General features: G+C 36.6%; 3 protein-coding genes across 8 annotated transcripts; 1 reads left to right on the top strand and 2 right to left on the bottom strand.

Annotated features, from left to right (window-relative positions):
• Positions 1-48,958: 48,958 nt before the first annotated feature.
• Positions 48,959-106,428, bottom strand: LOC131070465 (condensin complex subunit 2). Of its 3 annotated transcripts, none has more exons than XM_058006028.2 (13): positions 105,953-106,426; positions 105,763-105,861; positions 105,553-105,667; positions 90,406-90,470; positions 90,257-90,320; positions 89,918-90,124; positions 89,499-89,818; positions 89,226-89,376; positions 88,866-89,122; positions 88,759-88,789; positions 88,465-88,607; positions 65,145-65,255; positions 48,959-49,519 (listed from the first exon to the last, which is right to left on the bottom strand). In XM_058006028.2, the coding sequence occupies exons 1-13, from the start codon at positions 106,190-106,192 to the stop codon at positions 49,307-49,309; spliced, it is 2,016 nt and encodes a 671-aa protein (XP_057862011.2). In that variant the 5' UTR covers positions 106,193-106,426; the 3' UTR covers positions 48,959-49,306. The 3 variants fall into 3 exon arrangements, with proteins under 3 accessions (XP_057862011.2, XP_057862010.2, XP_057862012.2); XM_058006027.2 differs by having other exon boundaries at positions 90,406-90,473; positions 105,953-106,425; XM_058006029.2 differs by lacking the exons at positions 48,959-49,519; positions 65,145-65,255 and adding an exon at positions 65,822-65,893 and having other exon boundaries at positions 90,406-90,473; positions 105,953-106,428.
• Positions 55,811-58,947, top strand: LOC131874641 (uncharacterized). Its single transcript, XM_059218382.1, has 2 exons — positions 55,811-56,111; positions 56,399-58,947. Exon 2 carries the CDS (start codon positions 56,420-56,422, stop codon positions 58,736-58,738), a length of 2,319 nt encoding a protein of 772 aa, XP_059074365.1. The 5' UTR covers positions 55,811-56,111; positions 56,399-56,419; the 3' UTR covers positions 58,739-58,947.
• A 16,848-nt stretch (positions 106,429-123,276) lies between the features above and the next one.
• Positions 123,277-141,977, bottom strand: LOC131070468 (glutenin, low molecular weight subunit). Of its 4 annotated transcripts, none has more exons than XM_058006031.2 (4): positions 141,646-141,977; positions 140,083-140,437; positions 138,657-138,935; positions 123,277-125,118 (listed from the first exon to the last, which is right to left on the bottom strand). In XM_058006031.2, the coding sequence occupies exons 2-4, from the start codon at positions 140,353-140,355 to the stop codon at positions 123,745-123,747; spliced, it is 1,926 nt and encodes a 641-aa protein (XP_057862014.1). In that variant the 5' UTR covers positions 140,356-140,437; positions 141,646-141,977; the 3' UTR covers positions 123,277-123,744. The 4 variants fall into 4 exon arrangements, with proteins under 4 accessions (XP_057862014.1, XP_057862013.1, XP_059074364.1 ...); XM_058006030.2 differs by having other exon boundaries at positions 140,083-140,447; positions 141,646-141,897; XM_059218381.1 differs by lacking the exon at positions 141,646-141,977 and adding an exon at positions 141,164-141,592.
• Between the last annotated feature and the right edge of the window lie 2,202 nt (positions 141,978-144,179).

Raw genomic sequence — 144,179 nt, 5'->3', positions numbered from 1 at the left:
GCATACATGAAAATTCATGCATTTTTACCCTTACCTCTTCCAACCTCAATCAAATTTATGGTATTCCACTTGTCCACCCCCAACTCATTTACTGGGACCAAAAAGGGCCTCCACAACATGATACATTCCAAAATGATGAGGCTATCATTGACTACCTTATACTAGGATATGATTTTCCTATTGGGAACTATAGAGAAGGACTCATTATTGAAATTGACACTGTGACTTACATTGGAGAGGATGCTAACCCTTTCAGTCACAAAAATATAAAAATAATAAAAGGTTTTCTAGTGAAAACCGTACTACGATACTTTTAGACCATAAAAAGGTAAAAAGAAAGGATGTATTCGATGGTGAAAACCTCTCTGAGGAACCAGAGGATGAAAGACTTGAAACTTTCGCCTTGACATCATATCATGAGAGATGATTGGCATTGGTGGAAGAGACGATAAAAACTAATCTTGGGACTGAAGAAGATCTACATAACATCTGCCTTCTTGTATCATTGAAAGAACAAGAGCGTCCCAATTTTATCAAAAAAAATTTAAAATGTTAGATCAATCAATTAGGTAATGCACCTATGATAGATGATCACCCATTTATTTCAGATTTTCTTGATGAATCCATCCTAACAGTTACACCTTCAAAGTTATCGCAACTATATTTTGACGGATCATTTACATAGCATGGAGCAGGTGTAGGAATCCGTTTTGTCACACCATAAATGGATTTCATTCCAAAATCATATAGATTATCATTTCCTTGTACGAATGACATAGCAGAGTATGAGGCACTTACTATAGGTCTACAAATTGCAGTTCAATGGAGGATCCAAGAACTTCATATTTTTGGTGATTCTTGGTTGGTTATCTGAGAAAAAAACAATGACTATTAGACAAAGGATGAAAGATTGATGCCATATAAATAATTGGTTGATGACTTCTAGAAATATTTCAAAAAGATAACCTTTGAGAAGATTCTTAGAAATAACAATAGAGCTACTAATGCCATGGCTACTATTGCTTCTTTGATTGACATGCCACAAAATACAATCCACTATGAGTTCTTGGTGGATAATCTCTTGGTTCCCATGTATGAGATCCCTGCTTCTGAGATTATATGTGTTATTGGTCTTGAACCCCTTGGTAAAGTGACAGATTCATTTACCTTTGCAAAACCACTCTTCCACCAAACCTTTCTAACAACCAATAGCATACCTTTGTCTGTCAAACCTCTCACTACATAATCATTGCTAACACCCTTTACTGCAGAGGTCTCAATGGTGCTCTCTTTAGATATCTAGAGTGTGAGGAAGTCCAAACCATGTTATGTGAGGTACACAAAGGTATATGTGGGGCTCACTCTAGTGGTCCAACATTAGCTAAGAAAATTATGATGACTAGTTAATAGTGGCCATATAGAAAAAGATACCTATCAGTTTGTTAGAAAATGAAAGGAATGTCATATTTATGGAGACTCAATACATGCTCTAGTACAGGAACTACAACTGAACACCACACCTTGGCCCTTTTGTCAATGGGGACTCAATCTTGTGGGTAAGATTGACCCTCCATCCTCTAATGGCCATGAGTTCATAATCACCAACATTGAGTACTTCACAAATTGGATTGAAGTTTTTTCCCCCACATAAGTTTCTAGTAAGAAGATCGCCACATTTATCCTCAATTACATTATATGTTGGTATGGTGTTCCCATTTCCATCATCACGAATAACGGATGTTCGTTCAAGAATTGGGATGTTTGTGAGCTCTATGACAAGTTCCATATCCAACACCATTTCTCCACTCCATAATATCCCCAAGGCAATGGTCAAGTCAAGGCGTCTAACAAAACTATCCTAAAAATCCTCAAGAACACAGTTAATCACGCTCGCCATGATTAGCACATACAGCTTGATCCTGCCTTATGGGCCTACCACACAAGTGTTTGCACTTGCATTGATGCCACACCATATCCACTTGTCTATGGCATTGAATCTATCTTACCCATTGAGGTCGATTTACCATCCTTATGGGTCTCCTTATGCGATCTTATCGGTGATGAGGATTACAGAGTCTCCCAACTTTAGGATCTTGAATTATTGGATGAGTGTAGATAGAATTCTTTCAATCATCTCAAATTATACCAATAGGGAATGAGTCAAAGTTACAATCACAAGGTTAAACCTTGCACATTTGAGTTAGGTAACTTAGTCCTCAAAGATAATCCTAAGAATCAGTAAGATTGAGAAAAATGGGGCAAATTTGAACCTAACTAGCTTGGCCACTACATTGTCATAGTTGTCTATGGCTTCAGAGGATAACAACTATCTAGTCCTGAAGGTGGACATCCTGAATATATTATCAACATCATCAAACTTTGCAAATTCTACACTTAGTACTTCAAAAAATACCTTAAAAATTAAAAAAAATAAAAAAAAATATCAAAACTACAAATTAAAATCAAAAAATGAAATATCATCACCTTGATGAAAACCTAGCAAACAGGCTTCTTATGTGACACAAAAAAATGAAAATTTTGAGAAAATAAGAGAAATAAATCCATCCAATGGTGAAAACCACTTCAGTGTCACCCTAGGCAAGTACCATGGTGAAAACCAGGTAACCAGCGCCATGTGTAATGAGTTTGTTCCTCCCTCCTTTAGGATTTTATATTATCCCTTCACTTTTCACACTCACAACCTATCATTTCATAATAAACTTGCCATCCTCATCATGGATTGCCATTGTTCTACCTAAGGTCATACACCTTTTGTAATAAACCTTTGTCACCCATAAAAATTAGGCCCTATCCCTAATTGGGGGCATATCCTCAACCTAGTGATGAGATTGGATCCTTGACATCACATAAAATGAGGAATATCACTTCTATACCTTCCTTCTTTCCACTCGTGACCCATAATAAAGTTTCGTGTGTATTTTCAATCCACAAAAAAAAATTCATTTTCTTCGCAATAAGAATCTGTTTCATAGAATGAGATAGTTCTAAATGAGACATGAGTAGCATTTACGCTTCAAAAAAATCATTTTGATCAAATCAACTAGTAGGATTGGTGATCTTGTTTTCCTTATTAAACGTATGTCCTTTATCAGGATATTATCAACATTGTGACCAGATCAAGAACATTAAACATTTATGTCATGAGGATTTCATTGTCTATTGGTTTTAGGTCATTGTTTTTCTATGATTTTTATCTTTGGTGCATGTTTCCTATGCTTCTGAAGGATGTCTACAGACTAGAGTGGTCAAGATGGGGCATGTTCACCCAATCGTTATTTGTGGATTCTCCTCTAGTAACATTGTGGCTCGTATAAGGATATGGTGGCCTATGGCCATCAAGGACATAATGAGTGTGGTGTGAACAAGGGTATTCCTTGTTTGAAAGTGTCTTATCTCCATGCAAATGGTATGCTGACTATCTAGGTCAAAAACACATTTGGATGGTCAAAATTATTTGTCATAATAAGCTCAATGATGATAAATGTGAAAAAGCTCATCACCTTCATATCTTCTAGCTTCCATTGCCTCCCCTTTGACCTTCATCTCATGTAGTCTTGAGTAATCCAATTGAGTATAATGACACACCAAAATGCTAGGGGCATGCATTGTATTAGCATCCATCCTACATCACCACATGCCAGTCATGCATATATAAGAAAATCCTATAACATACATCCTGAATCCACATAGGTTTGCACGCAATCATCATAATATGTCATCATGTGTATGGGATAGGTAAACACATGAATATCCACATAATATAATTATGTATCCATCATAATAAAACATACATATAAAGAAAATCATACATCAAAAATCACAATGATGTCCACAATCACAAAATGGCTACTAGATACAAAAAAATAATGTGTTAAATACAATGATGTCCAAAATCACAAAATAGCTACTAGGAACCTCATCATCATCACCCATAGATCTCTGCATATCATCATCACCCATAGGTGTTAGAACTAGCTAGTCTTGAAGGTGTATGAGCCCCTGATGATGGTCTAGTCCCTCATGTCCCTTTTGTTCGTAATGGTGGTGGTCTCCCTCCACCTACCCCTGTTGATCCTACTGCTCCTAATGATCATGCCCCTTCACTGTCTCCTCCATCACTCTCCCTCAATCATGTGACAACCTATGCACCATCCTTTCATGCCTCTCCTAATCAGACCATCTCACCCCAGCTAACGTATCCTCTTCAGATCTCTAAGTCATCTCCAAATACTTTGCACCAAAATAGCTTGCAATCATAGCAATCATTACATCAGTAACAACATTACCAGCCACATTTGTTTATCACATTTGTCACTTCATCTTTATCAGCCATACCTATTTCTTTAGCTTTATGGGTTGCATTTATCTATCACATTTGCCACTTCAGGTATATCAGCCACATTTGGGTAAAGCACAAATCTATGTCACATTTTAGGCTAACTAAAAGCAACTGACCATAACACTTTCAGCCCAAACCATGTGGCTTGTATAGGGCCCTCAAGGTTTTGATCGAAACCACATGGCTTGTATAAGGCTGAAAGGGTTCTATTCAAAACCCAAATTCAAAATTTTTCCTTTGCAGAATTTTGGTGGATGAAAAATTTTAATATATGGTTTCAGCTAAAATTGTTTCAACCGAACATGCTTATCTGGTTGCCTAAGTGACAGCCACATCATCATTTTTTAGTGAATTCTAAAACTTTTCACTTATGTTGTATTTTTTTTAGTCAAAATTAGTTTTTCATAAAACTAAAAATGCCCTTTTGTAGAGCTCAAACTCAAGATTCCAAACATAATTTTTTTAATGCTTTGATTAATTTTTATGTTTTATTTTTTAAATATTGTAACTATGTTTTTTTAATTTGGGAAGAGGTTGATTTGAAATTAAAAATATATATTGAATCATATTAAAACATTTTATAATTTTATTTTTATTTTTTAAGGTAAGTACTATCTTTATGGGGATAGGTCCCTTCATTTATAATATGAAACATATACATCATCAACTGCCAACTCTAGGCAGACCAAGCCAAGCCAGAGAAAACTACCCAACACATACTCTTGTTGGCAATTTGGAGGAATTGATTGTGTGTCGCATTAATGTTTTGTCATTGATGGCAACACCGACTATTTTGGTTGTTTACCGGTTTCCAGTTGGTTCCGATAGAGTGGTTGGATTACGATATTGACCGGTATGCTTTGGTTGGTGGAATTGGTTTGGATTGGTTATTCATGTGTTCTGATACGTATCACATTCAGTTGTTATTGACTTGATGATCGGATGCTATCTTATGTTCTAGTAAGCCTGCTTTGTAGGTTCAGTAAGGGTTTCATCGACAGAGCTTTATTGAAGATCTTTGATGTAATGGATAAGTGGTGTTGGTGTAGCTTATAGAAGGGATTCAGGATGTTGATGGTGATTGTGTTTGTGCCTCGACTGATTGGTGTCATTTCTTTGGCCTGTGTGGATCTAATTTAGGTATGGTGCTATCTAGGTTATGGACCAGTTTCATGAAACGTGTTGGTGGATTCTTCTAATGCACTTTCGGGATGTTTTATTAATTGGATGATGTTTGTTTGGCCTTAAGACGACATGTTTTATGATTTTATTTTAGGATTATGTAATGGATCTATTGAATTATCATTGGGGTGGCCAACCTAATTGTTTAGGTCCAAGGCTTGTATAAAAGTTATGTAAGATCTCATTGTAGATTGTATGTATAGGCAAGGAGTGAATAATGTAATAATCATTTGTGCAAAGGATTTGGTCGATCATAGGTGATCAATTTGATTTTATGTAAGAGGTTTTAGACCTTCGGTATTGAGCTTAATCGGAACTGTAATCTGGCATGTTTGATGCTATCATAGGCAGTTCTTCTTTCCGGATTGTTGTCTAAATATTTTGAGGTGGTTAACCTCTTTTGTAGTCAGTGAGACTCTATTGTGATCAGTGCGCTCTAGGCAGTGTGCCTTCCTGCATGTGCAAGCCTCTTATTGTAATATTTATTCATCTGATCAGTGGATAGATATTGTGGGTTTCCAATCACATCGTGGTTTTTCCTCCTTGAGGTTTTCCACATATAAATATATGGTGTTATGGTGTTCATCTTTGTGGTTGTATTGTTGCTTATTGTTATATGCTTTTATGTTTACTGGTTGTTGAGTTGTATTAATAAGGTTAAATTTCTCCATTCCGATAGAACATTGATTCACCCCCCCCCCCTCTTAGTGTCCTTGGATTCCAACAATTGGTATCAGAGCCTGGTCCTCTTTTTGCAAAATCCTAACCGCTTAAGGAAGATCTTGTAAATGGAATCCATGGAGATGTGTTTAAGGCAGCAGCTTGAAGTTGCTCTTGAAGATTTTGATGCTAAAAAATTTAAGAACATAAAGTTGGAAGATGAACTTAGATTTGCAAAAGAATTCATTATCACTCTGCAAGAAAAGCTATCTAATGCTCAAGCTAAAAGGAAGGAACTTATGCAAAATAAGGATGATGAAGAGAACGATGCCCTTAAGGAACAATGTTAGAAGTTGAGTCGAGAGAATGGTGTGATGAAGAATGAAATGCAAGCCCTAACTATGAGGATGTGCAAGGAGAATGAAGACCAAAAGAAGAATGAAGAAAATCTTTCTATATCTCTGAAAGACATATCTGAGGAATGCATTAGGTTGGCGCATGAGAATGATATGTTAAAAACTAAATTGGTGCAATCACAGAACAATCAGCAAGAGCTGGAAAGAATGATGACAATCCTAAGAGGAGATCTGGATGCTGCAAATGAATACAAAGATAAGTTCAATGTTGGTTATGCTAAACTTGATTAGCTATTGAAGGATCAAAGGCGCAAGGGAAACACTAGAGGACTTGGATTTGAACAAGGTCAGAGCTCTGGTACTGCAAATCAAGATCAGACATCCGGTATGCAAAATGATCATAAGGTCAACCAAAATCAAAGGTCACTGGTAAGGCAACCCAATTCACATAAATTTAATGGTAGATGTTTTGTTTGCAATAAATTTGGTCATATGGAAAGACATTATAGAAATAGAGCAAATCAGGATAACAATGCAGTTTTTGGTCAATGTTCAAATTGTAAAAGGTATGGTCATAAGGCAGAAGATTGTAGAATGAATATGAAATGTCATGCATGTGGAAAGTTTGGACATATGGCTAATCAATGCAGGTCAAGGAATGGTCAAGGTTACAGTAAGGCAATTCAAAAGACTAATATCACTTGTTATGCATGCAACAAAGTAGGACCTATTGCTAAATTTTTCAGAAGCAAGAACCTTCAGGCAGGAAGTGATAAATCTGATGAAAAAGGAAAGAAGAAGGTTGATGACATTCGGAAGGAGCATGAGAAGAAGTGGGTTATGAAGTCTGAGGCTCAAACGGCAGAATCAATTACCCCATATGTTCATTTTGCTGAAGGATTTACCCTGGTTACTCAACTGGCAAAGCAGAATGTTCTTGCACTGGCAAGAAACTCATCTGGTAACTATGGCATTCGCCTTAAGGGGAGGCAAATTGATGACAAATCTTGCATTGCCCCTAGTAGTGGTCTGAAAGCCTATTTCAGATCTTTGGAGAAGCCAGTTTCAAAGTCAAATGATGAAGATTTGTTGGATCTTGGATCTGGTTTGGTTTACCGGTAAGTCACTTTATGAGTTATGATTTGGTCATACATTTACAGTTAAGTATTTTAGAATTCTTAATAGTGAATTGGAAGTTTGATCCTAAATGTGATGAAGGATTATTTCATGGTTATTCTAAAAGAAAAGCATATAGATGTTATAACAAAAGACTGCAGAGAATAGTGAAGATTGTTAATCAGAATTTATAAATGAGAACCGGTAGTGGAGATGATCATAATTGAACTAGTAGCACCTGTACCGGACCAGTGTGTTAAAACAGTTACCCCAGTAGTATCAAAAAGTTCAACAGTAACTGAAGATCACAACAGAGAAACAGAAAGTCAGAAGACTCCTAGGTATTTAAGGTTGAATCATTCAGAAGATTAGATAATTGGACAAGAAGATGGTTGATAGCTGATGAGGTATGTCTCATTTCTCAAGTTGAACCGGCATCGGTAATTGAAGCTTGTAAGGATGAATGTTGGATGTAAACTATGGAAGAAGAATTAGATCAGTTACAAAAGGACAATACATGGACTTGGATGTTTTTGGAACTAGGCTAGATTGATCTGCAAAGGATATTCTCAGAAGGAAGGAATTGATTATGTTGAATCCTTGCTCCGGTAGCTAGGATTTTCAAATATTTTCAAGGTTTTTCTCGTATGGTTTTTGGTTTATGAGGACTTTACACTATAAGTATATTCACTTGCAAATTGGATAGGTGATGTTGATAACCGGATAGGCTCATCCGATGGAGCATTCTTTCTTGGGGAAAAGTTGGTTTCATGGATCAGCAAGAAGCAGTCATGTACTTCTGAAGCTGAGTATGTTGCTACTAATTGCACTCAAGTTCTATGGATGAAGCAAATGTTCGAGGATATACAAGTGAGTTGTAATGTACCGGTTCTTATTCATTGTGATAACTCTGCATCTATTGACATATCAAAGAATCCGGTATTCCACTCCAAGACTAAGCACATTTCTATCAAGTATAATTTTGTGATGGAGAAGGAAATGAAGTCATATTGGTCTGAAGAATCATTTGAGCATTTGAGAAACAAATTGGGATTTTTTGCCTCTCCAGTAGAGACTTGAGTAATGTTAATTAGCATCAGTCTAGTATGCATTTACAGAGGTTCTATTCATTTAGGATTGATGAGTTGGTGCTACTACTCAGGGGGAGTAGTCAGCTCTGTGGTTCAGAGGCTCTATGATTTTTCTTTGGTGTTTATGTCAAATTTCTGGCATTGATGTCAAAGGGGGAGAGATATATATGTGAAAAACAGAGCTTAACAAGATATCAATCTAAAGGGGAAGATTGTTGGCACAATGATAAGAAATAAAATTTTATATTGGTTGTATCCCACTGGGGGAGTTTGGTTCAGGTCTATGGATAGTTAATTGGTACAGAGGTATTTAGTTTAGAGCTTCATTGTTATATCATTTTATGGGAGATTGTTGGTTGTCTTCCATAGGGAGAGACTTGTTTGGCATTTCTTGGCACTTGGATGTTTTTCGCATCTAGTGTTGCCATCAATGCCAAAGGGGGAGATTATTGGCAATTTGGAGGAATTGATTATGTGTTGCATTAATGTTTTGTCATTGATGGCAACATCGATTGTTTTGGTTGTTTACCGATTTCCTGTTGGTTCTGGTAGAGTGGTTGGATTACGATATTGATCCAGTATGCTTCGATATGCTTTGGTTGGTGGAATTGGTTTGGATTGGTTATTAATGTGTTCTGATGTGTATCACATTCAATTGGTAGTGACTTGATGATCGGATGTTATCTTATGTTCTAGTAAGCCTGCTTTGTAGGTCTGGTAAGGGTTTCACCGGGAGAGTTTTATTGAAGATCTTTGATGTAATGCATTAGTGGTGTTGGTGCAGCTTCTAGAAGGGATTCAGGATACTGATGGTGATGGTGATTGTGTTCATGCCTCAACTCATTGGTGTCATTTCTTTGGCATGTGTGGATCTAATTTAGGTCTAGTGCTATCTAGGTTATGGACCAGTTTCCTGAAACGTGTTGGTGGATCCTTCTGATACGCTTCTGGGATGTTTTATTGATTGGATGATGTTTATTTGACCTTAGGCCGTAATGTTTTATGATTTTATTTTAGGATTATGTAATGGATCTATTGAATTATCATTTGGGTGGTCGACTTAATTGTTTAGGTCCAGGGCTTGTATAAAAGTTATGTAAGATCTCATTGTAGATTTTATGTATAGGCAAGGAGTGAATAATGTAATAATCATTTGTGCAAAGGATTTGGTCGATCATAGGTGATCGAGTTGGGTTTATGTAATAGGTTTTAGACCTCTGGTATTGAGCTTAACTGGAACTGTAATCTGGCATGTTTGATGCTATCAAAGAAGTTCTTCTTTCTAGATTGTTGTCTGAATATTTTGAGGTGGTTAGCCTCTTTTGTATTCAATGAGACTCCATTGTGATGAGAAGTGCGCTCTAGGCAGCATGCCTTTCTGCATGTGCAGGCCCCTTATTGTAATATTTATTCATCTGATTAGTGGATAGATATTGTGGGTCTCCAATCCCATCGTGGTTTTTCCTCCTTGAGGTTTTCCACTTATAAATATATGGTGTTATGGTGTTCATCTTTGTGGTTGCGCTTTTGCTTATTTTTATATGCTTTTATGTTTACCGGTTGTTGAGTTGTTGTATTAATAAGGTTAAATTTATCCATTCTGGTAGAACACTAATTCACCCCCCCCCCCCTCTCAGTATTCTTGGATTCCAAAAACTTCAAGCCTACTTACAAACATAGCAACAGAACAATAGATCGGCTACATACAAACAAATCAATACTATTATCTATTATACCCAACATACTAAGCACCACTATTTTCTACACTACCCACCACCCGAACCACAAACAAACCACATATTCCAATTACATAAACTGCAGAATAATGGAAGCTCGATTTCCCATAGTTACCAATATGTTAGTTTTTTCATCTGACAACCAGTTATCTTCTACATTCATCATCCTCCAAAAAGGAGCCAAATCACTATTGATAACCCCAATCTGAAAGACCTCCCAGGATTCATCCAAAAAAAATTCCTGCCTCTTTCTCTCCTCTTTCTGTCTTTCAATCTCCTCTTCATCAGCATCAAAATCTTCTTCAAAATATGAAAGGATAACTGCTGGATTCAAATAAACCCTTAGAACACTAGCCCATTCCTCCTCCAGTTCCATAACTGCACTACCAACAGCATCTATATCAACATCTCTGATGAAGCCAACAAGTCGCTCAACACACTTCTTCTTAGAAGCTAGAATGTCAACCAAAATCATGAGCACTACTTCGTACACATATTCATTGCACCAATGTCTATCTTCGTTAAGCACCTCCTCTACCAGCCCCCTAATTGTTGCTTGTCCCTCCACGTCAATATCAAATAACCTCTCACTACTCCTCCAGGTTTTCCTCTCTACATAAGCATCTCAGCCCAAAATAATGACCCATTGTTTGAATATGCGATGTTCCTCTCCTCTGTCAAAAACTTTAATATCCACCTACCTAAGATAGCCTACCTTCCCCTAGAAGTTTCCTAGAAATTTCAAATATTTCTATGAGTAATTTAAATCCATCCCCTTCCCAAAAAAATTAGAACTACTCCGTGCCGCCAGAAAGACCACTTTAGTCCCATCCTAAATATTCTCAGGATCTAAATTTTGCAAACTTCAATCGATGAGTTTTTCTGTCTGGGCAATTTGTACCAATTACCTCCTATTACCTAATAGTATTTCACTAGTTTCTTCCTGGTGCAAGCTTTGTTAATACAACCACGTACTATGGACAAAAACCAATCAATAAACTCTGCTGCAAAATCCAAACAACCATCATTCAATCTTGTTTTGAAGGAAAATCTAAGTACACTTGACTATCCAATTCCTTTCTTGACCGCAATCTCCTCATCCCTTAGTAGAATATCCCTAAAAGGCTGATCCCAATCATTACATTTGTCTTTGATTTGTATCACGTCTCCTTCGACCCCCTTATTAGCAAGCCAGTTTGCCGCCCTATTGTCTTCTCTATATGTGTGTTGCATCCTATAGTCCACTAAAGAACTCAATAATTGTTTGATCTTGTGCATCCACGTCTAAAGCCTCCAATTAAGGAAATGACCTTTTGAGATCTCATTTAGTATCACCTATGAATCTCCTTCAATGACCACCTTCTCCATACTTTTCTCCACACACATAGTCAAACCTTTTTCCAAGCCTTTTAATTTTTCTTCTTTATTAGAAGCAATTCCATATGGACCTGCCATCGACCAAAGAATTTTTCCATACTCGTTTCTAATAATAGCCCCAAACCCCACTCTACCTGGGTTACCCTTACTAGCACCATCAAAATTCATCTTCACCCATCCAGGTGGGGTTGGTATACAAACAACATCCTTTCTAGCAATCTTCTTACAAGGAGAAATTGAACCATCTACTTTTGCCACATTCCAAACACCTTCAATATCTTTGTCCCAAGAAGAATAATATTTATATTTTTTATACTTGCTTCTGACATTCACTACTTCTTCAATCCCTGCCTTCAAATTATTAATGACTACCTCTAGACAAAATTCTTCCACTTTGAATATCCTACAATTCCTCTCTCTCCATAAGTGCCAAACAAGTATAGATGGGCCAACAATCTAAAAATCTCCCCACTTAGATGAGCTCCTATTAACAGGTTAGGATAAAAGAAAATCCATCAACCTAATATTCCTAACAGCTTGCAACTGAAGATTAGATAACAACCAATCCCAAAATGAAGCATAGAAGGGGCACCAAAATAAGAGATGATCTAAAGTTTCTTCTTCTCTCTTACAAAGAACACACCAACTAGGTCCTGCTATTCCAATTGTCCTCAATCTGTTGCCGGTAAGTACACGCCCATGAAGAGCTATCCAGAGAAAAGCTCCCGATTTTGGGAGGACATTTTTATTCCAACAAAGCTTAGAAGGCCATTTGGCATCTGTCAATCTCTTCCTCCTAATGGCATAACCCAAACAAACCTTATACTCTCCATATTTAGCCGCACTCCAAATCAATGAATCCTTTCCCCCATAGCAACAAACCCTTCTATTCCTAAGAATGACTCCCAATAAATTTTGATTTTCTATGCTACCAATCAAGATGTCTTTCCAAATTATCTGTTGATCATTTTGAAACCTTGAGTCAATATAATAACATACCAAACTACCCATGCTTTCTTCCACCTCTCTGATCCAATCTTTGTCGGCTACAAGATCAACTATTATCTCTTCTCCATTCCAGGAATCCCACCAAAATTTAGCTCTCCTCCCATCTCCTAAATTCCAAGAAAGGTGCTTAGTGATCAGATTCCTGCTCTCCCAAATAAAATTCCAAGTAGGAGACCCTGATCTTGAATTAGCAAATGTAAAAATTCTCTCTAGGTTGTTCGAATCAAGGTATTTGCAACTAAGAATTATGCACCACAACCTGTTAGGATGCTTGTACATATTCCAAGATAATTTTGCACCTAATGCCAAATTTTGAAGCTCCATTTTTCTAAGCCCTGCACCCCCTTCCTCCTTGACTAAACACGCAGTGTCCCACTTAATAAGAGAAATTAATTTTTCTTCCATGGAACCCTCCCATAAAAACATTTTCAAAATACCATCTAAAGCATGAACTGCTCTCGAATATAGTTTGAAACAAGACATGTACTATACAAGAATGGCCGACAACACCGCTTTGATCATCTGAATCCTACCTGCCCGAGATAACCATTTATTTTTCCACAATGCCATTGTAGCTATACACTTGATAATAGTATCATCCTATATCTAAGTGTAATTCCTTCCAGTAAACAAGGGTATACCCAAATACTTCAAAGGAAATGAACCTATGGGGAAGTCCAATATCCTTGCAATATTTTATTGTTTGGCCTTGCTTGTATTGAGGAAAAACACCTGAGATTTATCCTTGTTCATGCACTGACCCATCCCTACCTCGTAATCTTCCAATACTTTTTTTATCATGCTAGCTACATTCTCTGAGGCCTCTCCAAATAGGCTAGTATCATTTGCAAACTGAAAATGCGACAAAGGTTGGATATCTCTGTGAACCTTAACTCCTTTCCAAATTTGATCACATTTGTTTTTTATGTTTCTACCTAGCACCTCTGCTGCTAAAAAAAAAGGGGATGGAGATAGAGGGTCTCCCTATCTTAGCCCATTCAAAGCCTTAAGAAAACCACAAACAACCCCATTGACCAGCAGGAAAAAACTTACAGTAGAGATACAATGGTTAATACAAGAAATCCACTTATCACAGAAGCCAAATCTCCTGAGAACATTAAACAAAAACTTCCAAACTAGTCTATCATAAGATTTGTTGACATCTAGTTTAACAAGCATACCTCTCTTTTTCTCACTGTGTAGCAAATGAATAACTTCTTAAGTGAGCAAAATACTATCCGAGATTTCTCTACCAGGAGTAAATCCATATTGTTCTTCTAATATAAATTTATGTAAAATTCCTTTTAATCTATTCTCTATAGCCCTGGAGAGAATTTTATAAATAGAGTTACATAGAGATATGGGACGAAAATCTGCCATAGTATTGCACACTTGTTTCTTTGGGATAAGAGAAATAATGGTGTTATTGATCTCCTTAACAAATTTTCCTTTTTTTCTAAACTCTTCTGCAACCCATCAAACATCCTCCCCAATAAATTCCCAACATTGTTGATAAAAATCAATGGTGAACCCATCCGAACTTGGGGCCTTGGAAGGATGAAGATCAAAAGTAGCATCCCTGATTCCCTGCACAGAGAAAGGTCTCATAAGCATTTCATTATCAACCTCCATTACACTCAGTGAGATCGCTTCCAATAATTCATCTTGCCATCATGAAATAGAGCATGTCGAAGCAACCAAAACTCCAAAAAAATGGTCAACTGTTGTCCTCTCAATATCACTTCTCTTAACGCAAATTGTCCTATCTGAATTCTTGATCAAAGAAATTTTGTTGCAAGCTCTTATGTATTTCATCGAGGAGTGAAAAAAAATGGTATTAGAGTCACCAACTTCCAACCAAACCTCTCTAGACTTATCCCTCCAAAATATCTCTTCTCTACATAACAATTCAGCAAGATGAGACCTAAGCATCTTTTCTTATTCAAACTCCTGGGATGACATTCCATTTGCAATAACTTTCTCATTGAGGGACCACAATTCATCTTCAACTCTGAGCTTCTCCACAAAAATATTACCAAACGATACCTTGTTCCAAGTTTTCATCCTACTCTTGAGGAAATGAAGCCTTTTGACCATTCTAAATCTAATCAAACCAAAGAATATATTACTTTCTAACCACCACTGCTTCAGAATATTTTTGAAATCCATATCCCTCCAACACATACTAAGAAATTTGAAATGTCCTTTCACCTTAGGAAGGCCTCTATCAATTGATAATAGAATAGAAAAATGGTCCGACAGTGAGTAGGGAAGAATGGAAGATTCCAAACCAAATTTATCATCAAGCCTCCTGTCACCTACCAAAAATCTATCCAAACATTCTAAAATGTTAGAGAAAGCCTTTCTTCTATCGGTCCAATGAAGATACCATTCTTGGGGACCACATCAAAGAACTTATTTTCTTAAACAAATTCCACAAAATCCTCCATACTCTTACTAGGTCTACAAATACCGTCTCTCTTCTCACTGTGATCTAGAATGGCATTAAAATCCTCAGTAACAACTAACCAATCTCTACCACAAATCACTGCTTTGTCTGAAATCTCTTTCCATACTTCGGCTTTGTCCTTGCACGAAGAAGGACCATAAACAATCATCAAGGGAAAGGAAAAATCCTCCAAAAGAACCTCCACATTACCGAGCATCCAATTATCTGACTTCTCAATCAAACAAAAATTAACAGACTGGGGATTCCACAAAATTCCTCATTCCCCAGCCGAACCTCTAGATTCCTGGAAGCAACCTTCTCATTTGCCACATTTATGGAGAAAACTTAGAGCTTTGTCCAAATTCAGCTTCATCTCCTGAAGTAGAATCACATCACTATTAATACACTCAATAGCACGCTTGACAAAGTGCTTCTTGTCAGGAGTCGAGAGACCCCTGACATTCCAAGAGGTAATCTTCATTTGCCTCCAAGGGAGGGCTTACCTCCCTTGGTCTTCTTCAAGAAATTCAAAACACTAATAATACCCTTCTCCTTGGCTTTGTCTTCTCTGGTCTGTTTATGACTTCTCCGCCCTTGAGATCCTTTACCCTTCCCTAATAAAATATTAGCAGATTGGCTAGTACTCCTAGGATAAATATTATCCAATTCATCCTCAGGGGAAAAGTCTTCTTCAGAACCATGCCCATATTCGATTTTTGTATCAGATAGCCCTTTATGAATAACTAATTCAATACCATTATTGGCCTCGAAATCCCCAAAATTTGACTGCTTCAACATATGATACGTAGCAGAAACATCTGCACTAGATCAAAAATCAACTGTCTCCTTCATCTTCTTATCATCTTGTGTCACAGAGGGCAACACATTATGAGGAGCCTAAGGAACAACACTTTTATCTTTCTTCCTCCATTGTTTTTACATTCTGCCACTATGGCCCCTAAAGGCCCTACGCACGAAAATTCTACACCTTTTTGAAGAGTGGTTAGGAAAACCACAATGCTCACAAACCTCGAGCACCTCTTCCACTTCCACATCTTGAAACCATTTTCAGTTTGCAGATTGCAATAACAACTTCAAAAGGACCTTATTGACTGCAGCCAACTTTAACCTTGCATACAAATAAGAATCTCCTTTTATGATTTGCTCATCCACTTCCAGCAAAGTACCGAGCGAGCACCCAATTTTATCCAAACAAGACTCTCCCCAATATTTCATTGGGAGATTATAAATTCTAATCCAAATTGGGTTGTTGTACACAGGCAACAGGAAAGGGTCAAAATTAGATTGTCATGGATGTACATACAAAGGGATCCCTTCAAAAAACCAGTTTTGTTGAGAAATAAGTTTATCCCTAGCCTCCTCTTCTACAAAAATAACCACAAAGAATCCTTTAGGAATAAATTTAATGACAGGTCGAGAATTCCAGTGAGATGAAACCCAATGCTTTATGGTGCTCCTCTCTAACCGCCTGCCCATGAATCTTCCAATGACCGCCAATTTCTGCCAAAGGCTAATATCTCCTTCAACTTCTTCAGACACATCCAGGGATAAAGGTTCAACATTCCTATCTGCAGCATTACAACTGTCTGTGTGCAATCCTCCATCAAACCCTAACCCCCTGCTCCTCTGCATCTCTCTCCCCATTGTTGGTAACATTTTATAAAATATATTTTTCACTAGAGGAGAGAATCTTCTCCAAAAGGGTATAATTTTTTTTTCATAATGATAAACTTAATAGACAAAAAGTGATGTCGAATGAAAACTATCAAATTTTTCTATGTTAGACTTTAAAATGTTATTACAAGGAAAATAAACATCAAAAAAAAAAAAAATTATTTTAGCACTGCATATGTATTTCATCTAAGTTTGTTTTCATTTTTTTTTTGTGACATCGACTAGACTCCCTAATTTTCAACATTTTTGAACAATAAAAAATCTGCCTTTAAATATATTAAAAAAATATCAATTTTTTTTTTTTAAATTAAAAAATAACAAGCATAAAATTAATTAATATTTCTACATTTCATCAATTTACATCATTTTGAAATTCAAATTAGAAATGTCACTTTTATGCAGTCAAAATTGAATAGTTTTAGTTGTGTTGGCCACTTCCTTTATAAAAGTGTGTAGCGTCGTAAAATTGCGACACTGGCAATTTTGACTACATTTGGGTCTTCACGATGGTGGCGCAACGTTGAACCTGAATGAAGACCCCGAAACCTATTTACGACATCAAAAACTGCATCTTTCTGCACCTTGGCCTGATCCTCCTTGCACCCTGTTGTCCTGGGAGGTGGGACCATGGCACCTAGCACCCTGGTCCCTCAGGACCATGGCGCCCAGTGCCCTGGTCCCTGGCCCTATTTTGGGCCCGGTCTCTTGTTGGGCATCGCATCTTCAAGTTTGCAATTTGGAAAATAATGCTCCTAGGTCGGCCTAAGGTCAGAAAAATCAGTCTCTTTTCTGTGTGTAGGTTGCAGGTACGCGGCTGTAATTGAAGATCTGGAATCCTTGTGCAGAGACGAACAGATCCCCCTTCGTTTCGTGGATTTTTCGGAGGACCGTGTGCACTCCGGGTGCCATCGTCCCGTCAACTTTCACTCAAACTTGCAGGACAGCATCATCTCGACATTTTACTGCTAATTTCAGGTCCGTAGCTTCATCCTGTGTCCCTATCTCCATCTACAAGCGAATCTTTCTTACTTTTACATACACTCCTAGTTCAATCCTTCTATCTACATTCTTTACAAAAGAGGGTATCCTTGTTGTCTCAACCCTTGAAACTCATTTAGAATTCAATCTTGCATTGTGTGGGATTGGATCTTGTGAGTTTCAAACCCTCTTTTGAATGTAAAGTCTCTCCTAAGTGAAAACTGTCAATCCTAGTGACCTCCTTTCTCTCTCTTTGGAGTGGGGGGAACACCTAGGGTTCGATTTTCCACTTTACATTTTGGTGACCCTGACATGAATATCCTAATTCTGATTATTCATGGTTAGATCTGAAAAAAAAATTGCTTCCTTAATTACATTTCCATGTTTGATCTTTTGCAAATTTTAGAGGTTAATTGCATAAAAACCCTAAATTTTCTTTTTAGTAATTGAGCTTGTGAAATGTTTAATTGTTAATGCTTGTTTCAGATCTACCCTTCTATTGCAAATTGTCAAATCATATTTGTGCTTTAATTCTAAAAATTAAGTGGTTAAGTGTCAAAACCCTAACTTTTAATACCCTCTTGATTCAACCTTTGACCAATGATTTCACTGATCAAAACACCTCCAAATTGGTTGTAACTTTGGATTCCGCAACAAAATCATAATATCTCTCATCCCTGAAAATTTTGAAAAAAGTTGCGAGGACCGTGTGCACCCCGAGCGCCATCGTCCCCAACATTTTTTCTGAAATTTCGGGAGCTAGATCTTACTGTATTTTTCTGCTAGAATCCAAAATCTTGGCTCATTTCATCAATTCTAACACTTCCAAAATTAAAGTCAAAGTTGGTCTAGTGATTGCTTGGATTAAGGCTTATAATCATTCAAAAATTGTTGAAATTGAAATTTTGTGTTAAAATTGTGTTTCTTACAATCCTAAATCTGAAAAGTGTGTTGGCATTCATTCGAAATTTCAGTGCTTTATTCAAATTCTTGCAGTTTGTGACTAATTAAAAGTTTAATTGCAACAACCTTGATTTCCACTTTCAAAATTGAATTTTGCATGAAATTGAGTCAACTTTTAAATTTCAAAGCTTGCATTGCTTTTAGTATTCCCTTTAAAATCGTAAAATTCAAAATTTCAGTTTCCCTCTCTTTTTCAAGATTCAAATTTTGCATTTTTCAACAATCTTGGTAGGGTTCAATTTTGAGATTGCAACTTTAATTTGGCTTATCTACAGATCGTAAAATCACTCAATTTTTTCAGATTAGCTTTAAAATCATCATAACTTTCATCCCTGAAAATTTTGGAAAAAGTTGCGAGGACCGTGTGCACTCCGTTCGCCACGGTCCCTGACATTTTTTCTGAAATTTTGGGAGATTGTCATGATTGCATTTAATAGCTTAAATCTAGGAGATTGGCTGATTTTATTGAAATTTGCTACCTCTAAATTCGAAAATAAATTCAAAATTCAAGATCTCAATTTTCAAGATAACAATTAAAATTAAGTGCTACCCCCTTGGCCCTAATTTTCAATTGTGCCTACCTTTCTTGGAAGTTGTGTTTCCCTCTTCTTTCACAAAATTCAAATTGGATAATCATTATCTCATTGTTCAATTTTGCCAACTTTATTTTCAAAATTCAAAATCTTTTCTCTCTCTCTCTAGTGCATGAGTTTTACAACAATAAGCCCTACTTACACTATTCCTGTTAGACGAAGCCTTAGAATTAAGTCTTTCCAAGGTTTAATTACCGAGGAGATGGAACCTAATTTGAATGGCTTTTTTAACGAGGACATGGGTAATTCCTCTAATCCTCTTAATGATGAAGAAGCTCTCCATGAGGTTTCTGTAGAACAACTTTTGAAATTGGATAACCAATTTGATGATTTTCAGCAATGGATGTCTCAAGAATACCCCGATAGTCAAGCTCTTTCATTAATTGAGGGTCTAAAACGTATGGTTCAAAGTGATAAGAATGGAATTGATATTTTACGTAGTATTGCACACATTGTGGATTCGAATGTGATGCTTATGAAGAGTTGTGCCGAAACTTTAGGTTATACACAACCTCCTACTCAAGTCAATCATTCTACCCCTTTGACAACTTCTATTGCTGGTATACCTACTTTTACATCAAACATAATGACTACTTCAATACAAAACATTCCACCTATGATCACCAGTCATGGGGGCAATCCTTCTTCTTCAATCAACCCTCTTCCTTCATTCAATCTGACTTCTTCATTCATTCCTTCAATGAGTGTCCCTATTACATCTCCACAAATGAACATGATGCAAGGGGGCAATTCATTTAACCATTCCATTCCTCCTTGTAGTGTTCCTTCTTTCCAATCATCTCCTATGACTAACTATCATAGTGTCCCGCCACCTTACTCTCAATCAATACCTTCTTTCAATAACATAATACCTCCATCACAATCTAACATGTCTAATATGAACTCTTCGACTGAAGTGACCATTAACAATCTTGCACAAACTGTCTCTTCTTTACAGCAACAAATTGCCTCTATGAATCAATCTAAGTTTAGTGTGCCCACATTTGATGTTGCGAGCCCACTTTCTCTTGACATTGTTTGAGCTATCCCCCCTAAGCATGTTGAAATCCCGCAGTTGGAGCTTTATAATGGTAAAGGTGATCCTCTAACACATGTTAAGACCTTTCAAACAATATGTACTGATTTTGCTCATGACCAAAGGTTGCTTGCAAAACTGTTTACTAGAACATTAAGAGATAAGGCTCTACAATGGTATTGCTCGTTGCCTTCCTATTCTATTACTTCTTTCCAACAACTTGCAAATGCTTTTATTCAACAATTTCAAAACAATATAAGTCCTAAAGTTACTTTGATTGATTTAATGCATTGTAAACAAGGTGTTAAAGAAAAAGTGACTGATTTCATTGGTAGATATAAGCATTTATGTGCTCAAATTTCTTTTCTAGTACCTGACAATGATATTCAAAGAATCTTTATTTCTAATTTACAAAAAGATATTAGAGAAAAACTTTTGTTTTCTGAGTTTACTTCTTTCCAACAGTTGTGTGCGACTCTTCACAATTATCAACTGACTGTGAGTCAAATGGAACAAGCAAATCCTATGGCTCCGAGTGATAAGGGTGATAGTAGTCAACAACCATTTGGGAAGTTTAAACCGAACAGAGAGTTCATTAAGTTCAATGAAAACATCACCAACAACAATGTGAATGCAGCATCAGGTGTAACTCCTATTTCTAAGTTTTTCAAGAAAGAAAGAAAGTTTACTCCTTTGAATGAATCATTGCATAGTATTATGAATAAGTTATTGGAACAAAATGTGCGTATTCTCCCTCCTATAAAGCAAATAGATCCTGCAAAGATTAATTCACCCTATTTTGATAACAAATCTTTTTGTCAATTTCATCATCAACCTGGGCATGATACTGAAAAATGTTTTGCTTTAAAGGGTAAAATTCAAGATTTGATTGATAATAATACTATCTCTGTTTCAGGTGTGAATGATAAAGGCAACACATCTGTAGCTCCTCCTAACCAAAATCTTAAGATTTTTACTGATCCATTACCTTCTCATACCTCTAATGTGATTGAGACTAATGATTCCTCTTTCTCACCTGATAGTCTTGTGTCTATGACTCCGAATGTGATTAACTTTGTGGAGCAGCAGAAAATCCCTAAAGAACCTTCCATCACATTTGATTCCAGTGAAACTATTAGGGCACCTGATGGTCCTTTATATATAGTTGCAAAAGTCAAAAATACACCTTGTCGTGGAGTGCTTATTGATCCTTCTTGTATGGTTAATTTCATTACTGAAGAATTTCTTTTTACTTTGCAATTGAATCAAGTGATCTACGACAAAACAAATGTGGTTGTGAAATTATTTGATGCATTTTCTTCTCTTGCAATTGGTTCTATTACATTACCTATTGAGGTCCATAACAAATCCCTTGATGTGAGATTTGCTATTATTCCATCATTTGAACAATTTCGTGTGAAGCTAGGCTATCCTTGGCTATCTTCCATGAAAGCTATTGCTTCTCCTATTCATAAGTGTTTGAAATTTCCCCATAATGGTGAAGTTGTTACTATCAATCATAGTCTCTTTAAACCAGCTGAAAGAACTTCTAGCGTTCCTATTGATTATTTTTGGCCTAAACAATTTCAATCTCTTCCACCGCGAAGTGATCATCTTTTCAAATCTTATCAAAAGTGGAAAAAAGATATGATCCTATCTCTAAGTGAACCTAGAACACCCAAACTTGATATTCCTATCGTTCTTGAGAAGGAAGTTCTTCCTTTGAAAGATAAAACTAATGTCTTTCCTCAAGAAGATTCCCAACCCATCCCTATGGATGTGACTATGTATATGACTAATAAACTTTCTAAAGGTAGACCTATACCTCCTCGTCATGATGGACTTGGTCTCCTTCCTAAACCAGATATTCCTCCTTTATATGGAGCAGTTCCTCCTCCTTCCTCTTATAGAGAGAAGAGACCTTCCTCTTCTCCTATTGTCCAACCTAAGAGACCACAACCTAAACACACAAGTGATAAGGATGAGAACATTCCTCCTCCTCAATCTTCTCAACTTCCTACTAAGACTAGACGAAATCATTCTGCACGTGAACGCCGATGAAAGCGTCGTCTTAGAGCTCGTGCAGCTGTTTCCCAAACTTTGCAATCCCCAAAAACACCTTCAGCTAGTATTATTCCATTTTCTCCTCAGCCGAAAATTGAGCCAAAATCTCCTAAACATAAGATGCATGATGGTTTTGATCCTGTGCAGGTTAAAGATCCTATTTTTATAAATCTTGATGATGATATAGATGAAAATGTTATTCATGATGAAAATGTTACTTCTCTTGCTTCTGATAGTGAATATGAATATGTTGATATTGATAGCCATTTATCTAACGAATTTTCTAAAGCACTTATCTTAGCTCCTAGACAAGAACAACGTGGCTTGGAACATGAACATAGCCCTTGTTCGGATCTTGTGATAGCTCCATCTGTTGTGTTGGATGTTCCTCCTCTAGCGTGTTTCCTGCCTTCCCGAAATATTGATCAGCAAGATCGGGGGGTGGATGACGTGCTAGACTAGTTCATTAGCATAGCAGACTCTCTCCTCCTCTCTTGATCTCTTTTGTTACTTCTTCTATGTGTTATTCTCATTCTTCTATTTGTTGTCCTTAGTGTTGTCTACTTGAGGACGTTGAAAAGCATTGAGAGCTCTTTTGATCTCTCTCATGTTGACTCAAAAGACACATGTGTTCCCTCCTTCTAGGTGACCTTCCTTGATGGGGGAATGAAGAACAATTATGCATACATACATATGATATACATGAATTATCATAAAGCATACTGACCCCAAGGAAAGCGAAGTCACCTCGTGCTTTGTGTTTTGTGTCTATTATCCTTGGGTTTATCTCACACTTGGGGGCTAAATCTTTGTGATAACATGCTCCTTTCCCTTCTCATTTCTTATGCGTATCACTACCTTAAAGCAATCACCCCCGATGAGGCATGTGCGATCGCTTTAACGTACGGGGCATACACTCCGTTCATATCTCTTCAAGATTCTTAAAAATTTCTTGGCGAACTTAGCTTTGCCTTGAAAATTTTTGGTATTATTCCTGCATGACTCATAGTGAGGGAACCTTACTACTGACAGTCATGGTTCTCCCTCGTGATCTTCCCTTTTACTTTGTCAATCAAAGTCGTAAGATCCTTAGTCCACTGGGGGCTTGGTGTATCTTGCCTCCTTGACGTGGTGAAAGTCTTTCAATGTTGTTTCCTTGTACTTTATCGGAAGTATGGGCGTACGCTTATACTCCCGCTAAAGTGGGGGCTAAATGTAGCATCGTAAAATTGCGACACTGGCAATTTTGACTGCATTTGGGTCTTCACGATGGTGGCACAACGTTGAACCTGAATGGAGACCCCAAAACCTATTTACGACATCAAAAACTGCATCTTTCTGCATCGTGGCCTGATCCTTCTTGCACCCTGTTGTCCCAGGAGGTGGGACCATGGCGCCTAGCGCCCTGGTCCTTTAGGACCATGGCACCTAGCGCCTTGGTCTCTCAGGACCATAGCACCTAGTGCCCTGGTCCCTTAGGACCATGGCGCCCAGCACCCTGGTCCCTGGCCCTATTTTGGGCCTAGTCTCTTGTTGGGCACCGAGTCTTCAAGTTTGCAATTTGGAAAATAATGCTCCTAGGTCGGCCTAAGGTCAGAAAAATCAGTCTCCTAACCCTAATTGACAAGTATATAAACTACATTTCCCCTCCCATTTGAGGAGGCAAGGGAAAGGAGGAATAATATATGTATGCAAGAGGCGGAAGCGATATTCAAACATTCAAACATTCAAGCATTCAAGCATTCCTTCAAGCAATTGAGCATTCTAAGTCTCCATTCAAGGCTAGGTGTTGCATTCAAGACAAGGATTCAACCATTGAAGAGGAGATCACCTACAACATACAACATCATTACACCTTCGCATGTAAGAATACAAACATTCTTACAACAAGGTATCAATACTCGATTACATTGCAAACATTTACATTTACAACATTCTCATTTCTTGGTTAATTCCAAAACCGGGGTTTGACCTGAAGGCAAACCCCTAATCCCTAACCCCCCAATCGTCCTCTCTTTTCTGTGTGTAGGTTGCAGGTACGCGGCTGTAATTGAAGATCTGGAATCCTTGTGTAGAGACGAACAGATCCCCCTTCGTTTCGCGGATTTTTCGGAGGACCGTGTGCACTCCGGGCGCCATCGTCCCGTCAACTTTTGCTCAAACTTGCAAGACAGCATCGTCTCGACATTTTACTACTAATTTCAGGTCTGTAGCTTCATCCTGTGTCCCTATCTCCATCTACAAGCAAATCTTTCTTACTTTTACATACACTCCTAGTTCAATCCTTCTATCTACATTCTTTACAAAAGAGGGTATCCTTGTTTTCTCAACCCTTGAAACTCATTTAGAATTCAATCTTGCATTGTGTGGGATTGGATCTTGTGAGTTTCAACCCCTCTTTTGAATGTAAAGTCTCTCCTAAGTGAAAACCGTCAATCCTACTGACCTCCTTTCTCTCTCTTTGGAGTGGGGGGAACACCTAGGGTTCGATTTTCCACTTTACAAAGTGTATCATAGGTTTGTGCTTTTACCCATTTGTCTATCACATTTGTTGCTTCAACTTTATCAGCTTTCTCAACTTTATCAGCTTTTATCAACTTTATCAGCTTTATCAACTTTATTAGCTTTTATCAAATTTATCAACTTCATAAACCGCATTTGTCTATCACATTTGTTGCTTTAGCTTTATTAGTTGAATTTATTTATCATATTTTTCACTTTAGCTTTATTAGTTGCATGTTTTTATCACATTTGTCACTTCAACTTTATCAATTGCATTTGTCTATTATATTTGTCACTTTAGCCTTATAAGTTGCATATTTCTATCACATTTGTCACTCTAGCCCTAAATTTTATAAGTTTTGCAAATTATACGCACATAGCAACCATGCACATTTTTTTCTGAGGAGATCCTCCCCCCAAGCTCCTATTTATAGGATTTGTAACCCTAATTTCTTGTGTTACCCATCCCTAGTCCCATGATCCCCCAAGACCTATTGTTGGTTTGTTTTGTGCCCATCTACCCTATCTTTACCTTTTTGTTTATCTTATCCTTCCTTTATGTCAACAGATTGTTCGAACCTTTTAGCCAATTTTTCACTTAATCTATCGAGCGGGCATACTAGCACCTTCCAAACTGGGGCACATATCAATTAATCTATCTTATTGAAACAATGAAATAAACTGCATTCTCTCAAAGAGGGGCAAAATGTAGACAACTAAAATTGTCCTAGCCTAATCAAATAAATATTTTTTATTTATTTAAATATCCCCTTTTCTTCTATTAATTGAATAAATTTTAATTTATTTAACTAATTCACTTATCCTCTTCTAAGCCTTTTTTCTATTCTAGATTAAATATATATTTTTATTTATTTAAATTCCATTTTTCCCAAATTAAATAAATATTTTATTTATTTAATTTATGTGGCCCCTCTCTCTATTAATTAAATAAATTCTTTAATTTATTTAATTCATTCGTTTAGCTTGTTTCCCACATTTATCTTAACCATTGCCTTTATTTTATTATTACGTATGCGTGCCCTTCAATCTTAGTCGACCATCTTTTATCCCACCTCTTAATCTCAACCCTTCATTTTTAGGATGCTCTCTATATAAGAGGCTTCTTTCCCTCTCTTTTCAATCAATAAACATTAGAGCATAGTTACATTTTGTCGAATTGACTTTAGCCTACATCATCAAGCTGCATCATCACAACCACATTCATTCACCATTGAGCTATTGTGCAAGCATAAAATCTGAGAGCAAACATATCAAAGCAAGATCAATGGAGATAGGAGAACAATGAAGATCAAACCCATGTGAATGTGTGATGGTATCATTTGATTTATTTGAAGATTTTTCATGTTTGATGGTTCTTCATTGATGTGTTGTTGAACTTTTATTGTAGATCTAGGGTTTAGTGGTTGGAACTAAGGTTTGCAATATAAGGGTTTACAAATAGAATTTCAAACTCAACATATACAATAACATTTTTTGGTGTTATTTTTTAAGTGTGTTGTTTTTCTTGTACTTTATAGTGGTGTGATCATATTGATCTTATTACATGTAAAATACTTTGAGCTTTTGGTCAAATTTGACAATCTATATGTACCAAGATAATGACCACTTCATTGGTTTTGGCAAGTGGCATCTATAATTGCACTAATCATAAAGTATCAATCTTTTATATTGTTGGGAGGATCTTTCATTGAGTGAATTTTTTGGGGTAATCTTGTATTTGATTCATGTGCATTTATCTCAAATTTCATTATTTCAGGAGCTATCATGGGTTTTTATATTCATCCTTCTATGTTAGTTCTAAAGAAGGACAATAATGAGTCCTAGAAAAGGGGCATCTTGACATATCTTAGGTGTCTTAATCTTTTCCCTTGTCTTTGTGGACTCTATCTTGAACCATACACACCTTGGAAGAAATTAGTTTGGGTTAAAAATAATGATCATATTATAGGATTGACTGGTACAACTATTGATTTTGCTATTCCTACGGATATCTCAAAGATTGAGTGTCCACCAGCACTTTAGACCAAGACTAGGGAGATCTTTGGAGACCCACATATCTCTCTATTCCCATATGATCCTATTACAAATTGTCTCATTACTCTTAATGATACAAATTGATAGTTCTGATACTTAATATAAGTACAGATCCAATAGCCAACAAGATGAGAGGGGGGGGGTGAATCATACAAACTTAATCATCCATAAAAACATCAGATTCAACCTCGGTATCATATATTTTAGTATTATAACCAAAACTGTTAAACATGCAAACTCAAAAGCATATGAACAATATAAACCTCATAACACCAGATTTAACGTGGAAACCCAAATAGGGAAAAACCATTGTGGGATTTCGAACCCACTAAGAAATATACTCTTCTAGGGTATGCTCGGTTAAAAGAAAATCCTGTTAAAGATTACAAACACATTGCTAGATGTGACCCGATTAAGGGATTTCCCTCAGATCTGTTAGGATCTTCACTTTGTTAGAAGTGACCTTGTTAAAGAATTTCAAACACTCAATCAGAATGTCACCTTGCTAGAGGGTTTACATATAAGACTATTAAGTCCACTCAGTTAAGAGATTTTCTGTCACTTTCACAAAATAACAGTAATAAAATCTATCTACAACTTCACATCTAAAATGCTAAAGCAGATTCTTATTTGTTCAATACAATCTAGACATAGAACTAATCTTGTCTATCTGTTGGGCTTCTATACTCTGTTATTCTAACAGGTCTTCAAGCTTCTGTGCTCGGTAATCACTATGTAGCATCCCTGTGCATACACTTGCCCGCATACATTGTTTATCAACAGTTTCCTATTTATAAACAATTAGGTAACTGCTTAATCTCCTTGATCACATTTCCCATGATCAATCATAGCCATCAGATCTTCAATCTTGTCCAGGTTCAATGCATCTTTCGATCTGAAAATGTTTTACCCCGCCTTGGAACTTGCATAATAGTCTTGGAACTTGTGTCAGGGTATTGCGGTTCAATATGAGCTGTAGATCTTCATGCCGACTTTTCATTGCCTTAGATTCATTAACAAACTTCATTCACGGCTCACCAATCATTTAATCCGCTCTAGCTCATTGTCTTCCTTCATTAAATACCGCATGTAAACATTTAATGCATTCTGTTATAGCTCGGTTACAACTCCGTGAATACTAAACTTCACTCGGTAGACATTCCGCCTTCATTAACTGATAGCGATAACCTTAGGGTTTACCAACTAGGTTCTTTGCTTGATAACATAGTATAGTATTAACCTTTACAATTTACAACATATGTATGATGTTAAAACAATTTAAAACATCATGATCTCATCATTGTCTGACTCGGTAGTAGTTGCCCATTTGAATACCTTATTCATCCCCTTATTCATCATATTCTTTCCCGTGTCTTTTACCGACATCTTTATAATCTTCATATCATACTTCTCAAGATATGGCAACATCATATTGAATTAGAAAATCAATTTCTTGACATCAATGACAAAATAATAATATCAAGACAGTAAAACATCTTTAATCAGTTATATCCATAATCATCAACAACCTTCTCAATATCCTTATGAAATGCCAACAATCTTTCATTGTTTGTTATAATGCAATATTGCCAACAGCAAATAATATACCTTGTCATGATGATACTTTGGACAAGCTTGAATATAGTGAATATCTTGAATTTCTAGTTCAGAAATAGACATCTCTTCTTGCTTCTACTCATCATATTGAGGTCACATGTACATATACTATTGCATTTCATAGTGATTGTGTTTCTAAATGCATAGCTTCAAATGATTTAGTGTAGTAGGATATGTATTATCTTACAAACACCGTGACTGTGGATGAGTTATTAATAGGTATTTTAAACTTGTCTATAAAGTCTCATATTACAAATTTGGTAGACAGCATTGATGACATGCATCCTCTTTGATGGAGATGACTCTTATTCAATTTTTTTGAGGGAACACTTTGACTCTCTTGTTCATTCTCTACATGATCATTCATCACAGTTTGACAAAGTGGAGATACTTTAGAATAACATTTAGAAGAAACTTTTTTTCTTTAAACGAAGCACTTGAATCTTTTGATTCTTCTCTACATTCATCTCTACTACATTATGCATTATCATTTTCAACAATGTGGCCTAGAATGCATGATTTGGACTTGGAGGCTTTCCACATCAATATGGATGAGCAGCTTTTAGAGACTCCATATGTCCTCAAATTTCTTCCCATATAGTCATTTCAAGATTCAAAAGACATCATTCATACACCTTTGAACATTGTTTGATGATCATGGACCATCTTTTACATCTAGTTCTGAGCACTACTATTGTTATGTATTCTACATTGTGTGGCGGATACATAGTCTCTCTCTTTCCTTCTTATGGACAGGTCATTGATTGTATACTTGTGATAGATCTCATCCTTTGAGAATCCTGAGTTGTCCATCCATCACTTGTTCATGTTTGAATGCATATTTTCTCTTTTGATGAGTTTTGTCCCACTAGGTTTTCTCCCTTTCTCTATTTGTGAAAGATTACATTGCATTTGTACATGGGTACCTAATATGGCCTAGTAATCGAAACCTATTATTACATCCTTACATTTGTGCATGTTTCCTCTAACTTGCACTTAAAGGGGGGTGTTTGTGTAAAAAGGGTATTATCTAACTATTTTCACTATTAGTTCATCTTTACACCTTATCACTTACGCTGATTTAATGTATAAATGGGATACTTATCTCTTTGTGTCTCATTTCATAAGATTAAGACACTTTTTGTCATCTTATGATATCTTATGTCTCACCTTGGCCTATATAACCAAGAGGTTCCATTTGTAATCTCATTTTATTTAGATTGTATATTTACATTTATTGATAGGAATACAATTTATTCACTTTACACCTTATCGCTTAAGCCTAATGTATACAAGCGATATTATCACTTTTTGTCTCATATCATAAGATCAAGATACTTATCACGATCTTATGTTATCCTATGTCTCAACACGGCCTATATACAAAGAGGTTCCCTTTGTAATCTCACACTATTCAAATTGTATATTTGCATTCATTGATAGGAAACAATTTATTATTACCATATTGATCTTCTCATTACATTATAATTTGTAAATGTAGGAATCTAGATCTTGGATGGCTATCTGCATAGACAATTCTACAATAATAAATATTAAAAAATGTATATAATATATTGTAATAAAATTCATATTTAATTATTGACTATAAAAAATAATATAAATAAAATTATATTGTATTACTTTTATTTTTCTAAATAAAATATGTTCATTTTAAAACTAGGTGTTCATAATAACATTCATTGAAACATAGAAAAAATGGAGTGAAACATAGAAAAAATGGAGCGTAAGAGCAGAGAGGAGCAGGAGCAAAAAAGCAGAGGTGAACAGGATCAAGGCACAATCAAGGTAGGATCCAAACATTCAAAAGGGACAAAGGGCAAGAACGTCTGTGGAATGGAGACTCCAAATACAATGGATGGAGCGATGAAATTGGAAAAGAAATTCCGATGGAAGATTTACGCAGTTGGGCCAAAATAAATATGGAAAACCTAAGGCATGGATGACAGGGAAATCATAATCCACAATCATTTATGAAGGAGGTCAATGGATTGACAAATACACTCTGGCCATAAGTATGGAAAATTGATATACAAACAAGGGAAAATCTCAAATAGATTACAAGGTGAACTAGCAAATCCAGAAGCAGAATGTTATAAATAAAAATAGGTCTGAATTCATTAACAGAGGATTTCAAAGGCCAAACCAATATCGAGGCAAATGGGATCTTCCATTGATGCAAGCGATGGCAGAATTTTCCAAAGAATTACACCAATCAAAGACAGCAACAATCTTATGGGGCAAAAAATAGATTATCATAAATTTTTAACAAACAAGGGTTTAAAAAAGGAAGGAATGGGTGGTCTGAGATAACTAACATATTGAATGAAGATTCTTCAAATAATTGGTGAAATAAGGGCAAGACAATGCTAGGGTATGAGGGCGGAATTCAAACCATGAAAAGGCAACAATAATAAATCCAGTGAGGAAGGCATCGAATCCCAATCTAAATAAGAATGGTATGTCTTCATTCCTCACGTTCAAATTAATGAAACTAAAATCAATCAAGATGGGGAAAGATTTAAAAATATAGGGGTTTTTATTAAATGGGGTGGAGGGTTGAAGGATGCAAGAATTATCGTAAATTGGTGTTATTAGAATTGGGGTCCCAGATAGGTGTGAAATCACTTCCCAATGGTTTCTTCTTGGTAGAATTTGCTAATCTATCTGAAAAGGAGAAAGCTTTAAATAATGGGCCACACTATTTAGAAAGCTTTGGAATGCACTTCATTGAATGCTATCTACATTTCAACCCATGGAAACACAAGGTTGAGAAAGGCCCAATGTAGATTAGATGATATAACATTCCTATGGAATACTGGAGCAATGAGATACTCAGAGATATTGAGAAGGAATTAGGAAGTTTGATAGTTGTGGATCATATACTGGAAGATATGGTATGGGGTTCATGTGCCAGAATGTGTATAGATATAACCCCTCAACAAAAATTGTGTGCAAAGATAGAGCTACATTCCAAGGACGGAATCTGGATACAAAAAGTGGAGAGAGAATACCTCTTCACCCTATGCCCTAAATGAAAATTGAAGATTCATGATATGTTAGATTGCAATGAGATGTTTGAAATTGACAAGTCCAATCAATATAACCAAAAGCTATCCCAAACCCTATTAGAAGAGATATGCACTTCGAGCAATAAGAAGAACACAGGAATGAATGAAGATCTAAACATGATGATAGATTTCATTAACAAAGAAAAGCACAAGATATATTCCCCAAGTTACCTTACCTTTGAAGAGATGTGTGGCATCCAATCAAATCAGGAAAGTGAGGAACATATTATGGTCATTGAAGAGCTAAATTTTGATAAGGAGGACATGGCATTGAATCTTAATAATGAGCAGGAGAAAGTTGTGGGAGAGTGGGAATTTGAGACCGAAAAGGAAAGTGAGGCAATAAATAACCATAGCACTCAAAATATGGGAAACTGTCAGGACACGAGATTAGACATAGAAGTGGATCTAATCTAGGACCCTGTTGCAACAATTGAGAACACCACTATGGAGGAAGAAGAATTTCTAGTAGGTGATATATGTGAGAAGAATGATAGGATTGAAATAAATATCGATAATGAAGAGACAAAGCAAGAAGAGGTAGATCCCACAACTAATGATTCAGAATCAGAGAATGAAAGGAGTTATGAGGATGCCCCTGCAAACATAACGGCAAAATGGAGCAAATTATAGATGCAAGCTATTGAAAGGAAATACAAGAGCAAGGAAAGGAAAATAAAATCCAAGAAAGTTTATGATGAAGTAATTGTTACCAAGAGAAAAGCAAAAACCTTGGAGCATCACCCAAATGTGAAGAAGGAGGCACAAGAACTTTTCAAAGGGGAAAAGCAAAGAAAAACCCCTTGTGATATTATGAATGAGGCAATGCCTAAAATGAGAGAGAGAGAGAGAGCAAGAAGCTCTTTACAATATTGTCATTAAGAAGAAATGAGAGAGGAGACATCTCTTAAATAGAGATGAGGAGAGGAGTTACAAAGTAACTCCCAAATCTATGAATGCCACCATTCATAAAATGTGTGTGCCATGTGTCCACATCCTCTTATGGAGGAAATCTAATATTCCTTAATAAAGGAAAATAAAAGAAATGACTTGTCCTCACACATGTACTAGAGGACAAATTACATGTAGGAATATCCTAAACTAAATACAAATAAACCTAAGCTAAGTAAAGATTAAATATTCTAACACCCCCCCTTAATCTTTACTTGGGGAGCTTACATCAAACCCTTCAATGGGTTGTAATCCAAGATTTTTACAATGAAATTGGAATTTTTCTTTACAAAGTGGCTTGGTCAAAATATCTGCAACTTGGTCTTCCCCCTTGCAATAGAGGAGTGAAACTTGCTTGTCTTTAATTTGTTCTCTAATAAAGTGGTGTTGGAGAGCAATGTGTTTTGTCCTTGCATGGAAAACTGGATTTTTAGCCAAGGCAATGGCACTTTGGTTGTCACAATACAATGGAGTTAGTTCGTGTTGAGGTAGACCCAAATCTTCAAGTAGTCTTCTAAGCCATAAGACTTCTTTGGAAGCATTAGTGCATCCTTTGTACTCAACTTCAGTGGATCCAAGAGAGGTAGATTGTTGCTTTTTACTATTCCAAGAAACTGCTCCTGAACCAACAAAAAAACAATAACCACAAGTAGATTTCCCATCATTGGGATCTCCACCTAGATCGGAATCAGTAAAACCTTTTAAAGTAAAGTCAGAATTTGCATCATAAAACAAACCTACATTAATTGTCCCTTTAATATATCGTAAAATTCTTTTAGCAACTTTAAAGTGTGTTTGTTGAGGTTTAGACATGAATCTTGAAACCAAACCAACACTATAAGCAATATCTGGCCTAGTAAGAGTTAAATAATTTAAGCTTCCAACTAATTGTCTATACAAAGTAGGATCAACAAGAGGAGTTTGCATATCAAGCATTAACTTAGTGCCTAATTCAATAGGAATTGAAACATGATGAGCATCATTCGTTTTAAACTTATCTATGAGATCTTGAGCATATTTACTTTGAGATAAGAAAATTCCTTTAGAGGTTTGCCAAATTTGCATTCCTAAGAAATAATGTAAAAGACCTAAATCAGTCATTTGAAATTTTTGATTAAGTTGAAACTTAATATCAGAAATCAAAGTATTGGAACTTGAAGTAAGAATCAAATCATCTACATACAAGATAATAATTATAATATCATCTTCACTATGTTTAATATACAAGTTAGGATCATTTTTACTTCTAATAAAGCCTTGAGAAAGAAAGAATTCATTAATCTTTGAATACCACTCCCTAGGAGATTGCTTTAATCCATAAATTGATTTCTTTAATTTACAAACTAAGTGTGCATTACCTTCTTTAATAAAACCAGGAGGTTGAGACATATAAATTTCCTCATGTAAATCACCATTAAGTAAAGCACTTTTAACATCCATTTGGTGAATAGGCCAATTCATTCTAGAAGCTAAAGCAAGCACAAGTTTAATTGTAGGCATTTTAGCAACAGGAGCAAAAGTTTCAGTATAATCTAAGCCTTCAATTTGAGAAAAACCTCTAGCAACTAATCTAGCTTTAAATTTACTAACTTGATTATTAGCATTCAATTTAGTTTTATAAAGCCACTTGCAAGAAACAAGATTTTTACCATGAGGCAAGGGAACTAAATCCCAAGTTTGGTTAGAAGTTAAAGTATCATATTCTTCCTTCATTGCTTTTTGCCAATGCGGTTGATTTTTAGCTTGATCAAATGTTTTAGGATCATTAGAATTCATAATAGTAGTCATTAAAGCATAATTACAATAATTAACTCTTCTAGCTTGAAGTTTATCCATTCTAGCTAAGTATTCATCACTATCTTGAATTAAAGATTTAAACCATTTAGGTCTTCTTTTAGAAGTAATGGATTCATCACTAGAAGAAGAGTCATGAGGAGTAGAGTTATTATTATCATCATCACTATCACTAGAAGGAATAGAAAGAGATGCATTAGGAGTAGGGTTAAGAGAAGGAGGTTGGTCCTCCACAAGCACAACTTTGGTTTGACCAAGTTCATCATCCTCCACTTTAGAACAATCATGAATGCCTTTTTCTGCAATACAAACATCTCTTGCAACTTTTACCTTGTTAGTAATAGGATTGTAAACTCTATAACCTTTAGTATTTTCATCATAACCAACAAAAATAAAAGGAGAAGATTTAAAATCTAATTTTTTTCTTTTCTCCTTAGGTTTGTGAACATAAGCTATGGAACCAAAAATTCTTAAATTCTGCAAATTAGGCTTTCTACCAGACCAAGCTTCTTCAGGAGTTTTATCCTTTAAGGCTTTGGTAGGTGTTCTATTAATTAAATAAGTTGCACAAGCCATAGCTTCAGCCCAAAACTTGTAATCCATATTTTTAGCATGCAATAAACATCTAGCCATTTCAACAATTGTCCTATGCTTCCGTTCTGCCACACCATTTTGTTGTAGTGTATAAGGAACGGTAAGCTCATGTTTAATTCCAAAAGATTTCAAATAAGCATTAAATGCATTATTGACATATTCTCTTCCATTGTCAGTACGAAGAATCTTAATTTTAGAACCAGATTGCCTTTCTACAAACATATGAAATTCAGTAAACACATCAAGCACTTGATCCTTACTATGAAGGAAACATATCCATGTTCTCCTTGAAAAATCATCAACAAAGGTAAGTGCATACCTTGAACCTTGGATGGAGGGATTCTCCATGGGACCCAAGAGATCACTATGAATTAGATGCAATTTAGTGTATGCCCTCCAAGATTGACCATGAGGAAAGGGTTCCCTATGCATCTTACCACTCATGCAACCATTGCAAACAATTTGAGAAGGAACAATACTAGGCAATCCATCAACCATATTTGCTTTTTGCATCAATGAAATATAATCAGAATTGAGATGGCCAAGTCTTTCATGCCATATAGTAAAATCAACAGTAGTAAGCAAAGAATACTTTGGAGGAGCAAATTCATAGAACTTGAATAAGTTATCACTATCCATTTTAGCAGTAGCAATAACATGATTAGTGTTTGGATCAATGATATAACATATGCCCCTATAAAAGTTAATCTTATAATCTTGACAAAGTTTAGGAACTGAAATCAAATTTGATTTTAATTCAGGAACACAAAGAACATCATGTAATTTCCCATTATGAACATTCACATCACCAATAGCTTCAACTTTACAACTATGATTATTAGCTAATTGAACAGGAATATTAGAAGTATCGGGATGCAAAGATTCAAAACATTCTTTATGAGAAGTAATATGTTGAGATGCACCAGAATCAATAATCCACTCAAGTGGTTGAGAAACATTATAAGTACATGTAAATGCATGACGAGATGAATTACCATTATTATTACCTTTCTTATAATGAGGTTTATGTTGATTATTTTGATTATTTTGATTCATGGGCTTTTTACCATTTTGTTTCTTAAAACAATTATTAGTAATATGTCCATCTTTCCCACAATATGTGCAATGGGGTCTTGTTTGAGAATTATTCCTTTGATTATTGTACGTATTATTATGATTATTATTATGAGAATTGTTATGATAGGATTTAGAATGAGATTGATAATTAGAAGATTTGTGATTATGATTATGATTATGATTATGTTTATTATTATTGGATCTAAAATTATTATTATGATTTTGATTTTTAGACATAAAAGCATGTTCACTACTCTTAAGAGTACCAAACTGAATTAATTTAGCTTCCTCTTGATGCAATAAATTACGAAAAATATCATAAGTTAATTGAGTAGCTAAGCTAGGAATAGCAAGTTGAGCATGAATATTCGTAATAAATTGTTGAAATTGACGAGGAAGACATTTTTTAAGAATAAGATGAATTAAACGTAAATCAGCAAGAGTAACTCCTAAATCAGTTAATTGACTATTAACAGAATCAAACTTTAATAAGAATTCATCCATAGTTTTAAAATCCGTATACCTTAGATCTTCAAGTTGATCTTGAAGTTGAATTTTTCGGGATTCATTTGAGCTATCATAAGTTGTTTTTAAAATTTCCCAAGCTTCATGCGCTTTTGTACAATTTCCAATTAAAACATACAAATCAAGAACCATTGAAATACCAATTAAACCAAGTGCTTCCTCATTTTGAGCCTTCCATCTATCTAGGTTGGCTTGAGGAGCAGTTGTAGCGGGTTCAAAGGTTTTATCAGTCGCAACATCCAAAAGGTGTTTGAAACGAAAAATAAACGAGATATGTGTTTTCCAAGAATGATAATTGGAACTATTTAATTTAATTTCTGGAATTAATGTAGACATGATAGTAAAATAATGATTAGAAATAAAAATTACCCCCTTTTATTAAAAAAACTTGATTAAAAAATGAAAATTAACCTCTTTTATTAAAAATAACCGAATTTCAATAATAACAACAATAAAAATAACAAATTTTTTTAAAAAAATATTTACCAAAGAAAAATTATATTCTAACTTTAATAACAAATTTAAATTGATTTTTTTTTTAAATTTTATTTAAACAAATTGTAAATCTTAATAACAAAATAAAACTATTTTATATTAAAAGCTTTATTAGAAAAACTTTATTCAAAAAACTTTAATTTATTTTAAAAAAAACTTTATAACTGATTTTTTAACGTTATTAATCTTTTAATATAAACTATTTAAACTTTTTTTTTAAAAGAAATAACAAAAGTTTAATAAAATTTAATATTAAACTAAACTTTATTTAAATAAAATAAGTTTTAAAAAAAACTTTTAAACTTGTCATATGACTGCAGAGACGTTACAGCAGAAATCTTGATGCAGATTATAATGATTTGCAGGGAATCTACAGTGCAGAGACGTTACTTCACAAGTTTGAGAGTTAATACAAAACACAGGTTTGAATACAAAACGCAGGTTTGAGAGTTAATACAAAACACAGGTTTTGGAGTGGAGGGATCGTTGGCCCGAGCAGGGAAGGTGAGAGGGCAGACCCCCAAGGTTGCCAAGCAAGACAAGACGAAGAAGCCCAGAGGCCGTGCCCACAAACGCATGCAGTATAACCGCTGTTTCCACCTTGCCTTAAAAAGAAAACTATCATAAGACAGAATAATGCAGATAATTTGGCTGAAAGGAAAAGATTAGAGAGCCACGTTGAAACCGGATGTCTCTGCACTTCTGGTTTTTATATACCTATCGCTATGGATTTCGGGAAGTGTGAAGAGGGCTATTCTCTGTGCTAATGCTCAAGAACGCTTATAGAAGTGCCAATGGCACATCAAATAGTGCAGTCTGTGATGCCTAAGACGGAGAAATCCAATTCCTCCCACAACTTTGTGTGGATGCCTTCTCTCAAGGTTTGGATTGTGGTGCCAATGAATATAAGTGGAAGAATGGGCAAGATTTGAATTTTGGAGTTTATTCTCTGCGGCTAAAATGTTTGGATTTGTAGCAACGATTCATCAAGCAGCACTAAAAAACTCCAGGATCAGTTTAGGTACTTGAAAATGAATTTAGATTTTAAATTTTCAAAATGCTTAAATACAGAGAAGGTTTGAAGTAAAATGATAAAGAATAAATTGTATCTGCCTTAAAGAGAAATTATAATAGTTTGCTACAATCAGTTATTCTTACAATATAAACCCTTTTTATTTATCAATAACACCTGCAAATAAAGATGTTAGGACTGAATGGCAGATTCAAACAAATTGAATCAGAATAGTTGTAAGCAAGAAAAAAGTTAAAATCTGCAAGTGAAATCAGAGATGAAATTTAATAATAAATTAGTTTTGGCAACAAGCCGACCAAATAGATTAAGGAGACTGAGTTTGGCGGTAAACCTTCCAAACTATGCACACTAAAAAAAATAGAAACTTTGGTGGCAAGCCTTCCAAAGCCCTTTTTTAATAAAAAAAACTAGAATAGAAGATTAAACCTGCAGGCAAACTTGTTAACAAGTTTGAAAAAAAGTTAAAAAACTGAAATCAAAACCTACACAATAGAAAATATTAGAAAAAGAACTTCTTCTCCTCTCAAGAATGCCTCCAACAAGGTGAACTCCACAGAATGGTAACCTTCATCAATGTCAACTTAAAACAAGGATTAGAAACCTGCTCTGATACCATGAAAGGAAATACAAGAGCAAGGAAAGGAAAATAAAATCCAAGAAAGTTTATGATGAAGTAATTGTTACCAAGAGAAAAGCAAAAACCTTGAAGCATCACCCAAATGTGAAGAAGGAGGCACAAGAACTTTTGAAAGGGGAAAAGCAAAGAAAAACCCCTTGTGATATTATGAATGAGGCAATGCCTAAAATGTGAGAGAGAGAGAGAGAGAGAGAGAGAGAGAGAGAGAGAGAGAGAGAGAGAGAGAGAGAGAGAGAGAGCAAGAAGCTCTTTACAATATTGTCATTAAGAAGAAATGAGAGAGGAGACATCTCTTAAATAGAGATGAGGAGAGGAGTTACAAAGTAACTCCCAAATCTATGAATGCCACCATTCATAAAATGTGTGTGCCATGTGTCCACATCCTCTTATGGAGGAAATCTAATATTCCTTAATAAAGGAAAATAAAAGAAATGACTTGTCCTCACACATGTACTAGAGGACAAATTACATGTAGGAATATCCTAAACTAAATACAAATAAACCTAAGCTAAGTAAAGATTAAATATTCTAACAGCTATCATAAAGAAGCCAAATATTGAAGGGAAAAAAAGAGAGGGTGAAAGTCCAATAAGGCAAGATTAGAAATGGTAGGGAGTGCCAAGGGACAAAGGAAGCTCGGAAATGGGAAGGAGATACTCTTTCTTGAGGAGCCATGAAGCTTGTTACATGGAATGCTAGGGGCTTAAATGCCCCTATCAAATGGTGTCTAATTCGATGCCAAATTGACACTAGTAAAGCAAATATATTTCTATTGCAAGAAATAAAATGGAGCATGAAGGAGTATCAAAAAAGATTTAAAATATGGAGACTATGGGAGGGGTTTTTTTGTGGAGTCTAGTGGGGTGTCTATTGAGTGAGGAATTCTTTGGAATCCACTAACCATTCAATGCAATTTGACACAGGAGAATTAGAATTGGATGGCTATAAAATGCAAGCTTCTCAATAAGAATTCAATTTTTACAATTATCAATGTATATGGTCCAATAGCCACCATAGATAAAAGGGAACTGTGGAATAACATCACAAATTGGATTAAGCAGCAGAATGATGAAAAAATAATCATATATGGACATTTAAATGCCACTCTTGATAACTTAGAAAAATTGGGAGGATTGCAAAATCTATCAAGAGTTCAATTGGACTTCCAAAGCTTTGTTTATGAGAATCAACTTAGGGACATTCCAACCAAAAATGGAATATTCACCTGGACCAACATGAGGCAAGGATTCACCAGTATTTCAAAAAAATTGGACCGAAATCTTTTATGTGGAGACTGGACTGATACTACAGAGTACTATGAGGTGTTAATACTTTCATATAATACATCAAACCATTTCCCAGTATCACTATCTATATGCCCTAATGGTAGTAGGGTTGGATCTCCATTCAAATTTGAGAACATGTGGCTCAGGGACATTACCATCATGGATCTGATGAAATTTTGGTGGAATGAGATCAGAATTGGTAATCACTCCAAACTTTACCTTCTCACCAAAACTCTCCCATATTAAGAATAAACTAAAAAAATAGAATAAGGTGCATTTTAAAGATATATTTGAAGAGAAAGCTAAAATAGAGGAGCAACTTCAACAACTAAATGAATTTATCATCTTGAATGGAATAACATAAATAGAATTTGAAAAGGAAAGAGAGCTCAAGGCCCAACTGACTGAACTATTGGCAAGAGAGGAAATATACTTGAGACAAAAATCTAGAGAAATATGGTTAAAAGAAGGGGATAAAAACACTAAAAAATTTCACAAATCTAAGCAGAAAAAGATTGTAGAAATACAAAGTGAAGATGGCATAGTGACACAAACCATGGAGGAGGCAAATCAAGAAGCAGTGACATAATTCCAGTCAATATTGAATAGAGATGCTCCAATTCACAATGCTGAGAAGGATAGATTTTTAAATAGAATACCTTCATTAATCAATGAGGAAAATAATCTAGAATTATACAAGCTAGTCTCATTAGAGGAAGTCAAAATTGCCACTTTTCAATTCAACTCTGATAAAGCACCAGGACCGGATGGGTTTCCAACTGGATTCTTTCAATTCTTTTGAGATATTGTGAAGGAAGATTTGTGGAAGGCAGTAGAAGAGTCCAGGAAAAAAACAACTATGCTTGGGGAAATGAATCATACCTTTATTACATTAGTTCCTAAAAAGAAAGATCTTAGAGCATGAATGATTACAAGCCAATTGCACTATGCAATATGACTTACAAAATCATCACCAAGATCATAGCTAATAGGCTAAAAATTGTAATCAATTAGGTGATTTCAAAAGAAAAAAGTGGCTTTTCTCCAAGAAGGTCGATTGTGGAAGGAATCATTTTGGCTCATGAAGCAATTCACTCGGCTAGAAAACTTAGGGCTCCTAGTATGATTGGAATATTAGATATCCTAAAAGCATAAGATCTTGTGGATAAATAGTTCCTCCTTGAGATCTTAAGCAAATTTGGATTTGAGGATAGATGGGTGGATTGGGTTGGAAGTTGTATTGAATCTCCAAAGTTCTCAATGCTTGTTAATGGCATGTCTCATGGTTTCTTTGAATCAACCAGAGGGATCGAACAAGGTGACTCTCTATCACCCTTTCTTTTCATAATCATGGCAGAAGCATTGGGCAGATCTATTACTCATTCCAGGCTTGAACGGCGGTGGTAAGGTATAAGCATTACAAATGGTATGGACCCAGTCACCCATCAACAATTTGTTGATGATACAATCCTATTTGGGAAGGCTTCTAGATGTGAAGCAAGATCTAAAGAAAACTATTAGATGATTATAGCATGGCCTCTGGACAGAGTGTTTTTGATTGAGTAAAAACAAGTTTTAAAGGGACCAGAAACCCTATACAAGATAGGTTTTAGAGGGAACTGCAACCGGAACCGAAAGATAAACTTGAAAGAACACTTAAAGAAACAAAACACAAAAGAGATTTGGCCCAACCAATCAAAAGAAGGGGAATAGCATTAACCCCCACCAAAAACCAACAAGCTGCAAAAAACCAGCAACCCTAACCTAACCAAGAAGGATCAAGAATTTGACCTACCCTTATGGGATCGAAGGGTCATATCAAAAGAGGACTGGGACAATTTAGATTTTTAACTTTTAACAGTAATCCATCCCTCCTCAACCCTAGCAACATCATTTTGCCAAGAGGATGGGTCCAGAATAGGGGACCTCCCATCATTAGGAGGAACAGAGCCAGCATCCAGAGAGGCAGAGATAGCAAAAGATCTAACAGCAATCTGAGATGCGGGAGGGTCATCCATCGAAGAAGAAGATCCATCATTTTTCAAATGATCACTCGGGATGCCACCGCAGGCATCCACACATTCCTGAGGCAAGGCAACACCAGAAACAAGAGGTGTACCCTCAGTCTGAGGATCCTATGCCACCACCTGGGAGAAGCTTTTCTTTTTAACAAAATAGTGTTCAGAGGATGCACCTTTCCACCAAGAAGCAGATCTTTTTTTCTTTTTATCTGTTTCACACCCTGCAGTAGCATGTCCAGTCTGGAAGCACTTTCAACATCTAAAGGGGATACCTTCAAAGTTGAGTGGTTGGACCCAAGGTCCCAAGGAAGATTCAATCTCTAACTCAGCTGGAAGCCCTTTAGAGACATCAATGTTAACCAAAATACGAGCATAAGTAGAATGATAAATTTGGTAAGATTCCTTATCAATCATTAGGAATTCGCCTAAAGCCTCCCACACTTCCTCTAGCAGAGAATCTGTCCAAAGATGAAAGGGAAGGTTGGGGAGCCTAACCCAAATAGGAATCTCATTAAATGAATCAGTGGATGGATTAAAGCTTGAGAACCAAGGTTTAACCATCAAAACATATTTGTCCTCCCAGCTGAAAGGATTAATCCCTAAGATTTTTGATTGGCCATATACAAAATCAGAGGTATTCTTTCTCAACACGTAGCCCAGTCTTCAAAGAGAGTTGGAATTATTGGACTAAGAACAGCAAGCTTCCCAGGGAAATTCTTGGGGATGCCACTTTTTGTTGCGTTAAATAAAAATTGTTATTGGGAAGATCTCATCAACAGATCAAAGAAAAGGATGGAACTATGGAAAGGCAAGTGGCTAACATTTGTTGGAAGAATTCTAATGATCAAAGCAACTTTATCTACTATACCGATTTATTCTATGTCGAGTTTGAAGATCCATGGGGCAATAATAGATAATCTAATCAAAATTTTGAGGAAATTCTTCTAGAATGGGAGTAATGACACTCATAAGTTCTCTTTGATCTCATGGGACAAGATTTGTAAGCCTCAAGAAGCAAGAGGGGTTGGTGTGAAGCAACTCAATATAACGAATGCTACAATGGGTGTCAAACTTGTTTGGAGTATGTATCAAAGCAACTCAAAATGGGTTTGGTTATTAAAAAAGAAATATTTGGATTTTGAAGATCCTATCTGACTCCTCACTATAAGAAACCCTTCCAAAGGCTCTGCCATTTGGAACTTTATAATTGATATGAGAGACATAATTATCAAACACATCACCTGGGATGTCAAAAACGAACAAAAGATATTGTTTTGGGATGGCTCATGGGATGGTCATCAGGAGTTATGAAAATTGCAAAATTTGGAAGACATCAGGAGGGAAACAGTTAATGTGTAAGGGAGGAAAGTTAGTGACTATGGGTATATCACAAGGATTAACAACATTCCAAAATGGGAATGGAAATCAGTAGATGGGTTGAATGTTCCTCAAGATCAAAAAGACAAATTAAAAGAAATCTTAAAATCTAGATGTATTAATGTTTTAGATCAAGATGACATTATAAGATGGCGTGCATAAATGGATGGAGAATATAAGGTCAAGATTGGCTACAAAGTGAAAGAAGCTACTATAGAGGACAAGCAATGGTCGAAGGACCTGCTCTCGTGAAAGCATTATCTACCTAAAGTAGGGGTCCTCTCATGGCTGGCAATACAAAATAGGAATTTGACTCAGGACAGACTGATCAAGCTTGGCATCCCTGCTCTTGGAAAATGTTCATTTTGTAAATGTAGGAATGAAGATGTTGACCATATACTGCTTCTATGCCCTTATGCGAAGGATTGTTGGAAGCATTTCACTGCAATTCCTAACTTGCAAGGCCCTATGTCATTCAAGTTGAAGGATTGCTTTCATATATGGCCAAACTGGAAAGAAAAAGGTGTGTTTGGGTGTCTATGGTAGGTAATCCCCTCATCATTTGTATGGGAATTATGGAAGGAACGTAACAGAAGAATATTCAAAGATCAAACTATGTCAAGAGACAATCTTATCAAGAAGATGGAGGCCCCAATTGTAGAATTAGCAAATTCAGCTACTAGAAACAAAACCTTAAAAGGAAACAACTATACAAACTGGGATGAGAAAATGGTTAAATTATTCAAAAGGCTAATCATCCCTCCTTTGCTTGGAAATAACAGAAATAATCCAACAAAATCTAGGCAAAATATTAAATGGGAGCCACCCGAGCATGGGTGGATTAAAATCAATTTTGACGATGCCTCTAAGGGCAATCCAGGTCCAAGTGGCATTGGATGTGTAGCTCAGGATGAGTCTAGAGTTATCATTGTAGAAAGAGTTGAACCAATAGGAGTTGCAACTAACAACTTGGCAGAATTCAGGGTGCCATTGAAAGGTCTAGAACTGGGAAAACATATTAGAGCAGAAAAAATTCATCTAAAAAGAGATTCTCTTATAACTATAATGTTATTAGACAAAATCAAACTCCAAATTCGAACCTAAGTAAATGGTCAATGTCAATAAAAAGGATAATTGACAGTTTTACAAACTTCAAAATTAGCCATGTATATCGGGAGGGTAACGACATGGCGGATGACTTGGCAAAGAAGGCATAAAAATCTAATCTATTACAATAATATGAAATGAATTTGGATGAAAATAAAGCATCAGGTGACATGTGCGAAGGAGATAGAGATCATAATTAAAGCTTATGCCATATATGGGAAGATAATATAATGATGATTTCATATGATTTGAATCAGCTTAAGTGTCATTATAGGATGTGTAGATAGCACATTTCGTCTAGAGAATAAATTTGGCACAAATTTAGGGAAAGTCAAATTATTCGAGAACCATCTAGAATTCTATTAAAACCCAAAATGCAACACAATTGTAGTCAATGGTGTTTATATAAGGAGATTTGTGGGTAAAGCATATCATTTTTTCTCAATTAATCTAGTGAACGGTGGCATTACAGTATGGATACACCTGAGTTGCTAAGGTCTATGAAGAGACATGGCATTTATCGAAGATATTACTAACAAGAGGCTTGTCTTTGTCATGAAAACGGGACATCATTTAGTGCTCCATGAGATGAGGAAAGTTCTAAGTGATGAGTTTTTGCGGGCTTATCACTGCTATAGAGTTAATTCGAACATTGTTGCAATGTTCCTTGTATTGTTGTTGTTTTTAGGAGTAAAAAAGGGTAAGGCGAAGAAGCTATGCCAAGCCCTCTTTAAGCATGAATTTCTAGACGAAATAGATGGGGTTTTGGACAATGTCTCTAGGTAATCAACTATTTTCATGCCGCAAAATTACTATATGGTGAAAAATGGGGATAAGTAAATTTGAATGTTTCCCCTTATTAGGACAATGCAAAAGGAGGAATTTGGGAAGAGATGGGCAATAATTAGAAACAACATCATAATTCTGTAAAATCTGACAGGAGTTGTTGAAAGTGAAGAGGATGGTTGGGTCAACTCATACATGAAAGAGTAAGGTTTGTTGGTTAATGAACATGGGTCTCCAATGGAAACAGAAAGCTCTGATGTGGCAAAATTTGATGATGAATGGCTGGAGGATGAGCTAAAAGAGTTCATGGCAATGACTCGGGAAACTGTTCATTCAACTTGCAACCATGAATGCCCTGTTGTGTATTGATTCAAGATGGAGCAACAAACTTTGGGAGATGAGCTAGATGTTGCAGAGGATGAAGAAAATGAATAGGGGTCATCTAGCTCAAGTTATTTTATATGTATCGATAAGATATGTTATAGCTCAATTTGTAAACCCATTTTGAATTATAGGTGTTGTAGATAGGGAATAGAAGTTATAGGGAGAGGACATATTTTGTAGAGTTGTCATCTCCTCATATGGATGCAATACTATACAAGACAAGTTTACTGATAGTAGGTGTTTGTTATAAGCCAAGGCTATATCTGTTATATGTTGATCAATCTAATGTAATCTTTTGAAATTATTAATATAAAAGGGAGCTAGTCATATCCAACTATTTACCTATCAAAAAAAACATTCATTGGAACATTATAATATATATTATTACAATCAAACACAATATATTAGTAATTAAAATTATATCAAATTATTGATTAAATATTATTATAGATATAATGATAACGTATTTATATTATGTTATTTAATAGAAAAATTGCTCTCTAGTTATGGTAATATATATTTGCATAAACAATATAATTCTTGGTGTGAGATAATTTTTCCCTTAGCTTTTTGGTTTTCTTTATCAAATTTTACTAATTTCACTTTATAAGTGTTACTATCTAATTTAAATAATTGGATCGAAAGTAAATTCCAAAGTGACAAAATAAAATATTTATATTAATATATGCAATAAATGCACCTATCTAATAATTTTGTAGTTGAATTCATTGACTATAATTTGATGTTATATCTAAATTTTTATTTTCAATATTTTGTAGGAAATGAATATTAAATATATATACTTTTGTTTCGATTATGTTATTTAATAATATTTTTTTGAGTAATTTAATAACTATTTTATCTTAATTGTTTAATTTTTATTTATTTAATTAATATTTATTTTTTAGTTTGAGTTTTTGAAATATGTCAACACATTGCAAAAAAAAAATTTCCATGAGTTATTATACAACTATTTTATTTTGCTTTAAAAGAAATTGTTTACTTTAGAACTACTCAAGAATTATTTTTATTTAATTAATTTGACTATTGATCTCAAAATCAACCAATCATTTGCTCATCAATATTTAACAAATATCTATTCCAATGAATAAATTCAAGTTCAACTACATTAATCACACTTTGTGCCTAATATGAATCGGTTAAACTCAAGTCTAACAACTATCCAAGTCATCAACCTAACAAAATCATTATACACTTGGCTTGCAAGAATTTATTGATATTAAATTATTATCATGCCTACCTCTGAATTGATGCAATGACCTATATATCAAGGAGACAACAAATATTTTATAATAATAGTACAAAGGTAGTACTCGCCACTATGTAAAATATTTATACATTTTTATATCAAAAAAAAGTTCAATTTTGACTAAGATTGTGAAAGTTTTAATATCAAACTCTAGGTTAACCAATCAATATAAGACTTGTTCTTTACTAACTAATTATTTGTTCATAATATTTAACAAATATGTGTGCTAAGACCTAATAGTTGTAATATAACTATATTCTTCATTGACCCGATAAAATTTTAATACATTTAACAAACAAGAATCTTTTTATGTCAAATTACTATCATATATTAATAATGCGATAACTCAATTATTGACTAACTAACAAATACTAAAGCAACTACATTTTATTGGAAAACAAGGTTGGTTCATAACAAATGAGTATGGTATGAAGAATGCTCTATTTGATCATGATATTCTCTCTTAGAGAGAATCAGCAAGGTTCATAATAAATGTGTATGATATGAATAATGCCTCTTTGGTAATGATATTCCATTGTACAAGACAACTAAGGTACATGATAAACGTGTATGGTGCGAGGAAATTTTTAGTCCTAGAATTAATACAGGGAACCACATCTGTGTATCACATATGCTACTTGAGGGGAAAGGCTAAACTGCTGAATTGTTGAGGTAAGAAGTTTCTCAGTCGTTACTGATGCTATTGCTATGATGGCCATTGAGGCTAAACATTGCCAACAACAGGTTTCTTCTGTGGTCAGCTTTAAAAACGGAAGCTACATGCAACAATTGATTTTATTAAAGAAGAAATGAGAGATTCTTCATCTTATGTCCTATGTATTTGTTAAATATGAGGCAAATTGTGCTTAGTCAAATCAAGTGTTAATCCAAGATTAAAAGCAATTCAAATAAAAGAGCTGCTATTGTCCAAGAGAAAGCATTACAAGATGAACGCTCTAGGCCTTAACCCTTACACATTGTCTTTGAAGTTCACAATCCTTCAACCTTCCTATTTCCTCTGATTACACATTCATTAAATGAACCATTAGTTGTATAGGGTCTCCCTCGCTCTTCATGAACACCTCTATTTGGGGATTCTTTTCAATTTCCTTGTCGCATTAATACTCATGAATCTACTCTATCGAATACTATCAGACTGAGACATGAAAATTGAAAGGACACCTCAAAATAATATACAGGTGGTCAAATGTAAAGCAAACCAGAGAAACCCCCACTACAAGTAGTGACAATAAAAAATAAAGGTTCATTTAATGAATGGACTATTAGAGGCAATAGGAAGGTTGAATAGATAACTTAGAAATCAATGTTGAAGGGTTAGGGTTGTGGGCTTAATGTTTTTCAGTAGACTAACAAGCACTGAGCGTCAGACTCGGAAAAGATCTGCAAATATCTAAAGTTTAAGACTGACCCTTGATTCCTCACAGGGCACGTGTTGAATCCCAACACCTCTTGGAACATAAACCACATAATTAGAACCTCGTTGCTTCATGTTCTCATTTTCCCTTCCCTACTAACTCCAGAATGTGCCACACAATCACATGTAATTGTGTGAGATCCAGCAATTATCTGCCAGCTATGTCAAACATGTTAAAACACGCGAAATCTCGTTGCTCCTTGTAGAGAGACTCCTACAAAATGTTAGCGAGTAAACCTATTGGAGGCTCAAAACAAGATATGAAGCCTATACGGCAAAATTCCAAATTATTAATGTAAAAATAAACCAATTTTATGCCAAATATTTGCAGTTTGTAAATCCACTAAAAGCTGGTTTCATTTATGAAGATATGGGGAAGCCTTTTCGATTCTCCCATGAAAATGTAAAAATAATTATAAATTCTAGTTTCCACAATCTCCAGATAACGTGCACATCTAAGACATTGTTACAGGCACTGAGATTACTACCCAAAGAATATGGTACAGAATGCAAGACCTTATCTTGCAAAGAATGAGCCTGATTTTCAACTGAAATAATCCACAAAATAGAAAAGTGAGCATATCATATCGTAGATTCCAACAATTGCTTACTTCAGTGACTCAACTGGTATTTGGATGGAAAGGTCATCTAGACTCGAGTGATCTTGGATGCTTAAACAATGCTCATTAGCTAAATGTAGTAAGCAGATGAAACACAGATGCACTGATATATCCTCAGGTGCAGCAGCTGGGCAATCTGCAGGAAAGTTGCTGAGTAGTGCCTGAAATGATGTTACAGTTTTAGATTTTTGCCCCTTAACCTGTCAAAAAAGGCAATTATGCAGGTGAGATAAATGAAAATAATACTTCAGTCCTCAGATTTACAAGAAGATGAAGGTCAATAACTGATAAAAACAACAGGAAAAAGTCAAAAACACCTGAAGTATTAAGAAGTCAATAAGACTACACATTCACATAAAACACTTAATGAAAAACATCGTCTAGTCCTTTGCTTTGCAAGGAGAGAGAACCCTGTGTTAAGTTGATGTTATATAATAACTAATATGCATTTCTTCAAAAAAACAAAGATCGCACATTTACTTATACAGAGAGCTGGATGGTACACTACATAAATGGTATCAATCAAGGAATCGCTGTTGCAATTAAAAAAACAATATATTGTCTTCAGATGTGTAGTGTCGCGGTTAAAACACTTTGTTGGTGAAGCAGCCACCAAGGTGCAAATCCCTGCTGGGCCACAGAACTCACAAACCTTGTTCCTTTGCTGGGCCATTGCGCTTGTGGGTTTGATCAAGTGAAGTGTGGGGATGAGGTCCTCCATTTGTGACTGAAGCGGTTCATAGCTCCGGGTCAAAAGTATAAATGAATTAAGAGAACACATTACTCTATTTTGATCATAGTAGCATTATTCAGGATCAGGAATTAGAAAACCAAAATTATAAATAGAATTCAATTACTCAATATTTCTTTGGGAGATTAAAAACTGCTGGATATTCATAAAACTTGGTAAAAAACTGCGCTTTTCCATTTGGCAAAGCACAGTATGATTTTTATGTTTTTACTTTTTAAAACCAGGCCACAGTGACCTTGATAAGTAGTCAGTTTCATAATTGCATCAATTTTAACTAACTGATGGTGAATCCTTTCAATCAATCAACAATCAAGTCTGCAGAGAAAACTCCTGAGCTTTGTTGCAGGACTCAGCTTGCAAGTTACCTAAGCAAAGATGAAAGTTAAAAATTTTAAAAAAACAATCTGTAGAATCAACCTTCACTTCCTGCATATTACCAATAAACTGGAGTATGAATACTAATTTTTCACCCACAACTTTGTTTCTTTCAGACTCATTGACTGAGCGAGTTTCCTGGCATACTGAGTGAATTTCCTGGCATAAGGCATTAGACTATCATTTTAATTGTACACTTTGGGTATATTATAATGAATTCCAAAATACTAATTATATCAACCTCAGCCTATACTCAATGCATATTACTGAAACTCTATCGAAACAAGCAAGGCAAATATTCAAATTGTTAGCTTAATAACAGAATACATGATTTGCAGTGCTAATTGTAATGATATATAATGTTAATGGTCAAACATTAGATGTTATTGGCTAGCATCATATTTATTAAGCTAGGTTACCGATTCGTCCATGATTTATGCCGTATCCAGGTACGATTCGTTTCAGATCCTGAATCGTTTTGGAATCCCGGGATTCGGACAGGGTTCTTTCATTTTCCTCCTGAAACGTTTCTGCCTTTTCAACCACGAATCCCGACGCATCTGGGGTACACATGGCGATTCCGTCACCTTTTTTTAATGAATCAAAGTCAGACATGATTTTCGAGGGTTTTTTTTCCAATTTTTGGAATGAAAACGGATCGTGTAAACCCTAAAAGGCTAAAACGAAAAGTTAGAAAACACATTTTTTTGTTTTCTCCTGTGTTGTGGCGGATAGCAAGAAGAAAGGGCACGATTTGGGCACAAACTGAGCACGACGCAGGCGAACAAGGCATGACACAGGCACATTTTCTCCTGTGCTGCGGTGAGAGCAGCCGTTTTTCTCCTGTGGCAAGAGCAGTTGTGCAAACAGGAGCTGAGCAATGGCAAGGAACGAGAGACCACGACCGGGTAAGTTTCAATTTTTTAATTTGTGTCAAATTTTTGCTACACAATATGATTATAGGTTGACTTATTTTTATTTGCTTGTTTATTTTATTAGTTTATTAAGTTTAATTTTAGATTTTTATCAATTAATGATTTATATTTATATAATAATAAATCTTAAATATTTTTTTTTTTCAGGATTTTTAAAAAAATTATAATAATAAACTAAAGATTTAAACTAAGTCTAACCTAACACCAACTTTAAACATAACTCTAAGTTTTGTTTTTTTTTTTGTTTTTTTTTGGTAGGTAATACGCTGAAACAAATAATAGGAACTATAAGCAATCAAAGCTCAAACTCAAAGACAAAGTTCAAGGTGTTCGGTGATAACTGAATATTGTAAATAAGGGCTTGTAAGGGAGAGAAAATATCCTCCCACTTGCTCACCCTAGCCCGGGGTGCTAATGTATTATTCAGAATCTGTGATTATTTGTATATAGATGTAGAGATTATCTGGACTACGGTCCCGAGTAAGGCCAGAGGTTTTCTCGCCTCCACTCTTTCCTACTGGTGCCCACACGAGTGGAATAATGTAAAATTTAAAAATGATTAATAAAATTTTTGGCTTTGACCTCTTACTAATCAAAAAAAAAAAAAAAAAAATCTTAAATATTTAAATTTAATTTAAAGTAAATATAAAATTGCTCATAATTATTAAGTAAACATATATCATATATGTTATAATGATATTTTTACAAACTTTTAAATTACAAAATAATTAAAACATTTGTATTTAATTTAATACTAATACAAATTAAAATTAAATATTTGTATTAGTATTAAATTAAATACGAATATTTTAATTATTTTGTAATTTAAAAGTTTGGTAATATATTAATCTCGTTATATGTTTACTTTCATAATTATTAATCATTTTCACTTTAAATTAATCATTGATGATATTTGAGATTCTAAATTTAATTTTTGTTTCTACTTTTTAGGCTGCGTATATGTATATATATATGATTTTTATATTTTTTGTACAAACGTACCCAAACCCCCTCCCAAAAAAATTGCCGTATCGGCATACTGTACCCACTTACCCGTATCGGCAACTTAGCTATTAAGTCATAGGTGAGCAAACCACAACCTCTTCTGTGTACCAATGACAAAAGGAGGTACAAAAACAACAATGACTGTGACAACAATAACAAAGACAACAATGCCTATGTCAACATTGAGAATGACATAGACAACAACAAACAACAATGACAAGAACAATAAACAACGTCAAGGACAAGGACAATCACAGCAGCAGCGAATTGAAGATGATAGCAACAATATTGACAAGGACAGCAATGACAACAACAAAAGCATTTGGCACCTACCTCTTGTGCATGTCCATCTTCCCAAACTAACAACAGTATCAAAACATACTACATAAACCCAGGCTAATCCAAGTTTAAAGGAATCTAAGGCCAAAGTTAAATTTCATGCAATTACGTAAGATTGTAATTCTATGAGATATATGCATCAGAGGTGAAAAAACATTTTGAGTTTAACTTTATATAGAATAAAAAACAAAATAAAAAGTGGAGACATTTTTAGCATTTGAAAGGCTATCAAAATGTTGCTTGGAAAATATTTTTTGAAGGACATTGACTCAGATCAAAAAATAATCCTCAGATTGTATCAAAGGAGACAATGCTCTTGAAAAAATCACTTCCTAGAACAAAACATACTTGATCATTACATGTTAATTAATCCCATTTTTTACACTAAGATACGTGCTATTATTTACAGAACCATAGTCACCAAACATTCTTAATTGTCAGTGCATGTGTGTTTGATACAGGCCCAGAAATTTTTTTTCCAGTTTCAACATGGCAAGGTTTAGCCGTAAGTTACACATACACACAATAAAGTTAAATATAAAATTATATTAGCAAGAGAACAAACATACTTTATGTTTATGTTACTGGTTCATCCCCGTTACCTTGCAGGTCCAGGTACAATCCACTCCAAATCCTTATCCTAGTCAGGTGCAAATGGGGATAAAACCATAGGATGCTATTTTGCCTATGGGTTCGTCATATGAACTTGGGAGAACCCATGTCAAACATGATGGCATTGACAAATTCCAGAACGAATTTGTCCATTTTAACCATTTTAATTTTTTGTATTTTACAAGGGTTGTCTATTTTCTCATGTCCCATTTTCCCAGTCAATCTCAATCTGTAAATATTAGCTCTATTCTTGCATCTTCCCTGTTTCCATCTGATGTGTGTTTTCCCTCCCTAAGTATGTTTTTCCTTCCAAACCCTGCTCTTCCCTTCTTCCTGACAAAGTTTTGAACTTCTCCATCCTATCATGCCTTCCATCTATTACCTGTCTATTGTTGTATTCGTCAAACTTCTCCATCTTGTCATGCCTGTTATCCCCAACACCTCACTCTTTAGTTGAGTCTTGTATTATAACCGACCTCTGATCCCCAATATTTTTGCCTATGTTTTCATTTCTCTCCTAACTTCCCAGCACTTGTATTGTTTCTGGAAGTCTGACTTTTGTACCTTTATTTGTGGATTTTTTTTCCACCCATGATCACTGTTCAAATTTTATAGTTGCCGGTGTACTTGATGGCTGACCTACTCTATTTCTGGAGAATATAGGAGTGATTATTTTCATTCCTCATCATCATCCACACTCAATCAATTTGTTTTAGAATCCATGTCATATTCCAGATATGTATTGATGTATATGTTTAGGAGTGATTATTTTCATTCCTCATCATCATCCACACTCAATCAATTTGTTTTAGAATCTATAATAAACTTAATGGTGTCTTGAGTTGTCTTGGAGGGTGTTGTAGTCTCCTCACGAGGTTGTGTTGTGACGTTTTCACACATCGCCCCATTGCAAATGGGGACCCATGTTTTTTGCTCGTTTTCGCTTTGCTTTTTAGGGTTTTGGTTTGAATCCAGTCGGTTTTGGGAGCTTTTTGAATTTCCTTTTCTAGGATGCAAATTTTGAATGCAATGAATTCGCCAAAATGGTCTAATTTTCAATTGGAATGTTGATGCAGAGCTTTAATTTGTCTAAGTGTTGAAAGTGAAATGTGAAATTTTGTCCGATTGAATATTTTTGACCAAATTTTGACCTTTTTGATTTTAATCCTGGGCATTGGAATTGATTTGTTTTCGCCTTGTGAAGTGTTAAAATGTCTAAAATCATGTTATTTTGGCCTGTAGGAGCAAAATCGCTCCTGTCCCTCAGTGAAGGACGGGAGCTCGTTTTCAAATATCTTACTATTCCTGCAGGGTCAAGATGAATTACAAATTGGAAGTGATGGAGAAAGGCGAGATCTTTCCATTGAATATAAATTGAAGATTTTCATGAGCACAGAAATGCCTCCAGGGGAAAAATCGCTCCTGTCCCTCAGTGAAGGACCGGAGCTACAAATCCAATTTTGCTTTGTCCTTGCAAGATTTTAACGTCTTGACGATGTGAAAAGGTCCAAAGAGGTGCATTTTATCAAATGAATATAACTTGAAGCACTGTCGGGGAGATCAACAGGATAACAAGTCCGGCTTGAGTAAGATCCTGATCCTGAAATTTGACTAAGTCTGGAAACTGACAAACCTCCAAAAACTAGATTTTGCAATATAACTCCTGGAGGTCTGAAACCACTCTCAAACATCCTGAAAGTATATATGGAATATAACTTAAAGTATAAGTCATACTTAAATGTTATATTCCATTAAAATTGTCCTGATCAAGAGTGCGAAAAGTCAAATTTTGCTCGTGTCCTTCTCCAAGGGTCCAGAGCGAAATGCGCTCCTGTCCCTCTCCAAGGGACCAAGGCGAATCGCTCGTGTCCCTCACCAAGGGTCCAGAGCGAAAATGCTTAGTTAAGCCATTCCTGACCTTGTTTGGACGAATCGAGACATCAAAGGCATGGTGAAGGACGAAATGAGCATGATAGAGCATCCAGACTTGATCAAAAACAATGAAATGATGAAGTTTTTGCCTAGAGGGTCAAATTCGCTCCTGTCCCTCACCAAGGGACCAGAGCGAAATTCTTCATAAGGTACGATCTGGGCAAAGATCAAGCAAATTTTATGTTCGAAGGCAAGAAAGGAGGTCAATCGAACCCGTTGAAGACAAATTGAAGATTATCCAGTGAACCACGGGGACGCGTCCCCCCCATTTTTGGGCGCGTCCCCCCGTCAGAGACGTCTCGGGGACGCGGGGATGGGGACGCGACGTCCCCCGCCGTCCCGCCACCGCCACCCAAACTCCGCCGGGACGGGGAGACGTCCCCGACGCGGAGACGTCTGGGCGTCTCCTGGGGGACATCTGGGCGTCTCCGTGGGAGACGCCTGGGCGTCCCCCCGTCCCTCGAGAGACGCCCAGACGTCTCTCGAGGGACGGGGGGACGCCCAGGCATCTCCCGCGTTCGCACGGGATAAAAAGCGCAGTTTTCATTTTTTTTTTAAATTTTTATGACATGTGCTTTTTGGGGGGGGTTAAGGGGTAACCCTAATTGGACGTGGGCCCCACCCCACCCCCCAAAACAACACAAAAACATGTTTAGTTTGGATTTCACTCTCATTATGCAAAACTGATTTTTTTTCCAGCAGCTTGAAGAGGAGGAACAGCTTGAAGAAGATTGATTGAAGAGGTGAGAAAAGTGACTACAAGTGTGATAGGAGCTAGAAGAAGCAAGAAGAAGAGGAAGAAGAAGATTCTTCTACATTTTGGAGAGATTTTTCAAGCACAAGGTAGGGTTTTTCAACTTCTTCTTGTTTTTTTGTTTGTTTTACTTTCTGATTTTCATTGTTCTATGTCATTTTTGGTTTTTTTAATTTTTTTTCCCTATTCATCTAAAGACTCAAAATGAGGTTTGATGTTGAATCTTGAGGGCAAAATGATTCATCATTTTGCCCTCAAGATTCAACATCAAATCTCATTTTGAGATGAATAGGAAAAAAAATTTAAAAATTTAAAAATATATTGTTAAACAAGGCTGATTTTATTTTTATTTTTATTTTTATTTTGTGAAATGCAGTGTCAATTTGAAAATTTCACAATGAGCTCCCAAGGCACGAGTCAAGATAACATGGAAATCCATTCTCATAGTGAGAATGATTCAGAATATGAACCTGAAAATGAGGGGGGTGACCATGGGGCTGATCCTGGAGCCCAATCTAGTTCTATGGCAAGTGCAGCAGCTAGTACAGGTTGCCCTTCAGAGTTGTTGGCACCATATGCTAGGGGTCATTTTGATCCTAAGTCTCCTCTAAAACAGTTTGCTTCACAAATATCAGTACAAGGCACTGCATCACATTCAAGTGGGGGAACAAGGAAGTGGAAGTGCAATATTTGTGACAGAGAATGGTTCGGTAGCATTAGCAGGGTGAATGCACACTTTCTATTTTGGAGAGGAAAAGGCGTGAAACATTGTAAGTTTTTGGAGGAACCCAAAAATATACAGTACAGAATTGAGTTTAACAGGCTTTGGGGGGTTCCAGATGACACAAATATTTCAATGCCTACTACTTTGTCTGCTAGGGCATCACTTCACGACAGCCGGAATGTGCCAGTGCCACATACTTATCATGCTTCGCAGGCGGGAGGAATGATGTTTGGATCTCCATCTACTTCCACTTCTACTGTTGCCAGGACTGGGAAACGTAAGTTGCATACACCACAGAGCAACCCCATTGCTGATATGTTTAATGTGCAGCTGAGAGATGAGATAGATGAATCCATTGGCAATTTCTTCTTTGCCAATGGCATTCCATTTCATGTTTCACGGTCTCCTTATTATAGGAAGATGATAGATATGGTGGCCAAGGGAGGACCATCTTATGTGCCACCAGGGGAGACGAAAATGAGGACCTCGATCTTGGATAAAAGCTATTCCAAGATCAATATTTTGATGGAGAAGATGAAGGCATGTTGGGTGGCATTGGGGTGCAGCATAGTTATGGATGGGTGGACGAACATTAGCCATCGTCCACTCATCAACATCATGGTCACATGTGCAGAGGGCCCATACTTCCTTAGAGCAGTTGATTGTACAGGGCATCGTAAAGATGCTGATTTCCAGTTTCAGGTCCTCAGGGAGGCTATTGAGGAGGTTGGGCCACAAAATGTGGTCCAAGTAGTGACAGATGCAGCATATGTGTGTAGAGCAGCAGGGAGACTCGTTGAGGCAGCCTATAGACACATTTGGTGGACCCCATGTTGTGTGCATGCCATGAACAATGCACTCAAGGACATGGGGAAGATTGACTGGATTAGAGGAGTGGTCACCGATGCGAGAGATGTGCAGATGTTTATCTGCAACCACCACATTTCACATGCACTATTCAGGACCTTCGCGAAGAAGGAGTTCTTGAAACCAGTTGAGACTAGATATGCATCCTATTTCATTCTCTTGGAGAGAATGATTGAGTTGCAAGAGGCATTGCAACTCATGGTTATGACTAATGAGTGGAATAGGTGGGCTGAGGCCAAGACAGAGCAGGGGAGAAGGGTGAAGGAGATAGTGAAGAGTGATGTGTTTTGGACTGATACGAAATACATTGTCTCCATCATTTCTCCAGTATTCCAGGTGATCAGATATGGGGATGGGGATGCACCTAACCTTGGAGAGGTGTATGAGTGCATTGACTCTATGCTTGGCCAGATGCGGGCTGCTGTGCGAGTGAAGGACCCCTCTCTAGCATTCTACAATGAGCAAATCCGGCCTATCATTCAGAGTAGATGGGACAAGTTGAACACTCCTTTGCATATGGCTGCCTTTGCCTTGAATCCTAAGTGGTACAAGGCTAGACCGGGTAGAACGACACCGATTGAGGATGATGAGGTGAAGGCAGGTTTCTTTAGGTGCATAGAGAAGATGTTTGATTCCAGAGATGCCGGTACAATACGCACTGAGTGGGGAAGATTTGCCACTCTTAGAGGTTATTCAGATGCAGCAAAGATGGATATAGACATTATGGCACAGGAGGACCCACTTTTGTGGTGGAAATGTCATGGCCCGAAATCTTTGACCACCACTCTAGCCATCCGTCTGCTATCCCAGGTTTCCAGTTCTTCAGCTGCTGAGAGGAACTGGTCTACATATAGCTTCATCCACTCTCTTAAGAGGAACAGACTTACCTCTAAGAGAGCCGAGAAGCTTGTGGCTGTACATAGTGCTTTGCGTCTCATTGACCGCAAGACACTTATGTACAAGGAGAGTCCAGCGGCACGATGGGATGTAGAGCCAGAGGAGCCTTCACAGATTGATGAGGATGATCCTACCACTTCAGATGCAGGGCTAGTTGGTGTGAGCTTGAGGGACCTTGATCCTCAGGAGTCCAGCAGTTCCAGTGAGGAGGAGTTTGCAGATGATTAGAGGCCTCCATTAGCTACAGTTTGAGTTTTCACTTTTCAGTTTTGTCATTTTGTATTTGACTCGTCTCTTTTGTAATGCTATTGCTACACGTATTTGTATTTGGCTACTCATTGTAATGATGAATCATGTAATCATCTTTATTATTATAGACTTTGCAATGGCATCAGATATTCATATTTTTCGTTTTCCTTTTTCGATATTCATATGATAGAAATGAGAAATCTCCAATTTGACAATTTCATTTGTCAAATTTTATTTACTTTTAGTTTTAGCAATTAGCAATTAGTTACGTATCACTAATCTAAGTAATCTTGGTATTTCCTATAGTTTCATTTGAAATCTAATTCTTATACTGTTATACAGTTATACTGTTATACATCTTTTCAAAACTAGTTTTCCAAGTACTATATGTATATATATGAGCACCACCACCCCGCCACCCCCCCCGCCGCCGTCCCCCCGCCGTCCCCAAATTTAGGCCCTTGGTCCCCCCGTCCCCGAGACGCGTCCCCCTCGTCCCCTCGTCCCCCCGTCCCGGACGCCCGTGGAACACTGAGATTATCAAACGTCAACAAAGGACCAAAATGCTTAAGTTCGCTCCTGTCCCTCAGGAAGGGACCAGAGCGATTTTTGTTGTAGATGATTTTCTCGCCAAATTTCAACCGATCTCAAGGCATGAATGAATGAAAGGAGGCATTGCGAATCCGTTGAATATAATTTTCGAAGGTGATGAAGTGAAATGAGGCCCACAAGAGCAAAATCGCTCCTGTCCCTCTCCAAGGGACCAGGGCGAGGTACCTTGTAGCTCTCGTCCCTCTCCCAGGGACCAGAGCGATTTCCTTCATTAGACAGAATCCAGGCAAATGTCAAGACAAGTGTACGTTCAAAAGCAAGGAAGAACATGAGATGGACGCATTGAATACAAAATGAAGATTTTTTGGACGTCCACAAAGGTCCTAAATGTCTAGTTCGCTCCTGTCCCTCAGGAAGGGACCAGAGCGATTTTTGATATAATTGATTTTCTTGCAAAGTTACAAACAATGTCAAGGCATGAACGAATGGAGTGAAGAAAGACGAATCCGTTGAATATAGACTTGGAACCTGACAAAGTGAGATAAAGGCTACAAAAGGAGGATCGCTCCTGTCCCTCTCCAAGGGACCAGGGCGATACAATGGTGATGTTACTTCCTATGCAAGTTCAAGGTCGATCCAAGTCAAGACAAGGTGGCGAGGGACATTTCAAGGCGTCTTTAGCAAGCACAAACATTAAAAGGTCGTCACAATGATGAAATTCGCATCCTAGGACATAGATCGCTCCTGTCCCTCTCCAAGGGACCAGGGCGATGTTAGATGCATTGGTCATTTTGTGCAAGATTTACGTAAGAACAAGATTTCATAAGGTAATGCAAGGTCTAAGGCATCGTTTGAAGATAACATACAAGAGTTTTGAACGTCCAAACATTGCTAATCAAGGTAAAAAGCTCACATCGCTCCTGTCCTTTGGACAAGGACCAGGGCGATCCTATCAAGAGCACTCATATTCCTTCAAGATCAAAGCAAGGTGAGGTTAAGCGAGGCAAGGGACGACGTTTGGAGGACATCACAATGAAGATCGAAGATAAAAGGATGCATATTGAACGTGGAAATTTGAAGATCGCTCCTGTCCTTTGGACAAGGACCAGGGCGATGAACATCCAAAGACACTCATGAACGCATGCAAGGCAATCAAATTCGAAGAGCTCATCATGATGATTAATGTTGAACGTGGAGATGAAGGAGTTGAACGTGAAAAATGCAAAAATCAAGACAAAATCATGGATCGCTCCTGTCCCTCTCCAAGGGACCAGGGCGATGAGGTACGTCCCTCTCATTTTCATAGTTTTGGCGCCAAATAAGCAATTCAAATTTTCCTTAAATGCTAAGTTCGATAAAAAATTGAAAATCTAATTTAATTAGCATTTAATATGGCGTTGATCTTTTATTAATTATTTTTGCCTTTATTAAAATCGAAATTTGCAAATTAAAAAACGTAAGGCATTAATAATTAATTAATTAATTGATAAAAATCAAAAGGGAGCGCTTGGTATTTTAGAGGTCGGCCTTTATTATTTATTTAAAAATCGTTTTAATTGCTATATTTTGCAAAAAGTCGGCCTAAGGTCAATATGAAGGTGAGCGCCTATAAAGGAAGGTGTTTATTTCATTTTCACATCATCATTTATCATCTCTCATATGCAACTTGGAGAAGGCAAAAGAGGAGCGAATTTCATACAAAGGAAGGGCGAAATTATCATTCAAGAAGAGGAGCGAATTTCATACAAAGGAAGGGCGAAATTATCATTCAAGAAGAGGAGCGAATTCAATCAAAGGTGGTGCGAAACTACTATCCAAAGGAGAGGCGAACTTGAAGTTTCAAGTTAGGCGAACTTGCCAAGGACATTGAAGAACACATCAAAGATTCCAAGGGTGGCGAATTAATAAAGAGGACGTTCATTATCCTTCAAGATCAAGTCAAAGGCTTCAAATTTTAAATTTGCCTAGGCAAATTCCTCATTTTGCATTCTAGAGTTAGCTCTCTAGTGAGGTATGGCGATATGGATTTATTGTTTTTGATTGTTGATCGTCATTGCCTTAATTTTGAATTTTGAAATTTTGATTCCTAGCTCAATCTTTTTTAGGAAATGATTAATAAAGGATTTATCTTTAAGTTTCCTAAAATTTTGCTCTCTAATTTATGTTATGTATTGCAAAATCATGTTACTAATTTTGAAATGTTGTGTAGGCATCAAATGGAGATCTCATCAAGGAAAATCAAGCCGGATCAAGGACGGTCTTCGCCGGGACGATCAAGCCAGGACATGGGCGACCCCTTTCAATCCAGCGTTCCAAGGCGAGGTACATCGTCATCCTGCACATCAAGGACAAAAGGAGTTAGGACAAGAGTTAATTAAAGATAGCTTCTCAACAACATCAAGTTGAATATCTACCAAGTTACAAGTGTCAAATGAGGTGGCGTCCTAGTCATCACTTCTCCAATCAGTGAAGTCCATCTCAGCATGTCCAGATTCAATGTACTTAACTCATGGAAGGTGGCACAAACTCCGATGTACCTACCCTGGCTATCCATTGGTCAATTTTTCTAAAAGGGACATGTGTCCAAGCAATACAATTTTATCATTGGTCAAACATCAAATGTTATGTAATGGTTGTAACAAACCCTAATTAGGGTTTTCATTGTAAAATCTTGGCCATTGATCTTGAATTGATCTAAGCCATCAAATTGTATTGTGGGCACTATATAAGCCCAAACATTTCATTTGTAAAGGATGATTAGAGAGGGTTGGTAATAGTTGGAAGAGTTAGAATATAGTTGATAGAATAGCAATTAGAGTAGAATAGGAGGACAAGGCAAGAAATTGTTGCCATTGATTGTAAACAAATTCCATTTTCATTGAAGTAATGGTGAAATATGTCGTTTTCTTGCAATTTGCATGGTTTCTTGTGGAGTCTTCAATCTTAGATGGTAGATGATTAGATGAATGGAGGAAATGTGATTGATTGATGGTGGAATTCGTACATCCATACTACTAGCAGTTTGTTGATTGCAAACTTGCCTTGCGTAGTCAACTGGATCATTCAGCCTAAGCTCAATTTCAATTTGTTGCCTCTTCATTGATATGCATCAACTTGGATGGTATCTATGCCTGCGGTGATGATTTGAACATCATAAAGCTCCCTTAGAAGATCGCACTAGTCTTGTGTAGATGTTCCATTGATGTCAAAACAAGATCTAGTTAGAGTTTCATCAAAAATCAAGTCATTGCTCCTACATTCTTAGTATTAGGATTAGATCTTCTCTTCGCCCTTATCCTTTTTCCATTTTTTCCAAGTCTAAGTTAGTAGGAGCCTGTGTCCAGCAAAGCAGATCGGAAGTTCAATCATCACATGTAAGTCCCCTTGTGATTCCAGCAAATCACATCATACCACTGGAGCTTGTCCACATGTGGAGACCCCACTAAAAGAACCTTGGAGTCTACCTAACTGATCCTTTACGCGAATCTTCAGCAGTTAGAGACTATTTTCTCAAGAGAGGATAAGATGCCTATTGGTATTTTATTCTGTGTATGATTGTGTACAAAATACACGTCAACAGGTTGTCATACCTCCTTGTAGTAACTTGAGCAGTTTTGAGTCATTTAGTGTTGATCTAAGCCCGTTTGAGGCATTCCAGTGTGTCTTGTAAAAATGTCCAAGTGTTGCATCTCTTGGTCTTGGTGTCTTCTGGCTTAGGGCAGGAGTTTAGGGTATTGTGATTGTGTTGGTCTCCCTCCCCATCCTCTCTTGGTGCGCGTCGATGGTGCCTAGTGTACGAGAGAGTAGTTTGCCTACTTTGTCCCCTAGTCCTTTTTCACATTTTTGTGTCCCTCGAGCATCCCCAAGGTATTTTGTCTACTCCAACATGTCTATGGTATCCATGGGACCGATCCTTGACTTCGATTTGCTCACTAGTCAAGACACCAACCCAGAAAAAAAGGAGAACAACAAAAGACTAGGTTGACAAGGACACTAGGGCGCCCAGACGATGCCAATGTGCCTAGAGGACTACAACGCACCACATGCTATTGTCCTAATTGCATGCCCCTGTTCATTGTGAGCAGCCCCATCCAATGCACTTGTTCGACAAGGTTTTCAAAGCCCCAAATGGGCAATTTGAGTGATCTGAAGTTGTCGTAAGTGCTTGGAGAGTCAAGGGAACCTCTGAGGCGGTCAAGTGTGTTGTTAGTAAGCTCTACAGGTGTCGATTGCATTGGTTTGTGTATTTGTATCCACAAGAACCCGATCATCGCACCTAGGACCAAGGAGAAAACCTAGTTTGCTGAGAGAAGTCTTGTAGCCTCTTGTGATGTCTTGTAAGGGTTGAAACCCTTAGATAACCTTGCCTAAGGTGGTCCTAAGCCTTCTCCTGCATTTAATTGGCATTTAGGGACTTTACTCTCCCATTTGTGCATTGTCAAGTTGCAACAAGATTTTGTATGGTTGCAGTTGAGCTAGTGGACTCCTACAAGTATAGTTAGTGTATGGGCATGAGTTGGTTGCCCTAATGTGATGCAGATTGGAGGTTGATGAATCCCTCATACCATCCTGATCTCAGTTGTGAGAAGGTGTGATCGTAATATGTGCCAATCATCTTCGAGGAGTAGTCCTTCCTCTCTCTCTTCTACCATTCATCATGACAAATGGTTCCATTGTTAGTCTTTCGTTGTCGTCACCTTGCTTGTGCAATGGTGTAGTTTTCGGTAGATGTTCTTATGTGTGTGTGTGTCATAGTCTCTCTCTCACAACACTTGTGTGCACGTCGTCGTGAAGTGCGACATGTTGTGTCAAATCCTTAGCATTGAAGTTGTTCATTTTATCTGGAATATTTCAAAAAAAATTACTCCAATTTTTCTTGGCTTGGACAATAGACTAATTCAAAATGAAATCTAGTGTTGATTTTAAATAATAACCAATGTAAACATAAAACAAGAAAGCATTTTGATATTTTTGGTAGCCATTGTTGTTCAAATGCTTGTACATGATGGAATAAATAACCAGCCACTTTATTTTTGAAAACCAATACCATATATGCAAGAGTAAGTGTACATGTTCTCAATGAAATTTAATATACACACCAAACAGGGCCACAAATAGTTTGCTAGATGGAAATTGATCTAGAACTGTAATTTTGAACATTAGAGTCTTCAAAACTGGTAAAGGAAAAACACAAGATTATTTAATCAATTATATACAAATATAAAAATTATTTTTAAGATCATTGCTGGGACAATCGTGAAATTATTGTGTGTTTTCAAGAAGCATTCCAAAATTCCTGAAACACTAGACCAAACATTTCAAGACATTTTGAACGAGTTTCCTTTTAAAGGAATGCTTCAAAGCTATAAGTTGCCAATATCGTAAGGAATACTGTGTATCAAAGTTAAGAGAGGTTGCATTTCCATTTCACTTGATTAGCATTAATGGCAATAACAAAAAAAAATCCATATCTTTTACGAATGCATAAAAAACCAGATCCTTCAGCAGATTTTTGGTGGACAGTTGGACTAGAAAGGAGATACTTGCATAACTCTTTGAGATGGTTAAAACATTATAGGAAAGAATCATAGCAATTATATGCATTCTGATCATTTTTCATGTCTATTGTACCTAGGTCTCTAAAATATAAATGATGTTGTACGCGAGTGCAACAGGACAAATACTAGCCTCTTAATTGATACCAAGCCACTTCACAGGGAACTTTGAAGCCAGATATATTGTAGACAATTCCTTAAAAAGAAATCAGAAAGCATCAAATGAATCATTTGAACAAAGGTTTACAAACATTCTGAAACAAAAGCAAATAGCATACCATTTTTGTGTTCCTACAAACATCTTGTATAGCAACCCAAAGTGTTCTTTTTAAAACATGAACATCAACTTGCTTTGATGTTTTGTCGTAGTCAACTTCAATCTTTTGAACCTACAAAACAAAAGCAAATTAATTTTGACTACAAAAATTGACTAGCTATGTTGCCTGGCAACAATTTATGCATAAACTGAACTTTTCAAAAATCAAACTTGCTGGAATAAACTTATGTTCTAAGTACACTTAGAAGCATCATACCAAACAAAATGGAAAAAGGCAAATTCAAATTTGAAGGATGATGCCTACAAGTTAAGTTACCTTTTCCATACATGTGGCAAAGTAGCATTCTTGGCAAAGCACTTACATTATACAAAATTATAGCACTAGATACAGCTCAAATATTCTATTCTCGACATCTTTCTTTGTCAGATTCTTTCTACCACTCAATTTACAAAAGAATGCTCAACAGAAAAATTTCCTACTTCTAATAAACATGAAATTTCATATTTCCAACTTGTAGCATTTTAGCATCTCAGTTAATTTTTCATTTCTTTTCAATCTGTGAGATGCAAAGCATGTGCATCATCATATCGAATACACAATTTTTTTTATTTCATGGTGAAATGAAAACCAGAATCTCAAGGTTTAGCAAATGAAAGTTAATCAGATTTGCAAGTGTTACCATCATATTTTTAATCTTTGATCTGTAATTAGCTTTTGACGTGAATCACTATCATAGGGAGTGGGTTACCCTACAAGAAATGACAAGAGTGTCATTGATTGAAAAATAATGAAATCAAAGTCACAATCCATCAAACAAATGTGTGACACTCAAAACTGACTATTCTATTCGAACTCGGCAATCCAAAGGAAACATGAAATGCTATATTCATACTTATAGAAAGAATCAGACCACAACAAAGAATCTAAGGAATGTCTAGACAAAATGTTATCTCCAAATATGTCACTCACAAATATTCATCCACTACCAGCGAAATTTGCCATCCTATATCTGGACAAAGGTGAGTGAGATGGCATTATACCAAGTGCATACTTGGCATGTGTCTCATTCATTTCAACAAAGACAAATTCATTATAGAAATCCAATCATACACCATGTCAACCTTTTTCCGTACAAGCAATGTCACCATGTGAGGAATTTGATCCCTAGCTGTTGTGCGCGGGAGGAGGGACAAAAGTCCTGGGTAACTCCTTGCAGATTGATAGGATCAGTTGTTCAAACATATATCGCAATTATGCCCTCCTTCTAGCGCCAATTCTGTTGAGTGCAGGAGGAGGGACAAAAGTCCTGCACAACTCCTTGCGAATATGATTATCTATGAACAGCTTGATAATGATCGAGGCATGATAGTACTGCCCTCCTTCTAGCGCCAATTCTATTGTGCGCGGGAGGAGGGTAGAAAAAGTCTTTAAGATTGCTCCTTGTAAATTATGAATTGATAGAATCTGGATTTTCAGGTGTTAGGCATTCATCGCGATCAGGCCCTCCTTCTAGCGCCAATTCTGTCGAGCGTGGAGGGACAAAAGCTCTTGAGATTACTCCTGCAATTCAATCTCAAAGATCTCCTTTTGAATCCAAGGAAGATCAGTGGAAAGCTTTTTCTCAAACACTCGACGGAAGGTGATCGTTGGATCGTCAGTTGGACTTGCGAAAACAAGGAATCAAGCTGGAACCAGTTGAACATTCAAGTTGAATCTGAGATATTCAAGATCTCTCTTTGTAATGTCCCCACCTTTTTAGCATCTCAGTGGAGTTCTTGGCCTTTACATTCTCCGAAGGCTAAGTGGAGAAATAAGGAGAAATTGATTAAATTAATTTCTTATTAAGTCATTAAATAAAATGAAATAAAAAAAGGTGACTTTATATTTAATTAATTTAATTAAAAGTGACTTAAGTGATTTATTTAAATATTTTAATGTTATTATAAAGTTATAAAGTAGCTTTATAATAATAAAGTCACTTTAATATTATAATGTGTGAATATGTCTTTAATCCCACATTGGCCAAGAAAGTGTTCGAGCTCTCATAAGAAAGAATAAAAAGGGACTTAAGAGCTCATTTTATATCATCCATCCAGAGAATTGATATTTGTTTGTTATGAACTTGGGAGAAGAAGCCAAGGGTTTCTGATTCAGTCAGCCATTGGAGAGCGACAATTCTTCAGTGTTGCAACCATTTGAGGTGGTGAAATATCCACTGAATTTGGCATTTCAGGAGAGCTTCATTCTGGAGTTCTATTTGGGCTTTAAAAAGAAGGGAAGACATCTAGGGTATGCAGATTTTCGAATATATATCAATTGCAGACCTACAGTTTCATTTGGCAGCCATTAAAAATCAGAATTGAAGCAATCATTTCAAGATACAATTGCTGCTACAGTACGCGCGCTACAGTAGACGCTACAGTACTCGCGCTACAATAATCCGTGAATAGTGAAACGCTACAGTGGCGTGAATAGTGACGTGCTACAGTACTAAGAAATCAGGCATTTAATTGGCAAATTATTCGTAGCTACAGCAGGAACGTGTTTAATTGGCAGTCCATTGAAGAGTGGAGACCATCATTTGCAGCAAGCATTTTACATATCAGGTTCTCTAATTTTGCTGTCATAAGTTTTGGAAATTACATGTTATACCTTTGTAACTATTTGGTGTGAGAATAACTAATAAAAACTTCATTATGCTGCTACCACATAATTTCTAGTTTGCATGCCAAGTGTTTGATGATTTGTCAAGCAGCTGTAGTTGTTATTTAGTTACTTATATGCATCAAAATCAATTGGCATATCATTTCTATGACATTGTTAGTCAATCTTTCATGGTTAGAGGCATTCAAAACATTAATTGCAGTGTACAAGACCCAAACAATACAAACAGAAAACTCATAACAGCAAGTACAGACTTTGCAAGACAAGTGTTTGACAAAATTCCCAAGGGTAGAAATCAATGATTTAAGGGCAAAGTTAGTAAGGGTTCTTACACTCTTATTCCAGAAAATCCAAAAAAAGTGAAAAATAGAAAATAAAAATAAAAAAGTGAAAAATCAAAAAAAGAAAGGATTTCTCAATGGAGCGGCAACAGTTTCACGAGGAGCAACAAGTTGATTTTCCTGAACTTTGGTGGAGATTAGATACACAACTTTATCCACAAAGATTGTCCGAGTTTGCAAGACCAGGGCAGTGTCAAGTTCACGAGACAGAGGAACATGATGAGATGCATTGCTTGAAGTACTTATCAAGGATGGAATCGGCAGCGCAAGGAAAAATCTTCTTTTGGGATGTCCCTAGGCCAGAAACGGAAGAAAACAATTTCAGTGTCCCAGAAACCAAAGATCCTCTTCTAAGCTTCATGTGGATGATCGAGAGTCAACTCATTTTGGATGGTGAAATGCGTCTTGAAAACATATTGCTACCATTGTGGTGTAGAATTCACAACTCACCTCACTCTGAATTTACTTGCTCCGTATGTGAAATGGCTATCAATCAAGTCAGAAACCAGTTTGGAATGCCAACTTTGTCTGAGGAAGAATGCATTATGAACAAATCTTGGGGTGCTCATCTCGCAGTTGAATTTAGGAGAACCTATGAACAAGACATTGCTCCAGCATCTGAATGTGAGAAGGATCAATTGTACGTTGACGATACAAATGTACCTGAGGAACAATGTATTATAGTGGATAGCTCGCCATGCCTTGCACCTGAAAAAGAATACCATGAAACAAAAGTTGAAGAATCGGTTGAGAATACTCAAACATTGACAAAGGAAGATCTATCCCTTGAAGAATTCTCGTTTATGCTACAAAAGGAGATCTTTGAGATTGAATTGCAAGAGTTTTCAAATGGCCTCATTGAAGAAGACAATCAAGTTGAGATATTGAATGGAGAATCACAGATCATCATAAGTGAGCCCAAATATGAGGAACAATTCAAAGGGGCGCTTGAAGATTTCATCACCATTATGCTATTTGAGGAAGCATTAAAGGATCTTGTAGAGGAAACGCAAATGGAATCACTACCAAATTTTTTTCTAGATAAGCAAGTTACTGTGAGTGATGTGATCCATCATCAGCTCCGACCTCCTGAGACTATACTTGAAGACGAGACATCACCTGAGATTATCTTTGATCCACTAGAGGAGATGTTTGAAGCTCAATTCATCAAGGAGACTCTCATTTTTGAAGATATGCTAACAAAATTTCATGAAGATGCCTGGTTTATGCAAGATACCTCAGTGAAAATAGAGAATCTTGAGCTATTCGAAGGGGCGCTGAGCTTGTTTCAAGAGGAATTTCCAAATCAAGATCAACATGTTGTGGATGCTCGTGGAATAGTTCATCATCAATGGCGACCTCCTGAAGGAGCTGGTGACTTCACTTCCAACAATACAATTCCGTCTGAGCCTGAAATATGCCAGGTTGTCTTTTTCCTTAATCCTAGCTTTGAAAGTTATTATGATTTTGATTATGGGGATTTTGGGAAAACAACTTGTATCTGGATTGATCATGGTCCTAACGAATTACCTCAGTTGATCATTTTGAGTGAAAACTTGCTTGAGTATGAGAAATGCATGGTGAGAGTTTGTCTTGTTGTGTTTAAGGATGAATTTGCCCGACTGAGAACCATCATGTTTGCCATGCTCCTGTTACACAACCTGAGAAATCATGTAAAGTCATGTATATATTTTGCTTCTTTGAGTCGTGTCGAGTCTAGGACTCTTGTATATAGGTTTAGAATAGGTTTTCTTTTCGTGTTTTTAGATTAGAGGTCTTTTGAGCCTTGTTCTTAATTTGCCTTGAGTCATTTGACTCATGATCTAGTGTGGCTCGGGTAGTTTAGTTGTTTGCTTTCTTTAGATAGTTTGCTTTGGTGTGCGTTTTAGTTTAGTTTGTTTTGAGTCGGTTTGTCGGTCGGTTTGCTTTAGTTTAGGTGTCTTGAGTGGGAGCCTCCATTTTGTGAGAAAGGCGTTTGTGTTGTTGCCCGCACACTGGCAATATCCTGGGTCTTATGTTAGACTCATTTCTTAGATATCTATTCATGAAGTGCTTGGAATCCGAGGTTGTTCCTCTTTAGCTTTATCATCTGATCAGGACCTGTATTTGACTTGGAAGGGAATCATTTTCTGTGTCTTGATGCCGACATCTGTTGATTACTATATCTTCACACATTAATAGACTCCGAGTCATTATGGTTTTCAGGCAAAGCTGTGATTGGTGAAAAATCTAAAATCTGGCTTCAGCGCCACCGCAATCCTCAAACCCTAGTAAGCTTCACTGCTTACGAGCCAAAGGAATTGACGGAGTGAAAAAGCAATATCAGAAAAAAAAAAAAAAAAAAAAAAAGAAATGAAATGAAATATCAAAATTGGCTAAGGGGAATATGCGAGTAACTCCATCGGGGCTATAGACGCCTGGCTGGCAATGGAGCAATGTTCGTGAGCTTGCGGCGATAACCTCGTCGGGACTATGGACGTCTGACTGGCAGCGAGGCTCTATCCAAGATGCTTTTGAAGTTCAGATAAACTACGTAGCTAATCACAGGGGAACCTGAAGGTTATAATTGTCTTGTCGAGAGGAATGAATACACTTGCACACACCTGGGTAATCAAAGACTAAGTGTCTGGATTTGGTTAAAGAGTCTCCTTCCACTTTGAGTACATTTTCTAATCTCCTGATGAGCTAGGTTGAATTTTCCGGAGGTTCTAGGTGTCGATTGAGTCTTTATCTCTGAAATGTTTCAGGAACATTTATTCAAGGTGGCGCTAGATGTTGTGACGTTTTCACACATCGCCCCATTGCAAATGGGGACCCTTGCTTTTTTTGCTTTTTAGGGTTTGTTTTTTTTGGTCTTTTAGGGTTTTGTTAGCTAGCCTTTGCATTTTGAGTGTCGCCCAGGTGATCACATGGATAAGCAAGTCCAGCTTGAGTGATGTCTTGATTCTGAAATTTGGCTAAGTCTGGAATGTCCTGAAATTTGGGCTAAGTTTGAAAGTCTTGATCCTGAAATTTGGCTAAGTCTGGAATGTCCTGATCCTGAATTTGACTAAGTCTGGAAACTAAAAAGCCTCAAAAAACTAGATTTTGCAATATAACTCCTGGAGGTCTGAAACCACTCTCAAACATCCTGAAAGTATATATGGAATATAACTTAAAGTATAAGAAATGTCACTTATACTTAAATGTTATATTCCATTAAAATTGTCCTGATAGAGAGTTCGAAAAGTCAAATTTCGCTCCTGACCTTCACTGAGGATCCAGAGCGAAAAACGCTCATGTCCCTCTCCAAGGGTCCAAGGCGAATCGCTCATGTCCCTCACCAAGGGTCCAGAGTGAAAAAGCTTAGTGGAGTCATTCCTGACCTTGTTTGGACAAATTGAGACATCAAAGGCATGATGGAGGACAAAATGAACGTGATAGAGCATCCAGACTTGATTAAGGACGATGAAATGATGGAATATTTGTCTAGAAAGGTAAATTCGCTCCTGTCCCTCACCAAGGGACCAGAGCGATTTTATTCATATACACATTTTTAGACCTTGTTTGGACTCGAACTTTTATTCATGGCGTGTAAAGAGATGATATTTTCCTCAGCGAAGGAAATTTGAAGTGAAAAGTAAAAAGATTTGGCCCTGAGAGCAAAAATCGCTCCTGTCCCTCACTGAAGGACCGGAGCTTGAATTCCAATTTCGCATTATCCTTGCAAGATTTAAGTGGTTTCGCGATTTGAGGAGGTCAAGGGAAGTATGTTTTGCCCGTTGAATATAACTTAAGTACGTCACAATGAAGAAAATCGGCCTAAGTAACAAGTTCGCCCCTGTCCCTCTCCAAGGGACCAAGGTGACTGGCTAGGGCGCTCCTGTCCCTCTCCAAGGGACCAGAGCGATTTTCCCTCAAGACAAGATTCAGGCAAGAGAAAAACAAGTTTTACGTTTGAGGTGGGTGAAGGAAGACGCAATCGATCCCTTGAAGATAATTTTCGAAGCTAGCAAAGGACGAATTGGCTTGTAATTGCAAAAGTGCTCCCGTCCCTCACTGAAGGACCGGAGCTTGAATTTCAAATTTGCACTGTTCTTGCAGGATCAAGACAATTTTATGATTTGAAGAGACCAAGGAAAACATGATTTATCCATTGAATATAATTTGGAAGGCTAACAAAGGACGGATAAGCTTGGATTTGCAAAATAGCTCCTGTCCCTCACCAAGGGACCAGGGCGAAAATGCTTTAAAGTGCACTCATTTCAAAGATCGAATAAATTGAACTCGAAATTCTAAGTAAAAATGCCATCTTGGACGTCAAAAATGAGGTCTTGGACGTAAAAAAAAAAGAAGTGTGAGGTCTAGAATGAGATCGCTCCTGTCCCTCACCAAGGGACCAGAGCGATCTTGTTAATAGCCATTATTTTTCATGATTGGGCGCCAAATATCCTTCAAATTACATTAAATGCCAGATTCGATAAAACCTTGAAATATTTTTGGCATTTAATAAAAGCGCATGGTATTTAATAATTAATTTTGAGCCTAAAAAAATCGAATTTTTTAATTATAAAGGCATTTAAAATTAATTATTATTATTTTAAAAAATAAAATAAAATTGGAGCGCTTGGGGTATTATTTAATGTTTTTATCAAGTCAGCCTCTTCTTTTATTAATTTTTATTTATCTTTTGGCCTATTTTTCCAAGTCGGCCCATGGAAATAAAATGGTGAGCGCTCTATATATTTGAGGCATGTTTTTCATTATTCAAATCATTCACTCATCATTTCAAGTGCGATTTGGAAGAGCAATTTGAGGAGCGAATTTCTACCAGGAGTGGGGACTAAGAAGGGCGAAATTCATCTTGAAGGCTATTGGAGAGGCGTATTTCTTGCTAGATTGGAGGATAAATTCCAGATGTTTTGAAGGTATTTGAAGGCGAATTTCCAGATCTTGAAGAAGCTAGTGGAAGATGGAGTTCTTTTCCAAGCTAAAGGGGGCGCATTTTGCTAAAGGGAGTCTTGATCTACATTTTGCCTAGCGAATTCTCCTATTTTTGCATCATTTTTTAGAATTAATTCCCAAGTGGAGGTATGGCGTAATCACCTTGGCACCATTTTTGAAGATTTAAATTTTGCTTTGAAAATCCTAAATTAGGAAATGATAACTCAAGATTTATCATGAGGTTTCCTAAATTAAAATCTTGAATCTTCCTTTTAAAGTTTAATTTTTAGATTTCAAGATATATTACTAATTTTGAAATGTTGTGTAGGTATCAAGATGGCGACTCCAAGCTCGAAAGATCTACAAGTCGGAAGACTCTCCTCAAGGACGATCAAGCAAGGACAAGGACGACCTTCTTCGATCCAGCCTAGCATCGACAAGGACGGCCTTCTTTGGACTATCGTCATCAAGGGTGACCTCTTCCAATCCAGCATTCCAAGGCGAGGTACATCATCATCCTGCAAATCAAGGACACAAGAAGTTAGAAGAAGGGTTCGTTGAGGAAGCCAATAGTTCCAGATGAATTAATTAAAGCTAGCTTCTCAACAACATTAAGTTGAATATCTACCAAGTTACAAGTGTCAGACAAGGTGGCATCCCAGTCATCGCTCATCCAGTCAGTGTGGTCCACCTCAGCATTTCCAGATTCAATGTACCTAACTCATGGAAGGTGGCACAAACTTCTATGTACCTACCCCGGCTATTCATTGGTCGAATTTTCTAGAGAGGACATGTGTCCAAGCAATACAATTTTATCATTGGTCAAGCATTAAATGTTATGTAATGGTTGTAACAAACCCTAATTAGGGTTTTCATTGTAAAATCTTGGCCATTGATCTCGAATTGATCTAAGCCATCGAATTGTATTGAGGGCACTATATAAGCCCTGGCATTTCATTTTGTAAAGGTAATTAGCAATAATTAGGAATAGTTAGAATAGGAATAGTTGGAAGCAGTTAGAAGATAGAGAGAGAATAGCAATTAGAGTAGAGTAGAGAGAGAAGGCAAAGATTGTTGCCAAGATGTTGTTGTAAAAGACTTGTAACTTCATTGAAGAAATGCTGAAATTTATGGGTCGATTCGACAATTTGCATGGTCTTTATACTTCTCATGTTTGATTTTATGATTAGATGAGTGGAAGAAATGTGCTTGATTGATGGTGAAATTCGTATATCCATACTACTAGCAGTTTGTTGATTGCAGACTTGCCTTGCGTAGTCAACTGGAATCATTCAGCTTAAGCTTAACTTCAATTGTCGCTTCTTCATCGATATGCATCAACCTGATGGTGTCTATGCCTGCAGTGATGATTTGAACATCATAAAGCTTTCCTTCGAAGATCGCACTAACCTTGTGGAGATGTTCCTATGATGTCAAAACAAGACTTAGTTAGAATTTCATCAAAGATCATTCATTGCTCTTACATTCTTAGTGTTAGGATTAGATCCTCTCCTCGCCCTCGTCTTTTTTTCCTTTTTTCAAATCTAAGCTACTGAAAATCCTGTGTTCCAGCAATATTCAAAGCAAATCAAAAGTTCAGGCATCAAATGTAAGTCCCCTTGTGATTCCAGCAAATCACATCATACCACAAAGAGCTTATCCACACGTAGAGACCCTACATACAAGAACCTTGAAGTCATCCTGATTGATCCTTTTTCGCGATATCTTCAGCAATCAGAGGCTTTACTCAAGAGAGGATAAGGTACCTTTAGGTATTTTATTCTGTGTTTGATAGTGTACAAAATACACGTCAACACTAGCAAATACAGATTATGACAAATTCATGCAAGAACAAATTCATCAAAATAGAATAGAAATCCAATCAGTTCAAATGCATAAATGGTGTGTTTCACATTTCTAGGGTGTGTTGTGATGGTTTGCTAAGAAAATGTATGCATAGATATGTATGTTTGGATATGTTGATAGCATCTAGACCCGTAAAAATCATTCTATGGATTGTGTATAAAAATTTGTAATTCTATTAGAGTGGTTTTTATACAAAGATTACAGTCATTGTAGGATCCCACGATACTCCATAGTTAAGCTAATTTCTTGTAATTTCTAATTGCTGATTTCAAGAAGAGGCGTGACTCATTTTTTAGCAGCAGTTTAATTCAAAATGTGTTTCTGCAGATAACTCCATGTGTTATGGTCATACAAGCATAAATTGTGAAAAACTGTGAGTACTCACAAACTGCCATTGTTAGCAATTTTTAACCTGCAATAATCACATTTTTTTCAAGAAATTGGCCCTCGTGATTTTTCAAAAAAAAAATTCCAAAAAATCACAATCCATTACAAGTTTAAACAATTTTTGGGTAATTTTTTCATCATGAAACGGTTTTCAGTTCTTGTGCTCGTCTGCAAAAAATTGTTTTCACATTTGTTTGCAAGGTAGCTATTTTCAACCTCAATGACTTAAATGCTAGTATTTCACAAGATAGCAAAACCCTCAATAGCCTTGACTAACAGGTTGTTTGGTTTGTTGGTTGTCCAAAGACTAATTTGTTTGAGGCATTCTACGCAGCACCTCTTAACACTCCAACATTTCCTTTTCTTTCTACCCGGATTGTTATCCACTAACCACTTGTTATTTTTTGTGGAAAGGAATAAATTTTCAGAAGTGCTCCTTTGCTATCTAACATTCTTTCCATCCACCCGATCCCAATGATTTAGATATCCTTAGGGAGGCCAACATTGATAGTGCGGAAGAGGTTCTGACCCTGGAGCTTCATCATTAGGACATACAGCCCTCTAGTGCAGCTCTCTTTGCAGTATCAAGTCACTGGTTACATATGTTTTTTTGAACCTTTGTACTTAACTTGTAGGTTGACTTTGTACAAAGCAGATTGGAATTGAAAATTTGAAAACATTTAGTATCTATTTATCATTTGACCGTTGTTGAGTATGCACCATACAATGCAATGTAACCAGTGATATGACCATTAATGAAATATCTAGATTCTATATTCCAAAATTCATGTGGTGAACTCTCATTTTTATTTGCTTTCTATATCTCTATACTATAAAAATACCTTTAAATATAAAAAGCAGTAGGTTTTCCTCCTTATTGTGTGTTTTTTGAAATTTTTGTTTTTGCCCACCTATATGCTAATTCTTCGAGGAAAAAAAAATCTTTATCTTTCAGTTTACCCTTTTTTTTCTTGAAACAATTTATTTGTCAATGTTTCCTTCTTGTTTCATTTCCAACAAAACAGCAATTAATCACATCATTATGGAAAAACAGATTCCTTGAACATGGCACTTAGTAAAACAATCTTCATTTCATTTCACTAATAAACTGTGTAAGTGTTAGTGAAGTAATCATTTGAATCAGATGGACAATAATGAACAATTAATGAGAGAATATTTCCACAGTCCATGAAATATTGTAGTTGTAGCTTCTGGATTAGATTGTGTGTATATTTTTTTGATCATCAACGTTTCAGATCACACTCCGTGATCCATCATTAGGATGATAGAGAGCATAAGGAGATAAAAATGAGTTGGTTGCAGACCTGAGCAGAATATAAAGAAAGAAACAGGAAGGGTGAAGGTAGAAGGTGCACAAAGTACAAGGCTAGGACAAGAGGAGTGTTGTGAGGTATTCACACATTGCCCCATTGTAGATGGGGACCCCCACCTTTTGCTCTCTTGGTTGTGTTAGAGTCTTTTCTATTAATCTTTGCATTGAAGGAATAGAGTTTCTCAGGTAGCTAGAGGGTCATCAAGTCAGGTTGGTCTCCTTAGGGTGGAGTGAAGACAGTCGGTTGTGAGCATGAAAGTAGATCCAGAACCCCTTGGATCATGCCTAGGTTTCTTGTGTTATCTGATCATATTTCTAGTGGCAAGAGTAAACCTTGGTCGAATGAATTGTGTCCTCCTTGAATTTCACATAGAACCCCGTACCTTGCTAAGGACATAGAGAAAACTTGTTCCATGTCCTTGCTAAGGTCCTAGAGCGAACTTGTTTCATGTCCTTGAAACAGTCCTAGAGCGAATGTCCTTGGAGCAGTCCTAGAGCAAATGTCCTTGGAGCAGTCCTAGAGAGAATATCCTTGGAGAGGTCCCAGAGCGATTTTTTGCATTTAGCTCTCGTACCTTGCCAAGGGTCAAGAGCAAATTTGAGAAATCATGTACCTTGCAGAGGCTTGAGAGCGAACTTTCCAAATTATGTACCTTGTTGAGGTCCAAGAGCAAAAATTTCACCAAGGGCATGTACCTTCCAAAAGATCAAGAGCGAAATTTTATCAAGTCATGTACCTCACAAACGTCTTAGAACGAATTTCTTCACCAAGTGATGTACCTCACAAAGGTCTTAGAACGAATTTCCTCCATAGGTGCTCTCAAAGGTCAAATTGATGATGCTTTCATGTGGAACGATTGGAAAACTTAAGGCTCAAATCAATGAGGTAGAAGAAAGAGGAAGAAATTGGACCATGTCCTCGCTAAGGTCCTAGAGCGAACTTTTTCATGTCCTTGCTAAGGTCCTAGAGCATACTTTTTCTTATCCTTGCTAAGGTCCTAGAGCGAACTTTTTCATGTACCTTGCTAAGGTCCTAGAGCGAACTTTTTCATGTACCTTTCAAAGGTCCTAGAGCGAATTTTGAGTTTTGTCCTTCCAAAGGTCCTAGAGCTAATTTTGAGTTTTGTCCATCCTTCCAAAGGTCCTCGAGCGAATTTTGAGTTTTGTCCTTCCAAAGGTCCTAGAGCGAATTCTGAGTTTTGTCCGTCCTTCCAAAGGTCCTAGAGCGAACTTTTTCTTGTCCTCGCTAAGGACATGGAGCGAATTTCTCACCTTGGACCTTGTCCTTGCAAAGGACATGGAGCAAATTTCTTACCTTGGACCCTGTCCTTGCTAAGGATTGAGAGCGAACTTTTCATGAAGATATGTACCTTGCCAAGGTCCTTGAGCGAATTTTTTTGAAAGCACGTACCCTACCAAGGTCCTTGATTGAATTTTTTGAAAGTGTGTACCTTGCCAAGGTCCTAGAGCGAATCTTGGAGTGTGTACCTGTTGACGTGTATTTTGTACACAATCATACACAGAATAAAATACCTAAAGGCATCTTATCCTCTCTTGAGAAAATAGTCTCTAACTGCTGAAGATTCGCGTAAAGGATCAGTTAGGTAGACTCCAAGGTTCTTTTAGTGGGGTCTCCACGTGTGGACAAGCTCCAGTGGTATGATGTGATTTGCTGGAATCACAAGGGGACTTACATTGAACTTCCGATCTGCTTTGCTGGACACAGGCTCTTACTAACTTAGATTAAAAAAATGGAAAAAGGATAGAGGGCGAAGAGAGGATCTAATCCTAATACAAAGAATGTAGGAGCGATGATTTGATTTTTGACAAAACTCTAACTAGATCTTGTTTTGACATCAATGGAACATCTACACAAGACTAGTGCGATCTTCTAAGGGAGCTTTATGATGTTCAAATCATCACCGCAGGCATAGATACCATCCAAGTTGATGCATATCAATGAAGAGGCGACAAATTGAAATTGAGCTTAAGCTGAATGATTCCAGTTGACTACGCAAGGCAAGTCTGCAATCAACAAACTGCTAGTAGTATGGATGTACGAATTCCACCATCAATCAATCACATTTCCTCCATTCATCTAATCATCTACCATCTAAGATTGAAGACTCAACAAGAAACCATGCAAATTGCAAGAAAAACGACATATTTCACCATTACTTCAATGAAAATGGAGTTTGTTTACAATCAATGGCAACAATTTCTTGCCTTGTCCTCCTATTCTACTCTAATTGCTATTCTATCAACTATATTCTAACTCTTCCAACTATTTACAACTCTCTCTAATCATCTAAAATTCCCTAACTCTCCTTTTTTACAAAATGAAATGCCTGGGCTTATATAGTGCCCACAATACAATTTGATGGCTTAGATCAATTCAAGATCAATGGCCAAGATTTTACAATGAAAACCCTAATTAGGGTTTGTTACAACCATTACATAACATTTAATGCTTGACCAATGATAAAATTGTATTGCTTGGACACATGTCCCTTTTAGAAAAATCGACCAATGGATAGCTGGGGTAGGTACATCGGAGTTTGTGCCACCTTCCATGAGTTAAGTACATTGAATCTGGACATGCTGAGATGGACTTCACTGATTGGAGAAATGATGACTAGGATGCCACCTCATTTGACACTTGGAACTTGGTAGATATTCAACTTGATGTTGTTGAGAAGCTTGCTTTAATTAATTCATCTGGAACTATTTTGCTTCTTCAACGAGCCCTTGTTCTAACTCCTTGCGTCCTTGATGTGCAGGAAGATGATGTACCTCGCCTTGGAACGCTGGATTGAAAGAGGTCGCCCATGTCCTGGCTAAGACCGTCCCGGCGAAGACCGTCCTGGCGAAGACCGTCCTGGATCCGGCTTGATTTTCCTTGAAGAGACCTCCATTTGATGCCTACACAACATTTCAAAATTAGTACCATGATTTTGCAATACATAACATAAATTAGAGAGCAATTTTAGGAAACTTAATGATAAGTCCTTTATTAATCATTTCCTAAAAAAGACTGAGCTAAGGAAAAACAAAATTTCAAAATCTAAGCTATGACGATTAACAATCAAAATCAAAACAATAAATCCATATCGCCAAACCTCACTAGAGAGCTAACTCTAGAATGCAAAATGAGTAATTTGCCTAGGCAAAAATCAAAATTCGATAGTCTTGATGTGATCTTCAAAAGACCGTTCCTCTTATCAACTTCGCCACCCTTCAAGTCTTGGACGTGATCTCCTCTTAAAGTTAGCAATTTCGCCATCTTTGATATGTCTTTGACGTCCTAGGCAACTTCGCTCAAATAGAAACTTCAAGTTCGCCTCTCCTTTGGATAGTAGTTTCGCACCACCTTTGATTGAATTCGCTCCTCTTCTTGAATGATAATTTCGCCCTTCCTTTGTATGAAATTCGCTCCTCTTTTGCCTTCTCCAAGTTGCATATGAGAGATGATAAATGATGATGTGAAAATGAAATAAACACCTTCCTTTATAGGCGCTCACCTTCATATTGACCTTAGGCCGACTTTTTGCAAAATATAGCAATTAAAACGATTTTTAAATAAATAATAAAGGCCGAGCTTGACAAAATAAACCCAAGCGCTCCCTTTTGATTTTTATTAAATTAATAATTAATTATTAAATGCCTTTATTTTTAATTAATAAATTTCGATTTTTTACAAAGGCAAAAAATAATTAATAAATACATACCATGCGCTATTTAAATGCTTTTAATTAAATATCGATTTTTTTCTAGCATTTAAATAAATTTAAAAAATGTTTGTTTAGCGCCCAAAAATGAAAAAGTGGGAAGATACGTACCTCATCGCCCTGGTCCCTGACTGAGGGACAGGAGCGATTTTGCTCTTGTGGGCCTCATTTCACTTCATCACCTTCGAAAATTATATTCAACGGATTCGCAATGCCTCCTTTCATTCATTCATGCCTTGAGATCGGTTGAAATTTGGCGAGAAAATCATCTACAACAAAAATCGCTCTGGTCCCTTCCTGAGGGACAGGAGCGAACTTAAGCATTTTGGTCCTTTGTTGACGTTTGATAATCTTCAATTTGTCTTCAACGGGTTCGATTGACCTCCTTTCTTGCCTTCGAACATAAAATTTGCTTGATCTTTGTTCAGGACGTACCTTATGAAGAATTTCGCTCTGGTCCTTCAGTGAGGGACAAGAGCGAATTTGACCCTCTAGGCAAAACTTCATCATTTCATTGTTTTTTGATCAAGTCTGGATGTTCTATCATGCTCATTTCGTCCTTCACCATGCCTTTGATGTCTCGATTCGTCCAAACAAGGTCAGGAATGGCTCAACTAAGCATTTTCGCTCTGGTCCCTTGGTGAGGGACACGAGCGATTCGCCTTGGTTCCTTGGAGAGGGACACGAGCGCATTTCGCTCTGGACCCTTGGAGAAGGACACGAGCGAAATTTGACTTTTCGCACTCTCAATCAGGACAATTTTAATGGAATATAACATTTAAGTATAAGTGACATTTCCTTCTATGTTTCTTCTTTCTTATACTTTAAGTTATATTCCATATATACTTTCAGGATGTTTGAGAGTGGTTTCAGACCTCCAGGAGTTATATTGCAAAATCTAGTTTTTGGAGGTTTTTTCAGTTTCCAGACTTAGTCAAATTCAGGATCAGGGCATTCCAGACTTAGCCAAATTTCAGGATCAGGACCTCACTCAAGTCGGACTTGCTACCCTGTTGATCTCCCCGACAGCACTTCAAGTTATATTCATTTGATAAAATGTACCTCTTTGGACCTTCTCACATCGTCAAGACGTTAAAATCTTGCAAGGACAAAGCAAAATTGGATTTGTAGCTCCGGTCCTTCACTGAGGGACAGGAGCGATTTAGGCAATTAGCACTGTTATGGACGTCCCAAAAATCTTCAATTTATATTCAACGCATTTATCTCATGTTTTTCCTTGTTTTTGAACGTAAACTTGCCTTGACCTTTGTCTGGATTTTGCAAAATGAAGGAAATCGCTCTGGTCCCTGGGAGAGGGACGAGAGCTACAAGGTACCTCGCCCTGGTCCCTTGGAGAGGGACAGGAGCGATATGGTCAATATAGGTCATTCTCCTTCGTTTTTGCATATCAAATTATATTCATTTGGCAAAGTATCTTCCTTCGGACGTCCTCAAATCATTAAACTTTCAAAATCTTGCAAGGACAAGACGAAATTTGAATTGTAGCTCCGGTCCTTCACTGAGGGACAGGAGCGATTTTCCTCCTGGAGGCATTTCTGTGCTCATGAAAATCTTCAATTTATATTCAATGGAAAGATCTCGCCGTTCTCCATCACTTCAAACGTAAAATTTGTCTGGACTCTGCAAGAATGATGAGATATTTGAGATTGAGCTCCTGTCCTTCACTGAGGGACAGGAGCGATTTTGCTCCTACAGGCCAAAATATCATGATTTTACACATTTTATCACTTCACAAGGCGAAAACAAATCATTTGAAATGCCTAGGATCAAAATTCAAAAAAGTCAAAATTTGGTCAAAAATATTCAATTGGACAAAAATTCACATTTCATCTTCAACACTTAGACAAATTTAAGCTCTGCATCAACATTCCAATTGAAAATTAGACCATTCTGGCGAATTCATTTCATTCAAAATTTGCATTCTAGAAAAGGAAACTCAAAAGCCCTCAAAAACGACTGGATTTTGGTCCGAAAAGACGGTAATTAGAACCCTAAGGCTTGACCCTAAATCCAGACAACTAACAAACTAACAAAACCCTAGAAAAAGCAAAGCGAAAACGAACAAAATGAGCAAAAAAAACATGGGTCCCCATTTGCAATGGGGCGATGTGTGAAAACGTCACAACAGTACCTTGGAGAGGATCCAGAGCGAATTTTTAAGCATGTACCTTGGAGAGGGTCCAGAGCGAATTTTGGAGTCATGTACCTTGCTCCAAGTTTAGAGTGAATTTCATCAAAACAACGGCAAATTCACAAAGGAAGAAAGGAACTCATCAAGGAGATAGCAAAATTTGCTCAAAACCAAGGGGTGATCTCCCCTAAGACTGCACCTATTGGACCTGCAAATCATACAAAATAAAAGATTATGTCAAATTAAGAGATTATATAACCTATACATCAAGTGTATTTGATACTTGCTTGTTTGTTTTGTAGGAGATGAGGAAAGAAATAAGATCACACAAGATGCATTCATTTGCACAAAGACATGATCCACAACGTCAATGACATGAAGGGAGTCAGAAGAGAAGGAATTCCAAAGGAGAGAGACAATGCTAACATCAGAAGTTCATCAATACTTCAAAACTAAGATTTATACCTTGCACTTCCATGATCAAGACATTCAAGAAGACAGTTAGAAGATCATCGTCATCATCACGGAAGCTGGACAATGTTGAAGTATCAAGAAATATTCCTTCATGATGATCTATCCAGTCTACAAAGGTGCAAGTTAAAGGTGGCGTCCTAGTCATCATCTCAGACACTATTCTTCCAGTCAAAAAGGTCCACATCAGCATGCCTAGATGCAATACACCTAGTTCATACATGGATGCACAAACTCTGATGTACCTACCCTTGATATCTATTGGTCCACGTTCATTGAATGTAATTTTCTCCTTGGCTAAGGAGAGTTTGTTGTAATAAACCCTAATTAGGGTTTCATTGTAAAATCTTGGCCATTGATGGAGAATCAATCCTAGCCATTCATTGTAAATGAGCTCTCTATATAAAGCTCAAACTCTTCATTTGTAAAGGTTAATAGCGAATAGTTAGCAATAGGAGAGAATAAAATAGCAATTAGAATATAAGTTAGATTAGGAGGAGAAGGCAGAAATTGTTGCCTAAGTTGTAAATGAACTCCATTTTCATTGAAGTTATGGTGAAGAGTATCGTTTCTTTACAACGTGCATGGTTTCTTGTTGGATCTTCATGTTAGATGATAAATAAATTAGATTGAATGGAGGAATTTGTTGAATGTATTCATGAGGAATCCGCCTAGTCCATACCACTAGCCTCTTATTGATTGTAAGTGTGCCTTGCATGGTCAACTGGAGTGATATGAGTTTAACTTAGAATCGTCATACATCCATTGCTTATGCATTAACTTGAATGGTGATCAATGTTGATGGTAATGGTTTGAACATCTTTGAAAAATCCTTAGAAGATTCCGCTGAGCTTGTGTCAAATTGTTCAATTTGATGGTGTGACCTTGCTCGGTAGGATTCCACCTAATCATTCGTCCATCTTCTTACATTCTAGGCCTTGGAATAGATTCTCTCAACCCTTCATCTTTTGCCTTTTTTTCAATTCAAGTTAGTCTAGGACAAAGCAACACCATATTGAAATATCAGATGATCAAGTTCTAGCAAATCGAGCATTCGAGCATTCTAATGTAAGTCCCCTTGTGATACCAACAATCACATCAACCAACAAAGCTTATCCACACGTAGTGACCGTACATTCATGAACCTTGGAGTCTTCTCGAATGATCCTTAAGCTAATCTTCAGCACCCGAGAGATTTTGTTCAAGAGAGGATAAGATACTTAAGGTATTTTATTTTGTGTTCACATGTGCCTAAAAAACACATCAACAAGGAGATAGATGACTTAAAGGAAGAACTAAAAGATAATAAACCAAAACATAAGAAAGAAAGAAAAAGTAATAATAAATAATATAGATACACACAAACACCTACTAACACACAAATGAATACAAATAAGAACACAATAAAAAGAATAAAAGAAAAGAAAAGAACTTAATAAAATCAAGAGAAAGCAAAACCAGAGAAAGATAAAAAGAAAGAACATAAATAAACACAAGACATGAATGAAAAACAAAACATGGAAAAAAGATAGAAAGAAAAAAGAAAAAGAAAAAACCTAAATAAAAACACAAAGAAACAATTAAATAATATAAAACATTTATACACAAACAAACACACAAACACACACACACACACACACACACACATGTATATATATACATACATAAAGAACAAGAGAAGACAAAAAATAAAGAACACACCAATAGCAACCTAGAAAACAAAAAAGAGGAGGAAAGTACAAAACTAAAAGAGACTAAAAGTCATTTACAAAAACCCCCAACAAAGAAACAAGGAAAAACACCAACTAGATAATATAAAGTAGAACTTAAATAAATAAAAAATAACTTAAAAATAAAGAAATTAATAAAACAAAGAAAATAAAGAGAGAAAGAAAAAAGAAGAGGAAGAGGGGGGAGAGCAAAAAAGGTTACACTAAGAGGGGTAAGGGGTGGTCAAGAAAGGTTGCCACAAAACACTTAAGCCATATCCTTCATCTCGATTGAGGTTAGTGGGATGGTTATTTAGTTCAATGGCTTCCTTTAGCTTTCTCTTGAAGTAGTTGTCCTCTTTGCACAAGACTTTCGTACATTCTTAACAAATATGGTGCCTAGTTGAACAAGAATTGTCTGCAAGGGCCATAATGACACACTCATGCCTAATGTCAACAACATGCTCCTTGATTCTAGTGCCAAAAGAGTGTCCCATTTCACCTATATAAGGAATACCACATGAGCAAATCACCTTGCAAACTCCAAATTCTAAAAGAATGTCCCTAGAGTCTTTGAGAGGGGGAAGACAACTCTTAACCAAGGAGAAGGGCTTGAAGGCACAACGAACATCTTTCTTGGAGAGGATTTTGGAGATTTTTTTAGAGATCCCCGCAATATAAGGAAGAGAGATGCAAGGGATGTCAGAAGGGAGGGAAGGAATGGCCTTGGATTGAGAACAAGATTTGGCTTGGTTGAGGGCTCTGGAGATTTGCCTACTAGCATACCCATTCAGTCTAAAGATATGGCAAAGATGGGCCAACTCTTGGTTTATGTTTTCTTCATCACAAATACGGTAAGCTCTCAAAACCAAGGTTTTAAGGATCCCCACTTTTTGACAAGGATGGTGATGCGATAAGGAGTGAAGGTAGAAGTCAGTTTGGGTGACTTTGCAGAAAACATGACAACCCAAGGAGCCATTAGATTTTTTGATGACCGAAACATTAAGGAACAGAAGTTGGTTATCAGATTCCAATTCCTTGGTGAAGGAAATGCAAGGGGTTATGCTATTGAGGTGGGCGTGGAATTCCTCCAATTTATCAAGGCCATGGGGCCAACACACATTGGTGTCGTCCACATACTACTTGCACCATTTTCGTTTGAGGGGGTAGGAGGAAAGGGCAATGTCTTCAAAATACTCCATGTAAAGATTGGCTTTGACAAGAGAAAGAGGGGAGCCCATAGCCACACCATCAACCTATTCATAGATGATGTTTTGAAAAGAGAAAAACGTAGATCTTAACCATAACTCCACCAAGGTAGCAATCTCGGTATTAACCTTGCGTCTAACAATATCTATAGCATCAAGAATGGGAACCTTGGTGAAAGGGGAGATAATGTCAAAGCTCACTAAGAGGTCATTGTTATCTAACTTCATGTCCTTGATAAACTCAACGAAATGGACGGAATCCTTGATGGAGTTAGACTTCCCTATGAGGGGGGCGATAATTTTGGAAAGGAAAGATGCTAATTTGTAGGTGGGAGAGCCAATGGTGTCAACAATGGGTCTCAGACACTAGCAACTATAAAATCTTATCTCGTAATCCTTGTTCCAAAATTTTAAAAAATGTCAAGTATGTTGCCGCTTCCTCCTCCTTTGATGATGCAACCAAGAAGCATCTTGTTCCCTCTAAGGAAGTGACCCGTCACATTTACAGAGCCTAAAATTCACAAAGCGGGGACATATACTTGTTTTATATTATATAATTGTTTCTTTGTGTTTCTATTTAGGTTATTTCTTTTTCTTTTTTCTTTCTATCTTTCTTCCATGTTTTGTTTTTCATTCATGTCTCATGTAGTGTTCTTGTGTTTGTTTATGTTCTTTCTTTTTATCTTTCTCCAGTTTTGCTTTCTCTTGATTTTATTAAGTTCTTTTCTTTTCTTTATTCATTGTATTGTGTTCTTATTTGTATTCATCTGTATGCGAGTGGGTGTTTGTGTGTATTTATATTATTTATTATTACATTTTCTTTCTTCTTGTGTTTTGGTTTATTATCTTTTAGTTCATCCTTTAGGTCATCTATCTCCTCTTGTCCTAGCCTTGTACTTCGTGCACCTTCTACCTTCACCCTTCACCTTTCTTTCTTTTTATTCTGCTCAGGTCTGCAACCAACTCATTTTTATCTCCTTATGCTCTCTATCATCCTGATGATGGATCACGGAGTGTGGTCCGAAACGTCGATGATCAAAAAAATATACACAAAATTTAATCCAGAAGCTGCAACTACAAATATGAACAATATTATTACCAAAGCTTTGTTTTAAGTAATTGGCAAAAAAATGAGATAAAGGTGAATTCCTACCATTCCAATGAGTCACTTGCTCAAAAAGATAGAACCAGAAAATAAGAGATACAATGAAGCAAAATGATAAAAGTGAGCATACAGAAATAGAAGACTCACGTGAAGACAAATGTCTGAAACTGGAAGCCAATGTCACTATACTCTCCCAGTCCAGTGGTCAAGCTTGATAAGATGGAGAAGTGTATGTAGGCTCTAATTGGAAAACAAAAGGTCTTTTATGACACTCTTAAGAACATGAGGAGACAAGACAAAAGCAGCCTGAAGGAATCAATCACTGACCCATCTCAACAAGCCTTCAAAGTGGTAAACAAATTGATGATGGGGTCATAACAATGCAAGATAGATGCACAGTAAAAAACACAATTGGCTTGCACAATTTGAGGATTCTTTAGCCTTCTTCAAGTAAATGACAAACAACATATCCTAAGAGAAAAGATATTGAAGGGACATTTTCAAACTCTCATGATCAACATGGATAGAAAATGAATCCACAAGGATAATCCTTCACTTCAAGTCAGCAAGGCAATGGAAAGATTAAAAATCCTCCGCCATTATTTGCAAGTATAAAAATTCTTAAAAACAATGTGGCATATGTAACGCAAATGGGCACATAAAGGACTATTCTACTAAATGCATATATAGGAAAAAGTTAGAAGGGGTGCATACAAGCAAGTACTCACCAAGAACACTGTTATGAAAGCAAGCAGGTTGCTGTTTACGAACACAAAGTAATAACAATAAAGCAAACCCAAAAATAACAAAGTGGATATCTAAACAGAAAAAGATTATAAAATATTATATGGTGATGGTAAAATCTGAGAACAGTGAAATTATATCAGAAAGAGGAACGATTACAATCATACTGTTTCCTTCCACTTGAAATTTTATTTCTCCCCAATCTAAATCTTCACCAACCTCTATTGCTGGAACCTGCAAACCCTTCTGTATTTCGGAAATTTTAATTCAAAAAATTGAAAGCACTATAGAACATAAGATGCCATTTCAACTAAGCAAAAGCATAGCAAACAAGAATGTACCAAAAATCAATGTGTTCAAAAACTGCATGAACAATAATAAAATATTGAACAACAAAAGTTGAGATTTGAAAAACATATGATTCTTAAACCTGTCATGCCACAATCTTAAAATGAAGAAAAAATACATAAAGTGGTTGTACCCATACCATTCCACTCAGATTTTTGTCCTCATTTCTGACTACAAACCAACCTATATAGATTAGATATCCACATTCTTTGATGTTTCATCCATATTCCTCTAATGTTTTTAGTATGCAAAGGCTTTCACATATTAACATGCACAGCAAGAAAGCACTTGACAGAAAATACATAAAATTTTGTATAGCAAAGTTCGTGGTGATGCCAAACCTTGCGAGGCTGAACAACCATGTTCACATTTGAATCTTCAAGATCACTATCAACGAGTGCATCATCCCAGTTAGAATCAAAACCATCTTGGTTGCCCCATGTAACTGATGGTTCAAAACAGTTCGTAGGCTCAAGCAAATCATCTGAAACAAATTGAATAAAACATTTCAAGTGTGCTAAGAATGTAAACTTACAAAATTAGATTACAGATAACAAACCTCAATATTTCCATTAAAAGAAATAAATAGATCTGTTGTTAAGTCCAGACACAAAGACAAATGTGAAAGAGATTACCATTGACTTTTCTTCCTTTTTTCCCGATACACTGTATACAAGTAGAAGCCAAAATTAGGTTATTGCATGGAAAAATTAGAAATCAAAATTTGAGGAGATGTGTTTACCATAACACACGGCATTAAGAAGAGCTTTACAAACTCCTCTGGCTGGTAATGACAATCTTCTGGCAGAGTAGACCTATTAGAGGCACTATTCTGGGGCAATAGTAACGACCGCTGTGTTTTAGGGGGTGCAAAGAAATTATTATTTTCAGTTTCAGAACAATTCAAAAAGTCAATGGAAAATGGCTCCTTTTTCTTCTTCTTTAATTTATTGTCTTTTTCTGAAAGTGCACTCTGAGCATCCGATCTCTGTTGCACATCTGCAGAGCATGCCTTCTTGTCAGCCAACAAGTCATTTTTAAGGAAAAAAGTAAATTTTAAGACAGCTACCATAGGAACATTAAAAAGGCTTGATGAATCCACCTTTAATTCGCCGAAACTTCCAGTGCTCAGGACCAGCCCAAGCATTTGATTTGGATAATACCCCCATCCCTAAGAACAAATAGTCAAGTGTATGTTCACTCATTGAATCCTTATCATCTTCTAATATAAATTCACCGTAACCAAATCTTGCCTGAAAATAAAACACATTGCAGTGAGAGGTTGAAATGTACTGAAAATAATGCATATCCATTTATTTACAGAGATAAAAAGAAATGGCATATCAAATTTGTGGACTATGAGAAATATTATGACCTCATTGTCAGTTTTTTCTTGAGCAAAAGAACCATGAGAGCCTGGGCTCATGTTATTCAAATTATCCTCTACAACACCAACATTGTCACTGCATTCAAAATCCTGTGGATCTACATCAAAAGCATCATCCATTACATCTTCTCCGTTAAATATTTCTTGCATATCAAGAGAAGCATGGATGGTATCATCATTATTTTCCATGAATGCAACAGCTTCTACAGAATTCCAATAAGGATCTTCAAGCAATATAAGAATTTCTTTAAGAATTGGTGAGATCTCCATTTTAGCTTGCATGCTCAACACCATCTGGTCAACACTATCTGTTTCATGTAATAATATTTTCTGTCATTTTATTGCTCAGTTGAAAGAATAGAATGAAAATAAAAGGCCTCTCCAAGAGGCTATTGAGAAGGCAATACCTTTGATGAAACGCATATCAACTGTCTCATGAATGTCATTATTTTGTGTTACACTGGACTTCATGTTTTTCCCAGGAATGTCCAGAGAATCAAATACTATACGGCAATCGTTGTAAACACTAAGAGTATTCAAAAGAAGACCCTTGGCCCCCCCTTCATCAAATTGTGCAGATGTTTGATGATACAAAGGATCTACTGTAAAAGCCACTGAAAATATTGGAAGCAAGTGCAAATTCAGCAGTCAATATGAAGAGTCTTCCAAATACAAACTTCAAAACTTTAGAATTACAAGGAAAAATACTTGATAGAAGCATCCAAGCCTAAAAGCTGAAAGGTTACCATCAAATTTTTTCATATTAAGTGCATCAAAAGAAGATTCCAAAGTGGTAGAGGGATCTGAACTCTGCACAATAAATGTTGAAGAAATCAAGTCAAGTACAGTAATTTTTGTCCCTACAGAACTTGTGAGTATCGATTGTTTTGCAGACCTTTGCAGACTCCTTTGTATCACCTTCCTGCTGGTCTGAAACCTCAGTTTCTCCCTCTCCATCACCTTCTGCAAAGTCATTGATGTTCATTAAGTTTGTATGTAATGATATCACTATGATGCAAATCCTCATATTTATATTATAAATTCTGGATCAGTTTTCACAATAACTTCATAGACAATATTGACATGGGACTAAAGGAGGATAAAGTTTCTTTATTGCATCTATATTTTTAAGTTAAAACCCTTGAAATCATCTTCAATGTATCTTATAGACTATTATGGATACTCCAACCCGTTCAGTTATCTGTTTAGCAGGTTGGACTGACAGGCTACCTTAGTCGACAAGCCTATTTGAGCCAGTTCTATCATGATGCACAAGGAAATTTGTTCTTCATATTAGCTACAATCATTGTCAATAAGTTCAAATGATTAAAATAGCAACAGAAAATAAAATTGTCTTTCCTGTCTGTAATGAATATTGCTACAGTAATTATTTTAGTATCACAACTACCTAAAAAGCACATGACAACCACAAAAATCTAAGTTACCATATCATCAAATCATTGATAAGAAAAACATGGTCAAATATGGAAGGAGACGAAAACAGACCATTGCTACAGTAAATAATTGTGTATCACAATAACCCTAAAAGCAAATGGCAACCTCAAGAATCTTTAGATGCCATATCGTCAAAGGATTGGCGAGAGAAAAATATGTTCAAACATGGAAGGAGAGAAATAAAGAGAGAACATGTGAAAGATTTTGTCAAACTATATATACCACAGCAATGACTAACAATTCGACAAGAGAGGAGAATAGAGGATTTTGATTTCTCTCTCATCTGAAATTCAAAGAGAGTAGTGATTAATTCAATGAAGGACCTAAAACAAGTTGTCAACGTATCATTTGCTTTCTCTCCATGGGTATCATGTTGAATTGCCTATTTTAGAAGGCTGGCATCAACTAACGGATATCTCAAATGCATCTCTACCTAAAACATGCCAAGAGATATCAGCTTCAAAGTGACTCAAGAGTGATCACTCAATATATTTTAGATCGATATATTTAAGATGTCTATGCTAATTTATTAGATTTCTAAGTTTTGAGGCATTTATAAATGCACACATACATAGATATATATAATGTATGTATTGATGTGTGTATTATAACATATACATACATACATACGTGCAATTATGTATTCCCAAGATTGAGATAGAAGGAAATTTGTTGGTAGTGATTCAAGCCATTAACAAAGGCAAGAGTCCAAATTGGAAACTAAATAGGTATTAAAAAAAAGTGATGGCTCTAAAATCTAGTTTTCAGGAGATCAACTTTGATAATTGCACAAGGTAGTTGAACACAACAGCAGATCACTTAGCAAATGTGGGTGTGGACCAAGAGTCATTTTTGGCAATTTATAGTCATATATTGGACTCTTAGAAAGACTTAGAGCAGCATCTAAGACACCATCCTCTTGAAGTTGAGTTTTCAATGTGAGATTATTTATCTAAGGTGTACATTTTTGAAAGGTTTTTTTGCATCCATGCATGTCGGTGGTTATTGTCGTTGTATCTTGGAATTGACGCATTGGACAGATGAGAGGTGAAAGGGCATCAATTGTGAGATTAGGCACCATAAACCATTGTGGAAGTATTGAGGTCACATATGTAGGACATCTTAACGTGGTGACTGCTGATTGTGAATATGCTTGACTTGTGAAGCTTTGGTGTTTTGCTCTATCTAGCTTGTTTTTATGCAAAGAGGTGGTACAAAAAGTGGGCTAGGATGGCAGGTATCAATTGAACCAGCAAGAGCAAAGAAAAGAAGTGTCATGACTCCCAACAAATCTTTGCTTGCATCTCTCAAGAAAGTTTCAGGTTTTGGAGGAGGTTATTTGGTGAAAGAGGTTTGGAGTTTGGAAATAAGCCAAAAAGCAACAATTAGGGGAGATTTGTAGCTAATCTTGGGCTAGTGGTGGCAGTTGCAAACTACTTATGGTTGTTACAGTTGTTTTTTCCAAACTACTTTGAACATATGAAACAAGTGAAGGATATGGAAGTGGTAGGAGCGGCGAAGAGAGAGTAGCACAAAGCTACATAGAAGGAGAAGACTCTATGTCCTCCCCAACGTATCATGAGGGCAAGTAGGATATTGTTGCCTTGAAGAAGGAAAATACTTTTTGCAGGGCATATTGTTGTGAGATGGATAAGGTGGGCATACAATTGTTCTATAGTGGTTCCATCCATAGGATGCAACATTGTCAAGAGCTTAGCGATGACATCAAATTCACAACTGCATCATGTTTGACTTACTATTGACAAGTCCATGGTGGTCCAAGACATGTAGTAGGCATCATAGAGGAATTATTCAAGCCTATTGCAAATATGCTTGCAAGCAAAAAAAAAACTAGGGGATGGTGTAGGGTTTTAGACCTGATGTGTTAAATGTTTTTTGTTAAGGACAGGCTTATATGTGGTTGTTTCTATTAGCTGCATAGTTCCCTTTTGCTCTAGGAACTATGAAGCACAGGGATGTTTCCCCCATTTTTTGCAAATTCCCAGACGGGGGGGGCAACAAGGGAATGTCCCCTTGACGTCCTAACGTCCCCAAAACACCTAGGGGGCGAGGACACCTGCTTCCAGGGAGGGAAACGTGTCCCCAATTATCCTTGGTTATATTCAAAAAATTCTTATTTCTGTCATGTCCCCATCTTTGACCCAGAAAGATAACAAACAATGAACAATTAGGGAATCTGCTTAATATGTATGCTTAATAAATGAAGCCTAATAATATTCTTATGCAGAATTGTCATGCCCCATCAAACTGAAGATCAGAGGCCTTGTAACCTGTTTGGTTGAAAGGTTCTTTTTTAATTGAAAATCAATAATAAATTCTGTATTTTTTCTGAGACAGCATCTGGGACTCACCAGGTTGCTTCAGCTTGTAAGAAATTGTTCACCAATGAAATATTTAATGAAAACCTTAAAACTAATTCCATTTCTCCTTAGGTGATACAATTATAAGACCAAATCTTCAGCAGACAACCCACAGAGGATGCCAGATAAGTGTCAGATTTGGTTCCCTTAAATTTGCAAGGTACAATATGATGTTACTTCAGAAGACATAGGGGCTGCATGACCGATGATGAGGTGGCAATAAGATTAATAACAAGCACCAATAATTAATAATAGAATTGATATAAGACTAACAAATAAACATCAATGTCGATTCCCCCTAAATATGCAACTGGTCAAACAGCTATTAAGCTAAATATTCAAACATCGCCAATACTAGTCAAAACGCATCAGAGGAAGCGATTGGTTAGTGAACCGATTGTTTAATAAGTGCGATTGGCATATATTTTGAAGGGATACAATTTAATTAATAAATCAATTTGCCAGTTTTAGGAATTGGCATGTCTCTTGGACATTCAAGGGATGCGGCCGTTGGGTATTGTAAGATATATAATAGATATAATTTGCAGATCTCAGCGGAGAAGGTGGGATATATGGCAGATATGAAAAGCGGATTAAGGAAAGTAGATTGGGAATTAATTAAAATATATTATTTCAGAAGTATATATGAATGTGATAAATAGATTATAACAGTTTCAAAAAGTGCTATTAAGAACTTCATTCTGAAGAGAAGTATGTGGCAGACTTATAGTCATTTTGTAGCTTTGGAGATCAATTGAAAGGTGAGAACTATAGCATAAGTTGTTGAGAATCTATTTTATTATGACTCTAATCTGAAGGCTCAGTTGAGCAGCAGCAATTTATAACATTGAGACATATATCTCAAGTATACAGATCAGAGGAAGTTATTAAGATAAGTCCTATCCTTGAACTATTCTTAATATTTTAAGTTAAATATCATAATTAAATGTCTTCAGTTTGGGTAAATTTGGTATTACAGTTCTCACCTTAGGTTGGAATTGTTGTTTCAGGATTAAATTGAGGAAATTCCCAAATGGGGACATTACAATTTCAAAAAGAAAAGAAAGGGGAGGCACTCTGCAACCAAGACGTGCTCTGCAGACGTGCGGTGTTGAAGGGGTTCGAACCAGGCTGTGGGGGAGGCAATATGGCCTCCTCCATGAGGATAAGCCCTAAAGTTACTTTGCTAATTCTCTACATTTAATTTGTTTGCCTTCTTGTGGCTTGTTTTCCATCCAAATTTCCGTGCGAAGAGTTAATGAGCCTCGATGGTTGGTTCTTTGGCCAACGAGGCATTTAATGTTGAGGGCTCACCCTCTTTTCTTAACGCGGTCACTACAAATAAGGAAAAATCATTTAAAGCGGTCTTGGTCAAGTCTTTGCTTTCGGTTCCCTACGAGGCTAAATTCAAGATTTTGGGCTCTTCTTTAACGGAAGGTAATGGCGACGGAGGAGGAGGAGGTGAGTATTCTACCCTTCCCCTGACTACTTTATCCATTGTTCCTAATGATGTTATTGTTAAAGCTATAGCTAATGAGAAGGCTAGATTAAGGGATGTTAAAGTATTCTTAGTGGGCGTGGATACTTCTAAATGCTTGGCTCACAAATTTTTAGATGAATGGTTTAAAAACATTTGGGTGGAGAAATTAGGGTTTCATTTTTCGTTTTGCAAAATGATTCAAAAGGGTTTCTTTGTTATTATTTTCAAGGATGCCAAATCTCAGACGGCAATTGTCCAGAAGCAATTCTAGTCCATAGGGAATTGTACATTTAGGGCTCTTAATTGGTCTCTTGCTTTATCTTGCCCTAGATGGGTAGTTGTTAAAAGTTTGCCTCCGGTTTTATGGAATTTCATTCCGCAACTGCTTGAACCCATTGGGAGACTTATTAGGGTTGATAATTCACAATCGCACGTTCCCCATTTGGATGCACAGGTTCTAATCTCAGTTAATCCAGGCTGAGATATACCCAAATTCATCGAAATTAATATTGATAATTGTCCTACGAATTGCTTGATCGAAACCCTAGGTGGTATCAATGCTTGTTTCTTATGCAAGCGCGAAGGGTATATTCGAGAGAATTGCCCTATTTTAACTACATGCAAACCCCTTGATACTTCCAAAAAGGTTGTTAATCCTCACTCTATAAAAAACAATAGAGATACTACGCATTTGGCTTCTTCGAATGCCAAAGTTTCCCAAGCCCCCTTGATGTAGAAAATCAATTCTCTCAACAAGGCTATTAAAGATGTGGTTTCAGCCCCGACGATGGAACTCCCGATGTTAAATCCCTCTGCCAATTTTGGGACCTTTATTGTTGATGCCCCACCGCACTCGGCTATTGCTACAACTCTTGCTCAAATTGATGACTCTCATACTGGTGCTTCTGAGCAATTTGCGATACCCAAGTCACATAAGAATAGGAGGAAGAATGCCTAGCAATTGGCTCTTGACAAGATTAAAGCTACTATGGCCTCTATAAAAGACATGAGTATTACCATTTAAGAGACCCCTGTTAATTGTGCTACGTCTATTCCTATGGATGATGACTCTTGTGCCACCCCGCCTGAGACTAGGTTGGTTGATGCTGATAGAAATTCAATTGTCAAGTCTATCGTTAAGGATTTTGAAGAAAAAGAGTGCTAGCAAAAACATGATTGGGTTAGAAGGTAAGATTTCCCCCCCTAAGAGTTCAAACCCCCTGTAGCTTTCTAATAACTTTGATATTCTCTCAGAATTTCATTCTGAGAGCAATAAACTTGATGAGGCTATCAAGGATCTGCCTCACCAAGCGGAGAATCAGTCTTCTCTAACCCCTCAGATCGTTTCTAGCCCTACCGTTGGATTTAAAACTCTCTATGGTTTACCAAACAGTGATAGTGCTTTCTTTGACATTATTACTGCCAATCCTTCTACTAAAGTCTCAGTCCCTAATAGGGCTCATAGCCTTGCCCTTGTGCCTTATGATGATAAAAAGATGAGCATTAGTGAGGATGTCCTAGATGCTCAAGATTTAGAGTCAGATTTGGATGCACGGTCGTTTTCTAGCGATTCGATCACTAATGGGGAGCAATCTATAGAACAAGACAATTTTGTGGAGTCTAATCCAAATAATGTTGAAATTCTTGTGCCTGCTGGTAATGGCAGATTCACCAAGGCTAGGAGGAAGAGAGGAAGGCCTAAAGGCAAACAATCCCCCCTTCCCAAGAAAGATGATGCTAGAAAGGAACCGCCTAAGTGTTTTAGCAACTTTATGGCTGCCAAGAACCCCAAAATCTAATCGTTGCTCATGAAGTTAAAGTGCGTCTCTTGGAATATTCAGGGGCTTGAATCCCCTAACAAGAAATGTGTGGTTAAAAGGTTTCTTAACCAACATAGGAATACTGACATAGTGATGTTTCAAGAAGTAAAAGCGGTTAAGTTTACCTTAGAGGTTAACCCGAAATTCATTTGGAAGGATGTCATACAAATCTCCACCAAAAATGATAGAGGGAAGGGTGGTGTTGTTCTATTGATTAACAGGAAATGGAGAGATTTAATTATGGGCAGTGGTACCTCACCATGTAATAGGGCTGTTTGGGCAATTATTAATATGCATAACACTAGAGTTGGGATATGTTCAATCTATGCTCCTAATGACTATAAAGAGAGAACCGAGTTGTCGCAGTGGATATGCTCTCTCCCAGACATCCCATGGATTCTTGGAGGGGACTTTAACATGATTGAACATCCTGAAGATAAGTTGGGAGGCATTAATATGGAATGGAAGGGTGGGGAGAAATTGCAGTGGGAAGGATGAAAAACAAGATGAGACTCTTTGACCCACTAGAAGGCTTGAAAAAAGCGTATGAGGGTATATGGTTCACTTGGTGTAACTTCTAGCAAGGCCATAAAAGGATTTATTGTAGACTAGATAGATTCTATGCAAATAAGGATACTTTCTCCTTTATGCAGGATGATAAGGGAGTCTCAGTAAAAGTATGCCCCTATACATTATCCAATCACCATCCGGTGGTTTCTCAAATCTGTCTAAAAAATAGTGCCATGATAAAGACAGAGAGAAAAGAGAAATTTATATTGAATACCAGGCTTCTAGAGGATCAAGATGTATTAACTGCCATATATATGATTAGGCAATTCAATAAGTGGAATACTCATTCTAGCTCTATCATTGATAAATGGAATCAAAATGTGGATAGTTGGAAGTTATTATTGCAAACTATAGGGAAAAAGAAAGCCAAAGACAATCGGAAACTTGAAAAAGATTTGGTTGATAACCCACAGGAGAGGGAGGCCCAAGTGCAAAAAGATTTGTCCAATATAAGGTGCTCTCAATCTCTGGCCCACTCTAGGAACCTACTATGTAATATACAACAGAGCAAAATCCAAGGAACCAAGATCAAGGCTAGGCTAAATTGGTTACAACAAGGGGATAAAGGTTCTAAATTTTTCTTCAACATACTAAAGAAGAAGGAATATAAGGAGAAAATTGACAAAATTTGGGATGATGGGAAGGACCTAGTAGATGCTGAAGACATTAAATCTACCTTTCTACATTACTATCAGAAGCTTTTTACCTCTGAAGACAATTCAACTTCCTGTGTCTCAACTAGGGAAAGATATAGAAGTTTGGTTCCAAGTAAAAATTATGTTGAAGAATCAACTTCTCTCAAAAAGCCCATTTCCCTTGACGAGGTTAGAAAAGCTATTAGCACATTGAATAATGATAAGGCCCTAGGCCCAGATGGTTTGCCTATTGAGTTTTACGAGATCAATATCGAATGGATAAGCAAGGATCTCTTACAGCCTACAGGTTTATGAGGAAGCAGTTGTCAAGGGCTCTCTTGGCCCTGATATCAACAGAGGGGTTATTAAACTTCTACCTAAAGAAGGTGATAAGTCATTGATAAGGAATTGGAGGCCAATTATTCTATTAAATGTCTACTATAAGATTCTTGCCAAGATTATGGCCCTCAAACTTGTGGATATTCTGCCTAACTTCATAAGTACTACACAAACTGGACTCATTAAGGGCAGATATATTCTTGAGAACCTTATAACTAGTTGGGACGCCATGAGCTGGGCAAGGTCTACAAATCAAAATGTGGCTATGTTTCTCCTCAATTTTGAGAAAGCATATGATTGTGTGGAATGGGGCTTTCTCACTATGATACTAGAAGCATTTGGGTTCCCCAAAGAGTTTTGTCAAATGGTCAAGGTTTTGCTTAAGGACACTTCGGCTCAAGTGGAGATCAATGGGTCTCGGACTCAAGTTTTTTATTTGGAAAGGTCTATAAGACAAGGCTGCCCTCTAGCAACCGCATTATTTTTCATTGCCTCAGATGCGATATACTAACCATTGAGAGACTCATCCCTTTCACCTAAAATCAAAGGTATCTCTCTCCCAAACAAGGTTGACCTAATTAATATACAATTTGCAAACAATACAACCTTATTTCTTGAATTGAATGAAAACATTATGGAATTTCTAATGTTTAAGCTCAATATATTTTGTGAAGCCTCAGGAGCCAAAATTTCCTCATCCAAATATACCCTTCTAGGTTGGTTTGACGACCCTCCAAATTGGTTGGGTATGACTACCAATGGGGAGGGCCCTCCAAACAAGTTCAATACTTGGGCATTCCCTTCTTTGGTTGTCCTTGTCTGAAGGAGATGTGGCTTTGGATCAAGGGCAAATTGGATTCCAAACTTAGGAAATGGGATAAGCATTATCTATCTCTTGCTAGTAGAATCCAAGTTTGCCAGAAGATCCTCTCATCTTATAGTTTGTACTATGCTTCCATTTGGATGTTCAGCAATTATCAAATTAATGAAATACAAAAAGCCATAAGGAATTTTTTATGGTCAAATGGGAGAGGAAACAGGAAAAGACATTTTGATAAATGGAGTTGGTGTTGTTTTGACAAGAGGATAGGAGGTTTGGGGCTGAAGGACCTTAAGCTCCAAGGCATTGCTTTAGCTGCGAAATGGATTTTTCACTCTCTGGAAGGAGATGAGCCCTGGAAGGTCCTTATCAGAATAAATATTATGATGGTTGTCCCGAAGCAAGCCAAGGCTTGGAAATCACTCCCTTTTAGTGACCTAGTCACTAGGAATTTCCCTGTATCTATAACTAGTTCTCACGTATTTAAGGTAATCTGGAAGACTTGGGAACGTGTTAGGCATTGGGTCTCTAATAACAAGATCAGCAATAATAATGGCAATGTGTGTGGGGAGAGGTCTATCTGGTGGAATTTATTCCACAGAGGTAGATCCCTCGCTCTCATTCAAGGATGTTCAGCTGAGAGCTAGGCTATTAAAGGCATATGTTGTTTTAAGGATATTATTACTAATGATCATCTAATCTCGTGGGCTGAGTTGTCTCAGAAATTTCAGCTTCCTGCGTCCAATTGGAGGACTTATTCTATGCTAAGGGAGGCCTGTAGCATGCTCCAACTTCCTAAATCTTGTAATGAGGATTCTGACAGGTTTCTCACATATACCTAGATGGATGGTACTCCACTTATGAGGACCAAACCTAAGATGGTCTATAATGCTTTATGTTGTAATGTTGATCATATTTCTCATGTTAATTCTATATAGCTTACTGATTATTCTAACATTGAATGGCAGAAAAAAATGTATAGATTATGGAGCAGCAATGTAGCTCCTAAGAAGAAATGCTTCAAATGGTTCTTTACTTTGAATAGGCTTCCTTTCAGAAACAACCAGCATGTCATTGATACTTGTAGTATATGCAGAGTGGCTGAAACTAACAATCATATTTTCTTTGACTGCATTATTGCTAAGGAAATCTGGTTTCTATTTGGAATTAGTTTTAATAATAACTTTAAGCATTTGGATTTTGTTACTGGTTATATACATGGGTTAAAAAAGATTGTAATCTATTTTGGTTTATATTATCAAGTGAAGTTCTCTGGTATATTTGGAAACTTAGGAATGAAGATAAGTATCCGGATAAGGTTAGAATTCTTACTGAGTCTTTAAGGAGACTCATTTTTCACCACGTTGATGTGCAGGTCACCATAGTTATGAGCTAAGTCACCAGGTTCGACCGAATTTGAACCTTGAAGTTCGAAATTCGGCGAACTTGAAAAACCATTAAAAAAATCGATTAAATTCGATTAAATTCGATTTTAGGGTTTGTTAAAGTGTTTTTTTAATTTTTCGGGTTTGCGTTTTAGGGTTTGTTTTGGCGGATTTTATAAGTAGGCGGCCGCAGACGTTGCAACCACACCCACGCGAGCTGCTAACGCCGCCCGCTCTGCCCGACCGCCCGCTCTGCGACCACCGCCCGCTCTGCGACGCCACCACCGGTGCTCGGCCGCCACCCGTCTGCGACGCCGCCACCAGTGCCGACGCCGCCTGCACTCCGCGACGACGCCGCCACCAGTGCCGATGCCGCCTGCACTCCGCGACGCCACCTGCACAGCCGCACACGTCCGCCGCACAGGTATTTTTTTTTATTTTATTATTTTTTTTTTTTGTTTATAATGTTAAATAGTTAATAACTTAATGTTTAAAAATGTAATTTTATATAATAATAATATTATATATTTTATGCTTTATATTTATATTTTATAATATAATATTATATATTTTTATATTTTATTAATTTTTTTTAGGTTTAATATTTTTTATGTTTAATAATTAATAATTTAATATTAATATGGTGTTAATTTTTTTTATTTTTTATGATATTAATATGATATTATTAATTTATTATTATATATCTCTGCTTCATTTTTTTATATGATATTAATATGGTGTCAATTTTTTTGATGTTTATAAATTTATAATATTGTTTAATATTATTATTATATAATTTATAATTTTATATTAATGGTTTTTTATTATATTGTTTAATATTATATATTTTTAAAAGGTTGAAATAAAAATAGTGTGTTTTTTAATTTTTCTTTCCAAACATGCAGATTTTCATTTAATGGCTCCTCCCAAATCAACTTCTGAGGCATGGAAGCATGTGACCCGAAATGGAACTCACATCAAATGTAACATGTGTCAGGCAAATATCATTGGAACTTTAACAAGGCTTAGGGACCACTTCCTTGCTAATAAAGGGGGTCCAGGTGGAGGTGTTCAAGCATGCACAGGTGCGACTCCAGAACTTAAAGCTATTCTAGAGAAAGAGTTGGCTGCTTCAACGGTAGGCAAAATGAAGAAGGCACAAAAGAAACAGAGAATTGAAGGAGATATATCTAGATTCACATCTGCCATGTCTTCCTCTTCTGTGGAATCCGAAGCGGCGAGTGTACCAAAACAGAGTGGAACACTGAACAACTTTTGGAAACCAGTAGAGAAACAACAGGTGGATGATGCAGTTGCTGATTTGTTTTACACAAGTGCTATTCCATTCAATGTTGCGAGAAATCCTCATTTCCGCAATGCAGTTCAGAAAATTGCAGAGTTTGGCAAAGGGTACACACCCCCAGGTTCAGAGGCTATCAGGACAACTCTTTTGCAGAGGTCAAAAGATAGAGTGACTGAAAAATTAGCTGATGTCAAAGCCACTTGGAAGGAAACAGGTTGCACTATATTGAGTGATGGATGGTCAGATATGTGTCAAAGGCCATTGATTAATGTTTTGGTGTCTTGTCCTGAAGGTGTTGTGTTTTTGAAAGTCATTGACACCATGAACCACAAAAAAACTTCAGAGTATATTTTTCAAATATTAGAGGAAGCCATTCTTGAAGTAGGGATGGATAATGTGGTTCAAGTGGTAACTGATAGTGCAGCAAATTGTGTGGGAGCTGGGAGGCTGATTGTAGAGAAGTACCCACAGATATATTGGAGCCCATGTGCAGCGCATTGTCTCGATTTGTTGCTTCATGACTTGGCTAAATTCCCATGGATAAATGAAGCTATTCATAGAGGGAGAGCAATTGCAAATTTCATACGGAATCATCGTCTCACATTGAGTATTTATAGGCAACATGCATCAAAGGAATTGTTGAGGCCTTGTGAAACAAGATTTGCTTCATATTATATCACTTTGAAAAGAGTGGTTGAAGAAAAAGCAGCTTTGAGGTCTATTATATGTTCCAATCAGTGGGAAAGTTCAGTGCTTTCTAAAGGCCCCAAGGGGAAGAACATAGAGCAAATCATCCTAAACAGCAATTTCTGGGAAAGTGCAGCAAAAGTCTTGCTTGTATGTGAACCAATTGTTGACGTGCTTCGTATGGTTGATGGTGACACTCCTTGCCTTGGCATGCTTTATGAAAGCATGGACCGGTGTAAGGAATCTATTCAAAAAGCACTAAACAATGAAGAAGCAGAATATATGCAGATATGGGAGGCAGTTGATTGCAGATGGAAAATGATGCACACACCTTTACATGCAGCAGCTTGCTTTTTGGAGCCTAAGTTGTTTTCTATTGATAGAAGGGGTGATAATGAAATCATGGCAGGGCTTTACCAAGCCATTAGCAGGTATGTACCAAATCCAGAAATTGCAGCACTAATCAGAGATCAAAGTTGGCAATACAAGAGAGGAGAAGGGATGTTTGGAGGGGCAGAAGCCAAATATGACTCGCCACGTATGTCTGGATATAGATGGTGGATCGCTTATGGATCATCAGCTCCTGAACTGCAAGAGTTTGCTATTCGAATTTTGAGTCAGGGAGCAAGTTCATCAGCTTGTGAGAGGAACTGGAGTTGCTTTGACCACATCCATTCCAAAAAGAGGAACAAATTGCTGACTGGAAAGTTGGGAGATCTTGTCTATGTTCGCAGCAATTTGAAATTGCTGATGAACAAATCAGCAAAGAACACTTCTTTACAACAAACTCTTGAAGGCATGGCAATGCCAGATGCAGATGAGCCTGACTTTGTAGATGATGAACTGAGTAGTGATACAGATGATGATGATTTGGCATCCCAGCCAAGTGCTCTTGATGACTTACAGTTATTTTAAAGTTCTAAAGTTTTTGACTGTTATTGTACCTTTTTGACAAAAGAACATCTTTGCGATAGTGAAAGCATATGTTTCCTACGGTTTATATTTTATAAATGTGTCATCTTTTTGTAATGATTTCAAATCTATTTATCAATGTTAAACTATTTACGCAAATTTATAGATATATTACATATATTTATTAAAAAAAAATTTAAAAATTACATATGGCGAATTTAATTCGAATTTTATACATTTCGAATTTTTTCCGCATCGAACTTCATCGAATTTCAAAGCTGTCGAACTTCGAATTCGAATTCGAACCTGGTGACTTAGGTTATGAGGATGGCCAAGAAAAAATTTGAAAGATTCCTAGAGGATGGAATGACTCAAGTCTTTACCTCAGAAATTTCTCATGGATACAATTGGAGCAGATTTAACATGGAGAGAACCCCTTTTGTGAATGCCCTGGCAACTTTCATGCATGAAATTAATGAAGGAAGAAAGATGGAAAGGCAATATCAAGCCCAGCTTGCAGCCCTTGGAGCAGTACCAGTAAATAGTAACAAGACAGCAATTTGGATGGAAGGTCCCCTTGGGTGGACAGCCTGGGTGGACCAATGAGTCATATATATGCAGTATATTCTGAGTCCTGGACAGCAATGTGATCTGTCCTTGTATTTTGTCCTGTAAAAGTGTCGGAACTAGAAAGATTATCTGATGTTTGTAAGGTTTGATATAGCTTTGTCCTGATATGAATAGGTGTCTATCATATATTTTTTGGTCCTTTTGATAGGATTAGTCTGAAGCACTGACAGTGTCGTTATGTATGGATGTTATTTACTGATCTTTCTCTCTATACTTAATACAAAAAAGAAAAGAAAGGTGTGATTTCTCGGAATTTGCCTGCCACATTGAGCTGAAAATCATAGAATGCAGTCGTCCCTGCACAATAAAAAAATTGTTTTTCAGGGCATATTGTTGTGAGATGGATAAGGTGGGCATACAATCGTTTTGTAGTGGTTCCATCCATAGGATGCAACATTGAAGAGCTTTGCAAGAACATTAAATTCACAATTATGTTAGGTTTGACTTGCTATTGGCAAGCCCATGATTGTCCAAGACATGTAGTAGACATCATAGAGGAAATATTCAATCCTATTGCAAATGTGCTTGCGAGCAAAAAACCTAGGGGATGGTGCAGGGTTTTAGATATGATGTGTTAAATGTTTTTTGTTCAGAGTGGGCTTATATGTGGTTGTTTCTATTAGCTACATAGTTCCTTTTTGCTCTAGGAACTATGAAGCATGGGTATGTTTCCTCCATTTTCTGCGAAATTCCCAGACAGGAGGGGCAGTAGGGGAATGTCCTGTCGTGCCTAGGGGACAGGGATGCCTTCTTCCAGGGCAGGGGATGTGTCCCCATGTATCCTTGGTTATACTCAAATATCTCTTATTTCAAAAGGAAAAGAAAGGTGTATCCTTTTGGAATTTACCTGCCACATTGAGCTGAAAATCATAGAATGCAGTTGTCCCTGCACAATAAAAAAACTACCGAGGCTACTCTAGGCATTTCCAAAAGATTTCAAAACTTAAGCGACCCCTAATACGAAGAGAAATGCAAATCAAAGATCACCGATAGCTTTCCAGAAGAGCATTAGCGGTCAACCATACAGAAAAGCATGTTTACAAATAACAAGAAGAAGATTTCAACTGAAGCAAAAATATTGCACATTTTCTTCTTCAGGCATGGCACTAAGATTTCAACAGCAAATAAAACAAAGAGATGGTGAATTGGGTCACAGAATTGTTAATATTTTATATAGAAGGTAAAAGAAAGAAGTTTGTACAAAATATTTGATGTATTTTACAGATAGAAGAAACAAGTGTGAGGGCGAGCAAAATGGCATTATGGAGAAATAACGGCAGCAGCATAAGGAGGAGGAACCCATACTACCATTGTTAAGAGAGATAAGGCATATGTAATAACGTTTATAAGGTAATGCAAAGGCATTTTCTAAATGATGTGAAAGATGCAATAATCACTGTAATTAATCTAGGATTAAGAATAAGATTTAATTGTAATTCGTGAGAAGCTGAGAAGCTGCTCACAATGAGTCTACCGCAAAGTGTAGTTCTAGCCAATTTCAGACAACTTCAACCAAACGGATTTGCCCAATCACAACATCAAAGCCAAACAGGTAAAGAAACGGTCCAGCCCTTTTTCCTAAAAATGCAGAGTAAAGAAATCTGGAGCAGAGAATAGGGGTGCACCTGCATCGCCTGCTCCAGTACGATTGATACCGCCAAGGACCTTATATGCTTCGGAATGCACTGAATCCACTCTCAATGAGTAGATCTTTACACCTGCTTCCAACGAGCAACTTGCCTGACGCCGCACCAAACCATACGCAATCAATACAAACAGCAAAGATTGAAACCTAAACCTTGCAAAGAAAGAATACACTCAAGGAAGGGGGAAACCTTCTGGAAGTTAGTCTCGGTGTCCTCGTCCTCTACTTTTATAATATCACTGAGATGATCAATGAGATCAAGCTCCCAGGTATTCCGTTGATTAATTTTCTGAAACCAAGAAGTGCAAGAAAGTCAGGGATTGTGCTTGCAAGCTTCGAGACATGTAAATCCAGAGACAGTGAAGCAAAGATGAGGTTACATTTTCAGAAGCCAGCTTGATGCAGTTCTGAAAAAGATCGAGAATTTGATCCTTGGCAAGGAGGGCGCCAGAGGGAGAGGGCTGCTCCGTATGTGGCTGTGACAGCAATGACTTCCTCCTCATGGTAGCGCTTGCGCGGGCTTGAGCTCGCTCCATATCATCGTCATTGTGGCGTAAGTCCCGAGTCCTCGCCCCTGCCTTCGCCTTGAGCGGCGTCCTGCTGTGCACCCCACTTCCCATCACCAACACTTCTTCTCCTGCAATACCCAGATTAATGAACGTTGTCCTGATTTCTCCTGCCTACACTATTTTCTTTATCTGCATTTGGATTTCATTTATTGTCTTCTTCTTTTTCTTCTTCTTCTTCTTCCCTTCGAATTCGAATTCAAATTTTTCCGGCTCCCGCCCGGTTTAAACTAACTCTTTTCCGTTTGTCGTCTGGCTTTCCCGTCAACGCGAGCCATTAAGGAAGGCTTGTAAGAAATGAAAGTAGATTTTAATTATGTCTACGAGACATCAGGCTTCATAAAGAGTGTTGTCTTTGTCTTTGTCTTTTATCTTTTTTCATAATTTTCAAATTAATTTTTTTTAAATTATATTTTTCTAATAATGAAAATTTGTATATCTGAATTAATTCTTATCTTATCCTTATTTGTATATAATAATTTGTTGATTGCACTTATTTTAAATTACATTCATACATACATTTTTTGTCTTGATATTTGCACTTCCCTTATTTTGGGGGAAATAGTTATCCAGACATCAGAATGCACCATGGCATCCATGGCTAAATGCTACATAATTGAGATTTAACTTCTCATCGGTGAAGACTACTATTATTCATTTGAGGCAATTGTATAGTGACCAAGCTACAAACAATTTTCATAAATGAGAAATCAAAAATTCAATTATGTAACATCCAACCATTTATGTCATGGTGCATCCTTATGGCTAGATAGTCATTTCCTATTTTGGGTCAATCTTGTAGTAGATGGGTTTATCCTTACACTACATGAAATTAACCCTCTAAATTTTTTAATTCAAATATTGTAACTCCTACCTATTTCACTAGCTATTGTAAATCAATTTGATGCATGTGTATGTGTCATTGCTTGCTGTGTTTTGGTATTTAAGGGCATTTAATGAGCATTATTCACATGAGGGAAAGCAATTCATATCCAAATATCCTATGTATTGAAGAGAGGGATCATTCTAATAACACTTTATTTTAGAGCACTAAAAGAGTTCCAATTTGCATCGCATCTATGGCACCTACATGTTTGTTTGTTGTTTGTTGTTTGTGTTACTTTTCCATAATTATAAAGTCAATCTAATCAAGGTAACTCAAGAGAACATAACCCTTACTATTCGACAATCACCCAAGGTATTTTTCTATAGCACCAATCCTTAGGCCTAAGAAGATATCAAAGTTAGGGGCTACATCAATTTCTAACCAGTGAGATTAATCCTATAATTTTTAGATCACTTTTGTGCATCATGTCAATACTAAGTAGATGGGATCAATCCTAGAATGTACATTTGACTCGTAGAGGATTTTATACCTATCTAGAACCCAAGGTGTTTACCATACAAAGAATATCAACTTTGCACTTCCAAGCCTATTAAATTCTACATTGCATCTACCTCATCTCACCATCACAATTCACAAAGCTAAGAATATTCTTCATCATAACTCACATAGCTAATAACTATATCCTCTTCATTAAATTTCACAAAAATCATTTCAACTATTCATTCCCATACAGTGATATTAATTAATCAGGTAAATGTGTGTTTGAGTGCATTCATTAAATTAGCCTAGATTAACATAAGCAAAGCTTGTTACACCCTGGAGTGATGTTACTATTTATTGTTACTTGTTTTAGTTATAAATACTTTAGCACATGAGTATATTTTGAATATATTTATCTTGAGTGGGAATCAAATGAATGAATGTGCAATCATTCTTATATTTTGATTATTTAAAGATGAGATATATGATGAATATATATATGATTTAATAACAGCTGACTATTGTTGTGATGTGCTAAGTTGGATGCACGAAATGAACAAGCCTCCAGACAAGAGGAATAGTATCACTCGGGAGAGGATTTTGGTTCGATAATCTTATATATATGCCTTATTGAGCTATCACACACTCCAAACCTAGTTGGTCAAGTTGAGTTAAATTAGTTGGGTAGTGGTCAGATGTTTTTTTGTCAAATTGGTGATGATTTGTGATGTGTCGTAATGTTTTGGTTTAAATATCCTTTTTGGAATGTTGGATTGAATCTCTATGATAGGCTTTAATCTTTGTGCTTTCACACACACACACACACACATATATGAGCTGAAATAATAGCTCTTTTTGTGATCATGTATGTTGTGTTTTCTATGGTTTAAGTTGCATAATTAGACAATGTTGAGGGTATAGGAGGTGTTAGAGGTTTTGACCCTCTGCATGATGAATATTAACCAAACCTATCAAACTTTGTATTGTTTTGGCTAAATATATTCCTACAGCTATGTGAATTACTATGATAATTTTATATGTGTATGTTTGAATGTTATGGTTGACAGAAAATGGATATGTATGTGTTTGTGTGCTTCAACTCATGATGCAGGAGTCCTTAGGTAGCTGCAGAAGCGGGCGAACCATTCTAGGAAGGAGGATCGTGCCATTCAAGTCGTTAAAGTCAGAGTCAAGGCAATTCAAAGCATTAAAAGCAATGAGCAATGCAGGAACCGAGCAATTGAAGAATAGTGAAACAGTTCAAAACTTATTTATGACTGTCTCCAGTAAGTGGCAATCTAGCAGGAACCGTTGTGCTATATTCTTGGTTATGAAATAATGAATGTCCCACAATCTTTGTGGTTGACTCTTTCTTTGTTGTAATAAAACTTCTGGTTATTCTCCTGGGTGTGGTTTAGGTAGTTAGTAGTTTGTTGTAGTTTTCTTATAAATAAAGATTTGGATCTCCTCGCGGGGATTTGACAAAGTTTTTGGAGTTAGACAATATTCTCTCTACTTTCATAGAATGTAACAGCTTTTGGAACGATAAATAAAGTGATGGTGTTTTGAACATATAAGGCTATTTGTGTTCTGGACACACTCATCCAAGGGGGCCCACTTGGTGAGCAATCATGTGTATTTGTTATGTTATTTTTCTTTCGCTATAGTTGTTGTTCTAGCATTTGACTATTCCTACAACCACTAGAACCAGAACTTGTGACTGTTCTGCAGCCAAGGTGAAGAGAGTAATTCTTGTTTGTTAGCTTTGAACATTAGTAGTAGTTAGTTGCCTAAATTACCTTTCAGCATTAAGATTTACTTTAGCATTTTAGTCATTACATTTATGTATGTTTATTTCGGTAATTTCCTTTTGTTGCAGTAGTATAGAATGGCTTTTATTGGAACTTAGTGCACAAACTGTGCTGGCCCATTTCAAGCAATACGTCCCTAGGTTGAAAAATAGATGAAACCTTCACCATAGAAATGATAGCTATTAAGAATAGATGTCCAATCTCTGAGTTCAGGTTTGAAGTCGAGTTATTGTTTTAATTGGGAAGGTCAACATTTTTGGCGTTGTTGTCGGGGATGGTACCAAACTAGGAACCTGTCACAGCCATGAGCTTTCAGTTTTTAGTTATTTAGTGTTTTGGTAGTCTAAGATAAGTTGTCAAATAATTTTTCTGAATCTGCATGCATAGAAAAAGAAGAGATGCATGTGGCAGATTTCTTCCTAATCACCCTTATATTAGATGACTCAACCGTTATGAAGTACCAGATGTAAATCCTTTTGTTGCACTTTATCAAGCCCCAGATAATTTGGACTATCTTGCATTTGAACTTCTAGAAAACGACCTTAGACCACCTAAAGAGGATCACTACCCTTTAGTTGTTTACCAAGGACCAGTGGCAGGATGTGGAGGTGGAGCTAATTCACTAGGCGGTGGAGGTAATCCTATACCTCCGGGAAGGGGCAATCCACCTGTTAACTCAACATTTGAATTTCCCATCTCTGGTCTGCATGATAATGCTAACCACAAGAACATTCCAACTTCCTCTTTGCCTAAGTTCTATGGGTTAGTTACAGAGGACCCAGACGCTTTTATGTTCGAATTTGATGTCCTCTGTAGGAGCTATGATTACACTACATATGCCCATAGACTTAAAATATTTCCAGCCACTTTGAAAGAGTCTGCCCCGAGATGGTTTATGAGCTTAGGGAGTAACTCAATAGACACATGGGATAAGATGAAACAATTGTTTCTTGAGAAGTATAAGGATTATTGTAGGGGAACTGACCACCGTGGAGATGATATCTTCAAGAAGACATAGAAAGAAGATGAGAATCTAGAAGACTATATTGAGAGATTTCTATTTTATGTTAAGAAGTCCAAACACGGTACTTTAAATAAAGAATCTCTCAAGTTGATATTTATGAGGGATATCAATGATGAATGCACGGGTGCTCTAGACCTTATGGGAGGAGGAGATATAACTCAATCATCATGGAATGAGATCAGCCAAATTTGTCAAAAATATCCTAGGGCCACTACCAAGAAGAATAGGTGTTATAGGCTTGGAATGTCTTCATCAACAACAACCAATGGAGTTTCCCTGATGGAAATAAGCCATCTTTTGAAGGATTTCAAGGAAGATATTATAAACAATATGGCCACTAAATTGGACACACTTCAAGCCAAGAAGAAGCATGAAGAAGCTGAAGCAATGCTTGCAAAATTTTGTCCTTATTGTAGGCAAAAGAATGACTGCAAATGTAAGTTAGTTGCCAATATTGATAATCACCGTGTCCCTAGTTCAAACCAGTACATGGAGATGATGAACAATTCTTCTATCTTGCTCAAAGAAGGCCATGGGTCGCAAGACAAGGTATGCCTCCTAATCCATTATCTTTTGCTGGTTTTTATGGGAGTTCTTGTGTACTAAATAATCTGTGGCAACCTCCATATGCTCAAAACTTTGGAAATTTTCCACCTCAATCTTGGTATAACCCCCAAAGTTTGTGGTCAAATTATTTCAATCCTTCATCCTAATGGTAGCAGCCATAGGGAAATTGGTCTCAACCTCAAGGGCCATGGCAACCTCCACATGGAAATTGGCAACCAACTTCTCAATGGAGAGGGGGCCAACAGTGGTCAAATCAACCTTCTGCTTATCTACAATCACCACAACAACCACAATAGCCTGCTATAATGCCACCCCCTTCTCCTAATGCTACTTCATCTAAAGCTACTTAGCTACCATCTCAACTCGTACCAAATCCAAATAGTAAACCCCAACCACAACAACAAGTATATTCTACTGATCCCAACCAGTATCCTACATATTCTCTCAATATAAGTGTTATTCATCTTAGATCAGGGACTACTATGCCTAATCCATTTTCTCCAGTCATTACTGAAATACCATCAGAGCAAGCAGTATCAGATAGCCCACTAGATCAGCCAAATCAGTCTACCCAAGCCCAATAGCCTATAAGTTCACCTTTAGTGAATAAAATACCTCCATTTCCTGAGAGGTTATGAGCTAAGGAGACTGGGCAAAGTGAAGATGTGACTTTTGATCTCATTGATTAGCTAAAACACATGTGTTAAGATTCCATTGTTTCAAGCTATCAAGGATGTTCCCATCTTAGTAAGGTCATTAAGGAAGCATGTTTGAAGAAACCTGGTAGGAAAAAGAAGGATCCACAAACAGTCCATGTGATGGGACAACTAGCTGATATTATGTTGGGAAAAGTTACAATACCTAAGTACTCTGATCCAGTTAGCCCTATTGTGGGAATAGTCATTAATGATACTCAAATTAAGAATGCTCTAATAGATCTAGGAGCTGCCATTAATGTCATGACTAAGGACATCACGCAACAACTTATCATAACCAATCTTCAACCTAATCCCATAGTCATGCAGCTTGCTGATAGCTCTACGGTCCGACCCGATGGTATGGTAGAAGATGTTGTAGTTACTTTGGATTCTTAGGAATATCCAATAGATTTCATGATATTATCTCCTAAGGCCACATTGCGAGGATATCCAAACATCTTAGGAAGGCCTTGGCTTGCTACAGTTGATGCATACATTGGGTGTCGGTCAAGAGATATAACCATTTCAGATGGGAATTCCACTAAGAAATTAACTCTTGATTCACCTGTGTAGCCTCTACTTGACCAAGAACAGGTCATGTGGCCCGATGTAGGGGAAGAGACAGAAGAAGAAGTTAACTATGTTTGTCATCTCATGATGATAAATAGAGAACCATTCACACAGCTTCAAGATGAAGATCGAGTGCTTTCCAATATTAGAAAAAATCATTATGGCGCAGAACACCAACTGTAGGAGTTAACTTCATGTGTTTTGCACTCAATGTTCCTGCCTCCCTCCTCATCCAAACTTCCTGCAGGTACATATATATTGCACACTTTGTTACCACAAGAGGTCCACACTTCTTCTCTCACTGAAGCGGCTCAGATCGACCTAACCACCAAGGTAGAAGTTGCTCCAAACAAGTATTTAAATATTAATAATCAGCTCATAGAGACACAAAAGGCAACCTTGGTTGATTTATTCCACCCTCATAAGAAGGCTTTTGCATGGGACTACCAAGACATGAGGGGGTTAGATCCTAAGTTGTGTACCCATAGGATATATATCAAGGAAGAATGCAAACCAGTTAGACAGTCACAAAGGAGGATTAATATCCATTCATAAGAGAAATAATTAAAGATGAATTCCTACAACAGCTTGACATGCGGCCACATGTCGTAGTTCCTGTAGCTCATGCAGGGGGACTCCCTATCCCACAATCTTGAACCACTCTTTACATGCAACCATAATAAATATTTTCACCTCTTGTGGGAATACCTTTCTCCATCAATAAATTATCCATTTTCACGCCATCCCATATCTTTTCCACCTCATCTCACTTCACTTCACCTCACTCCACTCCACTCTATCATTAACTGACTCTTTTGTTGTTGCATTAATTCACACGTTTCCAAGTATGCATATTATCCATTCTTCTTAAACATGCATTTATTTATTCATTATGAAGATTATCATGTGTGATTCGCATAATAAATTTTGCCAAGTAAGGTCCTTTTCTACATGTGTGGACACATGTGTCACCTTAGATTGGGGGGGTGCGTTATTAGTGAGTTTGCAAGTTTTAATGATTGCACGTCTTGTCCATGTCATTCAAGCCTATCACTCAAAGTTTGTGTTGTGAATTTTTAAGCTTTTTGAAATGATTTTAAAGAGAGTTTAGGATTGAAGTTATGGCTCGCAGTAGTTTACACCTGAAATTTTTTTCAAGCATACTTTCTTGTCGCCATTCTTATTGCATGGTACCATGAAATATCTTCTAATAAAGATTTGTAGTAAATATGTAGAAGGCCGCAAGATTTGATATGGTAATGTGAACTGAGAAGGAAGTTCACAGTTTTATGTTGAAGTCTCGCAGTGCTCCAACATTTTGCGTTTTCGGCATTGTGGCAGAAATTTATTTGCTTGAGTAGCCAGGGGAGGTGTGCCTATCCGCCATGAACCTGTTATTGTGTTGAATGATCAATTGTGTGAACCTTATTTCTAGAATTGCAAGTGGATAGATTATTTTTTAAAATTAACAGACTTCAATTAAGAAATTGTGCGAGAATTCACACAAGCATTCAATAATGGAGAAGCTACAGTTAAGGGGCTAAGAATTGTGGCCATGAAAGAGAGAATATTAGAAGTTATAGGGTTGCCGAGAGATGGGGAATTATTTCTTGAAACTAAAGATGCTTGGAGCGCACACACAAAATTTACTTATCCGGAAAATGGACCTCTTATTGTGGACAAGCAAGGGGCGAGGAGAACATCTCTTCCAGAGACATGACAGCTAGTAGCACTGCATTTGATGAAGTATCTAACATGTGAGGGCAGATATTCCAATTTGTACTATATTCATTTCAATTTATTAAGTCATTTACAACATGGGTGGAGAATGAATGTGCCAAATATTTTGTATAACCTTCTCTTTATCAGTGTTGAAGAAACACGGAGAGGTAGCTCGCGGTCTATAAGTCATCGTGGTTTGATTTTGATTAAACTGTTGGTAGAACGTGTTGGCAAAATGGTCAGCGCTCCCCTCAAGATTCGTGACAAGGGACTAACTGCCTCCCGTGCAATCCATATCTCTATAGTTTGTATTGGACGTTGATAGATTAGTCTTTTGACACAACGACAAACTAGGCCAACAAATAGTATCAAAGCGTTAGGTCATGGGTTCGAATCCCCTCAGGTAACGCTGAGGGGGAGATTGTTGGCAAAATGGGCAGCGCTCCCCTCGGGATTTGTGACAAGGGACTAACCGCCTCCCGTGCGATCCATATCTCTATATTTTGTATCGGACGTTGATAGATTGATCTTATGACACAACGACAAACTAAGCCAACAAGATGTTCTCTAAGGGACGTTTCTCAAATGGCCTAAGGGGAATTTGAAGATATTGAAAGATTTGGGGAAAATGATGTCCCTGTTGCAGGAGAAATTACAACTCAAGAAGGGGTTGTTGAAGGAGCCTCATCATCTAGGGCTTCCACAGCTGCAGACCTTCCTGTAGTCAAAGATATTCCACTAGGCACAAGTGAAACCTTAACTGAACCAAGTGTCAAGCCTTCATCAACCCCAATTCAGACTAGGGTTGATGCCCATAAAAAGAAGGGCAAAGCGAAGCAAACTGCAGTGGAAGGAATTATTGAGCAACCAAATGTTGCACAAGCTACCCCTACAGCCAAGAAAAGGAAATCGGAGAAAGATTATTCTCCTGCAGCCACAAAGGAACCATCATTAAGGAGGAGTCATAGGATCAGACGAAGATTGTCGACAAGAAAAAGTAAGGAGGTGGTTGTTTCTGTTGAATCACCTAAGTGAGAGCATGGCAGTCCACCGAAAAATCAGTTGCAAAGGAGTCAGGGTTCTGAAGGATTGAAAAACCTAGCTAGTATTGTAGAGCAGTCAACAAAGAGAAGCGATAAGGGTCTGAAACCCTAGGTAACTGCTCATAAGCCTCCCTCTTCCATTACCAGTATGTCTATTGCTCTTTCATTTTATAGAGAATGGGAAATAGAGAAAGCTAGAATGCAGGAGATAATTGACAAACAGAAAAAGGAGATTGAGGAGAAAGATAGACAAATTGTTGAATTGCAGACTAATTGTGGTAGACATGATTCCTGAATTAATGCAATGTAGGGCTCCACCAAGGGTTTATGCTTTATATTTGAAAGACCGACACTTGTGTTTTAAGCTAACACGAGTTGTTAGAGACTTAAGTCCCTCTTTGGAGACCCCACAAGAGTTTTATCATGCTTATCAAAGTTCTCCTACAACCATTATAAATTTACTATGTGAATTGTATTTGTACAATTATGTTGTTTCTTCTGATATTGAATGGAACCCGTTGTTATACATTGAAGATATTCATTTGAAGGCGTTAATGTCTTGGATACAAAATGAGGTTAGCATCAGGGAACAATCTAGGACACACATGGACATGGAGCTTGACTTTCCACTACTGCTTAGGACGAGGACAAAAATCCACGACTCTTGTACTATGATTGGCAGAAATTGCTGTATAAATCTGAAAATAAGAGCCGGATTTTTCCGCTTAGGGAGGAGGTGTTCCAAGAATATGAAAAACTAATTAAGAACGAAGGTCGGATTGTAGCTGGACATTTGGCTTAGTGATGGAATAGCCTTCCTAAAGAACTTAAATAGGTTAAGCCCCATTCCTTGCCTAATTATTATGCAACAATACAGAGAGTCCCCAAATATATCCACTTGGGAAGAACAAAAGAGAACAATTGGTTACACTTAATCTTTCAGTCGCCCATTCTCATGTGGCCACTCATAGAATGTAGGGCTACTGATAAGCCCTATGATGAATCAGTAGAAGAAGCCAAGTGGGCCAAGTTGGAGAAAACGAAGGGATTCTACTGGAACCTAGCTACAGGAGGCACAGGACAGGGTACTATTGGTGATTTCAGAGTTAGCACCCATGTGAGGAATTTTCCTATTTTTGGAGGACCAACAAGAAGTTAGGTTGGGGGACAAAATGACGAGCTAAAATAATAGCTCTTTTTGTGATCATGTCTGTTGTGTTTTTTATGGTTTAAGTTGCATATTTAGACAATGTTGAGGGTATAGAATGTGTTAGAGGTTTTGGCTAAATATATTTCTGCAGCTATGTGAATTACTATGATAATTTTATATGTGGATGAATGAATGTCATGGTTGACAGAAAATGGATATGTATGTGTTTGTGTGCGTTAACTCATATGCAAGAATACTTAGGTAGTTGCAGAAGGGGTCAAACCATGCCAGGAAGTACATGTATATATGTATATATGTATCTATGTGTATGTGTATGTGTATGTGTATGCATATATATGTATATATATTTGTATATATACATATATGTGTGTGTGTGTGTATAATGATTAATTGTTTGGATTTAATATTTTTTTTAGATGTATATATGGCTCGGCTTAACGAGCACACTTGAAGTGTTGACTGCAACGCTTAGGTGGCTCGAGTGGGGTCCATTCCATCTATTCTCTTCACCGGCGCCCATTTTCCTTTTCTTCAATGGCCTCTTTAACCATTTCGATTAGTAGTCAACTGTCCAGTTCCCACCTATAATCTAACCGATTTCAAAATCACTCTCGCGGTGCGTACGTTTGGTAGGTGCTAGAGAGAGAGAGAGAGAGAGAGAGAGAGAGAGAGAGAGAGAGAGAGAGAGAGAGAGTCTTGTGGAATGTTGTCATCGTAGACAAGGGAGCCATGTGAAATGCTCTGATAGGACATGCATACAAAATGTGGAAGCACAGTCAAGGGACGTGAACCAGTTTGATCGAATGCCTCAAAGAAATGTGGTCTTATGGGATGCCATGATTCCTGGATAATACGGAAAATGGAGTTCTAAAAAGGCTCCAAGAACTTGCAAGAAAATGTGATTGGCAGATGTAAAACCTTTGTTGAAATGTAATCATATTATTTGTATTTACTTTTAGACAAAGATCATATCTTCAACATTGTTGAAATGTATTATGATGCTCACCTTGGAGCTTAAGGTTATAGAGGATTACTTGGAGAAAACTCAATAGGATCTTCAAGAAAAAAAATTAGCTTCTTGTTGTTGATAGTTCAAGGAGAAAGAAAACAGAGAAAGGCCAAAAGAATTGAATTGGGTGATTGAATAACTTGACCAAATCCAAGAAGTCTTTGATTTAGAGTAAAGTCCTAAATTTGCATGTTTAGATATTGGTGCAGTCACGGCAAGAGGGTCCTCAAAGAGAACAATCTAGATCGTGCAACAAGAGTTAACACAATAGAAGTGACACAATCTGATGGAGGCAATATAGAACAGAATTTACTATATCATAAAAATTAATTATAAACTGTCGACAACATGTGGGCTCACAAGATTTAGCTCACAAACCTGATTACAAACATGCTCAATTACAATATTCAAGCTCAAGAAAGAATGTGATCCAACTCTTGACCTTTTAACCTTTAGATTTATCTTCTTTGTTTTAATAACTCCTTTCTAAATGCTTAATTACATTGATGTATATGATCAAGAATGATCCGCGTCGGCCAAAGATGAAACAAATGCCAATGAACAAGATGTAACGTGTAAAACAACAAGATTAGCCTCCACCAAAGAGATCCTTCCAGAAAATCCATAGAATGAAGTGCAGACCCAAGGGAAGGTCGGCCACATGCCAAGGAACATTGGAAACAACAAACTGAAGCTTCGCAAGCTATAGAAATGATCCGCAAGATTTGCCAATAGCAAATAGGTCCAAGTGGTTCCGATGTTTCAAACCAGAAAACCGTCTCAGATTTCGAAAGCGATAACTTGCCCGAAAAAGATCCAAACGTCCTGCGGACTTAAGATAAGGTAGATGAACATGTCCACGAACAAAATCCAGCTCTGCAAGATCCAATGATCAAATGCAAGGAAACACATAAAGGAATGCTAAAACAAAAATACAAAAAACAAACTGAAAAGAAAATATTTTTGGTTGATGCAAGATTGCCATGAACCAGGGATGCTCTTGCATTAGATATGGGGCAACAAGAGGATTGGTCTAAATTAGAAAGAATAATTTTCACAACCCAATATTTTTTATGAATGTTGATTTGTCTTTTGATAATCCACTATTTGAGTTGGATGATGAGGTATCTCCTATTTTTTATAACACAAGTGAGATGTGGGATCCATGTGTGGCATGCGATTATGAGGTGGAAACAATTGAATTGCCTATTTAGCCACCTGGGATCGTTGATGGCTTACTTCCTACAGTGGACTATAATGGATTAGATCAACATGATTTGATGGGCGACCTTGTTGGTTCATTACAAGAAAGAAAGTACTATTGTGGTCTACAATTTGATGGGGTGGATGTCATTGGTGTTGAATCTACAAACATCATCAAATGCACTCTTGATGGAGTCTACATGGAAACCAAAGCTGCACAACATCAGCATGGTGGAGTTACTTTTTGCACGAGATCTTTTTCATGGGCTACTGGTGACTAATGATGATGGAAGAAGAATACCATGGAGAGTTATGGACCCAAAAGGTGATAATAAATCTATCTTTACCTCTTTACTCAGTCATCATATGATTCCATTTCAGCTCATGCAAGTGGACTAGAGAGATATTATGAGCAAAACTTGGTATTCTACTGAGTTGGTGACTTTGGAGAAGATATTTTCACCCAAGGGAATGATTAGAAATTTCACTTTGGCCAAGGTTATTTAGTAGTACAATGATTGTTCTTCTTTAAAGGTGATGTATTTTGAACAATTTTAGTCCAATTAGCTCATTGATCTAGTGTTAGTTTTGGACCTCAAATAGAGAGAATAACAAGTTTGGGTGATGGGACAAATTAAATTTCATTGATAGTTATTATTTGGGAGTGCAAGGTGTTGGAAACGAGAGACTTAATGTTAACTTTCTTGATCTTACGAGTGCAAGGTTTTTTTGAAGAGCGGTTTTCTAGGGAGATGACTAATTTTTTGCAATGTTTGATTGCTCTTCTTATAGGTGGATTTTAGGACGTCACTTGTGCAAGTGTCCAACAAGACAATGCTTTGAGTAGTTGGAGATACAAATATTTGTTGGTAGCTTTCCAACCATAAATTTAGCACATTACACAAAGGACCTTTCAAAAAAAAAGATAAGTGTCTCCTTTCTATGATGTGCTAAATATATGGTTGGATAGACGTCGCCCAAATCTCTTAGGTTGAATTACCACCTTGAGATCATATTTAGTTTCTGTTTCAATAAGTTCAACGATTTTTAGGGTTGAGTTGGCATTGCTTGAGGACAAGCAATCTTTGAGGAGGGAGGATTGTAATGTTTTCATTTTTTTCTCTTGCATTACAATTAGTTCTATCATTTTTGGTGAGTGTCACCGTTGTCAGAAGGTTTATTTGATGTTGCCTATGAGCTTCGATGGTCTATATGACTCATATGACACTTTCCAAAGTTATTTTCGACTCTTGGTGTGTTCTCCAAGTGTTCTCCAAGATTCTTTGAGAGAGTGTCTATTTATAGTAAGCCAACCAGTTGGGTTTGATTCTTATTATTCATTATCAATATCACTTCAATATAATTAAATTTTGATTCTAATTCTTTTTTATAGTTTTGCAACTCAATTGTGATATTAAGCTATTAATTTAATTCTTTACTAAGGTTGCTTAGTTTTATTAAAATAATTTAAAAACATCTTATAGCTCATTGGAATGAGAATTAAAAGTTTTATATGTTGAACGCTTAATAAAAGTGAATTAAGCAACAAGAATATTTAAATATTGAATAAAATTTATTTAATTTATAAAGTGATTTTATATTAAATTTTTCTAAAAAAGTTTTCGAGATAGTTATAAAAGAAGGCTAATAATCTCATTTAAAATACAACCAACTTATTTTCTTTAAGGAGATTTGGAGATTTGTGTCCATGGCCACAACTCTTACAAGCAAGACGAAAACGTCAATGGTTTCTTGAAGTTGAGGACGAAAACCCTTTGTTTTCATTAGAGTAGTTCCATACGAAATCAACAAAGTGCTAAATGTTTTGGCTAGGATGAGAAGCCTCATTCATTGGTGTTGGGATTAAGGTGTCTCAACCTAGAGTCCTAACATGTTGAATTATTCAATTAATTGTTGTTTAATTGATTTATACTAAGTTATTAACTTCCTAAGTTACCATTCACTTAGTAGAACCTCTTGGTGAGATGGCATCCTACATGGTAGGTGATGAGATGGCATATTCCCTATTTTTAGGAAGTTAGCTCCCACTTGCAAGATGTGTTTTGAAAAAATATTGTCATATATTTTTATTATGGAGTGGAAATTGATTTGGCATTTTTCTTTGTTGACTAAAAAGTTCATTTTCGATTTCTATTATGTATTAGAGTTGTATTGTAACAATTGACATTTATGGTGGAGTTCACTTTTGACAAGTGGTGTGAGGTAAGGAAGGCGCCTATTCTTGGTCAAAGTAATTTCTATGTTGTACTTACATTGTATTTGACAAGATGGTCGTTATAGATGAGATAGGTGTTGTTGTCTTGGAAGTTGCTACGAGCAATATGTCGTAGGATTAACAAGATATTGTTTATGACACAACTTAACTCTTAGGTGTTGAATATGGTTTTGAAAATTTTGGGCGCCTACCTCTTTGTGTTGAGCTCTATATACATGTTGATGCCTTAACTATTTTTTGGAGAGGAGAGGAGTTCATTTCACAGGGGTTACGCTATCAGACTTTCTCCAAGATGGAGGATGTAATTCTCCATGTAAAGGCTTAGAGCCAATAAATATATTGTAACTTTGTTGTTGAATAATAAATTGGCTCGACGTTTTGGAGTGGGGTTTTTAGGTCAAAAGGATTTTACCCACATATATCTATGTTCTCTCTTTTATCTCATTCTTCTTGTTCCATGATTTTGAAGTATAGAATCTGTATGTCGTAATGCTACTGAAATATTTTTAGATCTGTAAATTACATAATCTTTCTTTCAAAATTAATTGTGAAAAATCAACTATCTGTTTTCGTTTTTATGACATAGTAGTATATGGTTGTAATCTGTTCTGAAGAAACACATGATACTGTTACACATGCTGATCTCAAAGGTTTTACTGGGATGCTCTCATTTACCTTTGATTGGTGCAGATTAATAGGCCGACCCAGACAGGGTTTGAATTTATAACAAAAAGAGATAGAGATTTTACATTTGGAATTCAACCATTGAAGTTTTCAAATTTGTGAAGTTCGTTATTTAGACAAATTTTAGAGTTTGGGTTTGGTTTGGAGTTTGGCTATAAGAGCTGGGACACCATGGCAGAATATCATTTAGTTTTTTATTAAGTGAAATATTTTGTACGCCTCGGTATTCAAGTGATTTATTGAGAGTTGGATCTATTTATCATGGACGCTAAGGTTTCTAAAATGTGATTTTTTATAAAAGTTTATGCTGGTTTAAATTGAACGGCTTCATGCTTGCTTTTTGGATCGACTTCAAAGATTGAAAGACAGGTTCGAAACTTGTCTGGCATGGACTAGAATGCAACACATGAATCTTACTTTGCGGCATGAGAAGTTTCTGTGGTGCCTTCATAGTCTTGGGGCAGCTATTTCCAGCTTCCTATGTATTTATCTATTGCAGTGTATTATGGATTGTGAAGATTTAAATCTATAAATTAAGAATCATTTCAGACCCATAATTTCTGCTATAATAAAGGTCGGATTTGTTTGGTTATTCTATGTGGTATTTCATCAAACTTGTTGCTCAGTACTAGTTGCAATTATGAATTTAAATATGTTCAATATATATGCATAAATGCATGTCATATTATGTCCTCAACACACCTTCCAAACACATCAAAAAATATTCGAACAGTATTCCCAAAACATTAACATTGACTATTAAGAAATTTGGAAAAGAAATTGGGTACATTGCTGTGCGGGAATGTTTTACATTATGTTGAATATTAAAAGTGCTGTTGTGAACTTTCATTTCAACATCCCAATGTGGAAACAAACCACCAGTTTTGGTCATCTACTGTGAGGTGATATTGCTGATGCATATGTTGTTTGATTTATTTCCATATTAAAGAAAGCAAACAATATTAATCAAATGTGCTTTGAACAGCAGTTTGTTATAAGGGATCATTGTTTACTTCTACTCAGCGCATCTCTGTGATTGTTAAAATTAAGGCATCTCTGTTATGACAACAGTTACTGTAGTTGATATTTAGTAAACCATTGCTGTTAATATCACTTCATGTATGAATGTCAAGTTTTTGAATGTTGCATTAATGAAAAAACTGTCAGTAGGTACATACGCCTGCAAACAAAACCCTTCCATTCACGCCAACTGTTTAACATAGTTCCTCAGTTGAAAGAAGTGAAAAAAAATAATTAGCAACCAGGTGTGGTTACCAAAATGTGTGCTCTCGAAATGTGAAACAACAAATTAACAAAAAACAACTAGTTTAGTTTGGTTATTACACCAGAGACTAAATTTCCACAGTTCATGATGAATATTGTGATATGCTTCTGGACTCAACTGCATGTATTTTACAGAAGCATATAACGATATTGGTTATTACAGTCAAAATTATGAAAATGACTAAATCGAGGCAAGACAAATCCCGTCCCTTTCTGCAACTTATAACGGGTTTGTTTGGATTACGTTGTTTCTGTAAAATATTGCACAAGTACTTAATTATTTATCAATTGCATTTTAAAAAAATTCCACGTTGATAAGGAAGATATGAACAAGCAAAATGCAATCCATAATCCCAGTGAATGTGAGATTGCTTTTCTTCAATAATAAATATCATGTCTAACAAGTATTGTCAACTAGGCACAAATACACACATCACAACTTGTCAAAACATTCTTCTTCTTGAATTGCAGTGGAATAATGATATAATTGATAATTTGCGCAGTGCAATATACCTTTCTGTTAAAAACATGATATTTGCCATAAACGAATTTCAAAATGAACAGAAATGCTCCAGTTAAATTTGATAGATGTTTTTCAGGCAATCCAAGCCAAAGTAACATGTTTTACATAGAGAGGTGAAATGGAATTCAATACTATTTTTAGCTTGAAGGGGAACTTTGTGCTTGGAACACATCAAGTTCCAATTTGCCACTTTTCAATCACTAATTCTTGTTTAGATAAAACTTTTTATTGTAAGTTCGGTAGCATTGAACTCAAGCGATCACAAATTAAAAATCTTGACAATGATTCTGTTTGTTGATCTTTGCCTTCCCAGAAACTTCTCTGTATAGAATGCAATGTTCCGTATGATTTAGAGCACAAAAAATACATGTTTCAGAAAAACTTGATCTGGTGCATCAAAATATACATTGAATGAAACACAGTGAAAATTAGGAACAATCCTTTCATCCTTTTCCATTATTTATCTGCCAACAACAAACAAATTAAGCTCAGATGAGCCTTCTACCGTGGCTCCAATAGCATGTGAACATTCCGAGTTTGAAGTACCTTTTTATTGCAGAAGGTGCAGACTAACACATTACTATAAAACACCCTAATTACAATAACAAATTTTACATTTTGTTGTTAGGCTTTGAAAATTCAGAATTTGCCCTGACCAAAATCCAAACATTAAAATTTAAAATAGAGCATACGATCAGGTACAAGCACACGCATAAGCTTCCTTTGCTCATTAATCAATTATACCAGCCTCTTTGTGATGGTCCTGTTGTATTGTTCAACCTGTCTAGCACTGAATTCATGTCTACAGGTTGCCCACTTTCTGTCAGTTGCTGAATCACACTTCGAATTTGATCTCTTGAAAAACCCATTCCTGTCACTTGTTCAATCAGTTCATCAAAAGCACGAGTAGATGGCAAATGACCTCCACTGGTATTAGGTACCGCATTAGCACTAGGTTGTGCATATTGTTGAGCTTGCTGAGGAGAAGGAAATCTTGTATAAGCTCCTGGAAAAGGATTCACTTGTGGACCCACAGAAAATGCTACACCATATGGACCAGAAGGTGGTCTAGGAGGTAAATTATATGCTGAAAATCCATGCATTGGATGCCCAGCTGGCAGTGGCACTAGAGCAGAACTAGCACTGCCACCATCACTGGTTTGTGATACACCTTGATTGAGTTGAGGACGTGGTAACTGCATGGTAAGCTGCCCTTGTGAAGATGGCTGTATGAAATGCGCAGGGCTTCCATAATTATAAGTCGAAGCTTCAGAAGAACCAACCTGATAAGATGGCTGTGTCTGCTGGTTTGCATTTTCTGAGGCATAGGAAAATGCTTCAGGAGAAGCTCCATGTGTTTGGCCAGGATATACATTAGGTCGCATATGAGCCTGCTGTGACAAATGTGTCTGTTGAGAAAGAGGTTGAAGCTGCATCTGTGGTTGTGGTTGCAGTTGCAGTCGTGATTGGGCTTGGAGTTGTGCCATTTGTGGAGCATGTGTCCGTTGAACATGTGGTTGTGAACTTTGATTCGATACATTCTGAATATGAGGTGGTTGATTGGTATATTGTAGATTTTGAGTTTGTGGTACTGGTGGTTGTGGAGCATATGGCAATTGGGCAATCTGTGGTCCTTGAGGTACCTGCTGGATCTGTCCCTGTTGTTGTGGCTGTTGTGGTGGGTATGGTTGCATTACCATTACATTAGGTGGTTGTTGCGATTGTACAACTTGTTGTGGAAAGGGTGTAACTGGAGATTGCTGCATCATATTTCCCTGGGCAGGTTGCTGTTGTTGTGATAAAGAAGGTTGACATTGTTCAGGAGTTGGCATGGGCAATGAATGGGATGGACTTGGTTGCTGAGGTGCAGGTAAGGCAGGCAAGGCAGGCAAGGCAGGATGTGATGATCGATGTTGTGCCTGAACATTCTGAGGTTGAAATGTGTGGTCCTGTTTAACCTCTGATAGAGTACTAGATGCAAGAGATTTGTCTTCAGAACCATGCAAATTGCTGGATGATTCTTTTCGTGCAAGCTGAAGCTTTGCCAGTTCTGTCTGGGCTTCTACAATCTCCTGCTTATCCCGCATAATTTGTACTGTTCTGTGAACCTAATTACAACACAATGATAGATCATTTAACTAGCTATATGAAATTAGTAATTACTATTAATACTGAGAACTAGTTGGAACACGGCACACCAAAACAAAATAGATTCCTTACAGTCCACATATTAAGTCCTGTTATCATTTCAGCTTCCACAAATTTAACAAAATGACATTCGTTTGAGAGTCCAACTGTAGGCATTGCATGTCCTACAATGGTATCATTCCAAATATGATAGATTGTTGAACAAGAATTGAGAAGATCTATAACGTGTTCCAAAGAACTTAAGGGTGGTAAATGTCAAAAAGATACTTTTTCTGTTTCATGAAAAATCTAACAGATGCTCAGGAAATAAACATTACTTAAAAACAACTATATAAAGAAACGTGTGAGATTCTGCATCCTCTGGTTTTTCTCAAAACTGAGGAATAAGAAAAAATTGAACATGATGTCCAATATGCCACTTGCTTAATTTATATTAAGAATCATAATAAATAGAGACTAATAAAAAAATAGATTCAATGTTTCGAGGGGTCAAAAATGGGTTTGCACAAGTATCCAAGCCACAGAAGATGGCAATCTTAAATCTCTTACATACAAATAACAAAGGGAATACAGCTAATGGATCCTTCGACATGAATCTCTTCTGTAAAAATCTGATTGATGATGATTGAATTCTACATAACTTCCTTCCCTGGCCAGTGAAATTATGAGTTCCAAAGCAAGAAGAATATATGTTTACTTACCATCAGCACTTGTGAAACTGCAGCCCCAAGCAAAGACGGTATTTAGAAGCTAGAACTTCTGATGCAAATCTTGATATTTCATTAATGCCATTCAACATGTTGCTGATAAAAGAGACTTTTTTAACTCGGTAAAGCTTAGTGTAACATCTTCTACTGTAAACTCTATAAAGCTATGTGTAATATGCCTACTCACAATTTACTCCCAAGAAGAATAAAATTATCCTTTCAAATATCTCAGAAAGATAATGAACAAGGGTACCATCAAGCCATCTCTACTGTAGATTATGAATGGGGAGAAAATCTTGGAGACATGGTGTGGAATGCAAGTTGTCATTATTACTAAGGTGGTTGATATTTTACTTATTCTATAGTTCATCTTCCTCTCAGTTGCATGCTATCTAGCTCTACTAGGCAATTGAAATCAGAATCGCTGTCACTAGCTTGACGTCTCCAAGTCTAGCCTCCAAGTCTAGCCAAACCCTCAATGGCCTTATACCAAAAACATGAGAAATATGATAGGCATTTTTCTTCCAGGTAGTATTGATCAATAAGTGATCAGGCACATCTAAATCTGTCCTACTTGACCGTCAGATGCACTCAAACTTGCTCTGATGAATGAAGCTATCCAGTTATCCTTGACACTCAAATGAACTTCGTATATAGGCCAGGAGTGCATGAATATAATTAGCCACTAGAAAGTTCTATTGGTCCATCAATATCCTTTTTAGCATCATAGTCTCACTGAAGATTAAAACAGTTAAGTAAATATCATCCTATAAGAGATAAGAGAACAAATGCTTCTCCATTATATATATTTTAATGTGAAAATGCTGGCCTCAACTCATGCACACTACTTCAGTCTTTGTGATGTCCCCTATTTGTGAAAGCCCTAATTTAGCCCTAAATCACAGTTCCCAAATGGGCAGGAGCAGGCTTAGAGATATCTTTCACCTGGCTGAGGCCCTGCAAAACAGGTTAGGAACCCATTTACAATAATAATTCATATTGCAGATCTTTTTAGTTAGACATGATTGAAGCATATATCAGAAATATCAACTTAATCATAAGATATCTCAAATATGTTTGAGGAAGCTCAACCATTGGAGAGCTAGGATAAGGTGACTTGATAGAGTATCCTAAAGATCCTCTACCCTAGGCCCAAGAGCGGATACGCCATCCCTCTTGGCTTCATGTGGCCTGTGCCATCCATATGAAGAGGTGTACCTAATGAGGTGTCCTATACCCATTCCCCCTCATCTTACCCATTTCCCACTTCCTATGATTGGACTTCTTGGTATATTAATTCGCCATGATAGGGGAGTGAGAAGTATTCACAATAGGGTGCCTTGGAAGTCCATCCCTTCTAAGCCCAAAGGCAGTACCCCTTGTACCCCCTTGTCCTCATGGGACCATTCGGTCACCACCTTGAGGTGACGTACCTAGAAGGTACCCCATTGCCGTTCCCCTCCTTGTAATCCCTCATTACCCCTACCATGGTTGAAAAACAGAATATATATAGAACATCTTATATTATGTCACGGTCACCTATTAAACAGTAATAAGCAACAGCATATTATTAATCATCAATGAGCAGATAAGTTCTGCTATTTTCTGTTCTTAAGGTCTGCTCCTTAGTCTGCTCTAAATCTGTATAATATTTATTTTCTTAATCCCCCCCCACTTGTCTTACCTTCCTCTTATATCTCATTACACCTCTTCTTGAAGGGAGGCAATCTTTCAGAAGAGGTCAGCCTTGCTTATTAATAGATTTAATTTGATTTTGTTTTATTTTAATCCTTCCAGGTCGGCCAGCATCAAGGGGTCAGCCCACTTGAATTAAAATCAAATTCATTTATTTTGAGTTGGCCCTATCACTTTAGACGCCCAGCATTATTACTTACTAATGTTTGAGTCGGCGCTATCATATTTGTTTCATTGCTTAAGTTCTATTTATTAAAGATGCAATTGGTTTGTCAAAGTCTCCATGGCAGGAGCATGACAGTCTGCCATTCCCAAATTTGCTTGTCCTCAAGAAATAACAATTTTAACCAAATCTTTTCAACACGAAGATCCCTAACCCTTGAAGATATGTAATCTTCAGATCCTTCTTGTAATACAATTGGCTTCGATTAGGTTGTCCCAATGTTTGCATAATATTGTAGATATCTTTTATCATTAAAGCAAGAACTTATTTATTAAGATGAGGATTAGAAGCATGACACACATCTACGACCTTAAATGCACTGTTCTTTTCTAAACAAATTCACATCTGCTGGTTCACCCTCATTATTCTCATATTCTAGATCAACCAACAATAACACATGCTGGAAACACATCAGGTATGAATGAGCCAAACAAGGAGCATACACATAGATATAAGGTAGGTGCATTCATTGATTCATCTTTTACCCTGCAGGCTGGAAGGATCATGCTCTGATACCATTTGTAATGTCCCCTATTTGTGAAAGCCCTAATTTAGCCCTAAATCACAATTCCCAGATGGGCAGGAGCAGGGTTAGAGATATATTTCACCTGGTTGAGGCCATTCAAAACAAGTTAGGAACCCATTTACAACAATAATTCATTAAGAAGATCTTTTTAGTTAGAAATCATTGAAGCATATAGCAAAAATATCAACTTAATCACAAGTGAGGTGTCCTATATCCATTCCCCTTCATATTGCCATCCATTTCCCACTTCCTATAATTGGACTTCTTGGTATATTAATTCACCATGTTAGGGGGATGAGGAGTATTCACAATAGGGTGTCCCAAAAGTCCATCCCTTCTAATCCCAAAGGCAGTACCCCTTGTAACCCCTTGGTCTCATGGGACCATGAGGTGGCGTACCTAGAAGAGTACCCCATTGCCATTCCCTCCTTGTAATCCCTCATTACCCCTACCATGGTTGAAAAAAAGAATATGTATAGAACATCATATATTATGTCACCTATTAAACAGTCATAAGCAACAGCATATTATTAATCATCAATAAGCAGATAATATCCATCATGCTATGTACAAAGAACTCTTAAGTTCTGCTAATTTCCGTTCTTAAGGCTTGCTCCTTAAATCTGCTCTAAATCTGCATGATATTTATTTTCTTAATTCCCACCCCCCCCCCACTTCCTTGTCTTACCTTCCTTTTATATCTTATTGCACCTCTTCTTGAACGGAGACGATCTTTCACAAGAGGTCGGCCTCGCTTATTAATAGATTTAATTTAATTTTGTTTTATTATATTCCTTCCAGGTCAGCCGGCATCAAGGGGTCAGCCCACTTGAATTAAATGAAATTTTATTAAATGCAAATTCATTTATTTTGAGTCAGCCCTATCATATTTGTTTCATTGCTTAAATTCTATTTATTAATTATGTGATTGGTTTGTCTAAGTCTCCATGGCAGGGGCATGATGCTGTTCACCATAAGACATATCTCTTCAAAGTAAAGATCAATGGTTTCTTAATAAAAGTGAATGTTAATGAAGACTTGCCCCTGACGAAAAGAAAAATTAATAATAAGAGTAAGATTCTCCTTTTCAAACTTCGAGCCCAAGGTTACATTAGCAAGCTCTTGAAAGTTCAAAAATAGATCAGAAGCTTCAAAATAATGCATGTGGTGTTGGGACTCAATCTAATAGCCAAATTTTGCTTTACTCCCTTTTGCCAAAATCCAGATAAGTGTTGTTCTCCATTATTCCCTATAGGCCTATCATCTGTTGGAAGTTGGAAAAAAACGAAGAAAATCAAACTTGAGATTTTTTGTTCAAACTCCAAATACTGCTAAATTCGGTGTTTCTGAGTTTCCTGTCTTGGCATACCTTTTCCTTGACCCTCGCTCTTTCCCTTGTCCTTATCGAAGTTTCAGACTCTCTTACAGGCATTATTTTTCTCAAACCCCCGCACTCCAATGCTTTACACTAAATTACCTCTTGAAATCATGGTTCCAGTCATTTCTTTACATGCATCCTTTACGTTTGGTATACCTGATCCCTGACTTCCAACATTTCCCACTACGTTATATTATTGGGTTCATGAGTTTGGACCAATCTTTATTTGCATGCCTTGTGGGTTGATTTCCTTGGTATTCTTGATTCCTAATAATTCCCTTTATGTAACCTTTCAAAGTTGGTGATGTGGAAATACCTTTATTTGCTTGCTTTAGGCATGAGCTATGATGTACCCTCAATCCCTGACATGCCCAAAAACCCAAAACTCTTGCATTTTGGATTGTTCACTCCTGCAAACTTCCCTGCACGACCCAAGTTACCATTAATAACCAGATTTGACACTGCAACTACTTCAAAGGGGTTTTCCCATCCAAAAATAATTATTCATAGTAGAGTGTGGATTCACACATACTTTCAAACATGGAAGATGAAGAGGGCGATGTCACTATTAATGCAATGAATTGAGTTTCTAACATGAACAGTTTCCACACAAGCTCCAGGCTGTCATTTCAATGAATTTCATTCATGGAATCTATCTATAAGTCAATTTCCCATGTGGATTCAAGGGCCAAATGAAGTGTTATGATGTAATGTCCCCACTTTGGAATAGAATTTAATAATAAATAATAATAATAATATTAAAAAGAAAAGAATAAAAATAAAATTTAAATTAAAATATAAAATAATATAATTAAATATAATTAAAATTTATTTAAGTTAATGAATGGTAAAAAGACCTGGAAGGAAAAGTTGTGACTCCCTCAAACATGGGATATAAAAGGGAGAAGAGAACCTCATTTTGAGAAGGGGATAATTTGGGAATCAGAAGTGCAAATCTGATTTAAGTAAGAAGTGCAGATCTGATTGTGAAAGGTTGTGTCCCTTTCAAAGGGCAGAAGTAACGAAGAGTTGCACTCTTTCAAAGGGTGCGAAAGGTGAAAGGGTGTGTCTCTTGCCAAAGGGCATCCATAATGAAGAGGTGTGACCTCACCCTCACATTGAGAGATATAAAGGAAAGGAGTCAAAAGCATCCAGTGACTGGATCATCAATCAGATCAGATCAGAACTATTATTAAGTTACAGGAATTGGCAGCCTCCTTAGTAGGGAACATTACAGTGGTGGAGTTTATTTCTTAATCCTTCATCCAGTTTGATAAGTCTCGAGGGGCACTTGCCATAGGCACATAATCGGTTGCATAAGGAATATGTATATGAGCAGAGTCAGTAAACCAGTTCGCATGATTACATGGATTAGTATCAGGAATGGCATCATATATATCGCATAAGTGACAGAGTTATATCAGAAACCGCAACAGTACAGCCCCATCATTGGATCATCGCCATTACAAAGTTAATATATCAGACAAGTGATCAGTTTGGGTCTATTCAGCAGCATATAATTTGCGTTTGTTATAAAGAGGATATCTGGGACTGCATATAATCTCAGATCAGCCACAAATAAAAGTTGCATACACGTATCAATGCATCATTAACTCCATCAGTCATAACATATCCTCCATGGTCAAATCCGGGAAACTTATCAAGATAAGTTCTACTCTCTGAATTATTCTTAAATTTTAAATTCAATATGATAATAAAATATTGTCATTGATGTCATTAAAGACTAAAGACTCAACACATATATACAGCATACTAAAGACGAACTCTAAAGACTCAACACATATATACAGCATACTAAAGACGAACTCTAAAGACTCATTATGGAAATATTGTCATTGATGTCATTAAAGACTAAAGACTCAACACATATATACAGCATACTAAAGACGAACTCTATCAATGATTTGTTGAAGACAAAGGACAATTAATATTATGGCAACCTCATCATATTTATTAGATAAAAGACAACAGAGATTATTAAGGCAAATACACTTGCCATTCTATTTGCCACTCACTGGTTGACTTATTTCATAATTATTAGCGTGGAGTATGGAGGAGGACGTGGATAGGAGATGAGTAGATCATGGGTTTGAGGCACAATCATGGCCATAGCAGAAGACACAGCAACTGTGTGATTAGAGACAATTACATTCATTGCATTGAACATCAAATAAAGCTTAATGGAGGATGCGATGAATGGTGCGAAGGAACAAATATTAAAATGATATGGAGCGATTGCTAATATACATGAACGCTAAAAAGACGATTTCATGCAAGTTCATAAAGAATTAAAATTATGAAGAAGCGATTAAAGTTTTGAATATGAAATGATCATCATCATATGCGATATAGACAAATAGCAACGAATATGACTTAAGAGTGCAGCGATTCATTGTTTGAAGACGTGAAAATGAAAAATATAATAAAGATTAAATTAAGTAGTCTTTATTTATTTCGGTGGAGATGGTTAATAATAGTTATGAAATATGGCATCGATAATATCGATTTTATTAACTAATATTAACATGGCAAGCAAAGTTAATGATACACGCACAGTTCGTAAAGAATGTGACTAAAGTTTTAAAAAGATGCGATCATATTTGATAAAAGGTTTGAACTTATCCATGCTCTTAAAAGGTTAATTAAAAGTTAAAATCCATCAAAAGAAAGATCTTTATAGAAGGATACAACTCTTTGGAAAAGAGGCACCTCCGTTAATGAATGAAGAATGATGTCTTTTTGAAGAATTCGAAGGACTATAAATATAGTCTATCATTTGCGAAGTAGAGTGTTGTATGTGTAGAGAGTGCTCGTATTATAAATAAAAAGAAATTTGTGGGTGTACGTGTGCTGATTAGATAATAAGTATATACAGCTGTAGATGTAGAAGAGAATGCTGGAAATATAAGAACCTGCTGACAATTAGTGGTGTGAGAAAAAAATTAAAAAAAGGATGCTCAGAAAATAATTGTGAAAAAAAAAAATGTTGTGTATGTATTATTAAAGATATTTTTAATATACACAGGCATATTGAAAGTCTGAAAGTACATACCGTTGGATTAAAATAAGCAGATTCAAAAGCAATATAATCTCAGTATTAAGGAGAAGACTAAGACAAGATTGTTTGCAGATATATATATACCGCTTATGAAGAAAGTTTGATCAGAATTATATTACAGCCTTATGACAGTTTCATAATCAGATTGGTGGAAGGTTATTCTCAGATATATGCACAGTTTTTGAAGACAGAAATCAGATTATACTCAGGCCTTTAAAGCTTAAGTGAAGAAGAAAATTATAGCAGTTTAAAGAAGGAAATTAGGTGTCCATCATCAGTTGTAGTAACAACATTCAGAAGGTGGAAAATCAGATTTATATCCAGTGGGTTGGTGCTCACTAATTCTGGATTGAGGAGTTGGTGCTTCCAGTGGGTTGGTGCTCACAAATTCAGAAGTGGGAGTTGGTGCCTCCAGTGGATTGGTGCTCACGAATTCAGATTTGGGAGTTGGTGCTTCCAGTGGGTTGGTGCTCACAAACAGAGTTAGGGGTTGGTGCCTATGGACATTGTAAAAGAAATATATATATAGCAAACATTTTCAGTGGTTTTCTCCCACAGTGGGTTTCCACTTAAATCTTGTGTTATTGTGTTCATATGCATGCTTATTTTAATTGATTACAAAGTATTAAATTGAAAAACATTATTATACTGATTCACCCCCCCTCTCAGTATAATCGTGTGCTCTTTAGAGCAGAGTCAGTAAACCAGTTCGCATGATTACATGGATTAGTATCAGGAATGGCATCATATATATCACACAAGTGACAGAGTTATATCAGAAACCGCAACAGTACAGCCCCATCATTGGATCATCGCCATTACAAAGTTAATATATCAGACAAGTGATCAGTTTGGGTCTATTCAGCAGCATATTATTTGCGTTTGTTATAAAGAGGATATCTGGGACTGCATATAATCTCAGATCAGCCACAAATAAAAGTTGCATATGTGTATCAATGCATCATTAACTCCATCAGTCATAACATATCCTCCATGGTCAAATCCGGGAAACTTATCAAGATAAGTTCTACTCTCTGAATTATTCTTAAATTTTAAATTCAATATGATAATAAAATATATTCGGTTCTAATCAAGTTCTGTTTATTAATATATTAAATTTCTCATTTTAATTTAAAATTGATGTCTCAGGACTAAATTAAGGTTAATCCCAATCGGGGACATTACATATGAGTTCATTTGACATATCAAAAGTTGGTCATTTCTCCATGTCCACACAACTGCAACATTGAGCAAGATCTAGGATTTCAATCCTTACACATACATGCACAGAGCAATTCATGAAGAGGCAACTATTGTCAACAAATATTTGCAATTAAATATCTCCTAGGCCAATTGTGGATATTCAAGAAGACTTCCAAGCAACAAGTGCAACAAATTCTTAGCTTAGGGTTTTCTCTCACCACATTTGCTGGTGTGAACGTAATTTTGATTTGATTAGTGACATTGAATACTACAACATGTTTCCCTATTTGCAAACCTCCAGTTGTGATTAAATCTTGTTAAATATTACTTCTCGGAACTAACTAAGCCCAATGTGAAAGAGAGAATATCCACTCTTAGCAATTTGCCTGTTATCACTCAATATTTGTTGATGAGCTAGTCTACCCACCTTCAAGAACAACATACCCTGGGCCTTGAAGTGGATTGATCCCTTCACAAATGTGAGTAGTGATTTTGGAACCAAACATGTGGGATTCCTTATCCTTAATTCATAGCCAATTAGAGTGTTCCTCACTATTTAGAAGAAAAATGCACTTTAGTGATCTTCAAGTCCAAGGCCTCAAGGCTCAAAAGTGTCTATAAGATGTAGTACTCATGAAGGTCTTCAAGATTACAAATTATAGTTGACAAGACTCAACTAGAATCTCACAGAATCACACAAGCTCATTCACAACTTAAGGACAACACCACACACCATTCTACATTGCTAGATAACAGTATGCTCGTAAGATACACAAGAAACATACACAAACGTTCATAATGTTCTACCCTTCTGGATACCCTTCCCCTGGGCTCCACAGCAGATTTAACATGCAAAACGGATGCCTCTCTAACACTAGCCATTTTCCCCCACAGACGGCAGCTGCAAATGAGGCCAACTGGTCAACATAGAGAGTCGAGACAACCCCATTTCAATCTGAATAATCTTCTTAGAATTATAATGCAAGATCCCATTATTCAATTTTTTGTCACATTTTTTATACAAATTATAGAAAAAAAATGAAGATGCCCCCAACCCATAGGAAAGGGACTTTCCACCTTTATTTTTGAGCATGGAATAACCTTATGCAAACCAATTATTTGAAGAGAAATATCTTATATACATTGACATTTTTTAAAATGACATAGAAATAACTTTTTCCAGAGAATGTGATTGAAATTTCAAGGCTTTTAATCAAGCTATGCACATCATAATAAAGCATGAAACATTTCTACTATTCAATATTTTCGTCATTAGTTTCTCACAGAGTTTAGAAATATACCAAGTCAAATCAGAGCTTCTACCAGTTCTCACCACCACATCAAAATGCCAAGAGGGATTCCGACTTCTCCTAAAAATAACTACAAAGTTTATGACTAGGAGCTGATAGGATTGCTAGCAGAGTTCATGACATATATAAACGAGTTGACCTCTGTTGGGAAAAGGACAGTAGATCTAGGAAGAAGACATCAACTCTTGAGGTGAGCACTGGATGCACAAGGAGGCTAATAGAAATCCTCTTTTGATAAACAAATGAAGATCCCACAATACAATTTTGGGAAGTGGAGGTATGCATACTGATACAGTTGCGCAAATTACATATAGTATTAAAGGTGTTGCAAATTTATGACCCTATGGAGAAACCAAATGTAGCTTTACAGCATCTTGATGGGGAAGCTTGTCCACGGACAAGTAGATGTCTATGCTAAAACCTTGGTAGTCTTTCTCAGTTTGCTGAGGCTTTGACATAAAGAACAGATCAAAACTGGGATGATGCATAACGAACACATGCATTTTTTTCATACAGACTGATATGATAATGGAATAGTATAGAGGAAATTCCAAGTTTTGGAGTGAAAAATTAGATTAGACTCCAACTAAGATGCTTGATATCTAGATCTCCAACTTTCGGTCAGGAATTTCAACCGAGTCAAGGATGTTAAAAAATAGAACTCTTGAAAGTGTTATCTCATTGGTTATGAAACAGAGACCCTTGAAGAAGCTATAGAAAGGAAAATCTCAAGTTGTAGGAAAAAAGAAACTATGTTTCATTACAAGAAGGAAAGAAAGAAGTCCAGTACTTTGTCAAAAAACACTACCATCCAGCTGAAATAGGTGAAACCCCCAACTACAAACCCTCGGGGTAATGGCCATGTATGTAACAACATTAACTTCTAGATGGTTGCAAACATATGTCAACGTGAATCTATATCAGGATTCAAAACCCAATAACAAGTATAGCTTTGAGCAAGGTGATGTCGAGTGTGAACCAAAAAGTCAGTTCTTTCTTAAAGAACAAACAACAGAATCATCAATGTCACTTTGTGCAGTGATTGTTTTTAATTTGTTAGACTTTCCAAGTCTTATTCCCATACAAAAATGAAATAGATCTGAGTTATCCTCAACCTTGATAGAAGATTTAACATTCTGACGAGAAACAAAAAAGCACGTTGGATGTCCAAATAGGCATCTTTAAAAGATTCTTATTTGAGAATGGGGTTGCTGCAGCATTGAATATCAAAGAGAGATACATTGTGCAAAGCTTACAATGGCTGATTATACCCTCAAGGATTAATTCAATGTTTTTCATATTGGCGGGTGGATGTTGTATCAGGTGTAAAATGGTTGTATTCACTAGGAGCATCCATCACTCACCAAGAGCAATTCCTTGCATTCAAATAACGGGAGGAGTATGTAATCAGATCCCCTTAAATCCAAATGTAATCAAGACATTGATTCAAACCAAATGAACAAAATTCTGAAGAAAAAAGGTTATGGATTTATGATCTACTTGTATTGTATAAAGTCTCTTCTGATGCACATGAGCAAGCTCCAAGAATTTCAAAGCTAATTTGTGGGCACGGGGTAATTTTTCAAGACCTACCAAGGGGCTAAACATATTATCAATTTTGAACCTATCAAGCATCCAATACTCCAACAAAATGACTCCTAGAAGTCTTAGATTGAAAGTCTTATACGAGAGCCATAGAAGGCTTAGATCATTGTCCCTAGTAAGTGCTCTTACATTGCACTGTTGGCCCTAGGAAGAAGGATGGGTTGTCTTGTCTTTCCATCAATTTAAAGGCACTCAATAAGATCATTATTACAGCAAAAGTTACCTATACTCAAGAGCAATGATATGCTCGATGAGTTATAAGGCATAGTTTTCTTAAAAATTGACCTCCAATTTAGATACTAACAACGATTCAGATACCAAGATCAAGAGAAGGCCACAATGAGAACTCATTTAAGTTGCTATCAATTCCAGGTCATCCCTTTCAGACTTAACAAACCCCCACCACATTTCAAGGATTGATGAACAAGGCATTAACAATTTCTGCTGTTCAGGAAACTATACAAATCCTAAGGCTTGTAATGATTGTAACAAAGGTTTGTAAGAAATTTCTCTGCCATGTGCAACTGTTGACTGACTTCACCAGATGGGAAGCTTTTAATTGGTTTGCTTTAGCTGCACATAACACTTTTAAAGAGTTCTAGAGAGATCTTGTGACTTCTCCAGTTGATGCTATTGAATACTGATATGAATACAAGATCGTGAGAAGATTATATTGAGATTTCATTGATGTTGCTAACAATTCTTGAGAAATCATTTTTGCACTTTCAAAGTCCCTACCACGTTTCATGGATTGATGTAATAAGCATTAATAATTTCCACTATTCAAAAAACTTTGCAATTTCATGGGCTCTGCCATAAATAACCATTGACTGATATCACCAAAAGTGAAGCTTTTAATTGGTCTGCATATCACTTTTATGGAGCTTAAGAAAGATCTAGTGACTACTCTAGTTTTAACAACTCCTGATTTTACCTAGCCTTTCATTTATATTTTATAAATCTTTTAAATTCAAGCTTGGTGTCATAATCCCTCGAGATGATTTCCCTATTGCATTTCGTAGTTGAATTTGAATGAAAGAGAGAAGAATGTTGATGTATAGGAAGGTGATGTTGGCCATCCTGCATATAATGGCCAAAAAGCATGAGTTTCTTTTAAGAAAAAAATTCTTTATTACAACTGAACATCTCAACCTCAAGCACTTACTATCTCAGGAAGCAACATAATGAATTGATTTTCTACAGGAAAAGAGCTTTAAAAATTCTTTAAAAGAAGGCAGTAAGGTGGGAGATGGTGCTTTGAGCCAAGTGGAGTCACCTATCTTCGTAATGTTAGTATAACTATAGAATCTTCTTTAGAATTATTTAAGTAGCCCTACTACTGCCCAATTAAGGCAAGAAACTGCAAATTAAAGGAAGGGAAAGGTTTGTTCAGTCTGCAATGATATCATAATCATCTGCTTAAAAGGGTGCATTGATTCAATGCCATATTCAACACTGTCTTTGGGATACAGATTAAGATCAGTCAAAACAAATTCAGCAGAGGGGATTCTGTTAAGTAGGTTAAAGCAACTAGAATACAATCTTGGCATATAAAACTGAACCGCCAACAGGCCTCGAAATCCCAAGAAGCATAGAGAAACTAAAAAATGGGTTTAAATAATAAAAGACTTAAAATAAAGTTAATCACCATTTACATCCAATATCAATGAAATGTTGATTCCAGTAACATCTAAAAAATAGAGTCCACGAATCTCATATTCAAAAGCTAAACTCATATATATTCAACTGAACAGGAAGCGGGTAAGACTTACTTCTCGAAGATGATTCTCCAATATCCTGAAACGTTCACCAGTTTCATTGTGATCATGTTCCATATCAGCCCGCATTTCCCCTATTGACCGTTCAAGCCTTTCATTGACCAATTCTAGCTGTGATAACCTGCTACTCATACCATCCAAAACTTTCAACAAATTGTCTGCATATTTTTTCATAGTCCGTTCAACAGTTCCAATAACTTCATTGTAGCGACTGTCTTCCTCCTGCAACTGCTCATTTGCATATGGCTTCGCAGTTCTAGATTCCCGAAATTGCTATTCAAAGGGAAAACAAGAGAGATATTTTAAAACTAAATTGACAGATTTTAACAAAGATGCTCTAACTTTCATATCAAAATAAAGCTTAGGAATAGCAGTACAGGAAAGAGACTGCAAACATTTTCATATTTAACAAGAATCTCAAATAAATGTATAATCTACAGAACAAATTGTTGTTAAAGAATATTAAGATGATGTCATTTCCAACTAAAAATATTTTATCCGCCTTTGTGATTTTTCATTGTAGCACCAAAGAAAAATTTAAGAAGTGCAGTCTTCTACGTATACAAAAAGTGTGAGACTGTTTTTTGTAAATGGTAGTGCTTGTCACAGAGAGTCAAATCACTACCGTCAAAAAATAACAATGGTAAATCACTGTTGTGGATGCATTGTCACATAATTAAACTCTTGACTGCCAAAAGACATATCAGCCACAGAACCAATAACTGGACAGACCTGCAATGCATACCTTATGAAAATAATTTATAAGGCACATGCAGTAATTTAAGATCGTTTTTACAAAACAATGAATTTAATCAGCAAACAATTTTTTTTAGATGCATTTTATTCTTCTACAACAGTGGCTTTCCTTAATGCAATGTTGCTTATTTTCTCTTCCGAAGGAGGTTATTATCTACTTTACTACTTCAAAGATTCAAAAGCATTGACATATCACTTCACACAAAAAACAATTTGAATTTACATATCTTCATCCTCAAGGCACTCTCACCAAATTAAGATGACACCAGAGGTACTGCCTATCATTTGCTTACCTGCCGACTCGAAGAACGAATAAAACCACCCAAAAACATAAAGGCCGCCCAATAGCTGGTCAAACCAAGCCAATACCCCTGAACGCATTCTATAATTGTGACACCTAGCATACCAAACTAAGGAAATCCAGAAGTAACAACTCACAGTATCCCACTGAAAAAGAGCATAGAAAGAGTGGATCCCACAAGCCTAAATGAAAATGCTAAAGAAAATTACAATTAACTTCCGGAATTATTTTTTCTCTTGGTAGAATTTATCACAGAACAACTTTGTTAAGTATGTAAATTCGTTCTTCTTTAACAGATTTGGATTATTAGGTTCAAATACTGTCTTGGCAAAAACATTAAGTAGAAAAGATAGGTTGTCTTACTCTGTCAGAACGCATGTTGCTCATGTAGCTATCTGCTGAAGAATTTCCCAATCGGGATGGTGCAACATAATGATCAGTAAAATTTTGCTTCTTGTTGTAGTCATAACTCGAGAGGAGATCATCTGAAGTGAAATCAAATCCTTGCAAAGGACCTTCAGTTGTCTTGTAATTGCTCCGAGAAAGGCCAGGGTTTCCATTGGCTGAAGAACCCGATGCAGATGACACGAAACCATAGAAATGCTCCTTTCCTTCTCCCATCTCCTGGTGGTCCATTGACTCCAATATTTTGTGCCTCGATGCTCTAAATATTTTCTATCAAAGCAACAATTCAACAATTCACCCGTGCAGTATACACCTACAAAGCCCTAATTATTGTTAGGCATACGACTATGCTTTGTTTAAAATATTAGCCTATAGCTATACGTTTCCTCTGTCTATGCAAATAATCCCAAATTTAAAGTATTCCTCTAAATCCCTTACTAAAATGCATTCGATTGGCCCCAAATCACAACAGAAATAAACCAGCAGTCTGATGTCGGATAAAATGCTCAGATAAAACACAAGTAAAGTCTCGAATTCCATCTCTTAAACATCATAATTACACTAAATAGAAAAGCCTGGCCATGTAGGGAAGGCCAACGGGTATTTGATAAAACAATGAAATGATAACCTTATTCAACAACATTAGGCATTTTGTTTCTGACCGTCATGTACAAAATCCCCCTATTTACGCAAGGTACCGACCTTAATACAAGTCAAAGACTATATTGGTTTTAAAAATACTTTTAGTCAGGTATGTGCCACAACCACCTCAAATGAATACTTCTTTGACAAGTGATTTATCAAACACTTGAGACTGTGAAAGTAACATTCAAACCCTTTTATGAACAATAAAGACAAGATAAGAAGATTATAATGGATGAGCACAAGTGGTAAATCTCTGCGGTTTTCATATTGAAAACCCATGTTCAGACCCCATATGATCATGCTTACAACTGTTGAATATTAAACTGGACAAACTGATACATTTAATTGAATGAAGTAAACTACCAAATTCAATTTTGGAGTGCTAAATTATTACATAATTAAATGAGGCAAATTACTGCATCCAATCTTAGTTGCAGTGCACCCAAGGGAGGAGGTAAAGTACTGGGTGGTTGAAACGTGCCCAAGAACAACGCCAGGTGCAACAATCCTGTAAATTTAGAAGAATAAATACCCCCCAGAGATAAAATCTAAGCTGAAAGACACCCGATAAAGCGAGCACCAAGTAATTGACACTTTTTCAGGGTCAAACAAACCCAATTAGGAATAACCGGGTACAATTTCCGAACCGATTTATCACAACCTTGGCCACTTTTATTCAATCGATGATTATTTCGGCAGGGGGCCAAAAATTTCGGAATCGGACTGCTATTTACAGGAAAAACCCGAAAAAAGTTAAAGTTAAAAGCCAAAACCTTGATCAGCGAACAAGATCCTCTAAAACTTTAAAGCAAAACCAAAACTTCGATAATTTTGCAGAGTCTATCCGATTTCTCACGAAAATTACATTTGGCTTACCTCCTTACGCGTCTCAAATTTAACATACACCTGAGAAAGCCCTCATTTGCTGGATTGCAATTTTTTGGTCGCAATCTGACATCTCAATTCCCTTTTCGAAAGATCTCGATTTGCACTTAAATAAAGAGGAGGTTTGGATGTCGAGCTTCCACGGAAGGTTAGATAAATACAGAAAGAGATACGTATACAGTATGGTAAGTATAAATCTACGGATAAGCTCGTATGTTAGCAATACATACGCCGGTTAACGGGGAACTCTTGTTTGTAAGTATGAAACAGGGGAAAGCATCTAACTTCTCTTACCGACAAAGAAACGAAAAATATGGGTAAAGTGTGGAGGACCTTTTGGTGAAGTTTGAATTTATGAGGAATTAATTTTTGTCGTTGAGTTTAATGTGGATAATTTTTGCTTATCTTGACTTTCACTTCAAATTAAATTAATGGAGGTAGTAATTTCATATGTATTGGTCATTTGGTTGTATATTGTTGATGAAGTAGTTGTGAGAGGTTTTTTCTCTATTAGTCATTGTCAAACATGACAATTAAAGTGATGCACAATCTTTAACTTGTTACTATTAGTTCATTCCAACCAATCAAAAACTCTTTATAAATGTATTTCACGTTCTCATTATTAACAAAGTAAAACATGTCTATTTTTAATAAAAATAATAAAAATATCATTTATCTTAGTTAATCAAAAAGTTGAATTTTTATTTGAGCCAACACATATATCAAAAAAAAATATTAATACATTTTTATCTTTTTACTATGTAGCACTAAAATAACAAGTATTTTGAACATTATTATCAAGAGTGGCATCATAGTGATGCATCTCTATTCACACCACCATTTAAATATTATACCACTTACTTATTATGTATTGTTTGTTATGATTGACAAGTACCTAAAACATTTATTATTGGTTCTTCATTTAGATTGATATAAAATTTTATATAATGTCAACACTATACACTATGTATTAATTGTATATCATAAATATTAAAGTAATTATTATTAACTAGTATATATTTGATAATACATAATATGTTAATAATATTCTTTTATAAATCAATATAATGCATAAATATATGTCATGTAATTAGATAATATTTTACTATTATTGTGAATAGGTGATTTTCTATATAAATTTGAGTTTTGTGAATAGAGTAAAAAAAAGGTTAGGATTAAGTATTTGCAAGACAAGGTAAGCAACAACAACAAAGCCTTGAGGGAAGTTAGTGGACTCCTTGGAAACTTTGACAAAGAGAGGAGGACAAATGTCCAATTAAAAAAAAAATTATTTAGTGTTGCTTTATGATCAAGTAAGAAGATAGGCTCTAAATTGTATAAGTAGTAGGGTGCAAATATGGTGGTACAAGAAAGGACGTTATAGAGAAGAGTAATGTTAGCTTACCATTTGAGATATGCTTGAAAAGAGTTTTTATACCTTCTTATTTGGCAATTAATGATTTAGAGATGGAAGTTGAACCCAATTATGGTAGGCATTGTTAATAACTATAGTATGCAAAAGTAAACAACTAAAGAGAAAAGACAAGTTGATTTTGAAAAGATAATGATTTATGTAGATTGCAAAAATACCTCCAACATACTTCATGTTTGTGGTTTCTATCTACCTTTTCTTTTAAAGGATGATAATTGCCCTTTGTCTTTCTTTCACAAGGGTATATATGTTATATCTACTATACCAAAAAATAGTGACAATATTCAAGTTGTTCTTGATAGGGTTTTGAGCCATTTTGAGGTGGTATTTGTTCTTGTAGACGTATAAATCTGACCATCTAGTTAAATAAATATTTAATATTAGTTTAATTCATTAAAACCACATTCCTCTATTAATTAAATCTTATTTAGTTAATTCCCCCGCTTTCATCTATTTGATTAAATGGATTATTCAATTTATTTTATTAAATTTATCTAGCCACATCCAACCCTTTAATTAAATAAATCATTTTATTTAATAAATATCCCTTTCCCCTTTAATCAAAATTACATTTGCCCTCTCCAATTTAAATAAATCAAATTTGCAAGTTGTCATCTATCTTTTTGGAATAAATCACTTTATTTCAAAAATAAATCAGAAATCTACCCCCACTTGCATTCTCCTACATTTTCCAATAATCTCCTAATCATTCTTCTAGAAGCCCTCAAATCCCAATTAACCAGCCTTAATTCTTCTAATCATATCACATCCCTAATTTTGGGGAAGTCACTTTGTAAATTTGGAAGAAAGTCTTCTAAATGCATTAAAGACTTTATCTCTTCAACAAGTTAACTTGTTGAGTTCCCCAAATTTGTAAGGCTCCTACAAATTTGTCTCCAAAGTCTCCCAAACCATTAATGGTTAACTCAACCTTACCACATGATTAGAGACTTTCTCTCTAACTCAACCCTCATCTAACCCAGGGGTCTCTGTTGGCATATGATGAACTAGTATGATGATAATGTATGTTGCCATTGATGTCAATAAGTGCAGGTGAACCAATATGAAGATTGGAAGAAGTTGTTATTGATGT

Source organism: Cryptomeria japonica, chromosome 3 (assembly GCF_030272615.1).
Source record: "Cryptomeria japonica chromosome 3, Sugi_1.0, whole genome shotgun sequence".
NCBI lineage: Eukaryota > Viridiplantae > Streptophyta > Pinopsida > Cupressales > Cupressaceae > Cryptomeria > Cryptomeria japonica.
The sequence above is the reverse complement of the archived record's forward strand: the minus strand, read 5'-3'. Positions and strand labels throughout refer to the sequence as shown.

Bases quoted from the DNA above. Each gene is read 5' to 3' on its own strand.
- LOC131874641 (XM_059218382.1), top strand. From the start codon at position 56,420: ATGAGCTCCCAAGGCACGAGTCAAGATAACATGGAAATCCATTCTCAT.
- LOC131070468 (XM_058006031.2), bottom strand. From the start codon at position 140,355: ATGGACCACCAGGAGATGGGAGAAGGAAAGGAGCATTTCTATGGTTTC. The intron at 138,936-140,082 runs GTAAGACAACCT...CCCTTTGAATAG, and splicing joins GCAACATGCGTTCTGACAGA to CAATTTCGGGAATCTAGAAC. The intron at 125,119-138,656 runs GTAAGTCTTACC...TGTTGTAATTAG, and splicing joins TGGAGAATCATCTTCGAGAA to GTTCACAGAACAGTACAAAT.
- LOC131070465 (XM_058006027.2), bottom strand. From the start codon at position 106,192: ATGGGAAGTGGGGTGCACAGCAGGACGCCGCTCAAGGCGAAGGCAGGG. The intron at 89,123-89,225 runs GTGGATTCATCA...CATGCTCTGCAG, and splicing joins GAAGTTTCGGCGAATTAAAG to ATGTGCAACAGAGATCGGAT. The intron at 65,256-88,464 runs GTTTGGCATCAC...TTTGTTTTGTAG, and splicing joins TGGTTGTTCAGCCTCGCAAG to GTTCAAAAGATTGAAGTTGA.